Below are 107,412 nucleotides of genomic sequence, written 5' to 3'. Positions count from 1 at the left end.
TACACCAACAGTTTATACTGGTTCACTCTTAAGCCAAGAGCTACATCCAGTCCCCAGAAAACTATTGAGTAATCCACTAAGTAATCAAACCATATTACAATACACAAACCACCACCTTGAACCCTTCAAGAAACACACTCCCTTTGGCAAAACACACATCAAGAGTATTGATCTTGACCACCTTAAGAGTACACAACACTCCTTGGCAACACAACACCAGAATACAGTAGGTTGAGAAGGGATCACACTTGTTTACAAAACAAACTGAAATCAATACAATTGCAATCCTATTCCACTCTCTTTCAAAACCCAAAGCTTGATGTGAATGTTCAAATCTTGAAATCAACTTTTTCACTACTGAAAAAATCAAATCTATTTCTCTTGCTTGTTTGAAAACATAAACAAACTATTTATATTTTCCAAAGATTGGTCAAAGCAGTTAATGAAGGAGCGTATAAAGTTGGAAATCATTTAAAGCACATTCAACCACCAAAACAGAATTCTGTTAGGATTTTCAAAGAAACAATCGGTTGAAACCACGAAACAACCGATTGTTTGGTTTGGCAGTTAAGTCAACCAAACTAAAACAATTTTCAACATTTTCAAAATCTCCTAAGAGTAAAACAACCGGTTGATTCGACAAAACAACAGGTTGTTTTTCACTTAGTTAGAAAAACACTGTTTTCTAAAAGATTTTAAATCGCATCAGTTTTAGATTCAACAAAGGAGTGAATCACATTCTATTCGACCCAGATCCCTCCCAAAACACAACAGCAACACCAACCTTACATCAAACACATAGGATTTGGATTCTTTAAAGCACTTGATCACTCTTGATCAACAGATTATCCTTGTTTACGCTTTAGAGTATTTGATGATGTTCTTAAACCTTTGCTAGAATATTCGGCAAAAAGTTTGTATAATTTTTGCTTGATGTTTTCCAATTTCAGCTCCCAAGTCAGTGAATCAATTTTTTCAAAGTAAAAACTCAATGTTTCTAGGTTCATCCTTGGGTCTAAAATTGCAGAGTTATAACAGTTTGTACAACAACACAAACACCATATTCTCCCCCTATTTGTCTTCACAAATAGACTTTAGGAAGAGATTAAACAAAATAGTTCAAAATAAAGCAATACAAAGATAGAAAGAACAACAAAGCCTTGACAGTCAAGCTTAACAATCAGTTGTTTTGATAGTTCAACCGGTTGTTTTTCTTTAGTCTTCCTTTCCATACTGCAGTTCGAAAATTTGATTCTGAACAGCTTCAATCTGTTCATCAAGCGTTTGAAACCGTGTATCCATGCTTTGGAATTTATTATCAAAGTTTTGAAAGTTTGAAACACAAAGATCATGAAGATTCCTTTGATTTTTCGCAAAGCCATCTAGCCTATTCACCATGTAGCTCTCAAAGGAAGACATTGAAGGAGTCCCATCTCCTTGATGTCCAACACTTGTCCCAGCATCAAAATCAGTAGCAGGCTGTTCTATATCTGGAAAATCCATATCATCATCTTCTTGATCTTCTTCACCATGTTCAGCATGAAGGCCACTTGAGGAACCACCTTGTCCACCATCCTTACTCACCCATTTTCCATTGATCTTGGTAAAACCCATCTTGCTTAGTGATCCATTGTTCACTTCAAATGTTGACTTCACCAACTCAAATGTTTCACCATCAAGATTCACTTCAAAATAATGCAAGAATTTAGAAATCAAGATAGCATAAGGGTAATGATAATCACTTAACCTCATAGAATTTTGCATATGCTCCTTGATGATACGTATCCAATTAATCTTGACTTTGTTCATTATGCAGTAGATGTAGACAAGATCTTCCTCAGTTAGAACAAAATGGTTGCTTCCTCTTGGTGTTAGAATCCAAGTGACAAAGAGAGCCAACAACTTTTCATTTAATTTCAGCCCTCCAACTGAACAAGTTCTTACTTGAGCATGAGGATTCTTCAAACAACTTTTGTAATATTGAATCTTGTTGAAGTTTTCCACCACACCAATGTTTCCTATGTTGATTCTCAACCCAACATACTTTAGACCAGCCACAACAACCCACACCTCATGAATGATCTCCATATCCACACCCTTGACATGAGAAACAAGATTGTTACCTTCAAATTTCAAGTTGGTGTAGAAAACCTGAATGAGATCCGGATAGATGTTTCCTTTCATCTCCAACAACCTTTTTAACATCTGTTCTTTGAGAAGCCTCCACACATCATCCAGCTTTTGGCTCTTCAACCAGTCAAAAGAGACAACTTTTGGGTTGTTTATCACTTTTCTACTTGTTTCAAAGTGATATCTCTCAATCAATTCATTGTCTCCTATAAACCAACCCTCAAGATGTCCTCCTGATCTCACAACCCTGGTTTTAATTATTTTTTATGTAGGAGGAGTGGAATCCATGAAAACAGAATGGGAAAAAGGCACACACACAAAGGAGAGAATGAGATGTAGCAAGAGATGGTCTAATGGATTGTTTTTGTGAAGGAAAACAACTGCAAAGGGTTTTTATAGCAAAACAGAATCCATCTTTGATCCTTTGGTTGAAGTGGGTTTCAATCTTCAAGGAAGAAATTTGGTCCAACTTTTGCACAGAAAAACGTCAGTGCAAAGCAGAAAAACACATGGTCAGCACATGTGACTTTGACTAGACATAAAGGCACTTGAATTTTCAAGATATGGAATATATTCCTTTATGACAAGAAGTAACTTCCTTCAGAACCAAATTAGGCTTTCATGACTGCTTTGAAAACTCTTTAAGATTCAAATATGCAAAAGATAGAATGCATAAAGAAATTAAATCCATTTATTCAGTGCTGTCAGAGAAGAAACAATCGATTGTTTCGAGAAAACAATCGGTTGTTTCGAGAAAACAATCGGTTGTTTCGAGAAAACAATCGGTTATTTTTCTGCAGCAACAACATTGTTTGAATTTTAAGCAGAAACTGAGAAGAGTTTAAAGCAGATGCAATTTCTCATATGTAGATGAAGAATTTAATATGAATTTATAATTGACAAGCAGGGATAGGGAATGACTTATCCTTTTGTTGTGAAGTTCCTTCAATGAGTCATTGTTTGTGATCAAGAATGCTTCTTTTGGCTTTCAAGACATCTTGAACTGGTACATACCCTTAGTTCAGTTCCAGACACACTTCTTTTCTTCCAAAGGCTTGATCAGATAACTCAAGACTTCCTGCTTCTCTTAGTATCCCTGCATCATAATGAGTTCAAGCCACAAGATTTGGTCCCCTTACAAATGTGGGTTCTTTTGATTATCTTTATCATTTGAAACCTTACAACCTTTGAGAATCCATTTTAAAATACCTTTAGGAACAAAATATTTTCTAATTTTACAGAATCTAACTAAGTGGCCTCTCTTCATGCAATAAAAGCATGTAACAACCGGTTGTTTCGATCTTTCAATCGGTTGTTTTTCTAGCACTTTTGAAAAAGGCTTTGAAAACCCATTTTTCTTGTTTTGAGGATAAAACCTCAAACCAGATTTTCCAAAAACACATTTTTGGGATGCCAAGACAGTTTCAAAGTTGGATTTACCCTTTGAAAGTTTATCCACAGTTTTTACAAGATAGTGAATCTTACTCTCAAGAATTTTACAATTTTTACAAAACTTGGAGTCACTCAAGTGAGAAGAATTTTTGCAATACATTTCAAGTTTTTCAAAATCAATTTTTGACTTTTCCAATTCTTCTTCAAGAGTCTTGACTCTATTTTCAAGCCAGTTATTCAACCCTTTCAATCGGTTGTTTGAGAGAGCCAATCAGTTAGCTTCTTCATGAGTTTCTTTAAAAGCTTGAAGCAATTGGCTATAATTTTCAGCACTTAAGGAAGCACAAGAACTTACACTGCTTGAGCTGCTTGAATCATCATCTCCATCTGCCATTAAGCATAGATTGACTTTTTCATCTTCACTTGATGAGAAGCTTGATGAAGAAACTTCATTTTCATCTCAAGCAATATATGCTTTTTTTGATTTCCCTTTCTTTTCCTTATTGCTTGACTTCATTTCCTTGCCTTCTTTATTTGGGCAATCAGCTTTTATATGCACTTGTTCTCCACAACCAAAGCAAGTATAATTTTTAGAATTGAAATCACTAGTTTTCTTATTTCCATACTTTTCTTTGTTGGATTCTTTGTTGCAATTTCTCTTCAAGAATTTGCTGAACTTTTTGGACAGCAAGCTAAGGTTTTCTTCCTCACTTTCATCACTTGAATCTTGTTTGTTCTTGTGCTTGGTAGATTTCAAGGCAATGTTCCTTACATGCTTGTCCTCACCTTCTTGAACATTGAGTCTATTCATCTCCAACTCATGTTCTCTAAGCTTTCCAAACAAGGATGTTGTAGTCAAGGATGTCAAGTCCTTTGATTCAGAAATTGCTGTGACTTTAGGTTGCCAAGATCTATTAAGACACTTGAGAATCTTGATGTTTAACTCCTCTTTGTCAAAAAAATTTCCAAGACTCATTAGATGGTTGATGATGTGAGTGAATCTCTTTTGTACTTCAGCAAATGATTCTCCCTTGAGCATTCTAAACATCTCATACTCTTGTATTAGAGTATGTTTCCTAACTCTCTTCACATCATTTGTTCCTTCATGGGTGACTTCTAGAGTATCCCACATTTCCTTAGCCGATGCACACTGTGAGATCCTAAAAAATTCATCCAAATTCAACGCAGAGGTTATGATATTCTAGGCAATACAATCAAACTTGGCCTTTTTATTTTCAGCATCAGTCCATTGGGACCAAGGTTTTTCAATAGAAGATCCATCCTTTTCAAATTTAGGAATAAAATGGCCATTTTCAATTGCATCCCAAATTCCTTTATCAAGAGATTCAACAAAGATTTTCATTCTAACTTTCCAAAACTGATAATTCAAACCACAAAACAAGGGTGACCTGTTAATTGAGGCACCCTCCCCAAAAGACAGTTTTTTAGTCATAGAGAAAGATTTAAGGATCAAACTTGAGTATATTTCAAGTACCAAGCTCTTGATGCCAATTGTTAGAATATATGGCCTTAAACGAGAGGGGGGGGGGGGGGGGTGAATTGTTTAAGAGAAGTTTTTGAAAACTTTTTCAATGTTTAACAATTTCTTTGTGTGAATCCAGAACATAAATCAGGTTATCCAAGAATATAAGCACTAAATCAGCAAAGCAACAAAAAAACAATCGGTTGTTTATACCAGAAAAGCTTAAAATAGAATTTAAATGAGTTTAGGGTAAAAGAGAGATACACCAACAGTTTATACTGGTTCACTTAAGCCAAGAGCTACATCCAGTCCCCAGAAAACTATTGAGTAATCCACTAAGTAATCAAACCATATTACAATACACAAACCACCACCTTGAACCCTTCAAGAAACACACTCCCTAAACCCTAAACCCTAAACCCTTCAAGAAACACACTCCCCTTGGCAAAACACACACCAAGAGTATTGATCTTGACCACCTTAAGAGCACACAACACTCCTTGGCAACACAACACCAGAATACAGTAGGTTGAGAAGGGATCACACTTGTTTACAAAACAAACTGAAATCAATACAATTGCAATCCTATTCCACTCTCTTTCAAAACCCAAAGCTTGATGTGAATGTTCAAATCTTGAAATCAACTTTTTCACTACTGAAAAAATCAAATCTATTTCTCTTGCTTGTTTGAAAACATAAACAAACTATTTATATTTTCCAAAGATTGGTCAAAGCAGTTAATGAAGGAGCGTATAAAGTTGGAAATCATTTAAAACACATTCAACCACCAAAACAGAATTTTGTTAGGATTTTCAAAGAAACAATCGGTTGAAACCACGAAACAACCGATTGTTTGGTTTGACAGTTAAGTCAACCAAACTAAAACAGTTTTCAACCTTTTCAAAATATCCTAAGAGTAAAACAACCGGTTGATTCGAAAAAACAACAGGTTGTTTTTCACTTAGTTGGAAAAACATTTTATTTTCTAAAAGGTTTTAAATCACATCAGTTTTAGATTCAACAATGGAGTGAATCACATTCTATTATAACCAGATCCCTCCCAAAACACAGCAGCAACACCAACCTTGCATCAAACACATAGGATTTGGATTCTTCAAAGCACTTGATCACTCTTGATCAACAGATTATCCTTGCTTACGCTTTAGAGTATTTGATGATGTTCTTAAACCTTTGCTAGAATATTCGGCAAAAAGTTTGTACAATTTTTGCTTGATGTTTTCCAATTTCAGCTCCCAAGTCAGTGAATTAATTTTTTCAAAGCAAAAACTCAATGTTTCTAGCTTCATCCTTGGGTCTAAAATTGCACCAAATGCAAGTACAACACTATATTCATCCCAGTATTTTTCAGATTTAACTATCATCAATTCAACAATATTCTTAATTAGTGCATCTTCATCTTTCACATTTTCCATCAACAAGCTTTGAATTTTCAAACTTGTAAAAAATACAAGTTGGAAGTTGGATAACTTGTAGCAGAAACCATGGTAATGATATCATAAATAAGTAACAAGAACTTACAAATTTTTTTTGCTCTCTCCCAATCTTCCTTTGAAGGGTAATATTTATAAGATTCATCAACCAAGTGCAAACTTCCAAAAACACAATGATAATTAAGAGCACTTTTAAGCATCAAGTAAGTTGAGTTCCACCTTGTAGGGACATTGTTTTCAAGGCATTGTTTGAATTTCACCATTCTACTCTCTAAACCCCTCACATATTTGATGCTATTTCTAATTTGGTTCAAAGCCTCACCAAGCACCTTTAATCCTTCATGAACAATTAAATTAATATATGTACACAACAACGAACATTAAAGAATTCACCACCACATACTAAACCATTTTGTAAAAGAAGATGGCTTTTAAAAGTATTTTTTAGAACATCATTAGCAGAAGCATTATCCAAAGTGATAGAATTTTTTTTTTCTAATCCCTAATTTTGTAAAAATTCATAAATTTTTTTAGGGAACTCAAAACCTATATGAGGGGGAGGCATATGACAAAAGTTGAGTAGTTTGCTATTTAATTTCCAATTTAGGTCAACAAAATGGGCAGTTAATGATATGAAACCCTCAGTATTAATAGATGTCCATAAATAAGAAGTTAAGCACATCCTACTAGGAATAGAAACAAACAATTCCTTAAGCACTGTTTTTTCTTTGATATACATTCTCCCAATATCAGCCTTAAAAATGTTTCTAGAAATCATAATTTCATCAAGTAGTTTATTCAAGTCCTATGTTCGGGATACTCAACAAATTTATAAGGCAAATTATGACTAATAATTAGATTAGACAACAATTCACAATGTAAAACTTGATCTATCTTTTTTCCTTTCAACTTTCCCTGCATATCTAAAATCATTTGACCCATATCTTCAGTTTTTCTTTTATCACATTTCATAACATGACGATTTAAATGAGAAGTGCCATATTTTCTTCACTCAGTTAGATATATTACAACTATTGCACCTTGTCCTTTCTTTTTTATCCTTATACACCTCAATCTTAGTAAAATACTTCCAACAATCAGATGTGGTAGTCTTATCCCTTTTCCTTTTGTCACCTTCAACAGTTTTGGATTGTTTTTCAAAATCATCTTCCTCAATTTCATTTTCACAAAGGGGAATATTAATATCCTCTTCAACCATTCCAATTTCTAAATTAAGATCCTGATTAATTAATAGCATAAACATAAGAACCTATCTAAACATAACCATGATAAGTGTCAATGTGTAGTTTTTATGATTGAGAAAATTGAACACTTTGGAACTTAATTGTTGCTTAATGTAAGAAAATTACCCTAATATGAGAATTATTGAATCTGATTATATATTTTTTGAACCAAGAAACAAATGAAGAAATTTAATCTCAATTTTTGTGTAAATTGCAGATGAATATAAAGCATTGAAAGAATGTATTCAAGATGGCATTGAAAGAAAAAAAAAAGTAAAAACTTAATTGGATCACAAGAAGATTTAGCTCAAGCTAAAACTGTTCAGAGTTGATTAAAGGTGTAGTACAATTCTAGCCCAGGCTAGAATTGCTAGCTCAAGCTAAACTGTCCAGAGTTGACTAAAGGTGCAGTATTGATCTAACTCAGGCTAGAATCGCTAGCTCAAGCTAAAAATGCACGGAAAGATCTAGCTTAAGCTAAAACGGGCTAGCTTGAGCTAAAGTTGATTATATAAATTCTGAAACATAACTCAAAACCAACGGTGGAAAAAGATTGGGTTTTTATAGAGAGAGACTAGTGAGAGAAAAGGAAGAAACCTCTGTTCTTAGGAGAAGAACTTGCTCAGATCAGCCCTTCTTATGCAATCCAGATCAAGAATGAAGATTGAAGGAGCTATCATGAGTGGCTAAGTTCTTTCTAACTTGGGATTGAATGTAATTTACCTTGATCAAATGTATTATTGGTGATATATATATATATATATATATAATTCTCTTTTCTACTTGTTCTTGGTATTTTCGTTTTATGCTTATTGCTTGATTCTGTCTGATCAATAGAGTCTTGATTTTGATCCTTAAATTTAAATGGAAAGTACCTTTAAGGATCTGAAATAAACGAAAATACTTGATAACTTATAATGCTAGGAATAGATTCCGGGTTATTGATTGCATTATAATTATGTTCCTAAAGCTGGATGATTTGTTAAATATCTGAGGAATCAGTGTTTGAGAAATTATCTTATGAATTTCATCTGTGAGGAATCAAGATGAATGACTTTAAATTAAGCATCAAGAATAAGTAGTTTTGAGTATTATGTATTATATTATTCCAAAATACAAATGATTGAGATAGACGCAATTCAATCCCAAGTATCTTTCTCTATATTTGATAAATTGGTTTTGTTACGTCCTGAATCAAACCCTAACTCTCTGAGTTATTTGTGAAATCTTTAATTTGGTTATGAACAAAGTCTCAAAATTATTTTCTATACTCAATGAGTTTTATAACAGAACATCTTAATTAGAATTGTTCTTTGTGGGTTCGACATTCGTACTTTAAAGAGTACTATATTACAGTTGATTCGGTACACTTGCCGAGAAATGTCAACAAACCACAAATACAAAGAGATAAACTCAACATAACCAGCATGACGTTGGATTTAAAAATTATCCCAAAGTTTTCACCTACGAAGATGTCACCTATGAAGCCAACACTACAACAAATATAAAACAAGCTTCTTCAGATCACTTGAATCTCTTTTATATTAGAGGAAGGCATCAACTATCAAATTAAAGATGTGTCCATGACTAAAATGTTGAAAAAAATAAACCATGTAGAGGTTGCTCTACAAATCTTGAATTGCTAAAATCTTAAAACTGCAGAAAAAGGTAAGGAAAAAAAATAGTCTCATGAGTAAAAGTTGAAATTAACATCACAAACCACCCTTCACCAACTTTCGAAAATACAAATCAAACAAATACACCTATAAATTTGTCTCTATATCAAAGTGGCGAAAGGTTAAGGAGGAAGGGATAGAACCTGGAGGAAGATGGTGGTGGAGGGCGGTCGCAGATGGTGGTGTTGGCGGTGGAGGACGGTCACAGAGATGGTGGTGTTCGCGGTGGAGGGTGGTCGCAGATGGTGGTATTGACCATGGAGGACGGTCACAGAGATGATGGTGTTCGCGGTGGAGGACGCTCGTCGAGATAGTGGTGTTGGCAGTGGAGGACGGTTCACGATGGAGGAATCGGTGACACAAAGTTTCTTGTTTTAGGGATTGAAAATTCTTGATGAGAAAAGAAAAGGCAGCAGCAACGGGTTGCATATACAGGATGTGGTTTCTTGCGGACTAACGGACCAGCCCGTCCCGCCTCGTTGTAAGTCCGCACGGGCCGTTGGTTATGCGGGCGAGCTTAAGTGGGTTAGCGGGTCAAATAGGGGAACCCGTCCCGCATTATTTCTTGCGGGTTGCGGGTCGGGTCGCGCGGCCTGCCTTATTTTGCCACCCCTATTCCTAACATATCAAAATTCTAAGACAAGATATACATATTAATCAAGTTCAATCATGCATCATTAATTACAAACACTTCAATAAAACTATATTGTAATTATGTCTTAATCACCATATCAATAAAAACTTCTAATTTTATATATAAAAAAATATATTTATAATTCTAAATTCTAATTATTCCTAATACATCCAATTTCAAGGGAAAACAAATTTCCAAATTGAATTACACATAAATAGTTATAAGACAATTTATGAAAACTTTATTTTCTATTTTAGATTCTCTTATTTCATGACACCATAACTTAAGTGTTAAAATTAATATTTAATTCTCAAAAAATGATTTTATCTATATTTTAGTTTATGTTTTTCTTAAAACATTATAGAATAACCAAGTATCCACATTACACATAGAGTAAAGTAACATTTGGACTCTAGAAGGGGAAAATGGTTGAATAAGACATAAAATTTGTATTTTCTTCTTGCACCTCCATACTCTTTTTTTTTATGAAAAGTCTAATTTATCTTTAATGGAATTAAAAAATAACCCTAAATCCCTACATCCCACATCTTCTACCTCCAATCTTCAGCAGTGCACACACCCTTCATCTTGTTCGTCCAATTTTAAGTAACGCGCACCCTTTCATCCTCTTCCTCCATTCTGGAGCACTTGTGCATCTGTTGGCACCCCTTCATCTTCTTCCTCCATTACTGAGCAGGTGTACCACATTGGCACGCCCTTCATCTTCTTCCTCAAATCTTTAGCACATGCGCACCCTTGGGACACCATTCATTTTCTTCCTTCATTGTTGAGCATTTGTGCACCTTAGGACCCCCACACAGTCCTTTTGCGATGTGTGGTTTAAAGCAGTTACACAGTCCTTGGATTACCTTTCTCCATTAACAAGGTTTGTTTTAAAGTTGTTTATGGTTGTAATTTTGCATTTGAGATTGGGTGAAACGACGAAGGAAAGGAAATTTTGGATTAATATCTTTCAAATTGTACAATCCGAAATTTGTAAAAACAATTAAAAGCATTCATCCTAAACTATTATTAATGTAAGGACGATGTTTTTGACATTTATAGCTAGAATAAGCGGTGCTTTATCACAAGGTAATGGAAGGCAGAGACCTACGACATCAAAATCCATAGATGAGATCGTCATGAAACAGGTGAACATGGTGAAGCTAATATGATGCAGGAACAAAAAGATTGACTAATGAGCATAAAGGATTCCCTAAAGGACTTTCAGACCTGTCTCTACTAGTTAGTTTTGCATATCATATTGTTGTTTGGCTATGGGAGGGTGAGGTAAGAATGAAAACCATTTAGTTAAGTTCTATTAATTATGGTGACATTGATTTATAGTTACAAACACAAATGTATTTAGTAGGATCATGGATTGAAGGTAGTATCTCATAGTCAAAAATTAAGCAAATTCAGGTTGCCTCATCCTCAAGTTGAGGGTTTTGTGCTTAATTTTGGATTATTTTCTTTGTGCAACATAAGTTTTGAGGTGGTGGATAAAGGGTTCATTTAAGCCTTTGTGGAAAGATGAAAGTGAGACACTGACACCTTCCATCTTCCCAGTGAGATGATGATAGCACTTGATGATGTGTTATCTTTGCTACATCTCCTAATTGTGGTCCAGTTTCCTATGTACGTCCCCATGGAATTTGCTACAACTTCAACTATTTTGGTGGACTTGCTAGGGGTTCATGACTTTCTACCACCACATTGTCAGAAGTAATAATTGTCCCTAAGGACGGATATTGATCCCATAAGGAACAGTGAATTATCGAGTACAAAAATCGTTAAATATAAAATAGAACAATTAAAAAGAGTGTTGAAATGATTGTGTTGGTTATAACCAATAAGAAAACAGACAAAGAATTAGTTGCTTCAATTGCAAAAATAGGGATTGGGTTTCATCTCTCTCACTCTGATGTATTTTGATTAGCGTACTAATGTTAAGTTCTTCTATTGAAATTGATGCCCGTAGAAAATTTATTTATATTGATCTCTTGCATACTTATAAAAACAACTTAGAATCACACTCAGACGTTAATGGCAATTAACATTTCAAGTCTATCTCTAGCACTCAAATATGTTAATATTGTTGTTTAGGTCAGAACCCTAAAAATACCTCTCGGTCAGATTTAAGATTCTCAATTTGTCACAACAATTTAGAAGTAAAACAACAATACCAATAATCAATCAAGATCTGAATATTATAATATATAAGATATCACCTCAATACATAAGAGTTTGAGTAAATTACTCCCAATCCCAAAGGGTAGAATTAGCCATGCATACTTCTAGCACCTTTTATTCTTCTAATTGGGTTATAATTCACTCAATGGTGTTTTCCTCTCAATCTGGAACACTAGGGTTGTGCCTCTAGTCCCCTATTTAACCTAATTTCATAGGGTTAGGTGACTTCCTACGTCGCGTTAATGAGCTTCTTAATAAACATAAAAATAGCCCATTTTGTCTGATTCAAGTGAGAATATTCTCGCTCAAGCGAGAAAGGCGGTGATTTCCGAAAATGTTACTGGAGCATTCTCGCTCAAGCGAGAATCCCTGTTGCAAAGTTGGTTTTTTTGGCACTTTTATGCATTTTGAGACCGTCCAACTTTCTCTTTTTAGCTCAAATCATTCTTCTTTAATCAAAATCTCCACTCTTCCCTAGAAACCTGCAATTAACACCAATTTTGAGAATAAAATGCTCTTATTCAAATAAAGATCATAAAAAATGTAAAAAAGTATAAATTCACAAATTAGGGTTTATTTTATATGTAAATTAGCAATTGATACTCATAAGTACCTATATTTTAATATGAAATATTAGTTAAATTAGACACTTATCCGGGGTTAAAAGGATTATGCCTAGTTAGAGATAAGGCAGTGTCGAGAGACACACGTATGACTTAAATGACTCCAAGAGGTGTATGAGGAGTATTATGTATGTCATAATTGGGAGTGTGCTAAGGGCAACCAATGTTAAGATTTTAACCTTAAAAACTCTTCACTCTCATGGTGACAAATGACTTTCTCTCATTGGAGTAAATCTTCTTAGATTAAAGGTTGACAAGTGACATTTCTTCATTGATGGAAAATCCTTTCCATTCAGGACATGACATATGGACTTTCATGCCTTCCTTACCTATGCTTAGGTGGAATCCTCGTGTTTCTTATGCCACACCAACTATTTACACTCTTTTTTCCTATTTACATCTTACTTTACTAGACCCAATACATGACCCATGAAAATTAGCCAAAAAACAAGCCCAAATAAAACCTACACTACTCTGTACAAATTTTCAATGCTAGAGAAAAATAGAAAGATTCTTCCAAAATGTGATGGCCAGATGGTCCTCCATCACTTGAAGATGAACATTTGAAGTGAAGATTGTCATTCATGAAATCAAAGATACTAAGATTCTCTAAATTAAATAATATAAGGAACAACCTAGCTCCATTCTAAGAGGACACATATTCAATTGTATTCAATCTTTAGTATAGTTCTTGTAAATATTAAATTGGCGATTTAAGGATTCAAAAACATATAAAGCAAATTGAAAAAGGAAATCAGAAATGAAAACCGAAAGTCAAGAAGATCAAAAGGGATCAATCACATATTCAATAACCAAATAATCCAAATATCACATCTCTCTAAAGATTTGGATCCAAGTTTGAACAATTTACAAATTCAATTAATCAACTGAATCAGTTATACAAATTAAATCTCAATGTCATTCAATTCGGTTTGTATTTAGTTATAAAATTAAGTTTCAATTGATTACTGATTTGAATTCCAAAGTTAGAAATGCATCTTTGTATCACAAAGACAAAAACTAACATCTCACTTGAAGAGATGACATGTGGACCTTTATGTCTTCCTTACCTATGCTTAAGTGTACTCTTCATGCTTCTTATGCCATGCTTACAATTTACACCCTCTTTTCCTATATACACCCTACTCTTTTAAGCCCATTACATGACCCATGAAAATTACCAAAAAAAAGTTCCAAATAAGACCTAAACTACTCCATACAAATTTTCAATGCTAGAGAAAAATAAGAAGATTCTTCCAAAATGTGAAGATGGTCTTCCATCACTTGAAGATGAAGATTTAAAGTGAATATTGTCGTTCATAAAATCAAAGATACTAAGATTCTCTAAATTTTATAATATAGAGCATAACCTAGGTCAATTATAAGAGGAGACATATTCCACTGTATTAGAACTCTCTATCATATCCAAGTTTGAAAAATTAAGAAATTTAATTAATCAACTAAAAAAATTATATGAATTAAATCTCAATATCATTCAATTCAATTGTTATTTAGTTATAAAATAAAGATTCAATCGATTACTAATTTAAATTCTAAAATCAAAAATGCAATTTGATACCACAAAGAGAAAAGTTAAGATTAGAGACAAGAAGAACAAACTCGAAGTGAAGAACAATCAGCCAAAACTCAATTAGACTTGTTTGCTCTTGATTTTGTGAATTGAGCCTTAGACATTTAGTTTTTCAATGGTGAAGAAAAGAGAATGCAAAAGAGAGAAGAATATGAAAAGACAAAAATGAAAAAAAGAGTGAAAAGTGAGAAAAGGAAAAAAACTAAAACTTTGAAATTTTTTAAAATGACTTTTGTCTCCTTGTTTTGAGTTTATTTAGGAATTATATATAGGCTTTGAAAATTGAAGCAAATGTTGGCCCAAACATGGGTGATAATAAGGTCCATAAGCCCAATTATAAAGGTGTAAGCGAAAACACAAAAACTAATATGTAGGGTTCCTTTAGAAATTTTCAACAAAAGTGTCTCAAATTCTAAATCATAAAAAAATAGGAGAGAAGATCAAATCCAGAAAATCATATGTTTATTTTGAAGCCCTGGAAATATAGAATCAAATGCAACTGGAATCAACCAAAAATAATATCTATAGAAAATTTGTGGCCAAAATAATGAGCAAAGGTTAAATGAGATGAGAATACAAAATTAAAGTAAATATGTACAATAAACCCAATTTATTACTAATAAAAGGAAATGAAATAAAATAAAAAATAAATTATATCGAAAGTGCATTCATTATACAACAAGGCTATAAATGTTTGTACAAAATATGTCATCGATGAAGATTTGAAATGAATACTCTCAACAGGCATAAAAGGATTTATGTCTCTTTTCTAAACTTTGTATTTAAAGAAATCCTCAAAGTTCAAGAAAGAAAAACAAGTAACCAAGAGTTACAAAAATGTTGTCAAATTCATTCCTCAAAGCTTTTTGGTGTTGCTATAGCTGAGCAAGATTTGTTGAAACCAACTTTGTTTGAAGTTAAACAAGATTTGATCAACTATTCTTGAAGATTTTTGAAGTTTGAAGACTTATATGTGTTTAGAGAGTGTTGATTAGGATTTACGTAAGTTTAACTTTTAATAGTTTGATCTTATAATTACTATTAAAAAGTCATTTCAATTCATTTTAGAACTTATCTTAGTGATAAGAAATTTTTAATTGACTAAAAATGTTTTTAATTTGTTAAAATGTTCTTATGTTTGAAACTGAAACCAAAATTCAGAATATTTGTTCCTGAAAATGAAAAATTCCAGAGAAAGAAAGTTGCAATAGATGAGGAAGTATCGAACTTGAAAAAACTTAAAAGTAAGATGATGAAAAAATAAAAAATTTGGAAGAAAAAACTACATGTCGTAAGCATGGTTTTTAAATTTTTTTTAAGAGCTCTAAAGTTCTAAACTCTTTGTTTTCATCATTTAGACATGCATTTGACAAGTCTAGTTTAAGGTAGATATGAAAATCAAGAAAGAGACAAAAAGAGCTTTTATGAAAATATTAAGGGTGTTTGCAATCATTATGGCAAGTCTGGATATGCAAGTGTCAGATGTAACACAAGAGGCAACTTCCAAAAGCTAATTGGATTGGACCCAGAAAATTTGGGTACCAAAGAAGCTTATAATTCCTATTGTATATATTTCTTATGGGAAGAAGCTAGGAACTAAGTTAATTCTTGGACAATGGATGCTTGCGACATATAACATACGCAAGGTTTATGTTCCCCACCTTAAGAAAACATTATAGAGGCAAGGTCATCTTCAAAGGCACTGACAAGGATAAGATCTCGGGTATTGACTTTCAAAATTTCTTCCCTTGTTTCTAATAAAAATATTTCATACTTTGAAGAACTCAAGTATAATATGCTAAGCATAAGTCCAATACGTGATAACAATTATATGATCTTGTTCAACAAAAATTAATGTATAATATCATCATCTAATAAACAAACCATCTTTACTACCAAACGAAAGAACAATCTATATGAGATTGGTCTGATAGATCTTAGTAACAAAAAGGTCACCTTTTTTTCATAAAAAGATGAGAGAAGGTTATTGTATAGAAAGCTAGGGCATTTAAACTTAAATATATTTCAACATCTCATTTACCTTTTTATACATCTAAAAGTACTTTTAAAAGTGATATTACAAATGTTCATTGAGATCATTTTGAGCTATTTTCATTTGTTAAAAAAGTGCTTTAAAGATTGTTCAAGAAATCTTTCAAAAGGATATGTAGTGCTACTAAATTACTCTTGTGATTGGCTAACATTCTTTATTGCTTGAGTGTTTCCAGTTTGTTTCCTCTAGAGTGTTCAAGAGTTGTATTAGTTTCTTTCTTCTTGGTGTGATCCAAGGGTAGGATATGTTCTATTGATTGTGTTTAGGAATTAATCTTATACTATTTCCTACCTTGTATATGTTTTGCATGTATTGGAGTGCTTGTATTAAACATGTAAAGATAGTGTATTCAAGTTATTCTAAGGTTGAATAACTAAGACTAGACTAGGATCACTGGTGATTTGAACTAGTATAAATTTGTGTGTGACCTTTCTCTTTCTCTGTCTCTTTTAACTTGTCATTTATAATCTTTATCAACTTTGACTCTAGAATCAATTGCATTCAATTTTCTAATAACATTTTTTTTTTCAAAAAATCTTAAGAAATGATTAATCTTTTCAAAAAAAATAAATTCAAAACGAATTCACTCTCTTCTTGGTTTAGCTTTGTTGATCAAGAGTGATCAAGTGCTTTGAAGAATCCAAATCCAAGGTGTTTGATGAAAGGCTGATGTTGCTGCTGTGTTTGGGTGGGATCTGGGTAGAATAAAGTGTGATCCACTCCTTTGTTGAATCTAAAACTGATGTGATTAAAAACCTTTTTGAAATCAAGTGTTTTTACAACTAAGGGAAAAACAACCTGTTGTTTTGTCGAATCAACTGGTTGTTTTGCTCTTAGGAGTTTTTGAAAAGGTTGAAAACTATTTTGGTTTGGTTGACTTAACTGTCAAGCCAAAACAATTGGTTGTTTTGTGGTTTCAACCGATTGTTTCTTTGAAAATCCTAACAAAATTCTGTTTTGAATGGTGAATTTGCATTAAATGTTTTTCAATTGAATACACTCCTTCATTAATTGCTTTGACCAATCTTTGGAAAATATAAATTGTTTGTTTATGTTTTCAAATAAGCAAGAAAAAGTTTTGAGAAATTCAGTTTGACAAATTTGATTATAAGATTTCAAGATTCACATCAAGCTTTGGGTTTTCAAAGAGAGAGTGGAATAGGATTGCAATTGTATTCAATTCAGATTGTACTGTGATCAGGTGTAATCCTTTCTAAACCTATTGTATTTCTGGTGTTGTGTTGCCAAGGAGTATTGTGTGCTCTTGAGGTGTTCAAGATCAATACTCTTAGTGTGGTTTGCCAAAGGTAGTGTGTTTCTTGAAGGGTTCAAGGTCACTACTTTGGTGGTTTGTGTTTTGTAATCTGGTTTGATTGCTTAGTGGATTACCCAGTGGTATTCTGGGGACTGGATGTAGCTCTTGGCTTTAGAGTGAACCAGTATAAATTGTTGGTGTATTTCTCTCTTACTTTGAACTCATTTAATTTCTTTTTTAAGCTTTGCTGATATAAACAACCGATTATTTCGAAGAAAGAATCGATTGTTTTTCTGTTGCTTTGCTGTATAATTGCTTAAATTCTTGGCTAACTTGATTCCTGTTCTGGATTCACACAAAAAATTTTGTTAAACCTGAAAAGTTTTCAAAAACCCCTCTTAAACAATTCACCCCCTCTCGTTTAAGACCATATATTCTAACAAGCTTAACTTAACATTTTTTTTTCCAACGCCTATGAATTGTGGAGTAACAAAAGACCCAATATAGGTTACTTTCATTATTTTGGTTGTTCTTGTTTAAGACCAAGGATCAAATTAGAAAATTTGACTCCAAGGTTGATAAATGTATATTGCATGGTTGCTAAGACAAATAAAAGGTTTACAAAGTTTTTAAATCTCATACTTTGGTTGTTAAAGAAACCATAAATGTTTTTGCTTAGACTGAAAGAGACTATCATATCTTAATAAAGATTTTGCATATCTTCATATCAAGCAAGATATTAGACGAAGGAGTGTTATCAGAAACATAAAAAGAATTAGACACACAGAAAGAATTAGATACAAAGAAGGTGTAAGACGAAGATCCATCTAAGCCAGATCATGTGAACTAGACCTTGAAGAGGGACTAAAAGTATGTTTCATCTCATCCTTGAGATCAAATTTTAGATGAGAGAAGCAATGATTTCAAGTCTGGGTCGTCTTCTAGAGATGGAGCTATTTTGACTTTGATGACTCAAGTAAAACCAAAGAATATAGAAGAAGCTCTGATAGACAAAGATTAGATTCAAGTCATGGAGGAAAAGTTGAACCACCTCACCAGAAATAGTGTTTGGACTTTTGTGCCTCCTTTTACAAATCAGATCGTGATTGGAATAAGATGAGTCTTCTACAACAAGCGAAATAAAGATGACAAAATGGTAAGAAATAAAGCTAGACTGGTTGCACATGGCCATAATCAATAAGAAGGTATTTGTTGACCAATAAGCTTTGATGAATCCAATATGTATTGAAAACTTATTGTTGTGTGCGTGTTTGGTTAAGTAGCTTTTGTTGTATAAATTTGCATTACATTATGGTCCAATTTACTTGAATAATAATCTCCTTTAAATGTTTGTTTTTTCTAAATTTGTATTTTTTTTAATTAGTTGATTTATGTATTATTCAGTTGAAATTACTTCTATTCAAGTATTTTTTATTAAATGATCAAACTACTTTTACAATCATTATTACCTTATATAAGGATGTATTCTAATCATTTCAAATAACAAATTTTCATAAAAGAGAAAAATAAAAAGTTTTAAATCATTATTGGATATTTTAGTTTGCTTCTTGGATCATTCTTTTTCTATAAAGAAGATTTATGGGTTTACATTTTTGTTGTGCTTCATTTGTAATAATTCAGGTGTACTCAAACTCTATTATTTTCACTTTATTTTTCTATAAGCATATTCATATAGGGTTTCAGAATTTTGTGTGTGGTTAAGAGTGTTGTGTTCTTGTAAGGTTCAAGATCTACACTTTTGACTATTCTTGTGTAACCTGATGTGTTTGGTTTAGTGAATTCTCAATGGTTTTCTTAGTAATGGATGCAACTCTTAGTGTAAGAGTAAAACAGTATAAATCTCCAGTGCAATCTCTCTCTCACTCTAATATCTATTTTATCAATTACTTTGTAGTGTTTTGTGTTTAAATCAATTGGTTGAATTCTTGTAACAACTGATTTATTTTTTTTGAATATATACATGTTGTGCTTTTTATAATCAATTGAACAGATAAATCAATTAGTTGATTTTATTGAGTTTTCAATCTGATTCCAGTATTTACGGAAATCTTCTGAAAACAAATAAGCCTCTCTCTTGTTGCAGGCTATCTATTCTAACAGTATCTACTTCACGGAAACCTTTACACCTAGTGCACGTCTTAAGGCAATAAGAATTTTATTAGCCTTTGCTACTTTTAAAAACATAAAGCTTTTTCAAATGGATGTGAAAAGTGTTTTTATTGAAAGGAAGTCTATGTTAAACAACCTTTAAATTTGAATATCTTTCAAAATCAAATCATGCTTTTAAACTCAAAAAGGCTCTATATGATCTTAAGTAAGCCCCAAAAGCTTGGTATGTTAAACTGAGAATTTTTCTTTTAAAAAATGGTTTTTGTCAAAAGAAAGGTTGATACAACCTTATTTTGCAAGGAACCTAACAAGGATTTCGTTATTGTCTAAATTTATGTGGATGATATAATATTCAATGCTACTAATGATTTTTTTTTGCAAGGATTTTTCTATCTTAATTCAGAGAGAAATTGAGATGAGCATGATGGGAAGAACTTATGTTCTTTCTTGGGCTCTAGATCAAGCAGCGGAAAAAGAATATCATCATACATTAGCAAAAATACATCAAGGAGATGTTGATGACATTCAACATGGCAGATGCGAAACCCATGAAGACTCCCACACATATGTGTGAACCCTTTAATGAGGGTATGAATGGTAAGAAAATAGATAAGACAATCTACTGAGGTATGATTGGTTCTTTACTCTACCTTACAACCAAAATGCCATAACGTCTCATTATGCATAACGTCTAACTATATGAAAGATTTCATGAGGTCGAAAAAAGTCTCATTAGAAGGTGTCAAAAGGATCTTTTGGTGTTTTGTAGGATCTACTAATATGTACTGGTGGTAGGAGAAAAATGTTAGTTTTAGATTAGAAGAATTTTGCAAAAAAATTATTTTAGGGATAGAGTTGATAGAAAAATAACCAATGGAGGATGTCAATTCATTGGACTATGTGTGATCTCATGGTCAAGTAGGAAACAAAACTCCATAGCTTTTCCACAAGAGAGGCATAGTGCACCATAACTAAACTCCATAGTTTTTCCACAAGAGAGGCATAGTGTACCATAACTGCTAGGTGCTTCTCACAATTTCTTTTAGTAAAGTATTGACTAGAAGATTACTATAGTTTTGAAAACAATATACCGCTTTAGTCACATAAATGCATCAAACAAGATTTAACAACTAATGTAGTGTTGTGGATTTATCTATATCACATTCCCAAGGAGCATAAAGATTTAATCTCATTTTCAATTTCAATTTCAAAACTAGGTTGAGATTTTATAAATATTTAGTAATTCTACTAATTCTATCTTAACCACATAATAATACCTATTAAGTTCCTAATATTCAAATTTCAAACAGCTAATCAAAATTATCCATAATTCAATTAAAATGAGTATTATGAATTTAATTCAAGAAAAGAAACTATGTAAACCTAAATTCGATTCAAAATGCAAATTGAAGAAGAAGTTTCACTAAGCAAAATGTTAACATTTAGAACCATAGAAAACAAAATCTCGAAGTAATAAACCAAGAATGAATAAAAAATTAACCTTGAAATTTAGATAGTCATAAAGAAAACTATGAAGTTCTGAAAATTAAATTGCATGGTTGGGAAATAAAGAGATAAAGAAGAAGAATGAACCAATTAAAATTTAAAAAGTAAGAAGAACTGAATTAAATTTTTTAATCTAAAGGTGCTATAATAGTAGAAGAAAACTTGTAAAGAATAGATGAATTAAAGTGCATTAAGCAAAAAAATGCATGTGCTGAGTAAAATGGAAAGTTAAATATATTAATTGTAATTTGAATCCTTCACCAAGTTAATAGGTCCTTGATAAGCAAAATGATAGTAAAATAATTATTTGCAATGGTTGATGATCTACTGAATTATATCTTTCACTAACCAAATTCTTCATAATTTGAAAGTTTTTTGTCCATATTTATGTCTTCATCACCTATCTAAAGAAAATTAATATATATCTATAAGAACCTACAATATAAGATCATTCCTAACTAATCCCTCTTTTACAACTCATGTACCAAGTTAAAAATGAATATTTATGCACTAAAAACGTGGTAAATAATCTAATTAACTATTGTTAGAGAAAAATTCCAATACCTTATAATTTTGATTAAGTGCTAAAGTTAGTTAAGTATAAAACATATCATGTTTCATGTGAAAAACAATAATTTAAGTTTAATAATAGATAATGTAAGATGTAAGTGTTTCGTCTGACAGACGATACAACACTATGTAGTGTTATTTTGCAACTGCATGACACGTATGTGTTTAAATGATAAGTGCATATTATTCTCGTACAAAATGAAATATATATATATATATATACATATTTATTTTATGTTGCACTACAAGTCACATCAAAAGATTTTTTAGACAGAATAGAAACTACTTTTCTTCAACAAATTCCTCAATTGAGCATTGTCAACTTTGAACGAATTGTCTACATCGTATGACACTACAATTTAGATTAACCAAAAAAAATGCATTGTTCAAGAATAAGATAAGTAGATCCAACTATTGTAATGTAAAAAAGGAAAAAAAAACATTTAATATTGCATGAAATACATTTAATGCATCTCTCACTATCAAGTTCATCTGGTGAAAGAAAGAGATTCAAACAAGCTGAAGATGCTCAATGACTAATAAGAAGAAGAACTTAAATAAAAATATAAAAAAATAAATTATATTTTAAATTAAGAACATATTTTAAATTATAAATTATTATATTTTTAAAATATATTTAATTAAAATATAATAATAAAAGCATCATTAGTTTTTATATGTATTTACTATATTTATAATTTAATTTTTATTATTAAACTAACTATTTTTACAATTTTATTTATAAATATAATATGTTGGCATACATAAATATTTGTAAATTTATAAAAATATATTTATATTAATTATATTTGTAATAACATTTATAATTTTTTATTTATTTTAAAAATGATTAAAATTTAAAAAAATGTAAAAACATTTAGGAATGAGTAAATATTTTGGTATTGATTTGGTGTTTGTAATACTTTCAGAATGAGTGTTTTTGCATTTCAATGCCTATTTAAAATCTCGAGCTTATAGTGTTTATAAATAAAAAAAAACGCTTTTAAAATAAATCGAGTCCGCAATAAAAAAAAAAAAATTCTGTAAAATAACCACAATATAATCTAAAGTTTTATCCGCCGAGTATATGATATCAATTATATCTTTTAATTTAGTTCAAATATATAATAATTTACATTTTAATAAACTCTAAAGTATATACCGTTAAGATGTAATGAAAAAGTAAAGTAATTGAAATTAAAGAAAGTTAGGGTTTTAGCATAAACAGTTAATACAAGAATAAATTTTAGAATAAAATAAAATTTAAAAAATGCAGTGAAAATATCAAATTGTTCTTATCATATAACTTAATATGGTAAAAATTAAAATTCTAGAAATATATTAAAATTTATTTTTAAGGAATGTTTGTAAAAAAATTTATCAAGCATATACTGTTTTAACTTTTTAGAAATCATAATTTGCAAAATTCGTGGTTTATGAATATAAAAAAAATCATATACCAAAACTTCTTATGTAACTTCTAAAATTCACATTTTTATCGAAAAATCCCAATCAATAATAAAAAAACGTATTAAAAAAATTCAAATGTAAAATAAAGCATTAAATAACGTTGGTATATGCCAACTGCCCCCGACCAAAAACTTAAGATAGAAAATAGACACCGCACAGAAAATCCTTCGTTCTTCTTTTCTTTCGAGATTTCTTCACTTGTTTCTAAGACAACTTTTCCTTGTATCATTGCAACCTTTTTCCCTTTTCATTCATAAAGTTCTTTCCAACGATGGATTTTAGAAGCAAGGGAATAACATTGCACTCGCTTTTCGTATCATTTCTTCTATTTTCTGCCATTTTCCCACTCTCTTTCTCAGCAGCCAATCAACCCCACAAAGTCAAGAACCTCGCCACCCCACGTCGCCTTTCCTCCTCAGCTGTTTTCAAAGTTCAGGGAAATGTGTACCCTCTTGGGTATGTTGTCATTCTATCATTATTTTTTGGTCAAACTTCTTAATCACTTTCTTACTGTTCATTTTTCTCTCAGTTTTTGTTTAGTATTATTGAATGTTTTCTTTTTCTTGGATGACTTTGTTCTGGTATTTCTGTTCTAAGTTGAGCTGTGGTTTTTCTTTGAAACATTCTTGTCCTGCTTTCTTATATTTTTTAAAATTGGAAAAAAAGTGCAATTCTGTTTTTGATCAGTTCTTGTATATTTGATTCCTGATCTAGTCTTAGACTTTTCATATCTGCTGTTTCATTGAGTTTCATCTACCATTCAATTTATAATTTAGTTAGAGAAGAATGAAAAGTAGGAGTGACTAGCCTCTTAACTTTTTCTAGTCCTTTATTTTTGAAGGGTGGGGTAGTTGGACCCCATCTCTATTAACAAAATAATTCACTTTTTGCTTATGCATGTTTTGGGGGAAACACAAGGAACTGTGGTTGTTGAACTTCTATAGTGAATTGGTTGTTAATGTTAAGTTTAAGTTATGATGGTTCCATGAAAAGTATCTTTATCCTCTTTATGCAGGCATTACACAGTGTTTTTCAACATTGGCCATCCGCCCAAGTTTTACGACCTTGACATAGATTCGGGTAGTGACATCACTTGGGTTCAATGTGATGCACCATGTAAAGGTTGCACCAAGGTATGCGATGCTTAAACTAATATTAGGCCTTTTTCTGAATTCTATCCTCAGAATCAGTATTCACCTGGTGTCAATCTTTGTAGCCTCGTGTGCAACTTTATAAACCCAATCACAACCTTGTGCAATGTGTGGACCAACTGTGTTCTGAAGTGCACTTATCAACAGACCATAATTGTGCTTCCCCAGATGACCAATGTGACTATGAAGTTGAGTATGCAGATAATGGATCATCTCTGGGTGTGCTAGTCCGGGACCACATTGCTTTTCAATTCACCAATGGCTCTGTGGTGCACCCTAAGATTGCCTTTGGGTGAGTGTTTTTGTTTACAGTGAGTGACACGGGTTGTATCTGCTACTGATGTTCTGTTTGGATAAACTTATCCATTAACGCTTATAGACAAAGAAAATAAGAAGGTAAAATGAATTGACCTCCCATGAGCTAAAACAAACTTCTGCAGTTAACTTTTTATAGAAATTCTCTCATTTAACTTTTCTAGAATTGTTGCATAAGTTGATTTTAGGTAGGAAAAGCTCAATTCATTTTAGCTTTTAGTTTTCTTCTTTTACAAGTATTTATAGAGAAGTTTATTCTAATGGGACATAATTAGTAATTTCTATTAGTGAAGTTACAATGCTAACAAAAATATGGTGAAATTTTGCGTAAGTAAATAGAACAACAGAACAAAATTGATCAGCTCACAGGAAAGAAGTTACCATTCTCCTTTGTGAATAATTAAGAGTTGCTTTGTCTGTTGCATGGCTAGGTGCGGATATGATCAAAAGTATTCTGGTTCTACCTCCCCACCTTCTACGGCAGGAGTCCTTGGCCTTGGCAACGGCAGAGCTAGCATATTAACTCAGCTTCATTCTTTGGGTCTGATACGCAATGTAGTTGGACACTGCCTAAGTGCAAGAGGAGGAGGGTTTTTATTCTTTGGAGATGATCCCGTTCCCTCTTCAGGAATTGTTTGGACATCCATGGTGCATAGTTCTTCGGAGTAAGTTTTAAAATTGATGTTATTTTTTCCTTCTTAGGTTTTTGTTTCAGACATGCATCATCTGTTGCCACTCTTGAGTGCTTGCAAACAATCACTGCTTCAGAAAACACTACAGCTCAGGACCAGCAGAGCTGTTGTTCAATGGAAAGACTACTAAAGTTAAGGGTCTTGAACTTATCTTCGATAGTGGGAGCTCTTACACATACTTCAACTCCCTTGCGTATCAAGCTGTTGTAAATTTGGTGAGATAGAAACTAGAGAGCCTCAATATTAGCCATAAATTTCATTGTCTTATATGGCCATTAGTTAGACATCTTCAGTTAATTATCCTTGATCATGATGATTCAGGTGACTGATGATTTAAAGGGGAAACAGTTGACAAGAGCAACCGAGGATTCATCACTTCCAATTTGTTGGAAGGGTCCAAAATCTTTCAAATCGTTAAGTGATATCAAGAAATACTTCAAACCCCTTGCATTTAGCTTCACAAAAACTAAGAATGTGCAGATGCAGCTACCGCCAGAAGCTTATCTTATTATCACTGTGAGATCCGTTTAAGACTAAATCTCTAGCTAAGAGAACAAATGAAATAGTCTAACGTACTGTCCGTTCGCAGAAACATGGCAATGTTTGCTTGGGGATTCTAGATGGCACTGAAGTAGGACTAGAAAGTCTCAACATAATCGGAGGTAAGGCATGTCAAATGTTAAGTATAAACAATTCCACTTTTGTTTCTCTTTTTTTTTGTTGTTGTTTTGATGGCTATTAAAGGAAAAGAAAGAATAGGGTAAATCCCTTGTGTATATTGAACACATAGGGTTATGTTTATATAGGAAAAAGATAATATCTAACACTCCCCCTCAAGCTGGTGCATATAGATCATATGTACCCAGCTTGTTACAAATGTAATCAATCCTAGGTCCTCGTAAGGGTTTAGTAAAAATATCTGCTAATTGATTATTTGAATTAACAAACTCAGTCTTGATATCTCCTGATATAATCTTTTCTCGAATGAAATGACAATCAATCTCAATATGTTTTGTCCTTTCATGAAAAACTGGATTTGAGCTAATATGAAGAGCAGCCTGATTATCACATATCAGTGTCATTTGAGTAACCTCTCCAAATTGCAATTCTTTAAGTAACTGTTTAAGCCAAATAAGCTCACAAGTAGCCGAGGCCATAGCTCTATATTCTGCTTCTGCACTAGATCTTGCCACAACACTTTGTTTCTTGCTCTTCCAAGAGATCAAGTTATCACCAATGGAGACACAATAACCAGAAGTTGACCTTCTATCAGATGGAGATCCTGCCCAATCAGCATCTGAATAACAAACGACTTTGGTATGGTTATTATGACCATATAACAAACCTTTTCCAGGAGAGCCTTTAATGTACTTCACTATACGAATGACTGCATTCCAATGATCTTCACATGGAGAATTAAGAAATTGACTCACCACACTGACTGCAAAGGAAATATCAGGACGAGTAACAGTGAGATAGTTCAATCTTCCAACTAATCTCCTGTACTTCTCAGGATCTGAAAGAGGCTCCCCCTGATTGGGTAGAAGCTTGACGTTGGGATCCATGGGAGTATCAACAGATTTCGAATTCATCAACCCAATTTCCTCCAAAATATCTAATGCGTATTTTCTTTGAGAGATAACAATACCAGTATTGGATTGTGCTACCTCAATCCCCAAGAAATATCTGAGTTTGCCAAGATCTTTGGTCTGAAAGTGTTGACAAAGGTGTTGTTTTACTTGTGAGATGCCATGGTGATCACTGCCGGTAAGAACAATGTCATCAACATATACTACAAGATAGATACACCCAGCACTCGAGTGACGATAAAAAACTGAATGATCGCCTTCACTGCGAGTCATACCAAATTGTTGAACAACATTGCTAAATTTTCCAAACCAAGCCCTAGGAGACTGCTTGAGGCCATATAAGGATTTGCGAAGACGACATACCAATCCAGAAGACTCCCCCTGAGCAACAAAACCGGGAGGTTGCTCCATATAAATTTCTTCCTGCAAATCCCCATTAAGAAAAGCATTTTTAACATCCAGTTGATAAAGAGGCCATTGTTGAAGAGCAGCCATAGCTATGAATAAGCGAACAGAGGCCATCTTTGCTACTGGAGAAAAAGTATCACCATAGTCTAAACCAAAAATTTGGGTATAACCCTTAGCCACAAGACGAGCTTTGAGACGATCAATAGTACCATCAGGACCAACTTTGATAGCAAAAATCCACCTGCAACCAACAACAGATTTCCTAGATGGTAAAGGAACAAGTTCCCAAGTTCCATTATTCTGAAGCGCATTCATTTCATCAAGCATGGCCTGACGCCAACCAGGATGGGCTAAGGCATCACCTACAGATTTTGGAATGGATACAGAAGAAATAGACGAAAGGCAGGTATAAAAGGGTTGAGATAGTCTATGGTAACTCAAAGCAGTATAATGTGGAGAGGGATTACGAGTAGAACGTATACCTTTACGAATAGCAATAGGAAGATCAGGTTCAACAGTCGGAGGTTCAACTATAGGAGCCGGAGGGGGATGAGGTGTTGGCACCAGAATAGAGTCTGCTGATGGACGATGAGACGGTTGACGACGACTATACACCTGAAGAGTTGGCGGCGGTGGTGAATTGTTAGGTGCACTAGGCACAACAAGAGGAATATTAACTTGATTAGATGAAGAAATTGAAGGAGAAGGACAAGACTTAAAGTAAAGGGAAGATTCACTGAAGGTGACATCTGCTGAAATAAAATAACGGTTTAAAGACGGTGAGAAACATTTATATCCTTTTTGTGATCTAGTGAACCCTAAAAAGACACATTTGTGTGACTTAGGAGATAATTTATCAAGACCAGGACTAAAATTATGAACAAAACATGTGGACCCAAAAACTTTGGGAGGTAAAGAGTGGAGAGGGTCATGTGGAAATAAAATAGAATGAGGAATTTTGTTATCTAAAACTGAAGATGGCATGCGATTAATGAGATAACATGCACTAAGAACGGCATCACCCCAAAAACGCTGAGGAACATCACCATGGATTAAAATAGTACGAGTTGTTTCAACAAGATGTCTATTCTTGCGCTCAGCTACCCCATTTTGTTGAGGTGTATAAGCACATGAAGTTTGATGAAGAATACCATGAGAAGCCATAAAATTTTTAAAAGAATGAGAAAGATACTCACGTCCATTATCACTGCGCAAAATTCGGATGGAAATTCCAAATTGATTTTTAATTTCATTGTAAAATATTTGAAATATAGAAAACAACTCAGAACGGTTTTTCATTAAAAATACCCAAGTACATCTTGAATAATCATCAATAAAAGTAACAAAATACTGAAATCCTAAATTAGACTTAATACGACTTGGTCCCCAAATGTCAGAGTGAACTAAGGCAAAAGGAGATGAAGCACGTTGTGAGACACTACGAGGAAAAGAACTACGAATGTGTTTCCCTAACTGACACGACTCACACGATAAAGTAGACACATTAGACAAACATGGAACAAGCTGTTGCATCTTGGCAAGACTAGGATGACCCAACCGAGCATGAATGAGAGATGGAGAATCCATAATTGCGCCAACATGTGCAGAGATCTGTAGTTGATAAAGTCCATGAGACTCACATCCGGTGCCAATCATCCGTCCCGAACTCCGGTCCTGTAAAGTAACAGAATCTTTGGTAAAAGAAATAACACAGTCAAGGGAACGAGTGAGACGACTAATGGATAATAAGTTAAATGGAGACCCAGGGACATAAAGAACATTATCAATAGATAAAGATGAAAAAAGATTAATAGTACCAACACCATGTGATGGTACCTTATATCCATTGGCCATGGTAACTGAAGGTAAATAACCCGTAGTAGATAGGGAAGAGAAAAAAGATTTATTACCAGTAATGTGATCAGTGGCACCTGAATCTAGAACCCAAGGGCCATGGGAAGTGGAGTGAGTGAGGCCAACAAAAGATGTACCTGAATGTGCAACAGAAGCCGTGGAACTAGGGTTCTGACGATCCTCATACCATTTAAGAAATTCATTGAAAATAGCAGGCTGGCTTGGGGTATCAATTGAAGTATGGTCCATGGTAGAAGGTTGCACAGGGGTAATTTGAGCAACCGCAACAGATCTAGGAGGACGACCATGTAAGGCATAACATCTGTCAATTTTGTGGCCAAGTTTGCCACAATGGTCACACTTGTGACGCCCTTTGCCCGGCTTGTGAGCGCGAGTACGATCATTATGCTGAGATACTAAAGCAGAAGAGTCATCAACATGAGACGTTATATCAGCGGTGTGTTTACCTGGCACGCGCAAAAGGGTAGAACAAGTGGAAGTAAAATTGGGCACAATAGGAGATCCCAAAATTTGATCACGAACGTGAGAATAATCATCAGGAAGACCATGTAAACCCAATAACATGAAGAACTTGGATCTTTGTTCTAGTTCTTGAGAAGGAGTAGAGGCAGGAGGTAATAACTCATTAAAATCATGAAGAAGAGCATGAAGTTTACCTAGATATTCTGCCATTGTACCATCAAGACGTTTGGGAGCAATAATTGTGAGAAGATTTTGACACACACCATAAAGACGTTGAGTATCATTGGTGTATAATAATTTTGCTTGTTCCCAAACTTCTGAACATGTTTCATAGGTACGAAAAATTTGTTTTAAAGATGAGTGAATGGTCGATTTGATAACAATGCATAATTGAGCATCAATTTTCGACCAACGAACAACCTCATTTTCAGCAAGAGTAGGATGAGTAAGATGATCAACATAACCTTGACTCTTAAGCCATAATTTAATATCTGATGCCCAAGTGTCATAATTGGTTCCATCCAATTTGTCAATGGAAAGATGAACATTGACGTAATTAGTATAAATAGATGAATCCGGCATAATGACGGAAGAAGAAGCCATAGTGGCAGCGGAAGCGGAAGAAGCCATAAAAGATAAGGACAAATCCAGTCACCGATTAATTGGCGGGAGCAACAAAGATGAAGGCTCCGACAGCGATTCCGGCGGTGTCTCCGGCGAAGGTCCGGCGAAGTTCCGGTGAAGGTCCGGCGAAGGTCCGGCGAAGGTCCGGCGAAGGTAGGGGTGGTGGCTGGAAAAATTCCAGTGAATAGTGGATTCACCAATAAAAATTGAACCCTAAACCCTAAACTCTAACCTTATGCTCTGATACCATATTAAAGGAAAAGAAAGAATAGGGTAAATCCCTTGTGTATATTGAACACATAGGGTTATGTTTATATAGGAAAAAGATAATATCTAACAATGGCAATACACCTTTTGGCGCTGTCAGACATCTCTTTACAAGACAGAATGGTCATTTATGACAACGAGAAGCAGCAGATTGGATGGGTTTCTGCAAATTGTGATAAGCTTCCCAAGTAATATGTTTACATTATGATTTCTTATATAATTGTGAGCAACATCAAGTGTTTACAAGAGTGTGTTTTTTTTTCCCTTTTTTATTACCAGTGTGGATCGTGATTTGGAAGGTAATCCACACCCATACGCAGCCAATTTGGGTATCTTTGGGAACGGTTTCCCTGCATCTTTCGAAAATATAGACGATCAATGAGTTGTTGTGAAGGGGTGCTCGGATGTACATTAGATAGCATCTACAATTCCATGTGGAACAACATATATATACATAGATTCTTTTGTCACCTTAGTACAATATTTTGGGCTTCATAAGCTTAATTTTGTGAAATTGTAAATGAAACTATCAAATGACACAAGCTACAGTTACCAATCCTTGCTAGCGAAAATTTCATTTAGTTGTGCGGCCTCAACACCCATCGGTAGCAACTAGTTATTTACTTAAATTAACTGATACGGCTTTCACTGCTTCCATACACCAGCACAAGTATGATTGACAGGTGGTTGTCAGTATTTTGGTAAGTTATAAAGTATACTGTATCTGCAATAGTAATATGCATATTAAGTTAAAACCTAAATTAAGAAAATAAAAATCAGAGTGCGTATGCAAAGGAATCGCTACTCACTTCGAGTACCCCGTCTATAACACTCAGCAGTCAGCAGAAAGATGCTACAAGTTTTGATTTGCGTACTGCAAGATGTTAAATAACATTAATCAGTCACCACAGATTGGTCGCAAGAGATTATACTATTAGGTAGAAGATTACAGACAAGTAAGACATGTCACCTTTGCATGACAAATCTTTGTTATTGCCTCAATATGAAGGTTTTGTAGTTCCTCAAGAGCCATAACATCCAGACCAGCGATATCCTCACCCTATTACATGGTTAAAAGTAATATCATTTCCGATCTTTCTTCACGTATGAAAATCAGAAAACCAAGTCTAGGCTTATCTAATGCCATATACATGACCACCAAAGGAAATAACCATTTTGGGCAATTTATGTTTATCTACTAATTATATTTCTATGACAGAAATTTCTATTTTATTAATTATAGTTTTATAGAATGAGTTAATCATATATAATCATGAAGACATTCATTGTTCTTCCCTTTTCAGTCTAGCTTTTCTCAACTTTCTCTTTCTTCATCATCTTTCCTAAAAAAATCACCTAAACTCATTTTCTCGCCCCCAATCTTAGTTAAGATAAGAAGTCTAGAAATTTACTCAATGCAGATAATTAGTATGATTAATATTATCTTGGAACATCAATGAAATATGAAATGAGATCATCAGAATGAGATACCTTCAATATAGAAATATGATTTTCAAGTTCCTTGCATCTTCTTCTCTCTCTTTGATAATTAGCCCTTAGTTCTTCTAATACAATCATATCTTCCATGCTTCCAAAATTTTCAGTTTCTTTGTACTGTTTCCTATGAGAGTAACCATTAGATGTTGGATATCCAATTTTAACCTTGGTTTGTACATCATCACGCACATGAACCGTTGACTTGTCCACAACATTAATGCCAGACTTTCTCATCTTTGACATCAGTATCTGCATGCTTGTAAGCTCATATTCCAAATCTTGTTTTTGGTGTTTTATTTCATCAAGTGTCCTTCTTAGGTCAGCTTCAACTTCGACTTTCACAGATAGAGCTGCTTCTAGTGCAGCTTCTCTTTGGAGTCTAGCACTAAGGTCCTTCTGCAACTCCTCAACAAGAAATTCATTCCCCCGCTTTTTTGATTTCCCATCTAGTTGAAAACTATTATTAATATTTTGCTTGCTTTCATAAGATGTTGGAGACAAGTTTGACTTGCCAGGTGTCTCTTTTGCAGCTGACAGATCACCACTCAGCTCTGCATTTTCATATGTAAGTTTAGTCACTTCTTCAGCCAGGTTTCGGAGTTCAACTGCTGCAGCTGCTGCCAGCTCTTTTGCGTATGAAGCTTCCTCTGCAAGTTTCTGACTTTGAATTTCAAGCCCGTCTTTCTCTTCCACCAATCTCACATTCTCTTCCCTTAAACTCTCTATTTCAGCTGCCTGCACAATTTTATAATGAAAATTATATCACTCCTAGTGAAACACAAACAAGCAAAACCATGTAGGAACCGGTTCCCAAATTTATCCATTGAAGTTTCCTTCCGTAGAAGGTGCCAGAAAGAGAGAGAACCTGCACAAGAATTTCGGAATTTTTAATTGAATCGTTGCTTCCTCCCTGCACTTGAGAAACTATTACATTCATGTTTTTGACTGATTGTGCTTCGTCATATTTTCCCAATACATCTCTAGAACAGTCGGTCTGATTATCAGCAACATGCTGATAATTAGTTGCAGTTTTATCCAAGAAATTTATCTGTTTCTTTAGTGAAATAATTGTCTCATGCATCTCAACATTCTCTGAATTCTGTAGAATTTAAGCACGTCAGGAATTGCAACAAGTCGCCTTAAAAGGTTGTACAATTGTGTAATATACCTTCAACTGTAATTGCTCTTGAAGTATCCTGTTATCTGCAGACTTGATCTGAATGCTCAATTAGCATGAGAACGCCTTAGTATAGTACTCAGATTAATGTTTACTTAAATGCAATGAAACCATTACGAAACTACTGAGGACAAGACAACCTACCTCAAGTTCAAAAAGTTTTTCATTGAGCTCAGTGGTAAGCTTGGATAGAGCCTACATTAGAATAAAGTTATGTGTTAGTTGATGTTTACCGATAAAATATACCCCAATTTTTGTTTTAGAAAAAAAGAAAGGTCTTCAATACGTAGAAAGTTTGCAAACTACGCTTTCATTAAGAACCATTTGAAAATGAAGTGTCATTTATTCGAAACTACAATCACAACTAAAACTTTGGGTACGATAAGTTTTATATTTTAACCAAAAGAAGTGGGGTATCTCTCCACAAGGGAAGAAAAGAGAATTAAATTTGAAGTTCTCATTTGTGGAGCATAGGGCCCTGTAGATACCCAAACCAAACCCATTGGGTTAATGACCATGGTCGACTAGATAAATTTCTATCAAAAGTAGTCTAGTAACACCCACATTGTTATCTCCAGGGATTCTCACCACCGAGACAAACAACTCTTAGTCAAAGTTTGGTTTTCTTGAAGAAACCGTTTAATATGACAACCTCCTTGAATTGAAGTGGGGGACAAATTTGTTGTTTGTAAATTGAACAAGGCACTCAATGAGTTAAAACAAGCACCACAACAATGGTTTGACAGGTTGCAGTTGCCACTTCGTCAGCTTGGTTTTGTAAGCAGTAAATGTGACTCTTTGCTTTTTATCTATAGAGATCAATGTCAGGCTGTGTATTTTTTTATCTGTTCATGATATAATAATCACTAGCAGTTTTGTTACTTTAATTAAACAGATTAGAACCAAACTTCATGTAAAGCTGTCTGGTTGTCACGTACATAATGAGAAGTGTTGCAAATAGTAGATTATTAGCAAAAAATATTCTCAATATCTTCTTGATAATTAGGAAAAACATCTTTCGAATTGTCTATATTTATTTCCTTATTTTAAAGAATTTGATTATTACAAATAGAAATGATGAAAATGTAATTAGTCTAATTGTTATCAATAATATAAATCTTTATTTTCCTTACACAGTTTAAGTCAAGGTCACTTCAAGTAGATTTAAATTTGGTTACCTGAGACATTTCGCTATTACTTGGTGCATGTCCTAAGGATCCAATCATCCGTTGCTCTAGGATACGGATCTGATTCTTCTTTTGGCTAATTTCACCCTTCAACTTATGCATGTCTTCCTGTAATAATCACCAAAATAACCCACCCAGTTTTACTCTAAAATATTAAAGTAGTTCTTCATTTGTCAATCTCAAGTAAAAACCTCACTTGTAATTGGATATCTTCAGGCTTATTAGCAGCTTGTTCTGACAGTCTTTTCAGAGAACTAATGCAGAATGCCACCTCGCCAGCCAACATTTTCACTTGTTCCCGCAGTAGATCCATTTGATCTGTAACAGTAGTCCCAGTCTGCAAGAGTCATTCGGCACAATTTTGGTCACATGTATCATGCATATATCTTTCCAAAAACATTGATCACAAGTATTTGTGATCTTACCGGAGGAAGTTGACGGCCTCCAACAGTTACACTGAATAAATCACCAGCTTGAGTTCTTCCTGTAAAAGAATTGATAGATGGGGCATTATCCTTTCTGCTGACTGAATTCCTGCGTGAGTCTTTCATGTCATAAAGCATAACTCTAGTTGGAGTTAATTTTGAAGCAGACGCAGGTGACCCATTTGCAGACCCCTCACTATCAACATTTGGTGATAATCCATCAACATTATCAGGTTTCTGCATTGATGGTAAATATTACTGGTCGGTTAACAACAAATATAAGATACTAAGTTCATGTAAAATTTAGATCGAGCAAATGCCAATAGTCAAATCCAAATCACACTAGGCAAGAAGTTCCCAATCTTTAGTGAACTATTATTTATGAATTGGGATTATATTATTATTATTTATATATTCATATTAACTTCTGTATTCATCAATCAGCTAGTTAATTATTTCAACATAATAAATAATATATTTTAATAAAAAAGAAAAATAACTTACTCTTAACTTCAACCACCCAAGCATTCCCCGCCGTTTGCTTCTTTTGTAATCCTTCCCCAATTCATCTAAATTGGTAACATCATCCTTTTCTTCTGGTGAAGGAACTGAAGCATGGCTCCCTGCATCATCATTAATCCAGGACTCACGTTTTCTATCTGGTAAATATGCTAGCTGCATTCAAAGAAGATGAACATCTGTCATTATCATAAATATTATTTACAATTTTACTCCAAAAAACTAAAAATGTGTATGTAAAAACAACACACTGATTGAAAGTCAATACATTTAAATATCAAATTCCAAAGCATATAATTGACTGCTGCACTAAAGGGAGTACCCTTGTCAAAAATTACCTCATCTTCTGCAAAAGAATGCCTTCGTCTATGGCTGGGCCTTTCTAGAATGCTTGATGACATCGCATTCTTTGTAGAAACTAAGATTAATTTGGTTAGACGCTGAATTCTTCCCATCAAGGCTGCTTTAGCTTGTTCCTCCTCTTCCAATCTTGACTTCAATTTGGATTGGCCAGCTTCGAGCTATTACATAATAAAGTAATGCTTAATGTGGGGAAATGAAAGAACACCATACAGAATATGACCCAAGGTATATGCCTCAGCACAAACCTGAAGCTTCAAAGTAACCAGATCTTCTTGTGAAGATGTGGTCGCCATATTGGGATTCTCAACCATGCCACGCTTTAAATGCTGCAGCTCCTGCTTTAACTCAGAAATTTCCCTCTGATATTTCTTGATCAGAGACTTCTCATCCAAAATCTAGTACAGGAAATCAGATAAAAGTTAAATAGCATGAAATTAATATGTCAAGAGGTTATCAGAATATCAACATTTTTCACATTAACTGACCTTATTTTGAGAAACTTTGATTTCAACATGCTTACTCCGGTGAGCAAATTTTAATGTGTTATGTGTCTCTTCACTACTGCTAGAAGCTGGAGTAACTGTGCAAATGAGCTTCAACAACCAAACCATAATCATTTTCAAACATTAGTTGGCCATGCAAATATTTACAAATCACAACTGGCAGAAAATTTAAAGAGAAATTGTACTTACAGAAATCCTTCCATGGCCACTAAGGGATGATTGTAACAATCGAGTGAGCTTTGAATCTCGATAAGGAATATGAGTTGCCTTTCCATCTGTTAGTTTAGCAATCACCTGCAATGCAGAAACAAGATAGAGAGAATTACTTCACTTACAAAATTTGAGATTGGGATATAAAGCATCCGTGCATCCGTTGATATTCTTTACATGTAGAGAAAACTACAACCTGGTAGCATAGTATAATACTTGAAATGCAACCAAAATGTTACTTATAGCCTTATAATATAGACTTATTGTGGACACAGAGATTGTACTCCAAACAATTGTTAAGAGACAAAAGGACTCGATAAATCATTCACAGCACATATGGACCAATAAGGATTTTTAAATGCTAAAGGAACTCAAGAACAAGTTATTACCAAAGCTATTACTGAAGAGGAAAAATTGTTATATTTAATACACTACAAAAAGATTAAACTGAATGAGAGAAGATTTTATTGAAATTGATCTTTGAAATACTACATCAACCTCTATATGTAGAGAACTCTAACCCTAAAGTAATGATTACAAAGAGATCACTAGAATCTTCTAACAGCTTCTAAAAAACACACTTGTAACTAATTACAAAATCCTATTGTAGCTTATCGACTATATTTTGTCTTGAATCAAGACTCCCCCTCAAGATGGTGAATGTATCTATCATTCCCACCTTGCATGTCATATCATGAAATCATTCAGTGGGAATAATTTTTGCAACAGATCTCCTAATTGAAGCCCAGATGGGACATAAGAAGTAGTGCTAAGGCCACTAGCTAGTTTTTCTTTAATAAAGTGCAGATCTATCTCTATGTGCTTGGTATGCTGAATTGGATTGTGAGCAATGCTAATAATTGATTTATTATTACAATAAAGAGTCATAGACAATTCACATCTTTAAGATCATTCAGAATAATTCTCAGTCATAACAATTCACACACCCTCCCTATCTGTCATAGCTTGATATTCAACCTTTGCACTGGACCTTGCAACAACATTTTGTTTTTTACTTTTCAAAGTCACCAAATTTCCACCCAAGAACATGCAATATGTTGAGATGGATCTCCTGTTTGTGACAAACCCTGCATAATTTGCATCAATATACACCTCCATTTTTTTTTCATTCCTCTTGAAAAAGATTCTCCTTCTTGGACATGTCTTCAAATATTAAATGATTTTGTTCACAACCTGGAAATTTCTCTCCCTTGGATCATGTTGGAGATTCCACATTGACTAGAGATTAGGATATTTCATTCTTTATAAATGGGTGCAAACCTCACCTTATAAGCCGATTTTATGAGGTTGAGTTAGGCTTAAAGTTCACTTCTTAACATGGTATCAGAACCATTTAAAACTTATCCTAGCGAGAATTTGTTGGGCCTATCGTGTCAACCGCTATCTGACCATTATTGGACCACCCATAACATATATTTCCACGCACGAGTTGGTAGCCTCGGCATGAGGGGGGGTGTTGGAAATCCCACATCGACTAGAGATTAGGATATTTCATTCTTTATAAGTGAGTGCAAACATCATCTTATAAGCCGGTTTTATGAGGTTGAGTTAAGCTTAAAATCCACTTCTTAACAGATCATGCATAAATTGACTAACTACACTCACAACATAAGTTATGTGAAGTCTGGTGTAAGCTAAGTAAATGAACTTCCCCACAAGTTTGTACGAGACCAAGTTTCTTTCCTTAAAGCAATAAGTAAGTCGTCAAGGTGAGGTTCACAATTATTATTCAAGAAATTTTCCAAAGGTTCAAGGGTGTCGAAGGCGATTGGAGTTGTCTTAGATTAATTGTTTTTGTCTCCTTTGTTATTGTATGTGAAAAAAAAAAAAATCTTTGGAGAACTAATTTCTAGAGCTGACCCTAACTCAAGAAAAAAGTTGCCCTAGTTAGGAGCAACTTCAAAGACATCCATATGAGATGTGCCAGGAGAACTATCAAGAGTATCAAGAGTAGTATCAACAAGAAACAACCCTGAAGGAAAGGAACAAAAGATAACTCGAGATTCAGAAGGCTTAACTTCTATAGAACTCTCCTCCTGAAGTTGAGAACACACGTAAAAGGATTCAATTTGATATAAGAGTCCCATTGGCAACAATAATGTGGTTACCAAAAAGAGAAACATGTGAAGTTAAAAGAGGTGAATGAGAGGTAATATGGTATGTTGCACAAGAGTCTAGAACCCAAGGGTCCTTACATAAAATTTTAAGAACATTAAAAAAGGAATTGGAGTGATAACCAGTCATAGTAGAGAGCAAGTATCAAAAGATGACGGATTCAAAAATCCATGAAAGGTTAGACATTCCATTTTAGGGGGTAATGTAGGCATTCCTTCTTCAATTGAAGAAAATGAAGGAGTTTTGCCAAAATTTTCAGAATTTGAAGTTGCCTGATTAACCTTCCTTGAGAGAGGACCTTTTTAGTTTTGCTAGACAAACAAGAGCTTTCTCCTTTCCATGTAGCTTGAAGCAATCTCCTTAATGTGGCCAGATTTCTTACAATGAGTGCACCAACAATCCAACTTTCCTTTTGAGTTGAGTTTCATGTTCAAAGGATTTGAAGTCCTAGGATTGGAAGCCTTTTCAGAGAACATGGCAACTCCTTTAGTGGAGGGCTCATTCATCATGACCATTCAACGAATCTCATCACCTCAATAATGTAGAAGACTTCAGAAAGATAAGGAAGTCTTTCCTTCCCAAGAATTCGTGCCCTAAGAGGATCATATTAATGATTCAATCTTAATAAGAAGTTAAACATCTAGGATCGTTCAACGAACTGAGTAAGAGAAACAACATCCTTGCCATGCCAAAAATAGGGATTCCTCAGACCCTTTTTTTAAGTAAATAAAAAGATCAGAGTAGAAAACACAATAGTGTCTCCTTGAATAGTGCTTCTTTCAAAAGAGACACACAACTTGAGGCAAAAGGGAAAAACAATGGCAGGTTTGGAACTATCACCTCAGGGTGACTTCAACGAAGTAAGCAACAGTGGGATTGGCTATCAGATGTGCCAGAAACGAGTGGTGTGCAAAACCCACTCAAGAGAAAGAAGTCGCACGCACAACCATGCGACTACTCAGATGGCGGTGCGACTCCGACAACTAATTGATCAAAGGATAGTGAATCTTTTTGTGTGATCATTGGTCTGATTGGAGGCTCCAACGGCTACGGAGATAGTGATGGTAGAGACGATGGTCACGAAACTCAAGTTGGATGCACTTTAGGAAACTATATCAAAACGAATCATTGCTGAGACAACAATGAAGAAATGTGGAAGGAGAACTCCATAGTCTAGAGCTTTGATCCCAACTTCAAAAATATTAAACTGAATGAGAAAAGATTTAATTAAATTGATACATCAATCTCTATATATAGAGAATTCCCTGAAGTAATGATTACAAAAAGATCTCTAAAATCATCTAATAGCTTCTAACAGCGCACTTGTAATTAGTTATAATGTCCTATTGTAACTTATGAACTATTTTCTCCTAAATCAACAAATATGCAACTAACCTCAAAAGCAAACACAATAAACATGTACAGTAACTCCCTTGAAATAAATACGGAAGCATGCATAAAACAGGGCAAGAGAAAAACTAAGATCTAAAACAATAGTATAGTATTACCGTTCCAAGAGTAAGCAAGCTTTTATTTATATAAGAACCTTCTTTTCTCCTCAAACCAGTTGTTTCAGTTTTAGAACTTTCTGAACCTGCAAGATCAATTAAGTGCTGGAAAAGGAGTTGGGGGAGGGGGGGGGGAGCTCTTAGAAATAAACGAAACAATGGAGGCATTACTGGAGCAATATAGTAATCATAATCCTGGTCTAGTGAAGGTTACCAGGTGGGACAATGTCACATCCTCTTCCCCTATATTTTCCCCTCGCGAACTGCTTTCAACAGTCTAAAAGAAACAATGTATTCACTAAAACAGCATGAGCCACATAAAAAAGTAGAAACAACAATAAAATACAATCCCAATTACGATTGATGAAAACAAATTCATAATGAATTGTGTTATATAGCTAGCTACACATGAAATTAACCAATTCATGAAATAATATACCTCCGAAGCCACAAAAGGTAGTTTAAAACTTAGAAGAGTGCAAACACGGAAGTGAAAGAAAAAAAGGTTATATGATAATATTTTTTTACTTAGATCTTTCAATTGACCGGTAATGTAACTAGTGCACACGAATAATATATGCTTTTTGGAGTCAGGACCATCTGATACACCCCAAAACTTCATTTTCTTAATGAATTGTCAATTTGATTGGTCACTTTCCATCATCTTGAAAGAAAAGAAAATTGGTACTTTCGCTGAAACTAGCTGGAACTGTTGGAATTCTAATTTAGTTTGTTATTATTATGACTGTGGTAAATAGCTTCTAACTAGCTCAATAATTATTTCAGGATTAGCTTCTGTATTCAATGCACTAATAGTATTAATAAGAAGGATTTTGTTAAGAATTAAGAAGCAATTTCTCTCAAGCAACCTCTGTCTTAAGATTGTAGTGTAGGATCAGAATCCTCCATAATCTTCTCAATATTCTTCTGACATGTTCCCAAAATATGAAACTCCTGAGAAAAAGTACATTTTCTCCATAAGAAGCACGGACACCTCAAAATAGTCACCATTGCAGTGTCAAATACTTTATTGACACTAAAAATACTCATTATTGCATTCTACTATTACATTTAATAATATTACCAATGGAAATACACTAATAATTTGATTATCTAACATCAAGTCCAGAGGCAACAAAAAATATTTAAGAGGTAGAAGATTATAATAAATGCAACCACATTTACCTATGTTCTGTTGCTGCTGCTAGACTACTACAATATTATTGTATCTAGACAGGTATTTTAATAAGACTTTTAGCAACAAATAGAAAATTATGAGTAAACATCAAAATGTTGAACACATTTTAAATCTAAGCCCACTAGAAAGTCTTTTGGAATTTTAAATGACAAAGAAGCATGCATTTAAATCTTAAGCATATCGAGATTATCTTGACATACCAAGGTGAAAATAGTGTGGCTTCGACTGCTAACAAGATTGAAATTATTTGAACCCACGTGTCTATGCTCTGCATTATTTCAGAAACTAGACATTAATATGCATGAATTAGAATAAATAAGAATCTAACAATACATGACCAAAGGAAATATTTCAATCATAAATAACTCCCAGGAGATCATAAAATTGCAGGAGGCAAGAAAATTTAAGAGCAAAGGACGGTCATGTTTCAGTTGGAGCAGAACGTAAGGCATTGTAAAGGAAAAACAAAGAAGTGAATGCTACCAATGATTTAAAATGATAAGAAAGGGGGAAAAACATAAAAATGTTTATTATACCTTCTCCAGTAGCAATTAAAGAAAGGGCATGAGCAGGAGATAGCACAACTTCCTCTTTGATTCCTTCAACATAAGTACCCTGTCACCATTACATATACCTGTAGTCTTATTATAAGATTCAATTAAAAGGCATATCATGCCTTCTTTATGCAATGTCTACAACAAGAAAACAAGAACCAGTAGCCTTTTGTGCGTAACAAAGAAGATTGCTAGCAACAAGTACCAAATTTAGCTAGTTCCAGCTATTACTTAAGTAATGACTGTAAGAATTATGTTTATTGATACTGTAGAGAGAAATGGTATATATTGGTGTGGTATAATCCTTTTGTCTTCCTATTTTCACTTAGGAAGATATATACGTATAAAGCATTGCATAGGGATGGGCCAAGCCCATATACAAAATATATCTAACAGATATTAAATTGAATTGGGATCTCTAATGGCAGAATTAGGATTGTTTTCCTAGTTCTGTTCATACAAGAATTAGAAGAATGTGGACCTTACAACTTTTAGAATTAAGAATCATATTAGAATACATCATATTGATCTGATATCCTATTATTCAAAGTCTCAAATCTCTCTTTCCCCCTTATAATTTCAACAATCAAAGTTCAGACATTCGGAAGTTGAAGATAATCTGGCCCTGTAAAATTCACCGAAGTAAAACTTTTAACAGTGAGAACACAGAGCTATGAGCTCTAGAAAAAGCAGACCCAAAAGACTTTTGGATAAGCTATTGGTGAGATAAAAACAAGAAAATAAATAATGGCCAGCTCTTGAAACCAATATTATTTAATGAATATAAATACCTGAGCATCCTCTCGTATTCTTAGATTCTGCCCAGTTGGATCCAGCAAGTCATTAATGACCTACAACAAGAGCAAATAAAATTGAAGAAAAGGGATACATGATCATTTAATATATAAATATATATAATATACACACACACACCAAGGATAGATGATAGATTCATGCCTGTAGAACTTGTCTACATAGAAACTTGAGTCAAGGGAAGCCAAAAATAAAATAAATAACTCCAATAGTCAGGCTTGGACATGATAGTCAAATTGGAGACAACACTGAGCCAGAAGATATTTCAAATAATTTTTCTTTAAAGCACAACTTTGTATGCTTATATTCCCTAACACGTAACAACTGATGCAACCAAGATAAAGTTTTTAGCCAAAATTAATATTTTAAGTCTACTGCAAGAAGTCAATGATCATATAACTAACCCTTTTTTGCAATAGAGATTGCTAAGCCTCTTTCCATTTTCATTTGCAACAGACTTTGGTGGAAAGCATTTTTTTTCCTTTGGGAAAACTGGGTTCCAACAGGCTTTTATGTGCTAGAAAACATGTAACTTCCATTTTCTGTTAAACAAACACTAACTATGCGTACTCTTTTCAAAATTCCATGTGTGTACTTGTATTATAGGATCAATCTCACATAATGGTCCATCCGTGTCATCCTATGTCATTTGCAATCATTTCATATTGAGTTAAAGTCACACTTGCATTTAAACAAACTTAATCTTTTTATCCATTTTTATGTCATAACTAAAATTTAGATTGTCCTTTGTATTTTGCATGGGCTATTCTCAGACAACAACGGAGTTAATCTGGTCATCATTCTTGCTATTTAAAGATGAATTCCCCCAGAATAGGTATAACAAGCTTGATAAAGACGAGAGAGGTCAATATAACATAGTATTAGTATGTGATGCTAACCTCATTGTAAATCTCAAGATACGAGACACGTAATAAGAATTCCCGTCCAGGAGTCTGAAATGACAAACACAACCAATCAAGGATATGAACAGATTTAAAGTGCAATTTGGAAAACTAAACTCAGTACCTCTTGTATTATACTGAAGACATCCTTCACTGCAAGTGGGATAACTCCTGGTGATTTTTGCTCCCCCTGCAAAAATTATATAGCAAATCTAAGTTTCTTTTTGTCTCTTGCTATAGTGTTCATAATACGAAATTATTTCTTGAGCTCCTAGACTACTAGTACATGCTGATGTAGATGATTAGCCAATTTTATAACTTATAGTTAGTTACTTAGCATTTACACATCACTCTCCAACATTGTGAATTTTCATTAAGTGACTAGATTTATAAGTGTTGGAAACCACAGAAATGTATATATACCCATTCCACTTTCCAAATTGCTCAGAATCATTGTAAAGTGGGGAATAGAGTTAGAATTATTCACTTAATTATTCCTTTTTGTAAATTAAGTATAGCACACCTCCCCAAAGTCAAGAAGTTGTGTGCTCTGTTCAAATGTGTTTCTCTAAAATTTGTCCCAAACAAATCAGAAGACTAAAGGGAATAAAAATATTATGCAGAATGCAAATAACAAAGATACAGAAGCCTATTCCTACTACTAACTAGTTCAATAAAAAATAGAATTAAAACAATAGCCATAAATCCCATTGCACCAGTTTTGTCTTGCAACATTCAGACTGTCAATCACTGTGTGGGTATCAAGAACAGGTTGGACTATCAAAGACATTTCCATTTTGCAAAGCTCAAATAAAATAATACAGAGTTTGGTGCCATATATGATGACACTTCTATGTAGATGATAAAACATTTAACTTACATGCATAGTATGAGTCTTTCCACTACTAGTAACACCATATGCAAAAACAGTACCTGCAGATCAGCAAAGCAATTTTCAACCAATATTGTGTTAGGTGCTATGTTTGATTTGTGCTATCAAAGAAGACCACTTATAAATTTTATGGCTATCACTGAGAGTGTACCAATGTTTTTGAAGTTAATAGATGAATCTGGTGAAATAAAGTACAAAGATTTTATTGCTTAACACATGAGAGATGCAATTATGGAGGTTGGGCCGAGAAATGTAGTACAAATTGTAATTGATGATGCATTTGTATGTAAGGCAGTGGGTATGCTCATAGAATTAGAATTTCCTTCTATTGGACTCCTTGTATAGTGTACACCTTGAAATCTTGCATTGAAAAATATATGTGCAGCAAAATATACCCAAAAAAATAGTGATACTCATCAACAATGTTCTTGGATCTCACAAATTGTTGATGATGCTACCTTTATTATGGGGCACTCTATGAGATTATCAATGTTCAATAACTTCAACTCATTGAAGTTGCTTTCTGTTGCTTCAACAAGATTTGCTTCAACCATAGTTATGCTAAAAAAGTTTAGAAGTTCAAAAAAAGGACTCCAAGAGATGGTTATTAGTGATGAATGGTCTTCTTACAAAGAGGATAATGTGGATAGTACACAATTTGTGAAAGGAACTTTGTTGACTGATAATTGGTGAATGAAGGTTGATTACATACTTGTTTTTACTGCCCCTATTTATGATGTTCTCAGAAAAAACAGATACAAATATGGCTACTCTTCATTTAGTATATGAAATGTGGGATTCAATGATTGAAAATGTGAGAAAGGTCATATACCAACATGAAAGAAAGACAAAAGCTGAACATTCATCATTTTTAGGGTAGTAAACTCAATATTAATTGATCATTGGACTAAGAGTAGCACATCTCTTCATTGTCTTGCTCATTCTTTAAATCCAAGGTAATACATTATATAGTTAAATTATTTTATAATTATATTTTATTAAGTACATATTATTTATCATAAATTTATAATATGTTAATTTATGTTTATATATTTTTTATGTAGATATTATAGTCATGAATGGTTAAATGAAGATTCACAAAGACTTGCCCCATATCAAGATATGGAACTTCACAAAAGGAAGAAATGTTTTAAGAGGTACTTTGATAATGCCGAAGTAAGGAGACAAGTAAATATAGAGTTCGCAAACTTTTCAAATGGAAGAGAAGATTTTGCTACTGTTGACTCTTTAAGGGATAGAGGTAAAATGGATGCAAAATCATGGTGGATTGTTCATGGAGCTCATGCACCAACACTTCAAAAGATAGTTCTTAAACTATTTGGACAACCATGTTCTTCCTCTTATGAGAAATTGGAGTACCTACTTCTTTATACATTCTTTAAAAAGAAATAAGATGACGCCCTAAAAGGGTAGAGGATCTAGTAATTGTCCATAGTAATCTTCGTCTTCTCTCAAGAAACTCCTCAAAAATACAAAGAAGAGAAAACTAAATTATGAGATATTGCAAGAAATGACTTTTCAGTAGATGACAATGGCATTCTTGAGATTGCTAGCTTATCTTTTGATGAACCAGAATTAGAAGTTGTATTTTTTAATGAAGATGAACAAATGCAAAAATAAAACATTATGGTTTACATAAGTACATCTTTTTTTAAACTATTTTTATTAATGTTTCTCTTGATTTTTCATATAACAAAATATATTACTACATTTTAATATATATATATAGAGACATGTCCTGTGTCCTATAAAATTTAGCTGTATTTCTGTTTCGTGTCGTATCCGTGTCTATGCTTTATAGGTGTAGAGGCAAAATTTAGAGCAATGGCCTTAGAGATTTATGAAATACCATAGTTTGAGATAATTTTAGAAGACCTAACAATTGATTGGGAGAAACTTGTGAAAAATGTATTGTGATAACAAGTCAACAATAAATATTGCACATACCAGTGCAACGTGATAAAAATGAGCATGCTGAAGTCGACAGACACTTTATGAAGGAGAAGTTGGATAATGGGACATTTGTACGTTCGGAATTCAACTTGCAAATGTAATTGACAAAAGGGCTAAGTGGTGCTACATTTCAATCTATTGTTGGCAATTTAGGAATGGATGACATTCACTCACTAACTTAAGGAGTGTCAGAATCCCTTGAAACATGTTAGAGATAATATTTACTTGTACAGATTTAATTACCTTCCATAATATGTTGGAGATAATATTCACTTCTACAGTTTAATTACATTCCCCAATTAGGAGCTAAATTATAAGGATAGATTGTCTCTGTAGTAAATTAGGAGTTTCTGTAATTAAGATTTTTGTATTCGATTTAAGAGAAATTGCTCTTCTCTGAATGTCATCAGAAATAGCTTTTCTGACATACCCCAATCAAGTTAACATCATCAATTGGGATTATTAGTATTAAATTGCTCCTGCAGACAGCTTGCATGCCATTAATAAATCATTAACTTAGTACAAGTCCTCAATCCATTAATTTCTTCCTTTTTCAAAAAGACAATTTAACATAACGATAACAGAAAAATCATTACCGTTAATCCCTTCCATTGTACCACTGACAACATGCTGAGCAGCCACATCATAAACATGCCGAGTTGTTGTGGCAGGCCCAAATACCTTATCTGCCACAGAAAAAAAATTTAGTTACAAATAGAAAGAACGCACAAAACCAACATGTACTCTGCATTCTTCAATTTAGAAATGCTGGTGAGAAACAATTCTGAAGCCACATAAAGTCATAACTCTCGTGTCTGAACTATTTGTTTTCACCATCTACCATAGACCAACAGCTTTCAGAATTATTGGAACGGATTAAATGTTGCAACATCTTTGTAATTTTAAAGTTGTGATCGGAGCCAAAATACAAGGTAGTTTGGCTTAACATTTTAGACTTGTACGAACTACCGCCACTCCAAATATTTGGAAAAGAATAACAAACTATGATTTTGTAGCACAGTTTAGGAATGGATTCTTTTGAGAAATAATCATTTTTCATAACCCTTAAAAGACTGCCAAAAAAATATTATTTTCTTAAAGTAAGCGAATATCAGTACACAAAAAAACAATTGTTTTCTAAATAAGCTAATTTCAATAAACAGGAAAAATAATCATTTTTTCAAATACGTTAACTTTAAAAAGCACAAAAAACTATAATTATCTCAAAATAATCTGATTAAAATATGCAGTTAATGTATGGACTATTGGACTACATAAACAAAAAATGAACTGAAAAATTTGCTCACCCCATGATGTTATCACTATCAATTTGTATATAAAGCATCAAACTAACTTTACTATATTTTATTAAGCAAGAGCTCAATCACTGGCTTAAAACTGAACTTTAGTGAAATACACCAAGAACTTATTATCCAAATAAGTTAAAACAAAAAACTTATACGAAATATACAAGTATTTCTAATAAATTTAAATAAACTCTTTCAAACATACACTTAACCCATAACCTACCAACATTCTAACACTTGGTTAAGTATAATAACTATTGTTGGTTAAATCAGTTCAATAATCCTTTTACATTTTAACATATAAACCGAAATAGAATACTACTTCATCAAGCCACACCAAATAGCCTTTTTCCCAACATTAATTCCTCAAACCTTAGTTATGCCACATACACACTAACGGATTTTTCCTTTTAGTACAAAACATTTTAGATTTAAGCATACTTCTTCACAAGTACGGTAGATCTAGGGATCCTAAACTATTTTTATGATACGTCTAATGGTTGTATATGTTGTCTATTAGTAAGGTCATCTAACAGTTGTAGACATCGCTTAATTGTAGAGTTGTTTGATGACTCATTGTTACGACATCTGGCAAATTAGTAGTTTGCTGTAAACATTTTGTTATGTTAGTTAATTATTGTTGTGTACTTCAAACTAACATGTAACCATTTTGTACCTTGTATAAGGGTAGTTTGTGCTTGCTGTAAGTGAATCAACAAGTATCGAATTATAACGCTTATTTGTTTAATAAGCAAAACAATTATTCATCTTTATCTTTGTGTTCTATTCTACAATCTACGCCTCTAGTTGGGGTGATTTACGCCTCTAGTTGGGGTGATTTGCAATCAATATTGCATTGTTTCGTGCGCTGCTCTTTGGACTTGTTCTGATGCGGATGGATCAAAATAACAAATCAATAATAGAGCAATATGCAATGGAATACAATTCTCCAACTTGAAAAAGTCTATGAGGAGCACAAAAGAAAATAGAGCACGACAACATAAGTACACAAGACACAGATATTTTTAGTGTGGAAAACTTCTCAGTGTAAGGGTAAAAACCACAAGTCATTTAGACCAACGAAATAGAGACACTATGACCAATAAAGGGTACAAGAGAGTTTCCAACAAGTGCATAAACAATGCAAAGCAAAGCAAACAACAATGCACACAAATAAGAAAGAAGATTGAAAACCACAAATAAAGTTGTTACAAACTACCTTTCTCCCTCTCTAGACTTTCAATTAATATCCAACCGTCAAAAACGAAAAACCATCTCTTACAAAATTGTTGTCCAAAAATATCTCAATCCAATGGTGAACGAACTTATAGTTGTGATGGGGATCCCACATTGACTATAGATAAAACTAAATTACAATATATAAGTGGGAGAAATCCACACCTTATAAGCTAGTTTGGTAGGGTTGAGTTAGGCTTAAAATCCACTTTTTAATATGGTATCAGAGTCTATCCTAGCCAGATTTGTTGGGCCTATTGTGACACACTATCAGAGCACCCACAAATATCTAATTCCATGCTTGAGATGTATATGTTTTGGTGTGAGGGAGGTATGTTAGAGATCTCGTATCCACTATAGATAAGGTCAATTTACAGTATGTTTAGTAATGAGGAAAAATAGTAATAAGTAAAAATGATAAAATTGGACCATATATAAGGAAAAAGATCCACAAGTCCTTGTATTGAAAATCTCTCCGGTGGAGGTTTCAAAAAAGCGTGTCCCAATGATGAACGACAATAAAGTAGTGAATCAATGAAGTAGTTTCTACTTGTTATAAGTGAATCAATGAAGTAGTGATTGTAGTGCTTACATGCTTATTAAACGAGATGGTTATTTATCTTTATCTTATTATATGTGTTCTTTGTTTTGCACCTCCTGTTTGTGTGATACGCAAACTATTTTTTTTATTCTTCTTTGCACTCGTTTCGTCAATAGTTGTACATCAAGTACTAAAAACTTTTTAAAAAAAATAATGTAACTTACAGAGAAGTTCATTTTACTTTTTCTTATTTTCGTTTCTCTAAAAGTGCTTATGGAGTATATTGTCCATACATACATATAAAATACTTTTACACTATCATTCAATTATAAATAAATTAAGCGACTTTTACAATTACTACCTTAAAAATCATAATTACCGTGATTTCTAATAAGGGAACAGTAAGTGCATACAAAATAAAGTCAAACATTTAAATGAAGGAAGGAACATATCTAATTGCAAAAAAAAAATGGAATATAGTAAGAGTTTCCTTTGTTGTATGGAAGTAATGTGTGTATGGGGAGAAAAAGCAATTAGTGAATAAGAAAACTAACCAAAGCCATAAGCAATGGAAGGATTGTACTCATTCCTCACTATATGATCCCCGTCCGCATACCACGCCACCTCGTCCCCTTTATTAATTTCTCTCCCACTATTCAAAACCATGACACAGTAACCACATAGTTTAATAATAATAATAATAATTAAAAATATACGAATTGAAAAGACACACACTAACTAACTAACTAACTAGAGAGGAGAGAAATTGACGAACCTGAGGGGTCGGAACCGGACTGTGACAGTGACATTCTCCTTCGCCTTGCTCACGTCGGCCACAGCGGCGGTAGCCACCGAAGAAATGGAGGCCTTGGTCGACGGCCTCGACGAGGTGGAGGAGGAGGACGGTGTGGTAGGTCTTCCGGCGGGCTTGGCGGGTCCCGCCGGCAACTTCCGCGAGCGGAGCGGCGAGACGGAGGCTCGTTGGGAGGATCGGCCGTAGCCGGAGGCGGAAGACATGGACGGAGAAAGAGAGGTAGAAGAAGGCGGTAAGAGTAAGAGTTTAAGAAAGAGAGAGAATGGGTCACGTGCCGGCCATGGAAGTGCAGAGACTTTGGAGTTTGGACTCTGTCTTCTCCCTCCAAAAAGAGGACAATTTTTTATTTTATTTTTATTTTTTATTACTTTTGCCATTCTTTTGAATTTAAATAAAAGTGAAACTTTAAACGTAAAGTTAATTTTTATGTACGATTATTCATAAATGATTATAATATGTTTTAATTGTCATTTTATTAAAATAAAACGAAAACTAATTAAATTTAACATTTTAATATGTGAACTTAATATGATACTGTGTTTAACATTAACTTCTTTATGTTATCCTCACTTATTTTTTTTCTATGGAATAAAATTAGAAATATTAGTAATTATTCATTGTTGATTTATAAGAAATTGCTTAATTAAGTTTTCTTTGTAAACGATGATATTACTTTGCATATATATTCAATAATTTTGGATAAAATGAAATACGTGAACTAATTTTTTACACCTTTATGGCTATGAAAGAGCACTTTTACAATTTTATTTTAGTTATTAGAAGTGAAATGATAATTTAACTTTTATTAGAACTTATTTAAAAAAATATAGAATTTTATTTATTTATCTTTTTAGAATTAAATATATTTTTCGTTAATTATTTCCATGTAAAATTTATTTTTTCCTGATAAATTTATAATGTGAATTAGAATGTTAAATATTTTATATTATTTTATTGTTAATATGAATATTATAATATTATAATATAGATTATATTTAAATTTTAATTATTATATCAATATAAAAAAAATTAAAATTTAAGCTATAAATAAAAAATTAATTTCATATTATTGTACAAGTAATAAAAACATACTTAACTTTTTTTTTATAAGTAATACATATTTTTCTTCTATTTTTCTTATCTTTTATTTATTTCTTTATTTCAATTGTCTATGGCTAGTTCTATTGTTGATCTTATTCAAGTTCGTAATTTCTTATCTTATTTTTGTTTTACAAAAACATTTTATGATATCAACATTTTTTCGTATAATTTGAAAATTTTATTTTTAAATCATCCCTGAGCTAATTTTAATTGTTGAGGTTATTTTTTTAAGAAATGTGAGTGTTGTTGGTTAGTAAAAATGGTATCAAGCTTCTGTGCCAAAATATATTAAAAATTCTGGTACAGTGCAGAGGCCTTTTGTCTGTCCTTATTAGACAAAAGGATCCCTTCAACTCTACCAATAAAAACTATTTTTTTTCAAAAACTAATTAATTTATTTGCTTGTACTGTATCACAGAAGGACATCACCTTCTGTCGCATTATTTATGGAACCAAAAAAATTAATTAAAATGGAAATTTAATATTCTACCAAGATTATCTTTATTTGTTTTATAGTAGAAAATTATGTGTGCTAAAATTTGAAAGATAAAAGGTTTTCATCAAGATTTCTAAAAATTACTGTTGTGGTTTTTAATGTAATGTTTTGCAAAATATTGATTATGTAATTTGTTGTTTTCCATCTTCTTTAATTCTAATGAGATAAAAATAATTTATTTCATTAAATTAATTAAAATATTTAAAAGACTAATATTGCAGATAATTAGAAAATATTTTGGAGATAAAAATGTTGGAATATTTTTACACCAAAATTTTAAGACATGTCTAGGAACACTAGTAATTGAATTAATCAGTATTTAAAATATAGTTAAGTAACTCAATTAATTATATTTTATGAACTTTGAATGCTGTTTTGATATATAAAGTTATTATTATATCAAATTTTTTTATTAAATATGTTCCTCAAACTACTATGAAAAATTATGGTTCATTCATAATTCAAAGTGTAAATTTATTGCATTAATCTTTTTAGGAAGTCTTATGATACATCTTGGTCAATAGACAATGTTAATTAGTTAATTAGTTTGTCGTGTAATAAAGAATGTTTCAACATGAACTCTAATATAATGCCCATGCGATTTTGTGTGGAGATTGTGGGTGTTGCAATTTTTGTTTGGCGTGCTTCCACACCTGTATTCGAAAGACATCACAGTAAAACACTATGTATTCAAATCCTTTATGAAATCATTTAATTTCAGTAATTTTATTTGAAAATAATATTTTCTATGATTTAGAAATATCAAATAAGATCTGAAAACATAAATGTTGTGTTATAAAAATTCTAAGAATATAAAGATTAAGTATGGATACTTCCATGTTATCATGTTTCGTCTAATGCTTGACCAATGCTTTATATCGTCTGATATGTACAGTTTCAATATGTGTTTGATGCTTCTGATCTCGTGCATTTGACTTGTGTTGTCGAAGCGGTTTGTATGATATAATCTCGTGCATGGTAGTTTTAGGGATTGAGAGGGAGAATGTTCGAGAGATGAATTACAAAATAGAAAAAAAAATATCAAAGGAAAAGCTAAAAACCATGTTTTCTCAATACATGCATCAATAAGGTAAATCTAAGAGTAAATATGGAGAGCAATCAAGAAAAAGACATGTGCCCCCTCCTATTATCAAAGGGAGTTGATGGATTAACTCCGTACACTCCAATAAAAGAGCATGAGTGAAATAGTATAGACAAAAAATAGAGTTATTCATGATAAGGGTGGGGATTATAGAAGAACCTAGGAAAATGATAGTTAGGTTTGAAAGTGATTTTAACCCAGAGATTAGGGATAAAGTTGAACTATTACCCTATAATGATTTAAAAGAACTAGGTCAACTTTGTTTAACGATAGAACAACAATATGCTCAATATTAACCTCTTCACAACCTTATCATGGACTTAAGAGGGAGGGATACTCCTCCAATTCCATATCTAGGTTCAAAGAGCCATGAGATAGGGATAAAAAAACAAAAACAAAGATAAAATCAAAAGGAGAGGGAAATCACTTTAGACTCTTCTCATTTAATTCATGATTCTAACTTTTTTCTCAAAATTTTATAGAAAACCACTTTATTTTTTTATTGCATAGCACAACCGCAATAGCACAACAAAATGAAGAAAAATACAATTTTAAAATAAAGACCCATAAATCTATTCATCGAAAATTTTACAAAAATAAAGGGCCTTATTTCTTATGCTTTTATGTAAATACATTTGTCTTTAATAAAGAAACTTATTCAAATAATTTTTGTTGCTTTTTGTAAATGGATCTTTGATCCAAGAGAAAAATAAAAAGAAAATTGCAATATTATGTCGGATGATGTTTAGTCAAACTCAAGTTTTAACTTCGCAAACAATCTGCTAAAAACCTACATTATAGAAACTCTTCTTCTTTTGTTGATTCAAAATTGATAACATGCAATACAAATAAACTCAAGGAAAAGAAGGATTTTAGCTTGATGTTTTTATATTGGTGCAATTATAAAGGAAAACTACATCCAGTTCTTGATCAACTGACCAAGTTCCACTAAGCATACTAACGCTGCAAAAGTGAGTATTGTTTAGACCTCAATTACTCCTAATTAAAACAACCAGAGTATTTTTTAAATACGTAGTCACTCCGGCTAAATACCCAAGTATTCTTTTGAATGTACGTACTATTGGCTAAAAACCATGACTATTGTTTGGAATATAACCATTTCTAACTAAAACACTAAGGTTTACAGAAAAGTGATCTAAAATATCACAAGGTTACTCACTAGAAATATATATTACTTATTTCGATGGATACAAAAGGGTATACACACTTCTAAATAGTTATTGAAAACAAAAAACGTTCTTGCAAAACTTAGGGCAAAAAGGATTGAAAACTTTAAGTGTTAAAAAGTTGACAATGTTTTCACAATTCTAGCTCTCTTGTCTCTTATTCTTCTTCAACTTGAGAGATTGCTTTATATTTGAAGAAAGTAATCATTGCAAATCTTTTCTGCCCATTGTGAAGCTTCAACTCGGGTTTTCATCTTCAAGCTTGGATTTAACCACTCAAAGACGTAGAGATGCCTTTAATGCTCTCCATGTATCATGAAATGTTTATCTTCTCTTGAAGCAACATCTCAATAGTTGGGATGACTTATCAAACATAAATCATAGTTCTTTTACCCAAACTGGAGTAAAGCAAGAAACCATTATTACGAAGTGGACTTTAAGCCTAACTCAACCCTATAAAACGGCTCATGAGGTTGATGTTTGCACCCACTTATATACAATGAAATGTTCTCATCTTTAGTCGATGTGGGATCTCCAACACACACCCGTCACGCCGAGAGTGACAGCTCGTGCGTGGAATAACATATTATGGGTGGTCCGATAACAGCCCGATAGCGGGTGGCACGATATGCCCAACACAAACACTTGCTAGGATAGGCTCGAAAATGGCTTTGATACCATATTATGAAGTGGACTTTAAGCCTAACTCAACCCCATAAAATCGGGTCTGTGTTGGAGATCTCACATCGACTAGAAATGAGAACATTTCATTGTATATAAGTGGGTGCAAACCTCAACTTCATGAGCCGGTTTTATGGGGTTGAGTTAGGCTTAAAGTCCACTTCGTAATATGGTATTAGAGCCATTTCAAGCCTATCCTAGCGAGTGTTTGTTGGGCTTATCAGGCCACCTACTATCGAGTCATTATCGGACCACCCATAATATGTTATCTTACGCACGAGCTGCGTGCTAGTATGCTTGTTGGTGTAAAGTAATTTTAACGTGTCCTTCAAGAGATCTTTTATCTAAACATGAGCTTTAAGACATCTTCTTGGTAGACGTAAGACAAAAACATTCTCGGTAACACAAAATAAACATATAAAGAAATTTCACGAAGTACAACAATAAATTAAGATTGTGTGTATCGTTTGAGTATGACTTCACTTATTAGATGAGGCAATGACTGTAATTTGTTGTTGGGTTTGTCAAATGAAACACTTGCCTCTTACATAACTTTTTTGAAAAACTTATGTCTTATAGGATAAACATATTCATGATTATATATTTTTAAACAACACTTAATGAAAGGTATCAAGGGTCAGTTGGACTTCCCTCTAACAAATTTCTTGTTGCTTTTCTAGGACCGTGTTGAAACACCTCTTCATGAAATTTAAAAATGTTTATGGGCTCCTCCTTTGGAAGACTAAGGCATTCCCAAATGTGATCGTGACAGCTTGGAGAGTGCTGCTGGATAGAATCCCAACAAGGGTGAGTTTGAGTAGGAAAGGGGTGATGATGGAATCTACGCTATGTGCAATGTGTCCGCTTAAGGAGGAGTCTTGTCAACATATCTTCTTGGAGTGTAAATACGCACAAAGGGTATGGTCCTTGTGCTTCAAATGGATAGGTATCTCTTTTGTTCAACAGAATGATTTAAATCTGCACTTTATGAGTTTTTATCTGAGTAATGCTAGCAAGAAGCTAAACCTAGTATGGAAAGGTGTTTGGGCATCTGTTATTAGGTGTATCTGGGACCAATGGAACCTGATTGTATTCAAAAAAGGGCTAGTAGATGCGGAAGAGGTGTTTCAGAAGGCTCAACTCAAATCCTGGTTTTGGATGAAGCACAAGGTGCATTCCTTTACTTATTTTTTCGTAAACTGAATTCTTAATCCAATGCTTTGCATTAGGAGTTATAATTAGTTCTCCCAAATGCCAAGAGTTTTAAGACTATGGCCTATACTGGATTTATAGTTGGTTGGAGGTGTTGGTGGGTTTGTCACGGCCTACAGCTGGTGCAAGATGGAAAGGACATAGGTGCTTGTATGCAAGGGAGTCAAAAGGAATGTTAAGGACATGATGGAGGATTCTATTTTGATATGTCTTATAACAGACCAATAGAGGCAGGGTGTATGCTGGTTCAGGATTCTTTATGCAGGAAACAAAAACTGTGTTTTTTTATGTGGTGTTTTGGTTGTTGTGGAAATCCCTAAGTGTGTTTGCTGATCAACTAGTGGTCTCACATGTGGATGGTAGCAGTAGAGGTTGTGGTGGGGATTCAAACATGTTGGGGGATGTAAGTCGAAGTTGTAAACTCCAACCAATCTAAGTGCGAGATGGACCATGGCAAGTAGGAAGTTGATTTCTGATAAAAGTGAGCTTAAAAGGAGCAAACAGGGGGAAACCAAAGTCCAAAAAGGAGCGAATGGAAGATGTTGCATTGAAGTGATTAATTCTGTGACAAGTGCTACAATCGTGCCACTGCAAGCTGGGTAGAAGGAATGTCAATGAGGTGGTGGAGATAACCAATATTTTGGTGTATTTTGATGGTTTTGTAGCTGCAGTTTGCAGTGCTTATAGCATTCCAATACAAGCACGGTGCTAGCTGGAATAGGATGTCTACCTTATGCAACAAACATTATCTATCTATTGCTTCTGGGGTGTTTGTTCATCTCTTTATTCTTGGAGATTCTTAATGTGGTTTGGTTTATGTAAAAGGGTTGGGATACCCCTTTTGTATCCCTCTTAATTTAATTTCATTCTTTGCTAATAAAAAAAAATGAGCAAATTTCCTAGTTTCTAGAACAATTTGCAGATACTTTTACAAATAGTTTTTTCTTTACTTCATATAATGGTGTTTAATATTTTTTAAGCATTATTTTGCTTTCTTTTTAGCTTGCATTTCAGATAGGAATACTGGGATCAATACAAGGAAAGGACTGTCCTGGTAGATATTGGGAGAGAAATGACAGTGTAAGGCTTATGCCACTGATTGTCCAATTTCTAGGCAGTTTGTTTAATTGATCTTATTTTCATTATCAGTATCACAGGTTTGTTCAACAAGTGCATTTGGTAAATGATTTGGCTGACATAGAATGTATATTGCTATCCTTCTCTTTTCCATGTTAATTTTCCCTCTTGGATTTGTCTAACAAACATATGTTAGTTATATTTTTCTCTAGAACTGTGATAGTAGAGTATGCACAAGCACAGCTAATTTATCTTTCAATGTGAGTAAAAGTCCATTCAGTTTGCATGGGGAATATATTCATAAATAATTACGAATGCATGTTATGGCAATGATTATGCTGCAGCTTTGGAATGGAATTTATGAGTTGTAATAATTATGACAAATTTGTCTTCTGTGTTGGAATTGGGATCTGTTAGTATCACTCCTCTACATGATAAATATTTGCTATGCAACAGTAGCATAATCTGGATGAAAAATCATGTGGATTAGAAATAAAGAGAAAGGATCCTGAAATGGGATAACAACAGAGGGAAGAACATAAAGTGAAATGTCATTGATTGAAGTGCTGGGCAATGGGTCATATTTATGGATTTATGTGAGAAAACATAAGTATCTCTACAATGGAATCTATTTTAAATTATCAGATCCATAATCACCATATATATATATATTCTCAGTCCAGAGAAATACAATATTGTATACCTGTGCACATTAAACAAGAAGATCAATGAGGTGGCAATTGGCTAAACTATTTTTGTCTTTCACTGCCTATTTTCTGAGACACCTTGAATTTCATACTGTTTTGATGGTGTAAATAACCATATGTTACAGGCCAAAATGGATTCATGCAGTTCTTTATTTTCTCCTTGTGAGTGATTAAGGAAGTGAGAAGAGATCTACTTGGATTTGCTTCCCATGCATTATGATAGTTAAGTCTTTTCAATGCTGAATGAATTCATGCAGTTCTTTAGTTTCTCCTGGTGCATGATTAATCCAAAATGACCACTGATGTGTCTCCTCTACCTACTTATATGCTTTGTCATTTTCATGCTGCAAGGTACCTGTTAGGTGGCAGTAGACCTGTAATATGGGATTCTAGTTATTATGATAATGCCTTGGCCTTCTCCTGCCACCCACTGTCCTCTTGCCCCACTATCTCTTCTCTGCAGATGCTGTTTCCCCTTTTGTTTCATCTTGCCTTCAGGGCCTAGACACAAGTTTCATGTCTTAACTTTTTCTTCCACATCAACATTATGATTCATGTCTTAAAGAGTGGTTCAATACTTCAAATTCTTCAGTTGTTTTCACCACTCCTATCTAGCTATTCTGTTAAAATTTTAAATTAATGAAAAGCCAAGTGTTATCTTATAAAAAATATCTACTTGTAATAATGAGTCCCTTTTACACAATCATATATTTATTATTAGTGTAATTTTTTTTTATCTCATCAATAACTATCTTTTTAGAGACACTTTGCTGACTTTTCCATTAGTTAGTACTCACTATTTTTAATCTTGCAAAAATTTCTTACCATTTTGAAGATTTATTGAATTACTCATTTTACTTTTAATTAATAATATGAGATATATTAAAATTGAGTTTTACTTTCTTAAAAAAAAATCATTAAATAGAAATTAATTTTATAGAAAAAAAAATAACTAGTTGCTATATTGATTAAATTAGATACTATTTTGAAATTAAAAAAAAATCTTAATATCTAAACTAATTTTTATTATTGATAAATAATTTTAAATTAGTATATACCTGGTAACTAATTAGATATTAATTTAGAAACTATTTATCAATAATATAAACTAATTTAAATATTAATATTTTTTAGTTTCTAGTATCTACTTTAATTAATATAATAATTAATTATTTTTTATCTCTAAAATTATATTTTAATTAATAATTTTCTAGTAATGTATTAAATAAAATTAAAATAATTTATTTGATCAACCAGTAAAATCTAGTCTGGTTCACACCACCCTGCGGCAAAGTGTGTGAAGATAATCACAATGTCAACATTTGCCTTTTAAAATTAGCATAAAGAAAACATGATTCAGTTTAGAAACAAATAAAATCTGGCCAATGAATATTTTTATAATTAATCAGACTCGGATAATGTCCAAAACAATTCATAGATTCAGTACATTAACCCCGTGTGCCCAATTCCATTGTAGATGAAATTTTATCTCTTGTTCCACATATAGATTTGATGTATGGCGTTTAAATTTCAACGTTGTTGGTAACATGTTTATTCCTTGTAATGAAAGAGTGGCACTATCAAGCTAAACAGCTGTGAATCAAATAACTGCTATGGGTGCAAAAATGTTACAGATGCAGGGTCAAGTTTGATACATGGCAGCTGAAGTGCTGCATGCAATCTGGGCTCAAATTGAGAGCTAAACTATAAGAGCGAAAAGCAGAAGGATCCAAACCATGGATTAAATAAATGAAAAAAGAAGAAAAAACAGTAATGTTTATATTTAAGAATGAATATTAAATGAATTATAAACCTACAACAATGTCCAAGAATCAATTAGAAAAAAGGAATTGTTTATTGGGAGGGGCAAGGTGGTGAAAAAGGAGCATGTTCCCGACAGAAGTGGACAGTGACATATTGTCAATGTAACATCTCTTGTGGCTTACAAACATAAAACATAGCCACTTTACAGCAGAAGCTAGTGTACATCCCAACATCAGCGACTGATACAAATGAAAAAAAAAATGAAAAAGACTTTTGACAATTTAATTAAAATGCCATTTTCCCCTATGATTCAAGTTTCTAACACCTGTGGACTGACCTGTACAATTGTAAACATTTTTTCTTTACCGTGGGAGCATCCTTTTCAAACCCTTGCCACTAGACATTTATAATTTAATTTACACTTACAACTGAAGCAACTTAATCTGCAGACTACAAAATTGGATCATCCAAATATGCTGATAATTACAAGCAAAACCATTTCCAGCATCCCTCATGCATGTTACAGATTATGTTTTATGCTTCCACCCAACAAGTAGCTTAGTGTCATTTTCAAATGTCATCATTGGAGATCCTGTTGGACCATATAATCTCAATTTCAAGTGTTCGGGAAGAACCATCTTTGTTACCATCATGATTAAGACTGAATAATCCACTATAAACCCCCTCTGATACAACTTTATCAATTTGAATGGTGACTCTTCCAAGAGTTGTCTGCAAAAAAAGAGCACAATACTTTCAGTCAGTAATTAAAGCACTACAGTTTTAGCATGTGCTTGGTTGAGATACATTACAGGTAAGGTGACAAAAAGGGTAAAGGTTTTTCACCCAAGAGTGAAGTACATTTATGACAGAAATAGACAGGGATCCTTTCAGTTATTAACAAAATAACTCTAGTATACATCATATCATAAAAAGAAAGGTAGACATTCATCCTCTCGGAAAAGGAACTGGTATGCACTTACCACACATAAAAATGGAGAATGAGTATATCACTTATGGAATGAATATCTAGTTACCTTTCCAAAAGTATTCTTGCTTTTGCATATGATATGCAATTTTTGGCCCTTTGGAGGTACATCAAATGCCCAAGTGAATCCTTCTTTCCATTCGGGAGAGGTACTATGATTCACTACCTAACAGAACCAAAAACCATAAACGGTATCAGTAATATTGTACAATAAAGTTTAACTCTCAGAAGAGACGGCACAAAAATCAATTAATAATGTAATAAATAAATTTTGGACGATGAAAAGTAAATCTGAAATCTTCACATCACATCGAAAACTGGAGTGATTCACAGATAAATTACACCCAATATGATTCATTGAAGTGAAATTCTATGATAAAAAAACTGAACCTTTTTACCTCGTTGCAGATTTGAGAAGTTGAAAATTATGACAGGAATGCTAAGTGCAGGGTACTCCTAGATCTATGAATATTTTAAATAAAATGATTTCAAAATTACTGCAATTGTAATCAGCACGGTGCTTACATAAAAACTGGGCATAGTGAAACTTGTAATAATTAATAGAAGAAAAAGTTCAAAGAAAAAGGAAAACAAAGAAAACGGACTGCAAAGAACAAAAGACCAACAGTTTCAGCTTAAAAATTATTGAAGAACTTCAATGGTATACATTGGCTAAGACATAATATTAGTGTTGTTATAGCATATTTTTGAAATTAACAATGTACCTTGGTTTGTTTTGGAGGACCATTTCCTATTGTTAACCGGCAGAATGCATTAGTGCTTCCCATAGTTTGCCTGAGGTTGTTTCCACGCTTAATGGTGACAGTCAAACACCCTGGTAAGCAGTGCAGAAGAGTATCTGCCCTCTCATGGAAACTAGGTGGGCAGGTTTTCATGAGCATTTGCAAAATGGGGATGGCTTCGGCAGCAATCATAGCTTGGGACTTTGCTATATCTATTGGCATAGTTGACCAAGAATGTCTTAGCAAGCAAAACGTGTCAAGTACAGAGTCCTGAGCCGCTTCACCACCAGATTTAAGTGCCCCTACCAAATGAGGAATGCAAAGAGTTGCTGCTTCAGATGTGTGGAGCTTAGGGAAGTTCATGAATATCACATGCAAAGTTTTCAAAACCGCTTCATTGATTGTGGCAGTTGACCATAACTCTCTTTCCAGTGCAGCTGCATAACAAAATTGGTAAAATATATAAAAAAGAAAAGGATCACAATTGCTCCCAATCTATATGTGAAAATTGATTTTTCTCAGTAATATAAATTTGAGACCGATACAATAAAAAACCTATTTCACTAACTCTCACATTACAGAAAATCTTTACTGGTCCTCCATTTCTCTGAAATGAAACTAAAAGCAGAAAAGTCTATGTTCAAAAAAAGATTTATACTACGAAAGAAACAAAAATAGAAAGGAGAATAGTGTTTTTGCACATGTTGACAATTTCTAATCCATGAAAAAAAATGAACAATTAAATGAATTTCATTTTAATCTGTTAAACCAAATATTACTAATAGATTATGTAAAATAGACATGACTAGAGCTATGAGACAAATTCCAAAGGTAGTTGCTTAAAAGTATGCATCAGTGTGAAGCAGGGACATTTTGAATACGAGAGTTTATGATGTACCTGTCAAAGACCTGATCAACTCATTTGATACATATTCTTGCAGTGTATGTGTAGAAAACAAAAATTTGATCAGTAAAGCAGCTTGTGCAGCAACTTCTGTGTTTAGTGACAGCAGCAATTCTTGAATCACCAGTATGCCCCCAGCTTCTGCAACAGCTCGTCTATTTGTCCTGCTGTTCATGACAAAGTTTTGCAATGCACATATAGCTACCACCTTCATTTCTTCAGTTGGCTGATCTTCAAGTAAACTTATCAATGCCCGACATGCAGAAACAGAGGCACTAGATCTAGCATGTCCTTCATGCTGGGAAAGATCTCCCAAAGCTAAAGCAGCAAGAAGCTTACCAGACTGTGATCTGGTTTGTGGATCCAAGAGATACTGGGACAAAGGTGCTATAGCATACTTAGACACCTTCATCTCTCGTACTCTCACATTGTTAAATAAAGCTTCTAATAATCTGCCAGATGCTTCTTCACAATGATGAGATCTTAAAAGGTCTAACAGAGCCTCTATAACTCCAGCTTCCATCATCTGCTCAGCACTTGAAGCATCACTTCTGTCATGAACTATTAAAGCATTAAGTGCTATGCTAATTGTACTCTCAAGTGTTGAGTGCAAAAGTTTTACAAGAACTACCACAGGAACTTTAAAGTAGTAATCGGCATTGGAGTGTAATACATTAGAGAGAACTAAAGCAGCGGATTCCCAGAGTGCATGTGGTGGCTGAGGGTCTTCTTGAATGATAACCTTTGCAAGCTCAAAAATACCTCCTGCATCAGCAACAGCCTTTGGCCAACTAGTGGAAATTTTTTCCAATGCTTTTATAGCTGTTTGCTGTAAGTTTAATATTCCGATTCCTGCAAGCTGTACGAGGGGCACAACTGCATTCTTAGTTGTAATATCTTGCTGAAAATGTTCCTGTGCAAGAAGATGAGATAACAGTTCTGTGCCAAGCTGCTGAATAGCTTGGGACGGGGATTCCAGAAAAGAAATCAAGGGTTCAATAACTTGGCTTGGAGTAAGCTTCAAGGTGGCAAGACTTTGTGGTTTCTCCAATATATTTACAAGTGCTTGTAACGCACTATGCTGTCCCCATAAATTGAAATCTCGACGGAGCAAAACATGGAAAAGAGGTTCTACAATTTCTGCAGCATCTGAACTTCTTGCAATTGCACTACTATTAGTTAAAATCCGAAAGAGCTCAGATATTGTGGAGCATAAAGAGCTAGGTGCTAATTCTAGTAGCTTGAGACAATTATCAATAATGCCAGCTTTCATCATGTCCAGTTTACTTGGAGTCCTATCTTTGCCCAATTTGATAAGAGCAGATACGGTAGCCTCGATAAGCTGATAGTTAGTACCAGAAACCAAGCTCACAAGGAGATCCACAACATTGTAGGCTGCTGCAAGCTCTACCTGTTGTTCATCTTCCAACAATCTCTCAAAAGCACAAGCCCCAGACTCTATTGCTGTCTCGGAACCTGACTGCATCAGTAATATAAGAGGTTCTATGCATTCTGAGGCAACTGGATCTGCTCTGATCTTGCTATTGGCAAAAAGAGCAAAGCAGAGTTGGGCAGCATGGCTCTTCAGTTCCAAGGATGAAGCAGAAGACAGTATTTTGTATAAACATTTAAGTGGGTTTCCTTCCATATCAGTAAGAAGAGATACTTTGGAAGAATTTTCTGAAGTTAACTTGATCAAGGACATGAGAGCAGCCTCCTGCTCATTCCCTGAGGTCGTATTAAGCATGTCAACCAATGGCTGAATGGCTTGTTTAGCTAATTCTGAGTCTCTAATGTTGTCAGCATCAAAAAGTTCATGAAGTGCTCTTGCTGCACTGTATCTAGCGGTTCTTGATCCAAGACGCAAAACAGCTATGAGTTGGTTCAATGAACTAATTGATGCTTCATGTTTAACAAGATCAGAATTGCAAAATAATATTCTCAATAACTCAGATATAGCGGCCTCAGTTGAGTCTTGAGGACTCAAGGACAGGTATTTGTTCAAAGCTTCAAGAGCTCCAGCTTCAGCAAGGATTAATTTATTGCTATCACTTCCATCTGCAATGGATATCAAGAGTCTAACAGCAACTGGTGGAGCAGTAGGCCTTTCTGGTATTGGTCTCAGGAGATCCACCAAGAGCGGTATAGATTTCCTGGCAGTAGACCCCACTTTTACATCTTCAATTTCAAAAAGGTGATCCAAAACAACTTGATCAGGGTTTTGTACCAAAGAAAATTCTTCTGACAAATCCATGAGATTAGGCATATCTGACTCTACATGTCCAATAATAGTTATCAATCCAGCAACAGCACCAGAATTCGCAATGGCAAGATCTATTCCCTTATTGCCATTACAAACAAGACTGGCCATAGCCTGGGCAGCAAAATATTTATCAATTACTTCATCAGATCTTAGCAGAAGAGTGATAGAAGGTATAATGCGCATTGTCACAGGAGATTGAACAACATTTGCATCCTGAAATAAAATGGCCAAGAGCAAGGCATTGATCCATATTCCTTCTGTATCCTCATATTCTGCCTGTCAAAAGTGGTAGGAAGGAATCTGTTTAATTCAGCAACAGAACTCATGCCATGATCAACACACAAAATCAAATGAGCAATCAAGATAAGTAGATCAGCAACAGAATAACAATTGAATGTATAATGTATGTTGATCGAGCCTTTAATCTTTTCACTCTTTACTTATGTTTAGAATTCAATCTTAAGCTCAAGCTTAATAGAAATAGGAGGGCCCGAAGTGTAAGTTAAAATAAAATTAGTAATAATTAATTCATAGGAAGGAAAAAGAATTCTCAAAGAAGCTGTTGAATTATAACACAGTTTAGAAAGCACATATGTCAAAATTATGAGATAAGTAACTTATAATTTAAAATATTAATTCATATTAATAAAAAAATAAATCACTACATATTTTTGTAGATTCATGTCAGGCTACCCCTAGTTTGGAATCTTTTTCACAAAGCCCAGCCCAAATTCAGTTTCCTACTAAAAACTGGTCAACCTCCAATTCTAAGTTTGCTTTTTCTTTGGTTAAACCCTTCTCATTCAGTTCTTTACACTGATTTTTTCTGAATGATCTATGTTTCAGTGTGTCATTTACCAAATGATAAAAGATGTTGTGAAAAACATAACAATTTTTCTTCATTGTTCACCTCTTTCTTCAAAAATCTGCTTCTTTTATCACACTATCAAAAGTTTGATCCACTTATAACGAATTCTAAAATGCAAATTCATATGCCCTCAAAGTTATTGTAACTTTTCCAATTGCAAATAGATATTTTCCAGAAAGCATAAAGCAATGCCATCACACAGCCGAGAAGGCATATTCTATTTACTGGGGATATGGATTAGTACAAAATATGAAGAGGCTATCTAGAAGACAATGGGAACTGATAAAGGCAGCGTTAATAAAAAGCCTATTTGTAATATACCTGTGGATTTGAAGTGTATCTTCCAAGTTTGTCCGAGAGAACTTCAAGTCCACCAGCTTCCATAATTGTGAGCTTGCTCTTTATATGGAAAGAAGCAATAACTGAAAGCAACCACATCGCAATAGTGCTTCCCAAGGCAGTGGCAGGATCAGGAATATCAAACTCATCAACTTCTTGAAAACCATTTCTCTCCATATAACCTTTAGAAGTGAGAACTTCAATTTCTAGCGAAGAATATCTAAATGTCTGCTTTATCATTTCAACTAAAGAATATATTAATGGTTTCAGATGCCCAGAAATATCAAGTGAATCCATTGAAAGCTCTTTCTTCTCCTTCGCAGCACAAATTAGCAAGGCAGCCCCTCCAATTTTTACTTCTAAATTGGAGGAGTTCATTATTCTATTAGCCAATGAGCCAATGGATCTGGAACTAGTTGATAACAAATCACCAAGAACGACTGGCTGATCCCCACAAAGTCTAGATAGAATTTTAATTGCCTTGTCTTGCACAGGGGAAGGCCCCTCGGCCAGGCAGCAGACAAGAAGTTCTAAGCTTGACGGTATTTCAGCCAGAGCTGACCATGCAGAGTAATTGTTGCTGACACCCTTTTTGGTCCGGGCTAGCAGTGCAATTACTTCTAAAGCATCAGCAGCATCAGCTCCGTCCATATCCATAGCTCTTAAGGAATCAACAAGTGCAAGCACAGTGAAACGACATTGAGCACTACCCTTGAGAACATCACCTACAGGAAAATGCAACAATAATTGATGAAGTGCCCGAGATGCATTTTGTTTACCTTCCAAGGTCCCTTCTGCCAGAACTCTAGTTAAAGCTGAAACAACATCTTCAGCTAGAGCCTCAGCAGCAATAAAAGGATCAAAGAGAAGATTAGCCAATGCAGCAACAGCAGTTTCAGCAGCATCAACTGAGGATGTTTTAGCTAACTTGATTAGTGGCTCAACATCACCCTCTACAATATAAGACATTTTATTTGCAGCCTTGTTCTTTGTTGGACGAGATAGAGCACTTAATGCTCGAGCTGATTGAGTGGCAACAACTTGAGTTTTGCTAGTCAACAGCTTCATGCAAGAAAGCACAATCTCATCAGTTGCAATACTATCACATATGTCTTGTCTTGTGATAAACAAATCAGCCAGAACCGAAGCTGCATATTCTTGGGTTTCCTCATTCGATGAATTGAGGACCTGAACTAGAGATCTCAAGCCCTTATTAGCAGCAGAACCTTTTTCAAGGAGATCATTCTGTGAGGCCATAGTAAGAACATGACCTAAAACTCGGATTATGTTGGCTTTCGAGCTTGGAGAATCCCCCAGGAGCAATGCTAATAGCTGATTAATTGTGGCAGAATCAGCTATTCGAACAAGCTTTGTGAGTGCCATAGCAGAAGCTTGCTGCCCTTTTGGTCCACCACTCTTAAGAAGCCATAAAAATGCCGGTATGGCTCCAGCACTTTCAACACAAGCACGAATATCTTCACTGTGACAGCACAAACTCCACAGAACATTTGCTGCTTCCTCTCTTGCTTTCTGTGATCCTGTCTCCAACAACTGCACTAGTGGAGGAATCCCTCCAGCAGCAGTGATTGCCCACTTGCTGTCATCGACCTGATCAGTTAGGATTGCTAGCAGCTGAACTGAGTACTCTTGATGCTGCTCACTGGATAATCCAAGCAATGATATTAGTAATTGGATACCTTCTCTCTTTTTTATGGCCTCCCATAGACCAATCTTATCGCAACACAAGGTTGTCAACGAAAGTATCAGATACTCTTGCACATCAGTGGCAGCCATGGTTATAAGTCCAATAAGAACTTTCTTTGAATCTGCCTGAATGAGCCACTTTGAGAGACAGATGTTTCCATAAAGGCTAGCCATAGCCTCAAGGACACGCTCTTGAATCAGTTTGTTGTCCCGAGGCTTTAAAAGAGTTACTAGAATATCCTCTATCTGAGTTGCATCAAAATGTTTCTCATCAACATCAACTTTTTCCTCAAAGACCATGAGTGTATAAGCAAGAGCCCCAATTATATCCCCAACTGGTGCATCAAGGCGAGGAGAACGTGAAAGTTCTCCAAGATATAGTATTAAAGCAGACATGCCACCACAGATATTGGCTAAAGCTCGAGTTGAGTGCTCTTGTAGAGCCTGGCCACCATCACCTTGCATACACTCATTAGAAGGAGCAACTATTGCTCCTATAAGGATTGGAATTCCATCTGCATTAACAATGGCCTTTTTAGCCATAGTAGATTTTGAAGAGAGGGCCTCTAGGGCATCAGCAGCACTAGCCCTTACAGAAATGTCCTTTTTAGGACCAACAAGCTGCAGTAAAGCTTTGACTGCTCCAGAGTCTATTACTTTGGGGATGCTATCACTGAAAGCCAGCATTAAACGTGCCAATAGAGAAGCTGCATTTGACTGAGAAACAGCATTATCTGAAGACAAGAGCCCTACTATGATATCCACACCTCCAGCTTCTAATGTTGCTTTCCAGTAGCCATCTTTGTCACCACAAAGATTTCTTAATGCTCCAGTAATAAAACCCTCCACAATTTTGTCTTCCTTGTTCTTAGGATTTAGTTGACTCCATAAAGTTGGAACTACACCCTCTGTGACAAAAATTTTCATACCAACATGATCATCAGACAGACCACCTGAGGAAACTTCGTATATTGCTTCAGCTGCTGCCTTCCTGGTCTCGGTGGATTCATAGTTTAAAAGTGACAATAATGGTGGGATACAACCACCAAGTAGTACTTTTAACCTCAGGTCTTCATCTTTGCACAGGACACTTAGAGTTGAAGCAACATTTACCTTTGCAAGAGGGGTTCCATTTCTGAGAATGTTTATGAACAATGGCATGGCTTGGGCATGAGAACCAATGAGTGTTCTAGCATCCTTTTTTCTCCTGGCAATGCCTAGTAAGCGTGCTGTAATAGTTTCTTTCTCAACTGGTGATGACAAGTTGGCATGCAGTTTCTCCACAAAATTAGCAACTGTTGCCATTGTAGATTCTGGATCATCCATTCCCATTGCCTCATTAAATTCCCTGCGTATATATTTAGTGGCCACTTGTTAATGTCTATTTTCACATTTGCAAGTGAATGAGGTAATTCCAAACTCAGATAAGTCAAAACCAATCATTCCTTCTATTTGAATAAATTTCACCATAAACACTTATAAGAAGGGAAAAAAATATTCTTTTGTAAATTAAAATTAGCTAATGTATAAGCTACTTTATAGAAACTCACTCATAATAGTTTCTTCAAAAGTTGATTTTAACTTACGCATAAACAAATTTTAACTAACGGGACTATCTTATTTTTTCCTTCTTATTTATTTCTCCTATAAGTCCTTGTGGATCTAAATTCTAGAACAGAACATAAAGTACTTTTACTTACTAAAAGGTTAAGCACCAATTATCACTAATGTTATTTGAAGTTTTTATATCATATTTTCATCAAGAATAAACTCCTGATGAACAAAAAAGAAAATTACTTACCCAGGAAGAGAGGCAGAATAAATGGACTGTCGCTGTTCATGAGAGGGAGACTTTGACATTTGCACCAATTCGCCAGTTTACCCTCCTTGTTGTTGCCTGAAAATTCACATATTCTAAAAATTAAAACAAAAATTCCAGAAAAGCAATCCACATGGACATTAGATGGAAACGCATTTGGTTCCTCATGCAAGACTAGTTGACAGAAACATTGTTTTAAAACAATTTTACCGGAGAGAAACCTACTTTAAAACAAATCACACACTACCAATTGCAACAACAATATCAACAACACCACTCTAGCTAGACCACATGAAAACGCAATCCACAGAATTTTACACTGAGGCTAAGTGATCCAAAATCCAAAAGCATCCAACCAGCATCTCAGTTCCTAAGTTCCACATTTTACATTGAAATCAAGGTTTTAAAAAACAATTGAGTGACACAATAGTCGCATCGGTTGCATTTGTCCGTAATTTCACGCAATATCAAGCAACGAAACGAGATGGCGACCGGAATTTAAAACCTTGGTTGCAGTACCACAGTTCACAACGCAGCACACCACAGAGGAAACATGTTCACATCAAACACACTGCCCCGAGCAAAAAAAACACAAAATCAGTTAAAGCCAAAAGAAGCTACCTCGCTGAAATGCAAATGCCGCAGAACTCCTCCCTCCTTCCACTACCTCCAGCGCCACCACATCCTCAATTCCCTTCAAATTCCCGCGAAACAAAAGAACAGATCAAAAGCTGAACCGTATTCAGATCTTCACAAAATTGAACAAAATCAGATCCAACAAGCACAGATCGTTCGCAGAAGCTAGGGCACAGTGAGACAAAGACAAGAGCGAATCGAATCGAATCGAAAATTAGAAAACAAAAATGAACTACTCACGCATCTCTATACCTCGAAATTCAGAAGAAGAAGAAACGCAGATAAGTAGGTGAGTGAGAAGAACGTGAATGGAGAGGCAACGAAAACAGAGGGAAACGAAGAGTGAGTGAGAAGAGTGTGTGAGAGTGAGTGTTTCTCAGTCTTTTCCTTTCCTTTCCATGGCTTTTGTTTCTTCTTCTTCTTCCTTGTGTGTGAATCTTTTTATTTTATTTTTCATTAATAGTACGATTATTTATTTATTTATTTATTTATTTATTGTAATAGTACTATAGTTTAGTTTTTAGTTTTGACGGCGTGTAGCAGCATTTGAGGGGGTAAAATACGTGTCCAATTTTAACATTTTTTTCTTGTTTGGGATTTGTGCATTTTCTTGTTTTAACTGATTACTCTATATCTGCACCCGTTTTTTAAATTGGTTAAGACATTATTTAAACATTAATGATTCAATTCAGGTTTAATTAATATTAATAAACTGTTTTTAATAATTAAAAAATATAGAAATTAAAATCAAAGCTAAATCTAAAAGTTTACATAAAATTTATTTATCATATTTAAAGTGAACTATACATTAATATTTATAGATATTGACAAGTTTATATGTATAATGAAACAAATATTAATATTTTAGGTTAATCTTTATTTTATTAAAATAATTATGATAGCAGTTTGATCGATTTTTAAAACAGTTTTATTGATTTAACATTCATTTTTATCGGTTTAATATTAGTTGTGTGCGTATACCTCAATTAAGAGACCAGATTTGGTAGTTTGTTCATTGGTTATGTTATGTGCGTGTTTGGATGAATTCCATAATTAAAATTAAAATACTATACTGCTTGTTACTTTATTCAATTCTAAAGATGTTATCTATTTTTTTACGTTTTAAAATATTAGGAGTATTTTGACAAATTTGTTTGGAAAAAAAAAATATAGGAAAGAAAAAAGTAAATAAATTGTCATAAATTAAAATTAATTTCTATATAAGTTAAAGGTAAGAATTTAAATAAGTTTTTGAAATAGTTTCAACAAATTAAATGATATATAAGCAAATTTTAAGCTTATTTTATTCCTTTTTTAGCTTATAAGTAATTTTTTAAATTCTAAATATTTCTTTTTATCTAAAAGTACGTGGTAAATTGAATTTGTTTCCTTTAATTTTTGACTCGTTTATAAGAAATTGATTCTTGGAACTTTAAAAAATTATATTAAAAAAATAATTGATCTTGAAAACTGATAAAGCACAAGAAAATATATAATTGTCTTATATAACGACATGTTAAAGCAAAATGATTGATGCTTTGAGTTTGAATTGTCTTTTGATAAAGTTAGACAAAGTCTTACGTGAGAATCTCTTCTTCATTTAATGGAAGACCATGATCAATGAATCTTAATAATTGATCCATTGAATTCATTTAATGATCGACATTTCAATATCTTGAAATTTTATCTCTCTTAGAAGACTATGAGGTTTAACTTAGAAAGTTCGAGATTGTCTTTTCAAGGTAACTTGAAAATGTGATAAGTATTTATTATTCATTATCTCTTTATGAAGAAATCTTCCTCTCCTTCTCTATATGAAGGGAACTTGTGAGGGAGAGAAATGCAAACAAATGAGAAGACCAACATAGAGAGTAAATGAGAGAGTTGATATCCAGTATAGTGTGAGATTAGAAATCCTAGTGAGAGGCTAGAAAGATATTGTTTTCCATCCTTGTTGGGTGAGATTAAGTGTTACGCTCAAAGTGAGAGAAACAAATATTGTAATCATACTTTCATAGTAGAGACATTTTCTAGACTAGGTCCCACTTTAAAAATTTTCGGTGTCATTATTCTATTTCGCTCTATTTTCTTTTATCTGCTTATTGCTTCCGCAAGTGCCCATTTTGTATCTACACCAAAGAGGGAGAATTAGTTCTGATTTTTTCCAACACTGGTATCAGAGCTTGGTTCTGATACAAGATGGAAGGAGCCATTACTGATGGTGATATGTTCAAATTGACAGCGGACAACTATTCCTATTGGAAGCCCATGATGGAGGATCACTTATATTGTAAGGATATGCATGAGCCAATTTCTTACAAAGACAAGCCAAAAGGTAAGAGTGATAAAGATTGAGAACTTTTGAATCGAAAGGTTGTTTCAATGATTCGAAAGTATATTGATAAAAGTTTGTTGGAGCATGTGTCCACATACACAAATGCTTATGAGTTGTGGTCAAAACTTGAATCTATGATTCAAAAGAAAACTCCAAGAAATAAAGCATCTCTTGTTAGAAGATTGGTGAAACTTGACTACAATGATGGTCAAAGTATGATGGATCATTTAAATTCATTCAAGGGTCTTGTCAATCAATTGACAAAGATAGATATGAAGATTGATGGTGAGTTGCAGTTTGTTGACTGAAAGTTGGGACACACCAGTAGTCGTGCTCAACAACTCAATCCTAGATGGGAAGATCTCAATGGACATTATTTCATATAGTTTGTTGAAGAATCCAGAAGGAAAGAAAGAGGTACAAATTTTCAACATGAAGCAAATGTTATTGAGAAGAAAGGAAGAGGTGAAATTTGTGGGAGAAATGAATCTCATGGAAGAAACAAAAGCAAATCCAAAGGTCGATATCAATCTCGTACAAGAACAATAATATGCTATTACTGTAGCAAAGAATGTCATAAAAGATTTGAATGCAAATTTCTAAAGAGAGACCAGAAAGCTGGAATTTTCCATCCAGACTTAGTTGATCCAAAGAAGAAGGGTTGTACTCCAACCACAACCATCGTCTTTTCTCATTAGAGAAGAAAATTACCTAAATATTGCATATAGTGATTGCTCTTGGATCGTTGACTCCAGTGCCTCTTTCCATATAAGTCCACATGAAGATTTCTTTTCAAATTACAAGAAAGGTGACTATGGTACTATGAAATGGAGAAACCATGTTATAAGCAAGATTGTAGGTATTGGTGATATCGTGTTACTAATAGACACAAGAAACAAGCTTGTAATGAAGGAAGTGAGTCATGTTCCATAAATGCTCCTCGACCTATCTCAACGAGTAAGTTGGATGATGTGGGTTTTATAAGCCACTTTGGTACTGGAAAGTGGAAACTAGCAAAAGGGAACCTAGTCATTGCCAGAGGTTCAAAGGAAGGATCCCTTTACATTATGCAAGGAAGATTTTGTTATGGAGAAACGAATGTTGCTACAAACTTCAAAGATCTTTGGCACAAACGATTGGTGCATATGAGTAAGAAAGCACTCTAGATGCTCGCCAAAAACCACTTTCCAGGTATAAAGGGTCAAATCTTGGAATCATGTATTCATTGCATTTATGGTAAACAATGCAAAGTCAGTTTTTCAGAGATCAGGCGATCCCTCAAAGAGACAGGAGGTACTTGAACTTGTGCATACAGATGTTTGTACACCATCTGAAAAATCTCTTGGTGGAGCCTACTACTTTGTCACATGTATTAATGATCACTCAAGAAGATTATGGGTATACTTGTTGAAAATCAAAGATCAGGTATTGTCTGCATTTAAAGAATTTCATGCTCTAGTGGAGCGTGAGAATGGAAAAAAGCTTAAGTGTCTAAAAGCAGACAATAGTGGAGAGTACCATGATCCTTTTGAAGCCTATTCCAAGATGTATGGTATCAAAATGATGAAGGCACCACCAAAGACTCCTCAACTGAATGGAGTAGCTAAAAGAATGAATCATATTATTGAAGAGAAAGTCAGATGCATGTTACAAGGTGTTAACCTCCCTAAGTCTTTATGGGTGAAACAATAAAGACTGTAGTTGACCTCATAAAACTGACACCTTTTAGACCTCTAGATGGAGAGATTCCAAAGGAAGTGTGGTACATAAAGAAGGTATCATTCAACCATCTAAGAGTATTCGAATGCATAGCCTTTGTTCATATTTCAAAGGATGAAAGCAAAAATCTAGATGTTAAGACCAAGGAGTGAAGATACCTTGGGTCCTCAAAGGATGAATTTCGGTATAGATTGTGAGATCCTATAAATAAGAAAATTGTTAGAAGCAGAGTTGTTGTGTTCTTTTAGGATCAAATAACCAAAGATATTCAAAAGAAAAATCAGTGAAAGTCCAAAGTTGCATTGATTTAGGGGGAGATATTCCTCAACGGATAGATTCTGCTCCCCCATTTCCTGACCAGACTGATGATCAACCAAATCATGATCAGATAATGTTAGAACCTCAAATATAACAAGAATTTAAGCCATTAGAGCAACAAATGCGAGTTAAATTGAGACGTTCTGAAAGAAGAAGAGTGTCATCATCAAAGTATCCTAAAGAAGATTATATTACTTTGACAGATAATGATGAACCTCAAAACTTCTCAGAGGCTATGGAGTCAATTGAGAAAGGGGAGTGGATCAAAGCCATGGAAGAAGAGATAAGCTCTTTACATGAGAACCATATTTATGATTTGGTGGAGTTACCTACAGGAAGAAAAGTCTTGAAAAACAAAGGGGTATATAGGCTTAAAACTGAAAAAGGAAACTTAAGACCAAGGTACAAAGCTCGAATTGTTGTGAAAGGGTGAAATCAAAAGAAAGGAGTTGATTTTGATGATATATTCTCACAAGTGGTAAAGTATTCCTCCATAAGAGTAGCATTAGGTATAACAACTAGTATAGACCTAGAAGTTGAACAACTTGATGTCAAAACAACTTTCCTACATGGAGACATCAAAGAAGAAATATATATGGAGCAACTAGAAGGCTATGAAGAACCAGGCAAGGAACACTTAATGTGTCATCTGAAGAAGAGTTTGTATGGTTTGAAGCAAGCACCCATACAGTGGTATAAGAAGTTTGAATCCTTCGTGGCCAAGCACAATTTCAAGATAATTGTTGACCATTGTGTGTTCATCAAGAGGTATAAAGATGGAAACTTTATTTTCCTACTATTATATGTCGATGATATGTTGATCATTGGATAAAGTAAAACCAAGATTGATGGTTTGAAAAATGCTTTAAGCAAATCTTTTGCCATGAAAGCTTAGGTCCTGCAAAGAAGATCATTGGGATGAAGGTGATTAGAGATCGCTCCAAGAAGTTGATATGGATATCACAAGAGAAATACATAAAGAAAGTTCTCAAGAGATTCAACATGGATAAGACAAAACCTGTCAGTATTCCACTTGCCGAACATCTCAAGCTAAGCACAATGCAATGTCCGAATAATGAAGAAGAAAAGAAAGAGATGAGCAGAGTGTCTTATTCTTCAGTAGTAGGAAGCCTAATTTACGCCATGATTTGCACAAGACTAGATATTGCCCATGCAATTGGTGGTGTGAGTCGATTCTTGTCCAATCCTGGTGAAGAGCAGTAGAATGTAGTGAAGTGGATATTAAGCTATTTGAGGGGAACTACCAAAAGATGTTTATGTTTTGGGAATGAAGATCCTATGTTGGTAGGATACATAAATGCATACATGATTGGACATGTAGATTCCAAAAAATCCACATAAGGGTATTTAACTACTTTTGTTGGGGAGTTGTATCTTGGAAATCCAAGTTACAAAGATGTGTTGCTTTATCAACAACTGAAGCAAAGTACGTTGTCGCATCTGAAGCTGGAAAAGAAATAAAATATATGAAAAATCTCTTGCATGAATTGGGTCATGTTCAAGAAGGATATGTTGTCCATTGTGACAACCAAAGTGCAATCCACCTAACTATAAGAATCCTACATTTCATTCTCGAACAAAGCACATTGATTACCGTTATCATTGGATACAAAATGCTTTGGAGGATGGAGAGTTGCAGCTAGAGAAGGTTCATACAGATGACAATTGGTCTGACATGTTCACCGAGGAAATTTCCGCTAAGAAGTTAAAAAGTTAAAGGTTGTCTTTTCAAGGTATCTTGAAAATGTGATAAACATTAATTATCCATTATCTCTTTATGAAGAAACATTCCTCCCCTTCTCTATATAAAGGGAACTTGTGAGGAAGAGAAATGCAAGCAAGTGATAAAAGCAACATATAGAGTAAATGAGAGAGTTGATATCCACCATAGTGTAAGATTAGAAATCCTAGTGAGAGACTAGAGAGATATTGTTTTCCATCCTTGTTGGGTGCGATTAAGTGTTACCCTCAGAGTGAAATAAACAAATATTGTAATCACACTTTCATAGTGGAGACATTTTTTGGGAGGTCTCATGAGTTTTTATTTCTCAAGTTAAGAAGGTTTTTCCACATTAAAAATTCTCTGTGTCATTATTCTATTTTGCTTTATTTTCTTTTATATGCTTATTGCTTCTACAAGTGCCCATTTTTTATCTACACCAAAAATGGAGAATTAGTTATGATTTGGTTGAAATAGTGAAACAAAACTAGTTGGCTATACTAAAACTGATTTGGTAAAAGTTATAGAAGCACATCAAGATATAATTTCATCTTAGCAATGAGACGTTATCATGGTCTTCAAATAAATAACCAATTGTCCCCTTATCAACAATCAAAGAATACATTGTAACAACTAGTTGTGCAACCCAAACACTCTAGCTAAGAAGAATTTTGGAAGTAATACATCAAAAGCAAGATACTCCCACATATATATTTTATGATACAAGTCTGTAATTTCATTATGCAAAGTGTTTCATGGATGATTCAAAGACATCGATATTCAATTTCATAAGATCCAAGAGTTGATTGAGGAGAAGAAAGTGGAGATCAAATGTTGTCCAACTAAACAACACGTTGCATATATTTTGACTAAGACATTAAAAATTTAATTATTTTACAAATAAAATGTTTGAGATGATAAGAATTTATGTTTGATTAAAGGACGCAATAATAAAAACTATTTTTTACTAAATCTGACATGTAATCACCTTATCTTACTCCTTTGTATATGAGGTTTTCCCTCCAAGTAGTAGTCATGATTTTCTTATTTAGTACTATTATTTAATATATTTTATGAAGTGAATATAAAAATATTACCATCATTTCATAATAATAACAAAGATGAGTTATTGAATAAAGTTTTAAGAAGTTTTCTTCCTAATGTCATGCTTCCGTGAGTATGTAAATTTCATTAAGAATACATATATATTTCCCATTTAATATATACAAATTATTTTTAAATTACAACACTATACCTGTATGGACAAAGAGAGGCCTAAATAGTACATGAAACTAGTTGTATAATTGTTGACGTATCGGTTGCTTCCTTGTCCCTCACTTTAAGTCTCCTCCTTTCATTGTTGGTGTTCGGTCGGGGTTGACTTGAAAATGGTACTCCGACGCTCAAGTAAGTACTCTAAATGAAGAGTGTGTATTGTAAAGTTGATAAAAGCGTACCTTACCCCTTTGTGGAGAGTAGTTTATTTATAGTGTTTAGTCATTGACTCTTTGTTGTGATGGGCTGAATCTGAATCTATCAAATATCATTGTTAGCTGATTTCTCATAGATCTCACCCAGATTCAGTAGGACATGATTATGATTTATAAGGAGTTTCCATAATTGTCGTTATTGTCATTTATTGAGCATCTTTAATGTATATTAATTCGGTCGGTCGGTGGTCGAAATCGAATGACTCCAGTATAAACACAAAATTCATATAAAAATATTATATAAAAAAATACATCACACTAGAAACTAATTAACAGAGAAAGTAACTCCTCCATAGAATTAAAACAAAATATAATTGCTCACAGTTTAGGTAAAACTTTCTACTATAATATAACTTAACTACAATAAACAATATATTTAACTATTATATTTCATATAATAAAAAAAAATTCATAAATAAAAAATTATATATATATATATTTAGTTTCTGTAGTTTTTAATATACTCTTCCGCTAGAGTATATATATATATATATATAGATAAATATATATTTATTTATTTGACATTTATCACATATGATTAGTGCCTTAAATCTCAATTATTCGTTGATTGTTGGTGGCCTAAAGCGGGAGGTGCCGTTGTATCACTCTGCAATTATGCAAACAGCTTGCTAACTGAATTTGGTGATTTCAATTGATTTGGCACCCGATTCGGCAACATTTAATCACTACTCCAACCGGAATTAAAGCGAGTTTGGTGCTTTCAATCCACAAATCGAAGAGATTAAGTTTTGATACGTTCGGTGCAATCAAGAAAGTCACGTCTTCAATTCAACTGTTTAGACTATTTTCTTTTATCAAACGTCTTTTAATTGGATTCTGAAAGAACTTCATCAAGTCACTTCTTTGCTTAGATGTAGTTCCCCAAAGAAGTTCATGTAGCTGTTTTGACTCAATTTTTTAATCTATTCTTTTAATACTCTTTGTTAACTTTTTGTTTAATGTTTTCTTCACATCGTAATCTTTAAAATTCATTCTCTTATTGATAATTTTCTTTAAATTTTTAATCTCTTGATTTTATTTGTGAGAATAATAACTGGTCACATAATTTAAAATGAATTTTAATATTATATAAATATAAGTTATGTGATAGAATTTACATTTTGATGGTACAAAGAGTTTCAGTTTTACTCAAGTATACGTTTGTTTTAAAAGATGTTATTGATGGGTAAGGTGATGGTTGAGTTAGACGAAGCTCGCATTTATTTACCTGTAAATATTGGTGTTAGATTGAAAACTTCAATTAAATCAACTAATTGATTTATGTATTCTAATTGATTTACATGCAAAACACTTTAAAACAGTTTATATAACAAATATCAAAGTAAGAGATAGATGATGAACAAGAGAATTATACAATTCACTCTAAACCAAGAGCTACATCCAGACCTCGACACACCACTAAGGATTCACTAAAGCAATCAAACAAGATTACAAGAACAACCAAGAGTGTCGGTCTTGAACCCTTCAAGAACACACAACACTCTTAATTACACACATATTTCAGAAACCCTATATGAATATGTTAATATGTTTACGACACAACAACAGTAAAGAAGAATGAAGTTCAAATACACCTGAGTTTGATACAAATGAAGAACAACATAAATCTTAACTCATAAACCTACTTCGCATCACAACAATGATCCAAGATTCCAATGTAATCTCAAAGAATGATTTTAAAACAATTTGTTTTTTTCTCTAAAAAAGTGTTATGTTAAATGATCATAAAAACATCTTTATATAGCCTAAGAAAGATTGTTAAAACATTTTGATCATTTAATGAAATATGCTTAAATCAATTAAATACAATTTGGTAAACATAACATTATTCTTTTAAAATCATTTAATTGAATTTTGAAACTAACTAATAGTTTTCTTTAACAGATGAAGTCACCATATAAAAAAAACGGTTCATTTATCAAAATAACTGGTTGATTTCACTTAAAAGAAAAGACAAAAAGAAAATAAATCATTTTTAAATCCTTTAAAAAAACTTAAGTGTTCAATTTGTTAAAATACTTGTTATAATGTTATAATCATCAGACTTGAATAGAAGTAATTTCAAATGATTAATATACGAATCAACTAATTAAAATAAACATAGATTCGGGAAACAAAACATTTAAAGGAGATTTCAAATCAGGTTTACTTGGATCATTGTGAGATGCAAATTTACAAGACAAAATCTATCTGACTAGACACACACATACAACAACAGGTCTTCAAGACATATTTAAAAATCATCAAAGCTCCCTGGTTCAACAAGACGAGGATATGAGAAAGAAAAGAAAGGTCGAGTGGAGGGAGAATGACTTAAGGATGATCCATTGGATGGGTACAAAGCAAGAAATGGGGGGATAAAATGGTAAGGTTGCTAGAATATTATTAGTGCATCAAAGAGACTTCAAGGGTTGTTAAAATGCTTTTTGAAGGTATACTTCCTCATAACATGGAATGCAGGCAGGCACACCAACTATATATTTTTAGTAGATGACGTGTCATACTGCTTTCAAATATTAAATCAACAACCAAATAGAAAGGCTTTGCATTGATATCCCTTGGATGCACGACCCATAATGCACATGAGTGTATAAGGAAGAGTTTAAGGTGAGGTTTTGGTGACTAAGTTCAAGTAGAGGGAATTTAGAATGTTAAGGTGGCCCCAGTTAAGGTTTGGTTTGATGGTGTATTAGGAATTTTCGCTTATCTAAGAATGGGAAGGTTTGAGGTTTAGGTGAGAGGTTAAAGTGAAGTCTAAGCATGTTTATGTAGTCTATAGTGAGAGGTTATCCTTCATGAAGGGGTAAGGTTTGAGTGAATGGTTCATAATGGGATGTCGGAATGACAATGTAGTCTTCTATTGGTGACATTGTTCATCCTCGTTTTTGCTAACTTGGACAAGGGTAGGTGAAGATGGAAGGTGAATTTGCAAACTATTAAAGCTTGGTAGGTGAGGAAGCTTCATTTGAGGGTTATGCAAAGAGCCTTACTTGACCACTACAAGACTTTTGCCTCTTCTTGGATGACCAGATCTTTCATGTCTATAAGCATTTGCCCTTAGTTTAGTTGGTTGGACAAATGTTGAAAATATAATTTGATGCTTGAGCCTCTTCAACTTTCTTTATGGCTTGACTTTTGTTTGTTATTATTGTTATTGTTTGGGAGAAATATTGAATATCTTTTGAGTAAGGATCAGGTTTGAGTAGATGTGTTGTATGACATTCTTCCTAGTTCTTGAATGCTTAGGTTCTCATTTAAGAAACTCCTCTACTTGGGGCATTTGCACCATGTGACAAGTAATTTAATGCTTCTTTTGTACGGAAGGCTTTAACAAATGAATGTTTCTTCTAATTTTGGGCGTTTAAGGAGAATGACTTGTTTTTCTTATTTTGGGCTTCTTGAACTGTGAGGGTACCTTTAAGTTCCTCTAGAGAGTAAAGTTGTCTAGATTCATAGAGGTGCAAATGATACCTGAGATCTTCATGCTTTGGTAACCTTATAAGGATCTTATCTATATGATCATAGCTTTGATATAATCTTCCTATTGAGAAAAAATAATTTAGGATGGCTTGGAACTGATTGAACATGGATTAATGGTCTGAACCTCTTACGATAAAAACAAGACAAAACACACTTTTCTAAACAACTATGAACACGAACAACGTTCTTCCTCACAAATACAAAGGCTAAGGATACTTATGATTACAAGAGCTTGTTTTTTTTGGCAAGAGTTCCATCAATGTTTCTTCTTCATATAGATCTTCTTTATATATAGTTGAGAAGGACACAAGATTTTTTAATATTGGTTCACCTTTACTCTCGGAGTACATCAAATTCTCCTTTTAAAAAACTCTTAAAGGATTCTCTTATAGTCAAAATTGATTATAAATGAGTACACAATGCAACTCCTAGTGAACACGAGTACACCAAGCCAAGAAGGACACAAGATGTTTTATATTGGTTCTCCTAATTTTTAGGCTACGTCTAGTTATCTTTTAAATATATCTTAAAGGTTATGTTATAATCAAAACTAATTACAAATAAGTACATAATGACACTCCTTGTGAATATGAGTACAGAGTGACATTTCTTCTGAATATTAGAACACAATGACACTCCTTAGAAATAGAAGCACACCAAGCCACTCCTGACTATTTTGTCATAACCTCCTTTGGAGATTAAGAACTATATGTAATGTTTGTTATCACTTCTAGCTATAGATAAACAAGATATAACCTAAGGAATTACTTTTATAAAGAAGATATATGATATTGATTTCTTTACAAGGTTGTGACTTAACACAAAGTGAAGGATATAATAATGTTTCTCTCTCCCAATTGTATAATCATTAAGACACACTGAGTATAAGCTTGATTTTTTTTGTAGAGTATAATTGTAGTTGTGTGTCCTCTATATATATCTTCAACTTATATTTATAATTCCTCATAATGTGACAATTGTAGAACAATATTCATCTTAATATCTTTGTTGTAATTATTGTGAAAATAAGTCAAATACACAAGAAAGGAGGATTAAATTGTATATTAATTTTTTTTTGCAATAATTAACAAAAACAACGTCTCATATGGCGAAAAAGAGATTTCTAAGTTTGATGATTGATCAGAAGTAGTTTTTGTTGACAAACTTACTATCAAAAAGATTTTTACAAACCTTGTAAAGTCTCATTCTTTAACATATTAAACAATAGTTTGATAATATATAACTTGAAAGAGTTAAAGAATGAGGAAGATTTATGCTTTAAATTTTTATACTAGTTCATCTATAAATGAGACTATGTCTAGATCTTGATCAACTCAATCAAGTTTATATATACTCAAGTTACAAGATACAAACTAAATATTCGTTAGACCTCTACAAATTGAGTATGTTTTGGATAAGCAGTCACTTCTAGCTAAACCGGGTATTATTTGGACAAACAATCACTTTTGGTTAAGACAAGATTACAAAGAAAGCGGTCAAAATCATAAGGATGCTAACTAAAATAGGATTTACGTCCTTAGACAGATACATAATCAAGTTTTCTAAAGAACACTAGAGTGTTCTATCAAACAAATTGCATAGTATAAATGAATGAATTTATAAATAGAAACTAGGATGTTAATTGTGTTATACCAATTTTCTTTATTAACAATACTACAAACGTTTAATCGTATTATTATATAGAAGATTCTATTATTACATGCCTTGCATTAACATTCTATTTGGCATATGTGTATGTGATGACTTAGTTATTACCTATATTATAATGCATATATGATAAATGGTATAATTCAAGTAGAAAGAAAAAAAATTAAACAATTTTACCCTTTTTGTCACCAATAACAAAGATAAGATGTGACTATCCTTTTAAGTGAAAGATAATCTAAAATAAAATGTTGGATTTAAATATCAACAATTTATTCTAAAATTTATCAAATAATAAAAACTAAAAAAATATTATATTAAACTATTTTTAAAGTAAAAATATATATTACATAAATAATTCCTTTATGTGAAATTTCTATTTTGAATATATTAATTTATTAAACGCCTAAAATAAAAGTTTTATTATTCATAAATATTCACAACCAGAAAGACATTGACAGCCTGGTTCCAAGAATGAATTCTTGCAAATATAAAGTGAAAAATCAAAGAATAAAAAATTATTAAAACTCAGAAAACTAAGAAAAAAATCTTAGTTCTTCTTTCTTCTTCGCAAATGTGTATTGCGCGGAACTAATTTAAATATATATTATATTTTTATATTATTAATTCATTCATATTATAATAAAATAAATATATTTAGTTATATAATATAATATAAATAACAATAATTATTAAAATAATAAAAATATTAATAAATATATAAAATGATAATTAAAATAAAAAATATTAATAATCGTTTATACAATAATAACTATAATAAAATAATTAAAATAATAATTAATAATAAATAATATTAATAATAATAAAATTATTATTATTATTATTTATTTAATTAAAATTAATTTATAATAATATTAATTAATTAATTATTATATATATATTTTAAATTTTATCAAACATTCACAAATTCTCATAAACTTTTTTATTTACCTTATTAATCATAAACTTTTTTATTTGCCTTAATTTAAACCATATAATTTTTGTACACTAATCTACTTCTTCAAACATACTTTCTATTCCAAACAAAACAAAGCATGTAAGTGAATTGGGAATGATAAAGTTAGATTGTACTGAAACACGCAAAAGAAGTCACAAAAACTTTTGAAGCTGAACTGTGTGCAGAAACATGTGTGAGTTCAAAGCTATGCTTCTCTGAAATCCTATGCAATCTGTAACCCTTTTCAGTCAAACTCTCATTCCATCATTATTATTATGACAACATGCTGTCTGCATTCCAACAACTATTTATCTCTGACAAAAGTAAAAGAGTACTTGGCATGGTGGCAACTAACTAACAAAATGCCATTTATACATATATATTTCCCTTTTCCTTTCAGTTTTTACTATCAAAATTCTTCACATCCAACACTATAATGATAGTTTTTATGACATTTACTATACCCATGGAATGATTAAATACTCATTAAATATTTATTACAAAGTGAACTTTAAGTTTAAATCAATCCCATAAAATCGATTTATGGAGTGATATTTGTACTTATTTATATATAATGAAATATTATCATTTTTAGTTGATGTGGGATTTCCAACACACTCTCATGTCGAGAGTGACAACTCGTACGTGGGACAACATATCATAGGTAGTCCATAACGGGTGACACGATAAATCCAACAAACACTCGCTAGGATAGACTTTAAATGACTCTAATACAATATTACGAAGTGGACTTTAAGTCTAACTTAACTCACTTATATACAATGAAATATTCTCATCTCTAGTCAATGTGAGATCTATAACAATATATTTCAGATGCAATTTCCTTGTTGCATGGAAGAATGATTACTCAATATGAGATAAATGGTTAGTAAGTTGGGAGCTACCTTATTACTATATATAGGAGTATGTATTATTTACAAGTTAGAATACATGTAGGAGGAGAGATAAGTGAGGATAAAAAAAGTCCCAAGAGTGGAGGGTAGAAAAGAGAAGTGAGGAGAGTGTGGTTGTGAGGGAAGAGTGTGGGACGAAGGGAATTGATTGAATTTGGATGGTTGTGAAGAAAATGACAGATGCATGGTTGGAGTTAGAAGTGAGTGAAGATGATCTGTTTTCAACTATTATTTATAGCAAATGTCTGTTTCAATGAATCCATCAGAATCTACTGTGCTCCATCTGCATGTGCCTTCATGCACCTATTTTGACCCTTGTTACTAATTAATTATACTCACCAATACAACTTATTTATATATAATCTCCATTTCTTATCAACATCTCTCTAGGATAAACAGATTAAGTATTGATATATTTGCGATTAACTTTAAAAGAAGTCTTTTCTTTCAAAAATTTAAAGTCTTTAATAATGGTTTTTTTAAATTTAATTGTATACTAATATTAATTTTTTTTAATAAACAAACTGAATTCATGTTAGCTATTAAAAGAATTCAAATAAAATTAATGTAATTAGAATTATTATATAAAAAATATAATTTTTTATTATACTAAAAATAAAATATGTCAATATTTATTATATAAATTCATTATTTATTTATTTTATATATATTATGTATAAATTGTACTTTAATGAACACAAGATATCATTGTTTTTTCTGGTAAATGATACTGAAGTCAAGAAAATATTTTAAAGAAAATAAATATAAAACATAAAACATGATAAAATTCAATAAATTATTCTTGTAGAAAATTTTAAATAAATTTGATATCATATGAAAAAATAAATTTTAAATTTAATTTAATTTTAAAAATTAACTTATAAAATTAAAATTTGAATTCACCTATATAATAAAGAAGTGTCTCTAGAATCTCCCATAATAACATTATCTAATTCTGTGACTATAGTTAGGTCTAACTAAAAAATTGGTGGCAGAAAAAGTTTAGGAAATCAAAATATGATGAAAATATTATACTGCAAAAGGGGAGAGATACCATAAATTAGAATATTTAATGTTGTACTAAGAATTTTTATGGATTCTAGAATTCTTACCTATATTTGGTTATTTGTCTAAATCAGGTGTTATTTTTAATGTGGCAATTAATTTATGGATTTGAAAATTTGGTCTAAAAGTAGTCACATGAATAGAGTTATTTTAATAATCTAGATTTATTATAGAAGAGAATATAAGGATATTATTTTGGCAAAATATTCATTATTTTCATTATTAGTTTCAGGATATCATATTGGCACATAATACTCTTCCTTTCTATGTGAAAGTGAAGATTTTGAAAAGAGAGATTGGTTATTATTTAGTAGGTTTTTAAGTAGGGTTCCTTATTTATTTAGAACGTTTTCTATTTCTACAAAGAAATAGAATAGTTTGCATATTTTACATCTGGAATCTCATTAATTTAATCTGTGATTTTTACCTGTTTGGTTGGTAATAATATTGTTTTTTTAATCCACTTGGTTTGAATTGTGTGCAGAGATGTATGTCAATGATTCTCCAGACTTATATTGGATCTTGTGTTCTATTATTTCTTAATTCATTTTAAATTAATTAATCTGACCCTATCTATATTTTATATTATATATATAATAATAATAATTTTAGGTTTGTTTTTACATTATAAAAAAACATTCTAATTTTTACATTTATTATAAAATTAATAAATTATGAACGAAAAATACCATATTACCCATGTCTATTATGTTGGTTTTCTTATTATTTTTACTTTTTTATAACGGTAGACTTTACCTTTTACCAATAATTATTCTTTTAACACTAATATGTTTTCTTGTTTTTTTTATTTGTTATATGTAGAATACTATCAATTTTATCTTGGTTTTTCCATTTTTCACCTTTATTTTTATAATTTTTTATTCTGTGATATACTATTAAAGAACTCTAACCTGTAAACCCAAAACTGCTTCGAACCAAAAATCATAGATTTAAAATTCAAACATTTGTCTACCTTTAAGTTTCATACTTTACTGATCTTCATATCAGTTGAATGGTGTTTCCAAATCTAGCTTTTAAGGAATCCCTTTAAAAATATAAGGTGAAAAGTTTAAGGATTTTTTTCTTTAAAAAAATCTTTTAAGAGTAGAGATAAAAATAAATAAATCATATCTTAATAAAGATAATTACTTTGATATATTTTAAAATTGACCTTGTTTTTTTTTCTTTTAAGACAAGATCAATATGTTTTCTAATATTATGAAGAATGTTATTTGGCACGAAAAGGTTTTTACGTTCATGAATGTTAATCATTCACTTGTCTCTAAACAAATAAAAACGAATGCATGTTTTTGTTTTTCTAGTTTCTTGGAGTAGAAGACTAATTGGTAACAAATTTTCACAAGATGGAACCCTGATTATTACTCATAATTGTTTAGTAAATGCAAACATTTAACCCTTTCGATCGATTTGTTTGTCGTTTTAAGAAATCCATTTGTTATGACTTTGAGATTTTTGTTAAAATGTATAAGCACAATTTTCTTTAAAAGCAATTTGAGTCCCCAACACTGCTATTACTCATGCATAGATTTTGAAATGTTATTTCTCACTGTTAAAACAAACAAATCGTTTCCCTTACCAAACTCAACCATTTGGGCCATTCTTTATTGGTTTTGTGTAGATATATGCTATTCTTACCCTTTTTCTTTAAGTTCACCGTTTCTTTTCCCTCAAAACACTATATTAACCCTAGTCCTCCATTTTAAATTTCTTCTCACCCCTTGCGCTTTTCCTTCTTCTTACACCCCACCATCTAATGTCGACAGCCCTTTTCCCTTGCTTGAGTTTCTTTTGCATCAGCCACCACTCACATTTTACACTCCACTCCTCCTCACTTTTTTCCTCACATTTGGCATTGGAGTTCCTTTCCAAGAAAGTTTTGTTATATATATAGAGAGAGGGAGGGGGAGAGAGATATGTTTAATCTCAAGAATACAAAAAAAAATTCCAAGAGAACAAATTAAAATGAGAAGAATAACTCTTTTAAATTAATGTAATGTGTTTTAAAATCTCAGACATTGATGTTTTGGAAAATCTACAAAAAATAGTTATATAAAATTTATCATATCAATTTTAATAGATTTAAATATTTTAACTTGTTGATTTTACTTACTACTAAAAAAAATCAAATTATTAATTAAATATTCTAAAAAATAGAAAATTTTAATATATTAAAAACTTGTTTTAATAAATTAAAACATTCTCTTATGATTTTAAGTAATATTAATTAATTAAATTGATATAGTAATCAATTAAAATATTCATTATAGTTATTTAGGACTTTAGATAAAAATGTTTTAATGGATTAGACTATTTCTTAACAAATTAAAATTAAACTTAAAGAGGAAAGAGATATAAATAAAAAAATAATATAACAGACCCTTTATACAAAACTAAGTTTTTTTTGTCTAATTTTTTTAAAAGTGGACTCATAATATATTGCAATACGAACAACTTAAACAAACTCTCTCTATTTGTTGAAGAAAATTTAGTTGAGTGTCTTGTGGACTTTGTAATAGACCTATGCTAAAATAACCTGCACCAATACACAAGAGAGAACCAGAAAAAAAAAATTAGTAGCAACACACTACACAAATATAAAGCAGAAAAACAACTAGTTAAACATAGTTAAGATAATTTTCCCTTATTGAAATAAAGTAGAAAACACAAAATGTAGTTTAAAAAGTACAAACCGAAATTTTTTAAGAAATAAAAGTAACAACACACTTAAAGAAATGAAATGTGAATCCTAATTGTCATTAGCAAATTTGAGTTTATTAATTATATCCTGAATCATCTAAATATAGAAAATTTGTAACACATAACTAATAGGGATCTTTTTGGTCAATGGTCATAGTGTCTATCCTTATCAACAACATATTCTCAAAAGGTGATAATGGAATACCACGATCAATAGGTGAAAAATAAGAATCATTATATTAGCAATAATGTCAATGTCTTGATTAGTTTGTGATGTTGGGACCAACTTCATCAGCATTATTAGTTTTTGATGCAGTAGAGCCATCTTCATTATCTTTGCTCATCTAATGATCACATTTTATGAAGTGTCACATCGGTGATTTCATTGTGATTTTAATCACCTCAAATAGCTCTCCCTCAATATTTACTCTAAAATGGATCAAAAACTTAGATATCAACAAAACAAAAGAAAATTTATAATCTGACAATCTTTTGGATTTTAGGATGTGATTTTTGATGACATAAATTAAATTAATCTTAATCCTGTTATGAATGTAGTAAATTAAAACGTGTTCCTCTTCACCATAACATGATTACTTTCCCTAGGTGTTATCTATTAAGCAACAATGAAAGCCAATCATCATTCTTCAAGTTTAAGTCTTCTAGCGTGAAAATCCCTGATTGAGGCAAAATATTTCTTTACACAACTTTTGAAATATTGTAATTTATTGAAGTTCTTAGTAGCCCCAATATTATCTTTTTTGACTTGCACACCTTCATAGTTGAGTATAGGAATTTCTTTCCATATATTACAAGTGATTTCAAGATCAACAACACCTTTGACTTAAGACTTCACAACATAACCTTCAAAAGTTTAGGTTAAGGTAGATTGATAACCACTCAGTCACGTATTTTTTTCAAACAAAAACTAAGCTTCCCCTGATGTAGTATATGAATAACTTAGGTAAAATCCCCAAAGACGCATCTCTTCTACATTCAAAAAAGGAAAGAGAATGTCAAACTCTTTAAAGAATAACTCGTACACAAAATTAAAAATCTCACAATTAGTGCTCGGTTTCATGTCAAACCCTATCATCAACATTACAAGTCTCAATCATAATAAACTTGGACATAGTATTAGAGCATATGTTGAGAGACAAAACAAACTTTTTTACAAAGTCCCTAGAGGTAAAATTGGAAGGATATAAGTTATAACTTCCCCAAGTACCCATAAGTGCTAGGGATTGAGAATTTGGGAAATTTGTTTTTCCTTTTCCTCTTGACAACATTTGGCTCAGACACTTCATTAGAGTGAGTTCACTCTTAAAGAGCTAGCCACGACTATTCTAGCCAACGCTGATAACCATTATGTTGGCATTAAAGGAAGGAAGAGAAGGATTTTCTTCTACGACATTCCCTTCTTAAGAAAAAAAAGTCCATAGGACTAAAGGATAACTAGTATCCAATGATAACAAACACTTTACATACTAAAAGGTTATTTTCGCTAGAAGAATCAGAAAAAAGAAGAAGAAACCATTAGAAATGTACCTAGACAAAAATGACGATGAATGGTGACGAAAAATACTAAATGCTCTCATGAAAGCTTAAAAAAAAGGTAGAATGAAGAGGAAATAATGTAAGAAAGCTATGTTCTAATATAAATCAAAACGAGCAGTTAAAACATTTCAGTTTTAGAAACAAATTAACGGGAGTTAAATGTCATGTCCTAGAATAACATGGTACAAAAAGGTGAAACATTAATCGTCAAAGATGTAAAACCCCAATATTAATGTTGATAATCTCTTATTAATTTATATTGAAAATCACACTATTATGAAGCACATCATATTGACTTGAAATACCGAATAAACTTAGTTTCTTAAAATTTAAGGTCACAAAGCATCAACCTCAAAAAATATTGTAAAAATACAATCTTAAAACTAATTACTCCAAGTTGATATTTAATTCCAAGTTGATATTTAATAAGTACTAAAACTCCACTATAAGAAAATCATTAAATAATAACTAAATTTAAAAATATAAAATAATTAGTCACTATATTAATTAAATTAGATACTAATTTAGAGACTAAAAAATTATTTAAATCTAATGTAATTTTTATTATTAATAAAATATTATAAAATAATTTTTAAATAAATATTTAAATTAGTTATCAAAGTTTTAACTACTAATATTTGATATTCTAAATTAGTCTCTATTAGTCTCTAAAAAGTTAATAGTTTTAGAGATTAATTCAGAACATAAGTAATTAATAGTTAAAATCTTGTTAGTTAATAGTTAAATATCAATTTAGAAACTACTTTATAAATTTTATTATTAATAAAAATTATTTTAAAAATTAATAATTTTTTAGTTTATAAAATAACTTTTAATTTAGTTAATGTAATTTTAATTTAGTTAATGTAATGATTAATTATTTTAGTATCTAAAATTAATTTTTATTTAATAATTTTCTTTTAACTTGTATTTCATGTATAATTTTGAATTTGTGAAACTTATATACTTAGACATCTAGATATTAGAGATATATTTATAACTAGAAGTAAATAACAAAATATTTATCTATTATTTAAACAATTTATATAATAATAATAATAATAATAATAATAATAATAGAAATTACATACTGAATAATCAACTATATAAATTAATCTCGTAGGAAGTACTTACTTATTCCTACAATTTACTAATATTCATATACTTTATAAATTCTCTAATTTTTACTAACAGTATTGGAGAATCTATTCAATATTTTCAACTCTCTTATCAATCCTTAAAAATTAAACTTAACTTTCTAAATCACTCTTCCTGTTTAATATGAAAGACAAAAACCTACTAAAATAATTATGCAATTAATAGAAAAATTAAGTGTAAATTTTATTTTGAAAACTGAAACACAAATTATTACCATGGTTCATATAAGACTCTATGCAAAATTTGACATAGATAATAATACTAACATTAAGTGAATTATCATAATCATAATAACTATTATTATTACTGAAAAAGAAAAAAGCAAATATACAAACGTTGTCAGGTTTTATATCCGTATATTTTATTACGTTGTCTAATAATACACATACATATTACTTTTATTTTATATATGATTTGTTTATTAAAAAATAATTAAATATATTTTTATTATATATTGTATTAAAATTATGTTAGAATAAAGAATTTGTTTATATAGAAGAATAAAATATTTTAAACACTTATTGTAAATAAACATGGGTAGTTATTTTTCTTTAATGTAAATGAGACTCTGTTCTCACTTCTGTTACTTTCTTTTATGTTTCTAATTTTCTTTATTATTCTTAATTTTTCTTCTTCTTTTTACATTGTGATTAATTTTGTACCGTAACTTTAAAATATTATCAAGGATAAAATAAAAAAATAATTTGTATTTCCATAAAAAAATAAAGAAATATTGAATGGGATAGAGAGAAAAAAATTATATTTTGGTTTTATAAAAAAATACTAAAAAGAGAGAAGTTTTTATTTTTAATTATGTGTAAATAAGGTTTAATTACCTTATTGGTTGTCATAATAATCACATGTACATTATGCTTAATGTATAGTTTACTTTCCTAAAAGTTGAACATAAGCCCAACATTCACCACTGGATTTATATGCCTAACCATACATTTCTCACCAACCCAATAATGGCTGCACCTCCCTCACCTTTCACTTCTACCATTCTTCCCCAACCAACAATTGCCATCCTCATACAAACAAATCAATGTATCATTTTTAGTGTATTAAATCATTAAATTATTAACACATCATTAACTAAGTATCATTAATAACCCCACATTAGTACTATATTGTATTAATATTTCATTAATTTAATACACTTATAATTCATCATGTACAAACCATTTTTTTTTTGTTTTGTTTTGATAATATCACCTTGCACACCAGCACGGGCGCACTCACGGACATTCCATCACTTGTCTCGTGCTTCCGCGCGATGCAGCCACCGCAAAAATCGATGCGTGCGTTCATACGCACGCGAACGGCGTCGTCTTGGCGCCTAATTTTACTCTCACATCGGTTTGGAGAGGTACATGAAGATATCCTGCAGCGGCGACATCTGATTCGCGCTATGGAACTCCGACGCCAGAGTGGCATCCACGTAATTGTACGTAAACTCGCTGTTTCTCCTCTTGGGCTCGCTCTGCACCTCGCTCGCCAGCTCCGGCGACACCACCTGCTCCGAGCAGCTGGAGTCCGTGGTCAGCAGTCGCGGCACCGAGTCCGACGCCTCGAAGTACATGCAGTCCGCCTCTGTGGCCTCCGCGTAGGGTTGCGCAATCGGCGGCTTCTTGTCCTCCAATTCGAAGCACTCAATTTTGAGCGGTGGTTGCTTCTGAACCGCCGCGCCTTTCTTGTTGTATATGCGACACAGCACCCAGTCATCCAGCTGCAAAATCAGAACCATGTGCACACATTTCTCATCAATTTCTTTCTTTCTAATTTTTAATATCCCTTATTTTATCTTATTTTATTTTTCTCGTGATTCGTTTGTATCAAGTTATCGTAATCCGAAACTTCTTGATGTGTGAACCAATGCAGCAGTAGCATTTACTAAAGGGCAAAACAGTAGTTTTAGGTAGGGAATGGAGAGAGAAAGAGGGTGTATTAGTATATATACCCACCCTCAAGCTGTTTTTTCTGCGAACGGAACGATCCACGTCTGCGAGACGATACTCGTGCATGATCCAGTTTGTTTTCTCTCCCTTGGGCGCTTTTCCAGCGTAAAACACCAACGCCTTTTTTATCCCAACCGGTTTCGGTTTACCAATCGGTTTATCTGCTCCAGTTGCTTTCCAGTACCCGGTTCCCGCGGACCGATTCGGCCTCGAACCGTTCGGGTACTTCCGCTCCCTCGGCGTGAAGAAATACCACTCTTTCTCTCCGTACAACGCCATTCCTGCACACAATAAAAACCCTTATTTAATCATTTCACAGTTAAAATATTAAAATAATAGTAATTTGAATTTGAAATTTACCTGGGAGATTCCAAGGGTCGTATTTGTAGAGGTCGATTTCGGCGATTATGGGAACGGTGATTTGTTGGTTGACGCATTTCCGGCAGAGGTAATGAACGACGAGTTCTTCGTCTGTGGGGTGGAATCTGAATCCCGGGGGAAAGTCAAGTTGCGGTGCGGTCATTGGTCTTGCTGAAAGAGAATAATCGGAAAATTATGTGGTGGCGGCGTTTGAAAGTCGGAGCGTGAGGGAGAGAGGGGAATTTATAGGGTGAGGATAGGGTAGGGTTTGGGTTGGGATGGTGAGGAGGAAGGACACGTGTCGAGTGTTGAAGTGTGGTGCGTGCGTGTCCAGAAGTCACAGCAAGAAGTTTAGTCACTGCTTACGACATTAGTTTGGTTTGGAGTGGGGCGTCGTGTAATGCTGTCGGTTCGGACCTACCCCTCTGTCTTCCTAGGGATTCGCATCCTCTCTGCGCACTCACGGTATGTTTTAAATTAATTTGGCCTTATAAATAGAAATAACATTATTTAAATAAACTAAAAATTGTGTTTCTTAAATATTTTAAGATTAATTTAACCTTACTCATTTATTTAATTACTGATAAATTAAATTAAGATAATTATTACCTTTACATACTAAATTATTTTATTATAATTAATAATTAAAACTTAATTTGTAATATATTATTATTTACGATCGGTTTTGACCTGCTACTTTATCACTCTTAATTTATATTGATGTTATATTAAAAGTAGTAGTAAAAAGGTACCTGCACTTTCACTGTATTCACAATCACGTTCAATGTTAGGAATATACTAGCAGTCGCTGAATAATAAATAATGCTTCAGGCATGCCAAATTTAGATGTATTAGTCTTTGTTGCCGAGAAAGAAGGAATGGACGATAAAAAAACACAATATCTTTTGATGATAAATTCTATGTTTTCCTTACAAACTTTTTTTTTTCCTTTTTATTAATTGTAGAAGAGTTTGTTGGACATTCACATTTATTAGAGATATAAATATTTTATAATATAAATGAATATGAATTTTATCTCATAATGATGATGATCAAAGAAATGAGTAGCAATGAGAGGATTTTTTTTATCTGAATGAATATTGTAGAAGATGTAGATTAAGAAAGTTGATAGAGATGGAAGTTTAGAGCAGATAAACATTGTTCCTTTTCTTGATCAGATTTTTCTTAATGAGGAAGAAGCATTTGCCTTTTTCTAAGAGATATGTATATTAATAGGGGTTTTCAATTCCAAAACGTAGAGTTATCAAACAAAATGAAATCGTAAGCAGACATGATATTTTTGTCATCGTGACAGAACCGCTTTGAAAATCATATAACATCCAAAAAAACAAGAAAAAGAACAAGAAAAGAGACAATCATCAAAATGTGAATGTAAAGTTCATATAGGTATTGCATTAAGTACAAAAAGCTTATAACATATTTTCACGTGAGTGATGGTTTACGAAGTTTTTGTTGAACATAGCCATGTTTTGCTATCTTATATATGCAAGTATACATATGAAACTTTTCCCACAAATACCCATAATTTTTATAATAATAATAATAACCATAATAATAATAACTGTATCGGTGAGGGCCGCATGATCGATGTAATATCTCATACCCCAATGACAGACCAATCGAACATAGCCAAAGCACGCATCCGTCATGCTGACAGATAGCTCAAGTCCAATTATGTCCAATCGAGGTCAGCAATGTTAATCCTTGATTAGGAACTAGGTAACTCAGCCTTAAACACGATCCAACCCCTTAACCTGACCCAACAAGAAAAGCCCACCACAGGTAATATAAATAGCTCACATTCTAAGAAACATGTACGTCATTATCTACAGTACTCTGACAACCGAGTGTCGACCCCTTTTGCTGACTTGAGCGTCAGAGTGCCTTTTGCAGGTACCCCCCATTCGGTGTTTGCGAGAAGATCGAGGATACGAAAGGAGGGTGAGTAACGAGCAGAGGAGGTTGGAGAGCAATACGATCGACCAACAGGAAGGAAGAAAACGTATCCTCTCAATAGTTCTCCAGGCCCCAACCCTTACACGAGAATAATAACCATAATAATAATAGTATATAATAATAATAGATAATATCATATTTTGATATTTTGATGTATCTACCAATATTATTTAGTGTTAAAATTAATAGAGCCAAATGACTAGATAAAGCATAATAAAGCATTAGATGTATGTCTAAGAAGCTTAAACAAAGTCTTTAAGAGAAAAGTAGTTTAGATGTAGTCTATTAAGAAGGATACACAAAGTCTCACTAGTTCAAAATATCACTGTAACGACGCTATATAAAGACGGTTTAGTTAAAACCATCGTTAAAAAAAAATGGTGGCAATCTTGTAATTATAAAACAAACGAAAACATTTATAACGACGGTTTTTGGGAGGACCCGTCGTTACTTTCAGGTTCAGCGAAAATAAGGACGGTTTTGGAAAGGAACCGTCGTTACTTTTTAGGGTTTTAAAAATTTCGCGCATTCATTTTTTAGGGTTTTAAAATTCCACGCACTCATTTGGCAACAGACTTCATTTTTGCTCCTACTTCACTCTTACACACTTCACTTTTTATCCATCTTCACTCTTTCCCACTACAATAGCGCCTATGCTCCTCACTCATTGTGCCAGTGGATTATGTTCATCACTGTAAACCCAGCGTCGCGATCCAACACCACCCACCAACTACCATCTTCACTTTGCTACGCTTATCGTGCCCGTACCACGAACCAGTTGCCACTGCGCCACCAACTAACTCACCAACTCCGCGTGCCGCACCAGTCGTCGAGTGTTGCCCTAGCCGCCGCCGTGATCCCACGAACCAACTGTCACTGCATCACGAACCAACTCACCAACGTCGCGTGCCGCCAACCTCATCTGCGTGTCGCACTAGTCATGCCGCGTGTTGCCCTAACCGCCGATGCGGCGCCACTAACCAGCTTCCATCGCATCACGAACTAGCTCACCAGCCGCGTCTCACCAGACTCCTCCGCGTGCCGCACCAGCCATGTCGTGTGTTGCCCTAGCTGCCGCCGCGTCCCGCGCCCTCCACTGTGTGTTGCCCTAGTCGCCATCGCATCTAGCGCCCGCTCTGGAAAACTTCCCCTTTCCTCAACTCCACCGTGCACGCCAGAAAGCAAAACGTAAAAAGGTTACTCTCTCCCTCATTTCACTTCTCATTCTTCTTTTTTGCTGATTCAACATGGCAGAGTCAATCCGCTCTACATGTTAATGAAAGCACCAATGATATGATTTTGCTACAATGTCTACTGGAGCTAATGAGTACTCAAGAAAACGATTACTAACTAGGATAAAACTTTGTTGGACTCATTCACTAGTACAAAAATAGACATTAACGACGGTTAAAAAAGACATATAAAGATGGTTCCTGAACCGTCGTTATTGCGAGTGTCGTTAAAAATAAGGCATTTATAACGACGGTTCTCCAACCGTCGTTATAAATGAATTATAACGACGCATGTAATCAACCGTCGTTACTTTGACTAGTAAATAACAATTTTAAAAAATATTTTTAAAGACGGGAACCGTCGTTGTAAGTCTGTGCAGGTGTATAAAAAAAACTGAATCCATAAAACTAAAAAATACAATTAAAAAACTTTTTAAAACATTAGTTTGCAATCTAACTAGCCTATAGGTTGTATGACCCCACAAAAACAGGACTAGTGTTAGAAATAATTCTAAAGTAGTAAGTAGAGGTGTGCACGCAAAGACTCATTTAACCTTCAATTTTAATGTTAATTAAAAAAATGCAGATTTTCAAAATATAGTGTTTTTATCCAATCTGAAATTGAAATTTTATTTAGATAATCTGTAGAATAAAACATTTCATGAACTATTATAATCTATTATTTAATTTATTAATTTGTAGAATAACATACTTAAAATCCTATAAACAATTCCAATTAAAGCACATTAATAACATTAAAATATTATACATTCTTATGCAAAAATTGCCTTTAAATTCCTACCTAACACCCATTATTTATCATTCTAAACCAGCTTGATCTTTGAAATTTAAATACCCCCAAATCATAACAGAGTTCGTATCTTATTTGTTTCACCTCGTCATGTAATTTGAGATACCCATCAATTATTGGAACATGACCCCTTTTGTATTGTGTTTAGAAATAATTTAAAATCTGTTAGCATTTCAAATTTACATACCCAACCAATAATCCATCTGCATAAAAGTACAAAAATTAATAAAAAAAGATGGATTGGTTTTAGTTCTCTTCATCCTTCTAGTTTTCCCTTCACACACCACCATGGGTAACGATAAAATATTCACAGCGCAACTAGCCCCAGAAAACAAATATCATCAAATATTTCTATTGGGAGAAATCAAATTCTCTCATGGACACAATCAAAACATCATCGTGTTGCAAGTAATCATAAATTGGAAAATACTGAAATGGAATACATCTATTGTTTATGTTAGTAAGAAGATCAGTGTTTCGGTTTTATTTTTCTTCACTTACAAAGGTTTCCACATTAATAAGATACAATAATACATCACAATGTCAGCCAAGATTGATTTTAAAAAGCAAACCTTGAAGACCCGGATTGACTCTGCCATGTTGAATCAACAAAAAAGAAGAATGAGAAGCAATGAGAAGTGAAATGAAGGAGAAACTAACCTTTTTATGTTTTGCTTTCTGGCGCGCACGATGGAATTGAGGAAAGGGAAAGTTTTCCAGAGCGGGCGTTGGATGCGATGGCGACTAGGGCAACACACGGTGGAGGGCGCGGGACCCAGCGGGAGCTAGGGTAACACGCGACATGGCTGGTGCGGCACACAGAGGAGTCTGGTGAGATGCGGCTTGTGAGCTAGTTCGTGATGCGGTGGAAGCTGGTTCGTGGCATCGTGGCGGCGGCTAGGGCAACACGCGGCGTGGCTAGTGCGGCACGTGGAGGAGGTTGGCGCGTTGGTGAGCTAGTTCGTGATGTAGTTGTTAGAGTTAAGCAGTGTCTAAGATCAAGAGGGGAGGGCGAATTGAGCTTATCAAATTTTCGCAAAACAATCTAATTTACTATGTAACAGAGGTGAAAAGAACAGATTGATATTAAATGGAACAGATTGTTTTTACAGATGAATCTAGCACAATTAAAACAAGATCAGCACAGTTTAGATCAACCAGCAGCAATACCAGAACCAAATTGATTAACTTTTACTGTTTATAACGTTGCAGCTTAAGGTACAAAATTAATCAATTTTTACTTAACATAAGCCATCTAGAGTAATGAACCAAATGTCACAGTTTAGTTAAGGGAACCAGTTCACCCTTCTTATCCTATTACAGATTCACACAATAGCTTGATTTATGATTAGAGGATTGATTAACAAGTTAGAACAACAAATCTATCCTGGTCCAGAATTAATAGATTTAGTTTCAATATAACAAATTCCTTTCTTGACAGATTATGTGAAATTACAGAATTAAGTGCAGGGATGAGAAAAGAATCACACAAGAATTTTTATACTAGTTCACTCATCAAGAGCTACGTCCAGTTCACCTCACTCCAAGGTGTAATCCACTAAAAACTGATACAATCAATTACAAACACACAACAGTTCTTGAACCCTTCAAGAACATCAACTATCAAGGCTGAAAAACACTATTCCAGCATACCTTGCACTCCAAGAAACCCTATCTAGAGTGACTAACGCTCAAAACCAATACAAGAATGAATAAGGAAAAGATTACACCTGAAACAATGTTGCAAGAACATAAACTAGTTGTTCTATTTGCTCCAAGACAGTACCAACACCTTCATCCAGCACAAGGTTCTTCAAGAACAAGCTCACATGTATTTCACTTTTTGAAAAACCTTTGCAAAACCTTTCCAATTTACTTTCTCACACACAAAATGTTGTATCTCTGTTAAAATTGTGATTGTTCAACATCCCTTTACGTGAAAAGGGCATTTTATTTTATAGAGAATAGTTTCTAACTACTTTTAAAAAAAGTTACAGAGCAGTTAGCAAAACAACAAATTGATTCTGAAAAACAACAGGTTAAAAGATGATAAAGCTGCCAGCTCAGCTTAACTGAAATAACAGACTGAGCTGTACCTTTGGTGCCCTAACAGAATTTCGAAAAGCCTTTAATAGAGAAGAAATAAACCGATTGCTTCTCAATAAAACAGATTTATTTTTGTACTGAATCAAACCATTTAAGAAAACTTTAAAAAGCTTTTCCAAAAAGACATTTAACCACATCATGAGCTTGATCTTACTACCTTGATTTGGTATCTAGGATGGGTCATGCAACAAAAGGCAACCTTGACAACACACAAGCCTAAACAACAGAATCATCTAAGCCATATAGCAACCTACAAAGCAACCTAGCTAACATTTACATCAAACACACTAAGACTAGGTACAGATGAGCTTCATCCATCTTCAACAATCTCCCCCTGTTTGATGGAGACAAAACCATTTTGCTTTGCATACTTTGATGATTAGAACATGCACAGTACTAACTGCCAAAACCTGCACAACAACATTTATAAATAAAACCAGAATATAGCAGTGTGTGAGTTTCGTGCTACCTCCCTACAGCTTTAACCAGAACATCAACCTTTGTGAGCTGTTTCTCTGTTCTTCTCCCCCTTTGGATTCATCAAACAGAATAAGACTTGGGATAAAGATATACCATAGACATTCATAACAGTTCAAACAAACAACCAGTATAGAGTTCTATTACAACCCAAAATAAAACCAACTAAAACCAGTGCAGAATAAAGACAAACAGACTAAACCCAAATTGTTCAACAAGATATAAAAGATAAAGACTATGAAATAGGATCACTTGTTGTGGTAGTAGAGCTCAACCAGCTGCTCTTGAACTCCTTCAATTTGGTCATCCAAGTGTTGAAACCTGGCTTGAGCCATTTCATAGTGTGCCTTTTGGTCATATGTGAGTATGTCCAGCCTGCTTAGAACTTGTCTTTCGAACATGGACAGAGGTTCACCTCTATACACAGGTTCCTCATATGCAACCAGTGCATTTTGGCTTGTAGCAGCAACATCCTCATTTCCAGAAGAGTGCACTGGTGACTCATCCATGTGTTGCACCCCATCAGCATTTTCTTCTTCTTCATTTGCTGGATCAGCTGCTTCATTCTCAGCTCTATTTGCAGCATTCCTTCTAAATACCCAGCTGTCATCTTCCTTTTGGAACCCCATCTTCAAGAGAGTGGAGTTCTCTATTTCACTTGCTGCCTTAATGGTGTCATTTCTCTCATTTGCAGTGTCAACTTCAAAATAATCAATTAGCTTTGACACAAAAATAACATTTGGAAAACGATAATCTGGAAGCCTTGTGGATTTGAGCATATGCTCTACCATTGTACTCACCCAATTTACATTGAGTTGATTCATTATGCAGTACAGCAAAATCAAATCCTCTTCATGAAGAGTAGCATGATTACTTCCTCTTAGAGTGAGCTGCCAAGCAATTATGTAGGCTATAAGTCTTGGAATTATTGTGAGATTTCCAGCATGAAATCTGGCTACTGGTTCAGCAGGGTTTCTAACACAGCTCCTATAAAACTGCATTTTGTTGAACCCTTGAATTCCAGCAGTATTCCCTTTGCTAACCTTCATTCCTGAATACTTGATTCCTCCCACATTACTCCATATTTCCCTTGTAATTTCCAGCTTCACACCTTTCACATGAGAGACCAGATTTTTGCCATCTTGAACCAGATTGCTGTAGAACACTTTCACCAAGTCTGGATAGACATTTCCAGTCATTTTTAAGAAGTTTTTCAGCTTTTGATGCTTGAGCAGAGTTTTTGCTTCAGTCAGATTTTCTTCCCTTAACCATGAAAATTCCAACACCTTGGGCGCATTGACTTGCTTTCTGCTTGTCTCATGGATGAACCTAGTCATGGCTTCAGAATCTCCAGCAAACCATTTTTCCAGGATGCCTTGGTTACTGTTAGATTGTTCTTTGGATTTCTTCTTTCTATGTGAGGAGGATGCCATGCTTGATCTGTTGTTATCTGCACTTAGTCGCCTAAAGATAAATCAGCTAGAAGAAGGGTTAGTAGCATTTCACATGATCACTTGAAAATAGAAATTAAGCACAGTAATCTGTTTTGAACCTAGACAACACGTAGCAGAGATGAGAAGGTGTGAGAGAAAATTGATTAGTGCTAGGTTTATATAGAGCTTTAACTCAGATTTCAAAAAATCACAATATTTAGAGGAAATCAATTTAATCAGATTTCAAGAATTATGGGTTAAATCAAACAGATATGCTTCAGATTTTATTCTTGTGGTGCAGCAGGTTCAGGTGTTGATTTATGTAAGAATATATTGGAACCAGATTTTGTTAAATCAAATCTGTTGCACCTACACAATATCCAATCAGTTAGGATACCCACACGCTAATTTGCATAGACCTGCTGGTTAATAACCGTAAAAGCAGTCAAAGATAAAGAGAGAGAGAGAGAGAGAGAGAGAGAGAGAGAGAGAGAGAGAGAGAGAGAGAGAGAGAGAGAGAGAGAGAGAGAGAGAGAGAGAGAGAGAGAGAGAGAGAGAGAGAGAGAGAGAGAGAGAGAAGCAAATCTTTCTCTTTCATAGTCACAACTGTGATTCTGAAACAGGGAACAAAACATGTTAAAAAATAAAGTAACAGATTGAAATTTTTACTGTAGAGGACAATTTAAGCTAATGATACCCAATTCATTTAGAAGAAAATAAAACCTGTCTTTAGCAAGAGGTTTAGTGAATAGATAAGCTAATTGAAATTCAGTGCCAATGAATTTTATATCACAAGTTCCATTAGCTATATGTTCTCTTAGAAAGTGATGTCTAATTTCAATATGTTTAGTCCTTGAGTGCATGACAGGATTTTAGACAGATTTATAGCACTAGTATTATCACAATTTATAGGTATCTTGTTTAATAAAATTCCAAAATCACTTAGCTGCTGCCTTAGCCATAAGGTTTGAGCACAACAACTTCCAGCAGCTATGTATTCTGCCTCTACTGTAGAGAGAGCAACACAAGTCTGTTTCTTGCAATGCCAAGAGATTAGACTTGATCCAAGCATGTGACAAGTCTCACTTGTGTTTTTCCTATCAACCTTGCAACCTGCAAATTCAGAGTCTGAAAAACCAATTAAATTTAAAGATACATTGTTAGGATAGCATAACCCAACATCCTTAGATCCTTGTAAGTATTTCAGAATTCTCTTTGCTGCATTGTAGTGTGATTCCTTTGGATCAGATTGATATCTAGCACATAAGCACACAACAAACATAATGTCAGGCCTGCTAGCAGTTAAGTATAATAAGGAACCAATTAGACCCCTGATGAAAATCTTTATGGAGTCTATTGACATGGGGATTTGGGATGCAGTGGTCAGTGGACCTTTTATACCTATGTAGGTTGTCAAAGATGAAACAATAAAGAAGCCTTGGTCTAAATGGAGTGAAACCGAGAAGAAGAAGGCCCAATATGACTCCTTAGCCAAGAATATCATCACCTATGCACTGAATATGGATGATTTCTTTAGAGTCTCTCAATGCAACTCAGCTAAGGAGAGGTGGGAGGTACTAGAGGTAACTCATGAAGGGACTGATGATGTGAAACGGGCAAGGAAGCATTCACTAATTCAGGAGTACGAACTGTTCGGAATGCAATTAGAAGAAAGTATTGCAGATGTGCAGAAACGATTTACACATATTGTAAATCACCTCACTGGCCTTGGTAAAGTCTTTGACAAGGAAGAACTCAACATAAAGGTGCTAAAATGCCTTGATAGGAGCTGGCAGCCTAAGGTAACAACAATCTCAGAATCCATAGATTTATCTAAGATGTCCACTGTTGCACTTTTTGGAAAGCTGATGGAGCATGAAATAGAGCAGAAAAGATTGAAAGAACAAGAAATTGTGGAGAAGAAAGCCAAAGGAATTGCTCTGAAAACTACCATGGAACATGATACAAGTGAGGAAGAAGATGATCCTGAACATGATGAGACTTTGAGTCTGCTCACCAGAAAATTCAGCAGGTTTCTTAGAAAGAAAAATCGTGACAGAACTCAACAAAGAAAGAGGTACTCTAAACCCAATGATTCGAATTCTTCCAATTACACTTGTTTTGGATGTGGTAAACCAGGTCATATAAAGGTTGATTGTCCAAACAATCAAAACAAGGAAAAATCAGCAAGCAAGAAGAGTGAAAGAAACAAAGGCAAAAGAACATACATCTCATGGGAAGAAAATGATGTATCCTCATCTAGTAATTCCTCAACCGAAAGTGAGGAAGCAAATCTGTGCTTTATGGTGAATGAGGAAGAATATAACTCTGATTCAGTAAGTGATTTTTCTACTGATTCTGAAAATTATGATCATCTGTTAATTGCATTTAAGGAAACACATGATGAAGCAAACAGATTAGATGTAATTTGCAACAAATTGAATAGAGTAAATAGGGTACTTGAACCTAAGGTCAAAGCTCTTGAAGAAGAGATGCACAAAGCTAAAACTGAATTGGTCAGCCTTGAATTAACTTGTTTGCATGCATCAATAAAAACCTGTGATAATTGTAAGAAGCTGGAAAAACATGTTGAATATTTGTTAAAAACACTTTCAAATTTCACCAAATGAAGAGAAAATCTTGAAACTTTATTAGGTTCACATAATGCTGTTTTTAATAAAAATGGTCTAGGATATAATTCTGAAATGAAAAGCAATGTGAAAAAGCTGTCTAGTTTTTTTGTTCCTTCCAAAACAGGTTTTTCTTCTTTTAGTTATTCAAAAGCAATGCATACTGCAACATGTTTTTACTGTATGAAGTCTGGTCATACAGTAAATGTTTATCCTCTTTTCAAGCAACATTCTGGTAATAGGCATGACTCATCAAACCTAGGTCAAAAACGCTTTTACCCAAACTTGAGTAAAGCACAAGATAATACGAGGCAAATAGGTTTTTTAGAATTAACATAGAAGTGTGTTAAGATGGTTGTTGGTGTGGAAAAATATTTAGCATATCTTTCAAGAGGTCGTAAATATAGACGTGACATGACATGAAAACATTCTACTAAAAAGAACATAATAGAATATTTTGCACGGTATAATGTTAGCTTAACACTGTGTTCTTGTCATTTGAGTCAGACTTTGCTTATCAGAAGAAGTAAAGATTACAAGATATTATTGCATCTGTTAAACAAAATATTTGTGTCTCACAAGATCTATTGTTAAAGAAAATATATCTTTCAGACAAAGTGCTTTCATGAATTATACTTTATTGTAACCACATTGAATCAAAATTAATATAGATGTGTTGAACTCTACTCCAATAAAAAAAAATATATATATATATATATATCCATTAAAAGTACATAAATATATGTGGAAAAATATTTTCTCATCCCTCCACACTCCAAAAATACAATGAAATGAAGAAATTTGTTTAACATTTCATACTTCATTAACACAATAAAAAAATTAAACTTCAAAAGTAATAAAAAAAACATAATTTAGATAATTAAATTGCAAGCTCACAACAAATACATCATTTAAAAAAAAAGTTAAAACTTGACTGAAAAACAGCAAGAAAAAAAAAAAGCAAATGCTAGTTTAACTAAACTTTGACCATTTCTCATCACAACCCATAATTTTATTTATTATGTTCAACTTCCATGTTATATATGAGGAAAATAAAGGAAACAAATTAATATAAAATTTATATAAAAGTATGTAAAATTAATCATATAAACTATTTAATATAGAAAATAATAAAAATATTTAGATGAAATATATAATTTAAATATTTACTTTCACAACTTTTTTATATTTTTTTTAATAAAAAAATATATTTTATTTTAAAGAATATGTAGTAGTATTATGCCCGATACTTTGTAAAATTCATATGTATTGCAATTTTATGATAATTTGTTAAAGTAGGGCTCAATACCATAGGTTGACCAAATAGGGAGAAAAAAAAACACATTATTTGGATGGAAGATTACCATAGGTTGGCCAAATAGGGAGAAAAAAAACACATTATTTGGATGGAAGATTATGTAATATAATGGGGTAGATGGTCAATATATAATAGTAAATGTGCTCACGTAAGATCAAGTCTCATGTAACCAAGAAATATCACCTACTTAAGTGATATGGCTCTGAATAATCACTAGTACAAAATATCACTATAACGATGCTATATAAAGACGGTTTAGTTAAAACCATCATTAAAAAAAACGGCGGCAAACTTGTAATTATAAAACAAACGGAAGCATTTATAACGATGGTTTTTTGGAGGACCCGTCGTTACTTTAAGGTTCAGTGAAAATAATGACGGTTTTGGAAAGGAATCATCGTTACTTTTTAGGGTTTAAAAAATTTGCGCACTCATTTTTTAAGGTTTCAAAATTCCGCGCACTAAATTGGCAGCAGACTTCATTTTTGCTCCTACTTCACTCTTACACACTTCACTTTTTTTCCGTCTTCACTCTTTGCCACTACAATAGCGCCTGTGCTCCTCACTCATTGTGCCAGTGGATTTAGTTCATCACCGTAAACCCAGCTCCGCGATCCAGCACCACCGACCAACTACCATCTTCACTTTGCTACGCTCATCACGCCCGCACCACGAACCAGTTGCCACTACGCCACCAACTAACTCACCAACTCCGCGTGCCGCACCAGTCGTCGCGTGTTGCCCTAGCTGCCGACGCGTCGCCATGAACCAGCTGTCACTACTGTTAAAGATGGATGAAGCTCATCTCTACCTAGTCTTAGTGTGTTTGATGTAGATGTTAGCTAGGTTGCTTTGTAGGTTGCTATATGGCTTAGATGATTCTGTTGTTTAGGCTTGTGTGTTGTCAAGGTTGCCTTTTGTTGCATGACCCATCCTAGATACCAAATCAAGGTAGTAAGATCAAGCTCATGATGTGGTTAAATGTCTTTTTGGAAAAGCTTTTTAAAGTTTTCTTAAATGGTTTGATTCAGTACAAAAATAAATCTGTTTTATTGAGAAGCAATCGATTTATTTCTTCTCTGTTAAAGGCTTTTCGAAATTCTGTTAGGGCACCAAAGGTACAGCTCAGTCTGTTATTTCAGTTAAGCTGAGCTGGCAGCTTTATCATCTTTTAACCTGTTGTTTTTCAGAATCAATTTGTTGTTTTGCTAACTGCTCTGTAACTATTTTTTAAAAATAGTTAGAAACTATTCTCTATAAAATAAAATGCCCTTTTCACGTAAAGGGATGTTGAACAATCACAATTTTAACAGAGATACAACATTTTGTGTGTGAGAAAGTGAATTGGAAAGGTTTTGCAAAGGTTTTTCAAAAAGTGAAATACATGTGAGCTTGTTCTTGAAGAACCTTGTGCTGGATGAAGGTGCTGGTACTGTCTTGGAGCAAATAGAACAACTAGTTTATGTTCTTGCAACATTGTTTCAGGTGTAATCTTTTCCTTATTCATTCTTGTATTGGTTTTGAGCGTTAGTCACTCTAGATAAGGTTTCTTGGAGTGCAAGGTATGCTGGAATAGTGTTTTTCAGCCTTGATAGTTGATGTTCTTGAAGGGTTCAAGAACTGTTGTGTGTTTGTAATTGATTGTATCGGTTTTTAGTGGATTACACCTTGGAGTGAGGTGAACTGGACGTAGCTCTTGATGAGTGAACCAGTATAAAAATTCTTGTGTGATTCTTTTCTCATCCCTGCACTTAATTTTGTAATTTCACATAATCTGTCGAGAAAGGAATCTGTTATATTGAAACTAAATCTGTTAATTCTAGACCTGGATAGATTTGTT

General features: G+C 33.3%; 4 protein-coding genes across 7 annotated transcripts; 1 reads left to right on the top strand and 3 right to left on the bottom strand.

The window, feature by feature from the left end:
• The first annotated feature begins 23,513 nt into the window (after positions 1-23,513).
• On the top strand, positions 23,514-46,442 carry LOC137813524 (aspartic proteinase Asp1). 2 transcript variants are annotated; one of them, XM_068615840.2, is made up of 9 exons: positions 23,514-23,857; positions 24,417-24,534; positions 24,618-24,844; positions 25,299-25,532; positions 25,636-25,774; positions 25,881-26,075; positions 26,149-26,221; positions 30,885-30,972; positions 31,064-31,365. In XM_068615840.2, exons 1-9 carry the CDS (start codon positions 23,673-23,675, stop codon positions 31,164-31,166), a joined length of 1,362 nt encoding a protein of 453 aa, XP_068471941.2. In that variant the 5' UTR covers positions 23,514-23,672; the 3' UTR covers positions 31,167-31,365. The 2 variants fall into 2 exon arrangements, with proteins under 2 accessions (XP_068471941.2, XP_068471944.1); XM_068615843.2 differs by lacking the exons at positions 30,885-30,972; positions 31,064-31,365 and adding an exon at positions 45,733-46,442.
• LOC137813523 (P-loop containing nucleoside triphosphate hydrolases superfamily protein) lies at positions 31,192-50,871 on the bottom strand. Of its 2 annotated transcripts, XM_068615838.2 has the most exons (26): positions 50,502-50,871; positions 50,281-50,378; positions 47,239-47,328; positions 44,657-44,709; positions 43,901-43,966; positions 43,774-43,827; positions 42,853-42,912; positions 42,044-42,122; positions 41,708-41,775; positions 40,524-40,586; positions 40,310-40,414; positions 36,645-36,749; positions 36,438-36,545; positions 36,198-36,347; positions 35,928-36,110; positions 35,575-35,745; positions 35,071-35,307; positions 34,842-34,982; positions 34,637-34,753; positions 33,603-33,653; positions 33,450-33,497; positions 33,147-33,380; positions 32,276-33,016; positions 31,755-31,844; positions 31,594-31,658; positions 31,192-31,508 (listed from the first exon to the last, which is right to left on the bottom strand). In XM_068615838.2, exons 1-25 carry the CDS (start codon positions 50,741-50,743, stop codon positions 31,638-31,640), a joined length of 3,375 nt encoding a protein of 1,124 aa, XP_068471939.1. In that variant the 5' UTR covers positions 50,744-50,871; the 3' UTR covers positions 31,192-31,508; positions 31,594-31,637. The 2 variants fall into 2 exon arrangements, with proteins under 2 accessions (XP_068471939.1, XP_090156289.1); XM_090300163.1 differs by lacking the exons at positions 43,774-43,827; positions 43,901-43,966; positions 44,657-44,709; ... (1 more) ...; positions 50,281-50,378; positions 50,502-50,871 and adding an exon at positions 41,179-41,263 and having other exon boundaries at positions 42,853-42,900.
• A 9,068-nt stretch (positions 50,872-59,939) lies between these two features.
• LOC137813522 (CELLULOSE SYNTHASE INTERACTIVE 3) lies at positions 59,940-70,597 on the bottom strand. 2 transcript variants are annotated; one of them, XM_068615836.2, is made up of 8 exons: positions 70,384-70,597; positions 70,117-70,243; positions 69,478-69,573; positions 65,955-69,024; positions 62,497-65,041; positions 61,581-62,035; positions 60,905-61,021; positions 59,940-60,599 (listed from the first exon to the last, which is right to left on the bottom strand). In XM_068615836.2, the coding sequence occupies exons 3-8, from the start codon at positions 69,534-69,536 to the stop codon at positions 60,438-60,440; spliced, it is 6,408 nt and encodes a 2,135-aa protein (XP_068471937.1). In that variant the 5' UTR covers positions 69,537-69,573; positions 70,117-70,243; positions 70,384-70,597; the 3' UTR covers positions 59,940-60,437. The 2 variants fall into 2 exon arrangements, with proteins under 2 accessions (XP_068471937.1, XP_068471938.1); XM_068615837.2 differs by having other exon boundaries at positions 70,117-70,189; positions 70,384-70,579.
• A 21,778-nt stretch (positions 70,598-92,375) lies between these two features.
• Positions 92,376-94,052, bottom strand: LOC137813521 (NAC domain-containing protein 2). The gene is made up of 3 exons (XM_068615835.2): positions 93,589-94,052; positions 93,235-93,509; positions 92,376-92,999 (listed from the first exon to the last, which is right to left on the bottom strand). The coding sequence occupies exons 1-3, from the start codon at positions 93,749-93,751 to the stop codon at positions 92,622-92,624; spliced, it is 816 nt and encodes a 271-aa protein (XP_068471936.1). The 5' UTR covers positions 93,752-94,052; the 3' UTR covers positions 92,376-92,621.
• Positions 94,053-107,412: the final 13,360 nt, after the last annotated feature.

This window comes from Phaseolus vulgaris, chromosome 1 (assembly GCF_051622355.1).
Source record: "Phaseolus vulgaris cultivar YP4 chromosome 1, ASM5162235v1, whole genome shotgun sequence".
NCBI classification, from domain to species: Eukaryota; Viridiplantae; Streptophyta; class Magnoliopsida; order Fabales; family Fabaceae; genus Phaseolus; species Phaseolus vulgaris.
The sequence above is the reverse complement of the archived record's forward strand: the minus strand, read 5'-3'. Positions and strand labels throughout refer to the sequence as shown.

Coding starts and splice junctions, on each gene's coding strand:
- LOC137813524 (XM_068615840.2), top strand. CDS start 23,673: ATGGATTTTAGAAGCAAGGGAATAACATTGCACTCGCTTTTCGTATCA. Junction 24,535..24,617: donor CATGTAAAGGTTGCACCAAG/GTATGCGATGCT, acceptor CAATCTTTGTAG/CCTCGTGTGCAACTTTATAA. Junction 30,973..31,063: donor AATTGTGATAAGCTTCCCAA/GTAATATGTTTA, acceptor TTTTATTACCAG/TGTGGATCGTGATTTGGAAG.
- LOC137813523 (XM_068615838.2), bottom strand. CDS start 50,743: ATGTCTTCCGCCTCCGGCTACGGCCGATCCTCCCAACGAGCCTCCGTC. Junction 34,754..34,841: donor CTGAAGATATCCAATTACAA/GTGAGGTTTTTA, acceptor TGATTATTACAG/GAAGACATGCATAAGTTGAA. Junction 33,654..34,636: donor GTAATAGCGAAATGTCTCAG/GTAACCAAATTT, acceptor ATTCTAATGTAG/GCTCTATCCAAGCTTACCAC.
- LOC137813522 (XM_068615836.2), bottom strand. CDS start 69,536: ATGTCAAAGTCTCCCTCTCATGAACAGCGACAGTCCATTTATTCTGCC. Junction 69,025..69,477: donor TATTCTGCCTCTCTTCCTGG/GTAAGTAATTTT, acceptor ATATATACGCAG/GGAATTTAATGAGGCAATGG. Junction 62,036..62,496: donor GTTGATCAGGTCTTTGACAG/GTACATCATAAA, acceptor TTTGTTATGCAG/CTGCACTGGAAAGAGAGTTA.
- LOC137813521 (XM_068615835.2), bottom strand. CDS start 93,751: ATGACCGCACCGCAACTTGACTTTCCCCCGGGATTCAGATTCCACCCC. Junction 93,510..93,588: donor CGACCCTTGGAATCTCCCAG/GTAAATTTCAAA, acceptor TATTGTGTGCAG/GAATGGCGTTGTACGGAGAG. Junction 93,000..93,234: donor GCAGAAAAAACAGCTTGAGG/GTGGGTATATAT, acceptor CTGATTTTGCAG/CTGGATGACTGGGTGCTGTG.